Source organism: Trachypithecus francoisi, unplaced genomic scaffold (assembly GCF_009764315.1).
Source record: "Trachypithecus francoisi isolate TF-2019V2 unplaced genomic scaffold, Tfra_2.0 Lachesis_group21, whole genome shotgun sequence".
Taxonomy (NCBI): domain Eukaryota; kingdom Metazoa; phylum Chordata; class Mammalia; order Primates; family Cercopithecidae; genus Trachypithecus; species Trachypithecus francoisi.
In genome coordinates, this window is record NW_022681467.1 from 39961959 (window position 1) to 40091701 (window position 129743).

A 129743-nucleotide genomic window follows, 5' to 3' on the forward strand; every position below is an offset into this window, starting at 1 on the left:
TCTAGTACACACATAAAAATTTATATAGTGTATGAGCAAATATATATGCTAATAGGAATATAGAAATAATTTTATGGCTGGGCGAGGTGGCTCACGCCTGTAATCCCAGCACTTTGAGAGGCGGAGGCAAGCAGATCACCCGAGGTCAGGAGTTTGAGAACAGCCTGGCCAACATGGTAAAACCCTAACTCTACTAAAAATACAAAAATGAGCTGGGTGTGGTGGCACACGCCTGTAGTCCCAGCTACTCAGGAGACTGAGGCAGGAGAATCGCTTGAACCCAGGAGGTGGAGGTTGCAGTGAGCTGAGATTGTGCCACTGCACTCCAGCCTGGGTGACAGGGTGAGATTCCGTCTCAAAAAGAAAAAAGAAAAGAAGAAATAGTTTTATGACAATTTATGGCAGAATTTGCCTCCACCATGTGTGAAGCACTCTGATGATTTCTACTCAGAAATTTAATTCAATTTTTTAAAATGCTGGTCATGACCCACTGAAATGATTTTATAACTCACTAATGGGTAAGAACCTGTAGTTTGGAAAACACTGCATTAGGAGATTTTGAGGCATTAGAGAACAATGCTGCTACACTTTCCACCAGAGGGTAATAGAAGACCACAAGTATCAGGGTTCTGCCCTGCCTGAGACTTCAGTGGGACCACCTAATTGTTGGTTTTCACCTTTCATTTGTCTATTCTACAAATACTTATTAGAAGTATATGGTATCTGCACAAATAAATGAAAAGATATCCATTGCTCATGGACTGGAAGATTTAATATTGTTAAAGTGCCCATACTGCCCAAAGCGAGCTATAGATTCAATGCAATTCCTACCAAAATTCCAATGTCCTTTTTCATAGAAATAGAAAAATACCTTCCTAAAATTCATATGGAACCACAAAAAACCCAAATAGCCAAGGCAATCATGAGTGAAAAAACAAAGCTGGAGACATCTTACTACTTGATTTAAAACTATACCACAAAGCAACAGTAATTAAAACAGCATAGTAATGTCATAAAAATAGACATATCAACCAATGGAACAGAGCAGACAGCCCAGAAATGAACCCATGCATATATGGTCAATTGACTTTTGACAAAGATGCCACAGATATACAACAGGAAAAGGACAGTCTCTTCAATAAATGATGTTGGGGAAAACTGGATATCCACATGCAGAAGAATGAAACTAGACCCTTATCTCACACTATGGACAAACATCAACTGAAAATGGAATAGAGACTTAATATAATACAAGAAGTTATAAAACTACTAGAAGAAAACATACGGGAAAAGCTACACAACATTGGTTTAGGCAAAGATAATTTGACCCTGAAAGTACAGGCAAGAGAAGCAAAAACAGACAAAGGGGATTGCATAAAAATAAAAAGCAGGTCGGGTGCGGTGGCTCACGCCTGTAATCTCAGCACTTTGGGAGGCCGAGGAAGGTGGATCACCTGCGGTCAGGAGTTTGAGATCAGCCAGGCCAACATGGTGAAACTCTGTATCTACTAAAAATACAAAAATTAGCTAGGCATGGTGGCGGGCACCTGTAATCCCAGTTACTCAGAAGGCCTAGGCAGGAAAACCACTTGAACCTGGGAGGTAGAGATTGCAGTGAGCTGAGATTGTGCCACTGCACTCCAGCCTGGGTGACAGAGTGAAACTCCGTATAAGTAAATAAATAAATAGCTTGTTCACAACAAAGGAAATAATTAACAGAGTAAACAGACAACATACATATTGGGAGAAAATATTTGCAAACCATACGTCTTATAAGGGATTAATGTCCAAACTATAGAAAGAACTTAAACACCTCTATAGAAAGAAAACAAATAATCTTATTCTAAAATGGGCAAATGACTGGGTGTGGGTAGCTTCCACTATAGTCTCAGCTACTTGGAAGGCTAAGGTGGGGCATGGCTTGAGCCAAGGAGTTCCAGGCTGCAGTGAGCTGTGATCACTCCACTGCACCCCAGCCTAGGCAATGGAGTGAGACACTGTCTCTAAAAAAAAAAGCAAAAAGAAAAGGCAAAGGATCTGAATAGCTATTGCTCAAAACAAGACAACATAGAAATGGCCAACAGATATATGAAAAAATGCTCATCAACATAACTAATCATTAGGAAAATGCAAATTAAAACCACAATGCAGTATCACCTTATACCTGCTTAGAATGGCAATTAGGCTATTATAAAAAAGACAAAAGATAAGTGTTGGTGAGGATGTGAAGAAAAGACAGCACTTGTACACTGTTGGTGGGAATATAAATTAGTACCTACATTATGAAAAACTGTATGGAGGTTACTCAAAAACTAAAAACAGGATTACCGTATGATCCAGCTATCCCACTCTGGGTATTTACCCACAAGAGCTGAAATCAGTATGTCAAAGAGATGTTTGCACTCTCAAGTACATTGTAGCACTGTTCACAACAGTTAAGTTACAGAATCAGCCTAAGTGTCCATCACTGAGTGGATGGATGGATAAAGAAAATGTGGTATATATACCCACCGAAATACTATTCAGCCTTTAAAAAAAGGAAAGAAATTCTGTCATTTGTGGCAATGTGGGTGGAATTGGAGAATGTTATACATATTGAAATAAGCTAGGCACCCAAAGACAAATACCATGTGGACAAAGACAATACTTATATGTGGAATCTAAAACAATCCAACATGGCCAGGCATGGTGGCTCACACCTGTAATCCCAGTACTTTGGGAGGCTGAGGCAGGTGGATCACTCGAGGTCAGGAGTTCGAGGCCAGCCTGACCAACATGGCAAAACCCTGTCTCTACTAAAAATACAAAAATGAGCTGGGTGTGGTGGCAGGTGCCGGTAATCCCAGCTACTCAGGAGGCTGAGGCAGGAGAATCACTTAAACCTGGGAGGTGGAGGTTGCAGGGAGCTGAGACTGCGCCACTGCACTCCAGCCTGTGGGATTGAGCAAGACTCTGCCTCCAAAAAAAAAAAAAAAGGTAAAACAATCGAACACATAGAAGCAAAGAACAGAATGATGGTTACCAAAGGCTAGGGGGTGAAGCGGGAATGGGGAGATGATGGTAAAAGGGTACAAAGCCTTAGATAGAAGGAATACGTTGGTTTTTTTTTTTGAGGGCTATTGCATGGCATGGTGAATATAGTGCATAATAGTGTACTGTACATTTTGAAATCATTAAAAGTAAATTTCAAATGTTCTTGCCATGAAAGATAAGTATTTGAGATAATGAATATGTAAATTAGCTTGATTTAATTATTCTACATCGTATTCATAAATCATAACACCACTTTGTATCCCATAAATATATACAACTATAATTTGTCAATTTATAATAAACTTTTTTTTTAAAAAAGAAGTATATGGTCTCTGACCTCAAGGAACTTAGAATCTAGTGAAAGTGATAATCATTAAATTATTCAGTCAACTACCATTTATTAGCTACTTACTCTGCACCAAGCATTGGGCTAGACATTGGTACTTCTAATATCTTAGATAGGTGAGTTTCTTTAATAACCACAGATTTATCACCCTTTAAGAACACAGTTTCCCAGGTTTGAGGCAGAATATTCAAGATGAGGCTGGATCAGCTTGTCAACCAAAAGCAAGGAAATGTTAAAGCAAATAAGGAGATCATTAGGCTGAGGTTGTCTCCTGTGTCTAGAGCTCTTATGTAAACAAACCAAAACTTAACTAGGAGGTATTTCTTGTAAATGACAAAACCAAAATAAAACAAAACAGGCTCAGTCAATCACAGCCAACCAGCCAACTGGTTGTGTAACTAGGGTCTTCCCATTACACCATACCCACATAAGACAAAGCCTAGTTGTAGCCAATTAGGCGATTTCTGTTCTTTGCTTCTGTGGTCAGCCTATAAAAGCTTGCTGCTCACACAGCTAGTAGAGTGAAGCTCTCTGAACCTCTTGCAGTTTTGAGTGCTGCCCGTTTCATGAAGCGTTCTTTGTTCAGAGAAACTCTGTTAAATTTATTCTGTCTGAAGTTTTTCTTTTAACAGTTGCCATAAGCTCTCTAAGACTGCTAAGGTCAGGAGAACACAGGAATCAATAGAAAACCCTCCCACAGGCCAAAGATGGGCAACTTGAGCATAAATAATAACCGCAACAAATGGAAACATACAAATATGTTTAAATCCAACGGTTCGTAATGGTACTTGAAAAACTAATACCAACTTTCAGAGGAACCAACTCATTATTTTGAAAACTAGTAAACAAAAGTAAAGAATCAAGCAATTTTTTTCTGTCTTTCCTATGTGAACTGAACCACTGAGCAGCCAAATAGTAGGTGAGTTTCTTTTTACAGAAATATCTCAATAAATGGCTGAGTGCGGTGGCTCACTCCTGTAATCCCAGCACTTTGGGAGGCCGAGGTGGGCAGATCACAAGGTCAAGAGTTCAAGATCAGCCTGGCTAACATGGTGAAACCCCTGGCCAACATGGTGAAACCCCATCTCTACTAAGAAAACAAAAATTAACTGGGCATGGTGGTGCATGCCTGTAATCCCTGCTACTCGGGAGGCTGAGGCAGGAGAATTGCTTGAACCTAGGAGGTGGAGGTTGCAGTAAGCCAAGATAGCGCCACTCCACTCCAGCCCGGGTGACACAGCAAATATCCATCGGAAAAAAAGAAAAGAAAAGAAATATTCCAATAAATGAAGAAGGAATGATAGAATTAGAATATTACCATATGCAACACGCAAGTAAAAATTTAAGTTTGCGATAGTGGTGAGTCACATTCATTAAAGAAGAGTGAGTTGCAGATATTCATAAACAGAAAAGTCTTTGTTTATTTGTTTTTGATTTTTTGTTTTTGTTTCGAGACAGGGTCTTGCTCTGTCACCCAGGCTGGAGTGCAGTGGTGAGATCTTGGCTTACTGAAACCCTCACCTCCTGGGCTCAAATGATCCTCCCACCACCGTGTGCCACCATGCTTGGCTAATTTTTAAAACTTTTTTTTTTTTTGGTAGAGTCTCACTATGTTGTCCAGGCTGGTCTGGAACTCCTAGGCTCAAGCAATCCTCTTGCCCAGCGTCCCAAAATATTGGGATTACAGGCACAAGCTACTGCAACTGACCGAGAAAAATTTAATAAAATAAATATCAGCAGCACTTTAAATCTCTAAAAATTCACCTTATACATTTTAAATTTTAAAAATCAGATCATCAGAATTTTGACCTTTGCTCAGAATTTTATATTTTAGGCTTCTTAGAGTTGGATTTTGCAGAAGCTCACGGCTTCACGTTTACTGTGGAAATGAACTATAACCAAAAATACGTCTGCCTCAAAAAAGTAACATTTTCTTATTGCCAACTGTAATTTCAAACTCCATATATATGTCACTATTTTGGCAAGAGTAGACTGAGTCTCTCTTAGGCAAATAAATTCTTTTTGAGTTTTTAAAAAATCATCTTTACTTGTCTTTTTATTTTGATGGCAGTTTGAGTTTTTGAAAAACATAAAATCACTAAATTTGTGGAACTGTTACATGAAAATCATCTGAGGTTATCACTGGTTGGACATTTATATATATAATATTATGTATTATTAATATATTTATATATTATATATTAATTAGTATGTGTGTGTATATATATATAAAGATTAAAGTAAAAGGAAAAGTAAAGTAAAAACTACTTGGGAGGTTGAGGCATGAGAATCGCTTGAACCTGGGAGGCAGAGTTTGCAGTGAGCTGAGATTGCACCACTGTACTCCAGTCTGGGTGACAGAGTGAGACTCTTGTCTCAAAAATAAAAAATCAAGTAAATTGGTTACAGGGAGCTATGGTTTCACCACTGCACTCCTGCCTGGGCAATAGGGCAAGACCCTGTCTCTAAAATACATAAATAAACACATAAATAAATAGGCTTGCGTCACTTGGTTAACCGGCAAAATGTAGGAGGTCTTTATGGGTTAGGAGTATCCATCAAAGATTCCATTTAAAATATACTTTATAATTTACTTATTTGTGTGTTTCTGTTCTGTCTCCCCTGGAATGTCAGCTCCAGAGGGTAGGGCACTTTATCTGGCTTGTTCATTGATGCATCCCAAGTGTCTAGAACTGTGTCTGGCAACCACTAAGCACTCAAAACAATGCTATTTTGCAGTTGAATAAATTAAGCAATCATTATTAACACAGTGATCTAAAGGAAATCATTTTTAAATTTAAATTGCTTCTTTACAACCAGAAGAGAAACAATGGAAAATAATAAAAATTATGAAATTATTATTTTAGAGTGACGCAAAAAAAAAAAAGACATTATCATTGTTTTAATCTTTTTTTTTTTTTTGAGACAGAGTCTCGCTCAGCTCACTGCAAGCTCTGCCTCCCGGGTTTATGCCATTCTCTTGCCTCAGCCTCCCGAGTAGCTGGGACTACAGGCGCCCGCCACCTCGCCCGGCTAGTTTTTTGTATTTTTTAGTAGAGACGGGGTTTCACCGGGTTAGCCAGGATGGTCTCGATCTCCTGACCTCGTGATTCGCCCGTCTCAGCCTCCCAAAGTGCTGGGATTACAGGCTTGAGCCATTGTGCCTGGCCCATTGTTTTAATCTTAAGGAGTTCCCAAGATTATACATCTCTGTGAAAGGGGTTTTCTGGTCTATCAAGTCTGAAAGATGCTGTGATAAAATGACAATAGTTTAAGTAGAGGGTGCTTAGAGTCAGGGAAGAGTTCTTGAAAGGGATGATTTCTGTCTAAGTTGAGATCTGAAGGATTGGCCAGAGGAACAGTGGGAAGCAGTCATTCCAGGAAAAGCAACCAGCAGGTGCCCTTTTGTTGGCTGGTGTGCATGAAATAATTCACTCTGGGTTGGAAGCCAGGGGCAGCAGCCCAGTAATTCTCCCAGTGGGAGGCCCTCTTTGTCCACAGCTACTGGCCAGTGAGCAGGAGGATTCATCTCCAGCACTAGCTCCTTCCTTCTGAGCTCTCCTCTGCAATGCCTCCCCTCTTACTAACCTCGAGCCACCTCTCCTTCTGCCAGGAAGGGAAGATTAGCCACTCCCTGGGGTGAGGCAGCTGAGCAAAGCTGGTGTCGGCCAGAGGCCAGGCTGCCTGACTGCCCAACTGGGAAGGGCTTGTCTCCACTGGCTGTTCCCTGAAACACACACAAGTCCAGGCCTACCAATCACCTGGCCCCATCTAGGGCACAGGGTCAGCAGGGCTGGCGGCTTTACTCAGCTGCAGGCTGAGTGGCAGGGGGATTCCTGGGACCCTACACATCCCTGGCAGCCTTGAAGACCCTCCAGCTTCCTCCTCTGGTCACTGTCTCCTGCAGACTCCAGGAGTTCATATGGAACCAAAAACGTTCAAAGTTCATGTGGAACCAAGAAAGAGCCTGCATTGCCAAGACAATCCTAAGCCAAAAGAACAAAGCTGGAGGCATCACACTACCTGACTTCAAACTATACTATAAGGCTACAGTAATCAAAACAGCATGGTACTGGTACCAAACAGCATGGTACTAGTACCAAAACAGAGACTTATAGACAAATGGAACAGAACAGAGCCCTCAGAAATAATACCACACATCTACAATCATCTGATCTTTGACAAACCTGACAAAAGCAAGAAATAGGGAAAGGACTCCCTATTTAATGAATGGTGCTGGGAAAACTGGCTAGCCATATGTAGAAAGATGAAACTGGATCCCTTCCTTACACCTTATACAAAAAATTAATTCAAAGTGGATTAAAGACTTAAATGTTAGACCTAAAACCATAAAAACCCTAGAAGAAAACCTAGGCAATACCATTCAGTACCTCCTGTCTTAGGCAGGTCATGGCCTGGGAGGAGAGGGAAGTTTTTGTTGCCTGAAAGATCAATGGTAGGTCAGGCAAGGTGACTTATGCTTATAACCCAGCACTTGGGGAGGCTGAGGTGGGAGGATCACTTGAGCCCAGGAGTTCCAGACCAGCCTGGGCAACAGAGAGACCCTATCTCTACAAAAACATTTTTTTTAATTAGCTGGGCTCAGCCGGGTGCAGTGGTTCATGCCTGTAATCCCAGCGCTTTGGGAAGCTGAGGCATGTGGATGTCTTGAAGTCAGGAGTCTGAGACCAGCCTGGCCAACTTGGCAAAACCCAGTCTCTACTAAAAATACAAAAATTAGCCAGCTGTAGTGGTGTGTGCCTGTAATCCCAGCTACTTGGGAGGCTGAGGCATGAGAATCACTTGAACCTGGGAGGTTGCAGTGAGCCAAGATCATGCCACTGCACTCCAGCCTGGGCAACAGAGTGAGACTCTGTCTCAAAAATAAAAAAAATTAAAAAAAATAAGCTGGGCATGGTGGTGCATTCCTGTAATCCCAGCTACTTGGGAAGCTGAGGCAGGAGGATCTCTTGAGCCCCAGAGCTTGAGGCTGCAGTGAGCTGTTATCATGCCATTGCACTCTAGCCTGGGCAACAGAGTGAGGTGGCTCAGGCCTGTAATTCAGCACTTTGGGAGGCCGAGACTGGCGGATTGCTTGAGTCAAGGAGTTGAGACCAGCCTGGGCAACATGCAAAACCTCGTCTCTACCAAAAAATGCAAAAATTAGCCAGGCATGGTGGCATGCGCTTGTAGTCCCAGCTACTCAGAAGACTGAGGTGGGAGGATGGCTTGAGGCCAGGGGTTCCAGGCTGCAGTGAGCCGTGATGGAACCACTGCACTCCTGCCTGGGTGACAGAGTAAGACTCTGTCTCAAAAATAAATACATTTTTGCCTGGGCTTCACATCTATAATCTCAGCACTTTGGGAAGCCAAGGCGGGTGAATCACTTGAGGCCAGGAGTTTGAGACCAGCCTGGCCAACATGGTGAAACTCTGTCTCTACTAAAAATACAAAAATTAGCCGAGGGTGGTGGCAGGTGCCTGTAATCCCAGCTACTTGGGAGGCTGAGGCAAGAGAATCACTTGAACCTGGGGGTGGCAGAGGCTGAAGTCAGTGGAGATTGCACCTCTGCAATCCAGCCTGTGCAACAGAGCAAGACTCTGTCGCAAAAAATAACAAAAAATAAAATAAAATTACAAAAAATAAAAATTTTTTTAATAAAATGAAATAGGCTGGGCATGGTGGCTCACACCTGTAATCCCAACACTTTGAGAGGCTGAGGCAGGATGACTTGAGGTCAGGAGTTCATACCAGCCTGGGCAACAAAGTGAGACCCCTGTCTCAAGGAAAAGTAAATTTTTAAAAATTAGCCCAAAGTGGTGGTGTGGTTGTAGTCCCAGATATTGAGGAGGCTGAGTCAGGAGGATCGCTTGAGCCCAGGAGTTCCAGGCTGCAGTGAGCAGGGTTGCGCCACTGCACTCCAGCCTGGGTGACGAGTTGAGAGAGACTCTGACTCAAAACAAATAAAACAAAATAAAATAAAAAAAGATATCTTTAGCTGCTCCTAGTAGCTTGAGAGATAGGTCAGGCAGTGTCACCATCCCCATTTAACAAATGGGAAGGCTGACTCAGTTTTGAGGCCACAGAAGAGCAAGGAGGCCCTGAGGCTCTCACAAGTCCCTTCCCGCCCTCGCCCTGTTGAACTCTTATGGTCTGGCGTGTTGAATTCTTAGGGTCTGGCGCCAGGACATGGCCGCGGGGTCCTAACTCCCGGCCCGCTCAGGAATGTGGGGTGCCCGCCGGCCCGATGGCAAGGCGGGCAGGCGGGGGGCGCTGACGCCGAAGCTATTCTGCTCCAGCTGCGCGGGCTGGCGACACAGCAAATTCCGAGGGTACACTTGGCTGTGCAACTGTCCCGGAACGACGATTTCCCAGGGCACGGCCTTGATCCCGGGACTGCGGGCCCCTCGCGGCACAGGAGCTGGAGGCGCTCCCTGGGGTTAAGCGCATTAGGCCAGCCCTCGCCCTCCCCGCTGCCAACCCCAACCCCCTGGCACCTGGTGTGGAGGCATCTCTGCCTCTGAAGATGGCCCCGGCCCGTGTGGCCTCGCCAGCTCCACCTTCCAGGAACCCCTTCCCCACCTTTTCAAAGGGCGCTAGTCCTTTCCAGCACCCAGGAGGGTGAGGGGCTTCCTGACTCAGCCCTTGATAACCCCTTACTTAATGGGAGGGGAAGGATGAAGAGGGGTGGCTCAGGGGACCCTCCTGTGTTCTGCGTTCTGGGGGTCCGTGCGAAATCAGTCCTACGAGGATGGACTGGGATGAGGGCCCCCTCTTCCCGGAAGGGCTAAGCTATCGCTACCTCCTTCCCACCCCCATCCCCCATGCCCCACAGGGCGCCAGGATCCTGCACAGGGCAAGGCCTCCAGCCCTGCAAAAACTGGCCTCTGTTTACCTCTGAGCCCATCTCTTCGTCCACCTCTTACACTCTTGACCCTCTAGGTCCTCCCTAATCTGACCTTCTTCAGTTCCTTTTTGTTTTAGGGGTTTTCTTTGTTTTTGTTTTCGTTTTGAGACAGGGTCTCGCCCTATCGCCCAGACTGGAGTGCAGTGGGGCGATCTCAGCTCACTGCAACCTCTGCCTCCCAGGTTCAAGCCATACTCGTGCCTCAGACTCCTGAGTAGATGGGATCACAGGTGTGCACCACCACTCCTGGCTAATATTTTTGTATTTTTAGTAGAGACAGGGTTTCCCCATGTTGGCCAGGCTGGTCTCAAACTCCTGAGCTCAGGCAGTCCGCACACCTTGACCTCCCAAAGTGCTGACCTTCTTCAGTTTTTTTTTTTTTTTTTTTTCTGGACACAGAGTCTCACTCTATCACCCAGGCTGGAATGCAGTGGTGCCATCTCAGCTCACTGCAACCTCTGCCTCCTGGATTCAAGCGATTCTCCTGCCTCAGCCTCCCAGGTAGCTGGGATTACAGGTGCAGGCACCACCACGCCTGGCTAATTTTCGTATTTTCAGTAGAGACGGGGTTTCACCATGTTGCCCAGGCTGGCTGGTTGCCAGGCGATCCAGGTGCCTCGGCCTCTTAAAAGTGCTGGGATTACAGGCATGAGCCACTGCACCGGGCCCTTCTTCAGTTTTTAAAATAAACCCGATTCCTTCTAGCCTCAGAGTGTGGGCCCAAGCGGTTCCCTCTCCTTGCTCTGCCATCTTCCCCCCTCCTCCACATTCCAGCTTCTGGTTTTCCTCATCTCACCTCCACTTATTTTTCTGTTTTCTGCTTAGTTGTCACCTGTTGCTAACACTGTGATGAATGAAGTGTTTTGAAAATCCTTGAACCATAGCTCTTCTACAGGAAGGTTAGAATCAACCCTCCAGCTTCCTCTAGAAACCTTGTTGGAATTTTGATTGGGATTATATTGAATCCGTAATCTGGAGTGAACTGACAACACAGCTTTACCAATAATGCTGACATGAGTCAGTGACGATACAAATTAGACACAGCTCCTTCCTTCAGAAAGCTTATTTATGCTCTTCCTATTTTATTTTACTTTATTTTATTTTGTGAGAGAAGATCTTATTGGGTCCGTTTTACAGATGAAGAAACTGAGGCTCGTGAGTTGATGTGACTGGCTCTGGGCCCTATGGTGAGGAAGAGGTGGGGCCAAGACCCCACCTTTGTCTGTTTGGCTCAAGAATGTGCCCATTCAGTCAATTCTGTCCTTGGGTTTGGTAGATGGGGTTGAGAGGGAGTGTAGGCGTGTCTGCTTTATTGGAAGGTAACTTCTATTTGGGTTGGCGTCAGGGTCATTTGCAATGTGTGTAGTGTTGGGGGGCTAGTGGTTATATTGGGAAAGGTATTTATGTGTATTGGGTAGGAAGTATGTGTTGGAGGGACAATAGCAGGATATTTCTGTTGGTGTGTGTGTTTTTTCTTATACAAGATTTTACTTTTATACCTGTTCAAAGTGCTCTTTTTTTTTTTTTTTGAGACGGAGTCTCGCTCTGTCGCCCGGGCTGGAGTGCAGTGGCCGGTTCTCAGCTCACTGCAAGCTCCGCCTCCCGGGTTTACGCCATTCTCCTACCTCAGCCTCCCGAGTAGCTGGGACTACAGGCGCCTGCCACCTCGCCCAGCTAGTTTTTTGTATTTTTTAGTAGAGACAGGGTTTCACAGTGTTAGCCAGGATGGTCTCGATCTCCTGACCTCGTGATCCGCCCGTCTCAGCCTCCCAAAGTGCTGGGATTACAGGCTTGAGCCACCGCGCCCAGCCTCAAAGTGCTCTTTTAAATTGAACAAATGGCTAAGAGCAGGGGCTCATGCTTGTAATCCCAGCACTTTGGGAGGCTAAGGTAGGAGGATTGCTTGAGTCTGGGAGTTAGATACCAGCCTGGGCAATGTGGCAAAATCCTGTCTTTACAAAAAATAAAAATAAATAAATAAACAGATATAAAACCTGTGCAACACCCCTGTAGGAACTCCCTCATGCCTCCTCGGAGCCAGTACACCCCAACCCCTTGCAAAAGCAGCCACTGTTCTGACTTCCATTACCCTAAGTTAGGTTTGTCTGTTCTTGTCAGTGGAATCACACAGCGTTTCTCTTTGGGGAGGTTAATAGCTGATATTGAACTAACTTTACTTCGTGTGCTAAAAACTTTCCATATCTCACTGAATTTCTCATAATAGCCAAATCAGCTAGCACCTGTTTATTTATTTATTTATTTATTAGAGACAGGCTGTCTCTCTGTCGCCCAGGCTGGAGTGCAGTGGCATGATCACAGCTCACTGTACCCTCAACCTCCTGGGCTCAAGTAATCCTCCCACTTCAGTCTCCTGAGTAGCTAGAAGTACAGGCGCACACCACGAGGCCTGGATAATTTTTGTACTTTTTTTTTTTTTTTTAAGATGGAGTCTCGCAATGTTGCCCAGGCTGCTCTCAATCCCTTAGACTCAAGTGATCCTCTCACCTCAGCCTCCCGAAGTGCTGGGATTACAGGTATAAGCCACCATGCCTGGCCAGCACCTATTAATTGTTCCCATTTTACAGATTAGCGAATGCTTAAAGAAGGCCCATGACTTGTTCCAGGTCACTCAGAGTTATCAGAATCCACAGCTCTGGTCCATGCTCATTAGATGGTCCTGCCTCCCTTGGGGTGATCTGCAGAAGAGGGCCACTGCTATCTGAGTGCAGAGAGCAGAAGATAGAGCCTGGAGCTCAGAGATGCTTCTGTGTATGATTTATTTCCCGAGTCTCTTTCTCGGAATCTGTTGTGAGACCTCTCCAACCCCGCCTTGCTGGGTCAGGGATCAGCAGCTCAACCACCGCTGTGCTGTGGAGACTCATCAAGCTATGGGGGTTAAGTCCTGGCTCCCAGGCTTACTTGTTGTTTAACTTTGGGCGAGTTGCTTCTGTCTTTGAACCTCAATGTCCTCAACTGTTAAAAGGAGGTTAAATTTCTCCTACTTGGTTAAGAGGTAACAGATGGAAGGTGTCACTGTGTAAATTGCTACTGTTGTTATTTTCTTTAAAAAAAAAAAACACACGCATAAAACCCTTTTTATTTTTAAATAAAACACAAATGTTGAAAGTCACATAAAACAAACATGGAACCTACTAGGCTATTATGAGGTTAAACAGCTTGCAACCACAGGCCAGATCAAGAAACAGAGGCCCCTCTGGGCGCGGTGGCTCACGCCTGTAATCCCAGCACTTTGGGAGGATGGGTGCTGGGATGGAGGCCGAGGCAGGTGGATCACATGAGGTCAGGAGTTTGAGACCAGCCTGGCCGACATGGTGAAACCCTGTCTTTACTAAAAATACAAAAGAATTAGCTGAGCATGGTGGCGGGCACCTGTAATCCCAGCTACTCGGGAGGCTGAGGCAGGAGAATCACTTGAAACTGGAAAGAGGAGGTTGCAGTGAGCCGAGATAGTGCCATTGCACTCCAGCCTGGGCATAAAGAGCAAAACTGTGTCTCAAAAAATATATATATATATGTATATATATAGTTATAAAAGCCTCTCAAATTCCCCACCCTAGCCTGCCTTTATAGTATTTCTTTGTTTCTTTACAGTTTTACACCCAAATGTATAGCCTTTAAGTCTATAGTAATTCACCTCCCATACCCTTTGTTTCCTTACAGTTTGTCTTTTGAATAACCTGGGGCATTGGATTTTAAGAGTTTCTGCATGGCCGGTCGCGGTGGCTCATGCCTGTAATCCCAGCACTTTGGGAGCCCGAGGCAGGTAGATCTCCTGAGGTCGGGAGTTGGAGACCAAGCTGACCAACATGGAGAAACCCCGTCTCTACTAAAAAATACAAAAAATTAGCCGGGTGTGGTGGCATATGCCTGTAATCTCAGTACTCGGGAGACTGAGGCAGGAGAATCGCTTGAACCCAGGAGGCAGAGGTTGTTGTGAGCCGAGATTGCACCATTGCACTCCAGCCTGGGCAGCAAGAGCGAAACTCCGTCTTAAAAAAAAAAAAAAAAAAAAAAGAGTTTCCTCAGAGCCTGGATCCTCGCTGCTCTTTTCACTCACACACCCTTCTCTCCGGCTTCCTCCCTCCTCCTGTTTGGATTTGGAGTAACATAGATCTGGGTTGCAGTCCTGAGTCTACTCATTCCTGTGTGACTTTGGACAAATCACTTAACCTCTCTGAACCTCTTTCCTCAACTGACAAATGGGGAGATGACCTAGGTCATCTTTAAAGGCCTTTCCGCTTTCTCAGTCTCCTCTCTCAAGCACCAGGATCTTGCCCCACAGTCTTTTCTCAAAAACAATTTTTTGTTTTGTTTTGTGATAGCGTCTTGCTCTGTCACCCAGGCTGGTGTTCAGTGGCACAATCTCGGCTCACTGCAATCTCCACCTCCTGGGTTCAAGCAATTCTAATGCCTCAGTCTCCCAAGTAGCTGGGACTACAGACGTGCGCCACCATGCCCAGCAAATTTCTTGTATTTTTTGGTAGAGATGGAGTTTCGCCATGTTGGTCAGGCTGGTCTCGAACTCCTGGCCTCAAGTGATCCACCCGGCTCAGCCTCCCAATATGCTGGGATTATAGGCGTGAGCTACCACACCCGGCCAAAAACAACTTTACTGGTTGAAAAGAACACTGGGTAAGAGTCAGAGAGATCTGGCCTTGGAATCTAGTTTCTACTGGAACTAGCTGTGTGAACTTGAGCAAGTTACTTAACCTCTCTGAGTTTCCACTTCCTCGTCTATAGAATGGGGATCCTGACACCCAACCCATGAAACTGGAATGAGGCTTACCTGAAGTCGTGTCCCTAAGACATTTAGTGTCAGGCATCTGGTGTGTGCTACAGAATTGTTGACTGTTATTGATATTAGCTATTATTATTTATTTATTTATTTATTATTTTTTTTTGAGGCGGAGTCTCGCTCTGTCGCCCGGACTGGAGTGCAGTGGCCAGATCTCAGCTCACTGCAAGCTCCGCCTCCCGGGTTTACGCCATTCTCCTGCCTCAGCCTCCCAAGTAGCTGGGACTACAGGCGCCCGCCACCTCGCCTGGCTAGTTTTTGTATTTTTAGTAGAGACGGGGTTTCACCGTGTTAGCCAGGATGGTCTCAATCTCCTGACCTCGTGATCCACCCGTCTCGGCCTCCCAAAGTGCTGGGATTACAGGCTTGAGCCACCGCGCCCAGCCTGTGTCACGTGTTTTAAGATGTACTAACTCATTTAATCCTCACAGCCATGCTATGAGATAGCCCCATCTTATAGATGAGGAAACTGAGGCACAGAAGGGTTAAGTAAATTGCTGATGGTCACACAGCTAAAAAGCCATGGAATTGATCCATAAACCCAGGCTGTCTGGATGCAAAGCCCGCCCTATTATCCACCAAACTGCACTGTCTCAAATACTACTACTTTCTGGAAGAATGTTCTCTTTGCTTGTCCAAGCCCAGAGAGAATTCCAGTAGAGGTGAGGATGGAGCAGTAGCTGAATCCAGTTGCTCAAATCCAGGGGTGAGAAAGATGTTCTTACCCTAATGCGAGATGAATGTCTGGGGCATTAACTTGGGCTGGCCCAAGTGCAGTGGCCCACACAGGTAATCGCAGCACTTTGGGAGGCCAAGGTGAGAGGATTGCTTGAGCTTAGGAGTTCCAGACCAGCCTAGTCAACATCGCGAGACCTTGTCTCCACTAAACATTTTATAAATCACCCACGTGGTAGCATGTGCCTATAGTCCCAGCTGCTCGGGGAAGCTGAGATGAAAGGATCATTTGAACCCGGGAGATCGAGACTGCGTTCAGTCATAATTGCGCCACTGCACCCCAGCCTGGCCAACAGAGCAAGACCCTGTCTCAAAACTAAAATAAAAATAAAAATAGGCCAGGCGCAGTGGCTCACACCTGTAATCCCAACACTTTGGGAGGGAGTTTGAAATCGGCCTGGCCAACAAGGTGAAACCCCATCTCTACTAAAACTACAAAAATTAGCCAGCAGTGGTGGTGGGCGCCTGTAATCCCAGCTACTTGGGAAGCTGAAGCAGGAGAATTGCTTGAACCTGGGAGGCAGAGGTTTCAGTGAGCCGAGATTGTGCCACTGCACTCCAGCCTAGGCAACAAGAGTGAAACTCTATCTCAAAATAAAATAAATAAAAATAAATTGGGCCACCCTGATTATTTCCTGGCCCCACACCTAATATTTTATCCATTGAAAACCTGCCAAAGTGCAACTGGGACCAGCTTTCTTCAATGGGGGCAGCAGAGAGGGTCTGACTGGAATGTTGCTGTGTGTTTGCTACCAGTGTAAGTTTCTGGGTTTCTGTGGATGCATGAATGTGTGGAGTAGGAGATGGTGGTCTTGTCTGCATGGCTGGACTGCGAGGTCTTCCTCGATGTCTGTTGCTCAACACTGTAGACAGGCAATGTGGGGGTGCCTGTCCCACCTCTCCCACCCACAGGATGTGTGACCTGGGGCAAATGACTCACCTCTTTGTGCGTTAGTTTCTTCATGTATATAAAAATTGGATGATGATAATAATAGGGTTATTCTGAAGATTAAATGAGATTGCCCATGTAATGTGCTTAAAACACTGCTGGCCACTTATGAGAAAGTAGCTAACACCATCAGCTTATATGTAGTAGACATGCTTAAGTGTGTAACCTGTGGGTTTCTGTATATTTACACAGGACACCTCTGGTGTACAATGGAGAGGATATGAGGGCCTGGCGGGGACGAGCTCTCTGTGATTTGTGGAGGAGATGCACTTATATGAGTATGTGCACAAACGTGTGTGTGCTTGTGTACACATACATGTGTGTTGTGTGTACAGCAGATGCATGCGCCTTCTGCACATATGTGAGGACGTTCACTGCCAGGACCCAGGTTACCACACAAACAGTCTCCATCCCTAGGACAAGTCACTGAGGCTCATGTGTGCCTCAGTATCTTCATCTGTACAATGGGTGGAGTCACTACCCCAAAGGGAGCTGTGAGGCCCAAGTGAATTGAGGACGTGAAGTTCTGAGCCATTGCAAAGTGCCAGTTATATAGTAGTGGCCTGTGCTATGTGTTCTGAGAGAGCCGGGCTTGCTTGTTGACACTCCTGGGTCCCTAAGTGCCAAGGCTGTTTGTGTGGGCTGCAGAGTTTGCCCTGGTGTCCCGAAGATCCCAGCCTGTTGTAGTCAGAAGAGCCAGAATTGGAAACCTACCAAAGCGAAACTGGGAACAGCCTTCTTCACTGGGGGCAGCAGTTTCAGTTCAATTTCTTCAGTGGGGCATCCAAGGCCCAAAGAAGGATAAGAACTTGCCTCAAGACACCCAGCACACTGGAGGCAGAGATGGGGTTACATTGAACCAGTCCCTCTTGTCCTTCTGGCATAGTGGGAGAACCCCCATAGGGGTCAGGGGTTGCAGCCCTCACCCCTCACTGCTCTGCCCTCCCCGCCTTACCCAGCATCCAGCCGTCACTGCTCCAGCAGGAAGGTGTGTGCTTTGGCAGCCGCACTGTCTGGGCTGCCTGTGGTGGGAATTCCACATGTCTGGAGAGGACCCGTCTGCAGTACACCAGTCCCGGCCCCCAGCCCTGCTTCGCCGACTGGTCCAGGGTTTGGCCTGCTTCCCCGAGACTAGGTTCAGCCTGGGAATCCTCACAGGTTGCTAAAAGAGTAGTCTGAGGATAGCAAATTCTTCTTCTGTGTTTTTTATATAACACCTTTCTGTTGTAAGTCTATCCCCTTCTATTACAAAAGTAATGCTTGTTATTTTTGGGGAATACAAGTAATGGAAGAGGAGAAAATTGAACTGTTTCTTAACCTAGGACTTCAGCAACTCAGAGACCAATGAAACTTTAAACACACACACACACACACACACACGTCCATTATCTACATACTCATACATTCACTGGGGACACGTGATCCAAGAACACTCAAACACACACGCATGTAAGTATGCTTGCACACTCATACACAAGTGCATACTCTCACAAGTACACACATGTTCACACAAACACATTCACACACACATTCCTAGACTGCATACTGTGTGCCAGCCACTGTACTAAGGCTCCACAAATGTTCACTCATTTCATCCTCGCAGCAATGCTACAATGTAGGCACCATTATTTCTCCCATTTTACAGATGAGGCACACAAAGGTTGAGTAACTTTCCCAACACCTAGTTAGTGAGGGGGTGGGATAATGGAGATTTGAACCCAGATTTGTGGGCTTAATTCATTTGCTAATGAATAGGCAGTGTTTGAGTGGCATCATGACGAACATTCCCCTAGGCTTTTTTCCTTATGCATCTATATTTGGTTTGGTTAGAAAATCGCATCTTTGGCTAATACAAAAAAATTAGCCAAGTGTGGTGGTGCATGCCCGTGGTCCCAGCTATTCCGGAGGCTGAGGTGGAAGGATCACCTGAGCCTGCGAGGTGGAGGTTGCAGTGAGCTGAGATTGTGCCACTGTACTCCAGCCTGGACAACAGAGCGAGACTCTGTCTCAAAATAAAAAAAAAGAAAGACAGCCTGTCCAATATGGTAAAACCCCATCCCTACTAAAAATACAAAAATTAGCCAGGTTTGTCAGTGTGCACCTGTAGTCCCAGCTACTTGGGAGGCTGAGGTAGGAGAATCGAGGTTGCAGTGAGCCAAGATTGCGTCACTGTGATCCAGCCTGGGTGACAAAGTAGACAAAAAACAAAGGAAGGGGAGGGGAGGGGAGGGGAGGAGAGGGGAGGGGAGGGGAGGGGAGGGGAGGGGAGGGGAGGGAGAAGGGAGGGAAGGCATCCTTTTTAGATACTAACCGGGCCTGGGGTCAGATCTGGATTTAAATCCTGGCGTGATTGCAGACTGGCTGGCTTGACTTTGGGCTTGTTCTTTCTCCTCTCTGGGGCTCAGTTTCCTCATCTGTGAAATGAGGAACTATAGTGCCTGCTTCTGAGGGTTGGCTGAGCTTGTGTGTAAAGCACTCAACCCTGGGCCTGGCACATAGCAGGGGCTCACTAGATGGGCCATACTAACTGCCTACTCCAAGGCTGGAGGGTGTTGTAGGGAAAATAGTCAGAAAATACTCTCCAGATGCAAGGTGGCTTTGGTATGTCAGGATGTGGAAGGCAGAGAGAAGCCTCGGGGTCTGGGATCTTCCGTAGGGGATGAGTATTTTTTCCTGGAATCGCTGCCCTGTTGCCACATCACTACCCTGACCATTTGCCCAGCCTAGCCCTACACGCTTCAGGTGAAAGCAGAGAGAGAGGGGGTGGGAGAGAAAAGCCCATCAAGCAGCAGGCGGAGCCTCCCTGCAGGAGTCTGGCCTGGCTGGAAGGGGAGGGGGCTGTGGGGCCAGGAACGTCAGATGCCAACAGCGCCCAGGGGACCCTTAAAGTCGCTGCACTGCCAGGTGGGCGAGGCTGTCTGCAGAGGTCCCCTGCCTCCTCGGCTGCCTCCTGAAGCCGCCCGGGCTGCCCGTCCTGGGTACGCACTGGTGGAGCCTCCTGCCTGGTTTCTCATGCTTCTTAGTCTCTTCTCTAAGTTGATTTCTCGATCCTTCTTCTGTTTGTGCCTCTCTCTATCTATTTCTGTCCTCCCCCGGCCACATCATTCCCTCTCTCTCATTCTGTCTTATCTCTTTACCTTTCTATTTCTCATTCTTTTTTCTCTGTAACTTTTTTTCTGTCCCCTTTTTGGTCTCTCTTTTTTCTCTGTCTCTTTCATTCCCTGCCATTGGGTTTTCTCTGTGTCTCATTCTCAATTCCTAAATTGCAGCAAACAAGGTACAAAACGACCCTGCAATACGCCTTGGGGTAAGGTGGGCCCTGCCCTCTGAGGGCATTGACTGAGCCCACTCAAGCAGGATTGGTGAAGACGATGTCTAGGCTGGAGAGGGCTGCTGTCTGTCTCCTCGGCTGGAGGGACAGAGCCCTGGCTTTGAAGTGGTGGCACCATCTCACTCCAGGGCCATGTCTGGATTAGCCACTGTCTGGGCATTTTTTCCCCTTGCTCAACCCACTCAGTCCCCTGGGGTGGAAAGGAAGGGGTGCTGGGCATCTGGACAAGAGCTGCATCCAGAGGTCTTTGCCAGGTTCCCAGGAGGCAGCATCCTCTGGGTTAGCACTGCTGGAGAACGCTCAGGGTCTGGTGCTCCCTTATCTCTTTACCTTTCTATTTCTCATTCTTTTTTCTCTGTAACTCTTTTTTTCTGTCCCCTTTTTGGTCTTTTTTCTCCGCCTCTTTCATTCTCTGCCATTGGGTTTTCTCTGTGTCTCATTCTCAATTCCTAAATTGCAGCAAAGCGGGGACAAATCTACTCTGCTTCGTGCCTACCCCTTCCAGGCAGCCGGCTCTGATTGCACGAGGTAGACCTGTGACCCCTCCATCCAGCTATGCCCCTGCTGCCTAGCACTGTGGGCCTGGCAGGCCTGCTCTTCTGGGCTGGCCAGGCAGTGAACGCCTTGATGATACCTAATGCTACCCCGGCCCCAGCCCAGCCGGAGAGCACGGCTGTGTGGCTCCCGAGTGGCCTGGGGGTGCCCAGGTACCGCCGGAGGCGCCACATCTCTGTGAGAGACATGAATGCCTTAGTGGATTATCACAACCACATCCGGGCCAGCGTGGACCCGCCTGCTGCCAACATGGAATACATGGTGAGTCCCCGTGCCCGCCCCCCCACCCCCTGCAGTGCCCCTTCTGGCGAATGTAGCCAACTCATCTTGGCCTAGAATGACTGGCTTTTAAGAGCTGGACCACTTGCCTGCCTGGCCCCACTAGCCAGTATCTGGGTGTCGACCTGTGGAAAGGGCAGGAGTTAATCTGCCCATTTTACAGATGAGGAAACTAAGGAAGTTACACAGCTCTTCCAGTGAGTCAGGGGCGTGGGACTACTATGTAAGGAACGCCTTTGTGCGCCAGGCACTGTATGTGAGTATCATCTCCATTTTCCAGAGGAAGAAACTGAGACTCAGAGAATTAATTTGCCCAAGGTCACCCAGCCAGGATTTCAATCCAGGCCTGCCTGCTGCCACCTGGCATCACCACAACTGTTAACCATCGCAATCCCCTACCCAAGAATTTTGGCTCCTCACACTGGGGACCCGCAGGGGGTGTGTGGCTGGTGCTTTCCATGCTCTTGTCTCTTTGCCCTAAGGGTTTGACTGACACACCCACACCATCCTCCACAAGCCCCTGGAGGCAGGCTTGGAGCAGTGGGGACAGGTACTGGGGAATCTTAGGCTGAAGAAAACCAGCAGCTGACCAGCAGAGGAAGCGGGGATGTCTCCCCTCAAAGAGGCAGGGCTGGTGGCTCTCACTCCAGCCCCCAAGAAGTCAGAGGAGGGCACCAACCTCTTTCTTACAGCTCCTCCCCCAGGGCCATTGTCCAAAACCAGCCTAGATGGGTTTCCAGCCCACCCAGAGATGTCTTTAGGGAGTTTGCCAGGCTGCCCCTGAAAGACCGACACGTGCCACTCGATAGCTTGAAAACGTTTTCATCGTATCCATTGACTTATACTTGGAGTACACTTGGAACCAGGCACGTGCTAAGCCTTATGGACACTGCTGGGAACAGAATGGGCAAGGCTCCTTCCTTCGTGGAGCTGACATTTTAGTGGAAATAAGAAAACAAGCATCAACAACAAGACATTAATATATATAAGATAACGTGAGGCGGCAATACGGTGTTGGGAGGGGTGGGAATAGGAGCTGGGACGGCAGGCAGCTAGAGCACAGGGGAGTCATTGACTTGTTCATTCGTTAGCACCTAGAACGCCCTCCATTTTTCAAACAAATGGCACATTTATTGAGCACCTGTTGTGCGTGTGTGGCACCTGCCCCAACAGCTGTTTAATGACTGCAGGCGTCATGGAGCAGAAAGGGTTAGATGTTTCACCAGGGACCCCAGGGAGGGCATGAACATGTAGGTTTCATGTTTAGTCTGCTCTTCCCCTCAGTTTACCCCATTGCAGCATGAGGGAAGCATTCCTCTGCTCTTCCTAAAACACTAGGCCAGACGGCTCGGTGCGGTGGCTCACGCCAGTAATCCCAGCACTTTGGGAGGCCGAGGCGGGTGGATCACCTGAGGTCACGAGTTCCAGACCAGCCTGGCCAACATAGTGAAACCCAGTCTCTACTAAAAATACAAAAATTAGCTGGGTGTGGTGATGGGCGCCTGTAATCCCAAGCTACTTGAGAGGTGGAGGCAGGAGAATCGCTTGAACCTGGGAGGCGGAGGTTGCAGTGAGCCTAGATCCTGCCAGCCTGGGTGAAACTCTATCTAAAAAAAAAAAAAAAAGATTGGGCCAGACAACCCTGGGAAGGTACCTGGACCCCTCTTTGGATGCCCCATTTCTCCCTCCCTCGCTGACTTCTACTCACAGAACAGGCTGTCCAACTCAACAGCCTTTGTCCCAGCAGCCCTTCTCTCACTGCCCCAAGAAAGTTTGGCTCCCATTTCTCATTCTCACACCGACCAGGACTATAATGATCAGCGACTCGTTGAAGGCCTTGTTGCCTTGCTACCCTGAGTCCTCAGTGCCTAGAGATGTTGTTTGATATTTGATGAATGAACAAATCCTATCTCAGAGAATCCCAGGAAGTCAGAGCTGGAAGGGAACTTGTATTTTATTGACATATTTTCCGGTTATAAAACTTGGGGAATTCATACATTGGAAGGTTATAAAACTGTTAAGGAGGATGAGGAGGGCATTCGCCATGGGGAATAATCCCTAATGACAAAATAATCCCTAAGACAAAAGAGCAAGGTGCAGAATAGAATGCTGCCATTTGCATATGTGTGTGTGTGTGTGTGTGTGTGTGTGTGTGTCTCTATATATAGAGAGCTGCTTGTACAGGTATAGAATAATATATACCTGTACACAGAGGACACAAGAAGCAGTGGTGACTGCCTCTTGGGATGGCATGCAGGGTGGTGGGGTTGGGGGACAAGTATAGGAGAGAGATGAGACTTTCTACTGTTACTCCTTGGATATCTATTTTTGTTGTTGTTGTTGACACAGAATCTCGCTGTTGCCCAAGCTGGAGTGTAGTGGCACGATCTCAGCTGGCTGCAACCTCTGCCTCCTGGGTTCCAGCAATTCTTGTGCCTCAGCCTCCCAACTAGCTGGGACCATTGGCACACGCCACCACGCCTGACTAATTTTTTTTTTTTTTTTTAAGACAAAGTTTCACTCTTGTTGCCCAGGCTGCAGTACAATGGTATGGTCTCGGCTCACTGCAACCTCCGTCTCCCAGGTTCAAGCGATTCTCCTGCCTCAGCTTTCCAAGTAGCTGGGATTATAGGTGCCCACCACCACACCCGGCTAATTTTTATATTTTTAGTAGAGACAGGGTTTCACTATGTTGGCCAGGCTGGTCTCGAACACCTGACCTCAGGTGATCCGCCCACCTCGGCCTCCCAAAGAGCTGGGATTACAGGTGTGAGCCACCATGCCTGGCCTAATTTTTGTATTTTTAGTAGAGAGGGGGTTTCTCCATGTTGGCCAGGATGGTCTCGAACTCCTGACCTCAAGTGATCTGCCTGCCTCAGCCTCCCAAAAGTGCTGAGATTACAGGCGTGAGCCATCATGCCCAGATGGATATCTTACATATTAAAATTATGCATATTTTCACAATTTAAAAAAGCCTTTGAATTAAGCATTTTTAATGTTAAAGTAAACACATTTAGAAGATACTGCAAGGCTGGGTGCGATCCACCTGCTTCAGCCTCCTGAAGTGCCCTGTAATCCCAGTACTTTGGGAGGCTGAGGCAGGTGAATTGTTTGAGGCCAGGAGTTGGAGACCAGCCTGGGCAACATGGCAAAACCCTGTGTCTACAAAAATTAGCCAGGTGTGGTGGCATGCGCCTGCAGTCCCAGCTACTCAGGAGGCTGAGGAGGGAGGATGGCTTGAACCAGAAGGCAGAGGTTGCAGTGAGCTGAGATGCTGCCACTGCACTCCAGCTTGGGTGACAGAGTGAGATCCTGTCTCAAAAAAGAGAAGAAAAGAAAAAAGAAAGAAAAAGAAAATACTATAAATACGATTTAAGAATTAGTTATTTTCTCATCCTTCTGGGTTCAGTCACTTCCAGGGACTGCTGAGAACTCCTGTATGAACACCCTCGACCCTGCTCAGAGCAGAGCCCAAGCTCAGAGTCGAGAGATCTGGGTGTGGACCCCAGCTCTGGTATAGACTCATGGTTGCCCTTCAAGTCATCAGCGAGCTGAGCCTCAGTCTTCTACTTTGTCACGTGGGTTTGTTGTAGGGTTCCAGGGAGATGGGGGAGAACCGGCACCAGGTAAATGTGCATCTCTGGACATGGTTGTGATGATGGTGGTTATTCCCCTGGGGAATTTCATTGCCTTTCTTTCCCCAGGTCTGGGACAAGCGGCTGGCCAGGGCTGCCGAGGCCTGGGCCACCCAGTGCATCTGGGCACATGGGCCTTCACAGCTGATGAGATACGTGGGCCAGAACCTCTCCATCCATTCTGGCCAGTGAGTGACCCTCTGCCCTTCCTTCACTCAGTCATTCAACAAGCACTCATTGAACACTTACTCTGTACCAGGTGCTGCACTTGACACTGGGATACAGTGGCGAGCAAGGCAGACAAGCTCTCCACCTGCAGGGAGCCTGCATTCTAGTTAGGAGGGGCAGGCAAAACCCTAACAAAATTGTGTATACATTGAATTGAGGAAAGTCTTGTTTTGAGAACAAACAAGTGCACAGATCGTCATGGAAAGTGAGGAGGGATTGGAAGACTCAGAAAATAGGATAAGGGGGCCGGGCACAGTGGCTTACACCTCTAATCCCAGCACTTTGGGAGACTGAGGTGGGCAGATCACTTCAGGTCAGTAGTTCAAGACCAGTCTGGCCAGCATGGTGAAACCCCGCCTCTACTAAAAATGCAAAAATTAGCCCAGCATGGTGGCGCATGCCTGTAATCCCAGCTACTCGGGAGGCTGAGGCAGGAGAATCACTTGAACCCAGGAGGTAGAGGTTGCAGTGAGCTGAGATTGCGCCACTGCACTCTAGCCTGAGTGACAGAGTGAGACTGTGTCTCAAAAATAATAATAAATCAATAAAGTAAAATAAAAATAAGAGGATAAAATAAAATAAAGATAAGTCTGAGAATGGCAAACCCACCCTTCTGGCCTGACTTTCTCACTGCCATTCTGACTCCCGAGTCGGAATCTGGGGATCTTCTGACCTGGGTGGCCTTGGGAAGTTATTTCCACTTTCTAAACTTCTAAACCTTGGTGTCCCTGTTTCTAAAACAAAGGTTTAGCCTAGCTCAGTTCTTTCCAGACTTGCGGATTTCACAGGCCTATAAAATTGCAAAAAGACATCTGTGAAACTGCTACAAGATTGTCAGATTTTTATTTTGCCAAATAAGGATGTTAGAAAAACAACTACCTTCCCATCTTCGCCATTCTGCCATCACCCCGGGAGAGTGGGAAAGAATTAAGACCAATCTTTTCAAGTGAGCTCAGTGGAAATTCAAGGCCCTGTCTGCGTTTTTTCATGTCCTTGACTGGTCACGACCAGCACCAGCCTCTGAGAGCTGTGAATGGTCACTCAGAGCCCTACAGAGCAGACGTTGGGTGATGCCTCCATTTCACTTCCCCTCTCCCCTGCCAGTGAACTCTTCCTGCCAGACTCCACCCCTACCCATGGCCATCATTTGAGAGGCTCACAGAGAGAAAGAAAGCGGTGTTAGAGACGAAGCTGTGCTGTTGTAAATTATGGATGTGCATTCTTCCAGGTTTTCTCCCTCACTAGTCATTTATGTATATTTTTATGTATTTGTGCCTCTGTCAAATATGTGTGATAGAAAAAGCCCTCAAAGGCCAGGGGCGGTGGCTCATGCCTGTAACCCCAGCACTTTGGGAGGCCGAGGCGAGCAGATCACCTGCGGTCAGGAGTTCGAGACCAGCCTGGCCAACATGGTGAAACCCCGTCTGTACTAAAAATACAAGAATTAGCCAGGCGTGGTGGTGCACACCTGCAGTCCCAGCTACTTGGGAGGCTGAGGCACAAGAATTGCTTGAACCCAGAAAGCAGAGGTTGTAGTGAGCTGAGATCACACCACTGCACTCCAGCCTGGGCAACAGAGCGAGACTCCGTCTCAAAAAAAAGAGAAAAAGCCCTCAGGTCTCCCCAGATGGCTTTTCAGACTGCAGAGGGTATCTCAGGGTGTCATACCAGTATCTGCCTTCTCCTCATATCTCGGTGGCCTAGGAGATAGTCTAAGGAGCCCTTCCTTCCCTAAAATGCAAGCTCCCCCATCTGAGATGCACCTCCTGCCTGGCCCTCTGTATGACAGTAACACGCATGCTTTGTTGAGGACTTACCATGTGCTAGGTACAGGGAGGCACTTCACAAGGGTTCAGAACATGCCTGTGAGGCAGGGGCCACTGCCCTCCTGCTCCCAGATAGGAAACTGAGATGAAGGAAAGGAAGCAAAGTGACTCACCCAAGGTCACCAGCAAGTTGGCGGCTGAGCCACTTTTCCATCCTCTCACCTCGCTTCTTCCGTGTCCCCCGCCTCCCCAGGTACCGGTCCGTGGTGGATCTCATGAAGTCCTGGTCTGCGGAGAAGCGGCATTACTTGTTTCCCGCCCCGAGGGACTGTAACCCACACTGCCCCTGGCACTGCGATGGCCCCACCTGCTCCCACTATACCCAGGTACTCCTCCGTCAGGGCTGGGGACCCTGGGATAACACATCCTGCTGCCTTAGAAGAAAAGGAATGTGTGGAGCAGATATGAGAATGCAAACAAAGACCTTTATGAGCTTCTTTTCACCAAAGAAGCATATTCCTGGAAGGTTGTGTGCACACTGAACTGAGGCGAATCGTTTTTGTTTTTGTTTTTTGTTTGTTTGTTTGTTTGTTTTTTGAGACAGTCTCACTCTGTTGCTGAGGCTGGAGTGTAGTGGTGAGATCTCGGCTCACTGCAACCTCCACCTCTTAGGTTCAAGCGAAACTCCATCCCCACCCCCAAAAATCAAAATAGTTATATATATATAAAGAAAGAAAACGACTGGGTGCAGTGGCTCACGCTTGTAATCCCAGTAACTTGAGAGGCTGAGATGGCAGGATTTCCTGAATGCAGGAGTTTGAGACCAGCCTAGGCAACATAGCAAGACCTCATTTCTAAAAACGTTTTTAAAAATAGTGAGTCTTGGCCAGACGACGTGGCTCATGCCTGTAATCCCAGCACTTTGGGAGGCCAAGGGGGTGGATTGCGAGGTCAGGAGATCGAGACCATCCTGGCTAACACGGTGAAACTCCATCTCTACTGAAAATACAAACAAATAGCCAGGCATGGTGGCATGTGCCTGTAATCTCAGCTACTTGGGAGGCTGAGGCAGGAGAATCACTTGAACCCAGGAGGCAGAGGTTGCAGTGAGCCAAGATCGCACTACTGCACTCCAGCCTGGCCAATAGAGCAAGACTCTGTCTCAAAAAAAAAAAAAATAAATAATGAGGCTTGATGGTGCACACCTTTAGTCCAAACTACTTGGGAGGCTGAGACAGGAGGATCGCTTGAACCCAGGAGGTTGAGATTGCGGTGAGCTATGATCCTACCACTGCAATCCAGCCTGGGTGACAGTGAGACCCACCTCTCTAAAAATAATAATTTAAAAAGGAAATGAATAGAAAAGTATAGAAAATATATTGGCTGGCAGGGTGTGGTGCCTGACACCTGTAATCGTAGCACTTTGGGAGGACGAGGTGGGCAGATCACCTGAGGTCAGGAGTTCAAGACCAGTCTGGCTAACATGATGAAACCCCATCTCTACTAAAAATCCAAAAAATTAGCTAGGTGTGGTGGTGGATGCCTGTAATCCCAGCTACTCGGGAGGCTGAGGCAGGAGGATCACTTGAACCCAGGAGGCAGAGTTTGCAGTGAGCCACTGCACTTCAGCCTGGGCAACAGAGCAAGATTCTTTCTCAAAAAAAAAAAAAAAAGAAAAGAAAAGAAAAAGAAAGAAAGAAAATATGTTGGCTAATAAAAAAAGAACAAAATCATGTATTTTTGCAGGAACATGGATGGAGCTGGAGGCCATTATCCTTAGCAAACTAATGCAGGAACAGAAAACCGAATACCACATGTTCTCATTTATAAGTGGGAGCTAAATGATGAGAACACATGGACACGGGAGGGGGGAACAACACACAGTGGGGCCTGTCAGAGGGTGGAGGGCAGGAGGAGAGAAAGCATCAGAAAAAATAACTAACAAGTACCAGGCCTAATTCTTGGGTGATGAAACAATATTTACAAACCCCCGTGACAAGAGTTTGCCTATGTAACAAACTGAACATGTCCCCCTGAACTTAAAACAAAAGGTAAACAATCCAAAAAAGAAAAGAAAAAGAAAGAAAGAAAATATGTTGGCTAATAAAAAAAGAACAAAATCATGTATTTTTGCAGGAACATGGATGGAGCTGGAGGCCATTATCCTTAGCAAACTAATGCAGGAACAGAAAACCGAATACCACATGTTCTCATTTATAAGTGGGAGCTAAATGATGAGAACACATGGACACGGGAGGGGGGAACAACACACAGTGGGGCCTGTCAGAGGGTGGAGGGCAGGAGGAGAGAAAGCATCAGAAAAAATAACTAACAAGTACCAGGCCTAATTCTTGGGTGATGAAACAATATTTACAAACCCCCGTGACAAGAGTTTGCCTATGTAACAAACTGAACATGTCCCCCTGAACTTAAAACAAAAGGTAAACAATCCAAAAAAGAAAAGAAAAAGAAGAAACCCAGATACTTTATTTCAAATTATTAAAAACATTAGATGGCTGGGCACAGTGGCTCGCACCTGTAATCCCAGCACTTTGGGAGGCTGAGGCGAGTGGATCTCCTGAGGTCAGGAGTTCAAGACCAGCCTGGACAACATGGCAAAACCCCATCTCTACTAAAAATACAAACAATTAGCTGGGCATGGTGGTGCATGCCTGTAGCCCCAGCTACTCGGGAGGCTGAGGCAGGAGAATCACTTGAACCTGGGAGGCAGAGGTTGCAGTGAGCCAAGATATCACCACTGCACTCCAGCCTGGGTGACTGCGAGACTGTCTCCAAATGAATAAATAAATAAAAGCATTAGTGACTGTCAGAAAAAAGAAAATATATTGGCTAGTCTGAAGGTAGTGCGTTCTCTCAATTGATTGTTTACAGTCAGTTACAGATCCAACTCCCTTCTCACAGCTGCACTTGACTGAGTGCAGTATGAAATGAAAGAAAACATGTCACACATGATAACATGATAAGGCTAGTGATTCATAAAATTCTTGTTCAAATTGTGTGTATATGTGTGCCTATTTGTACACCTGTAACAATATAAAAATTATTCCCTACTGTTGCAGTAAAAAGAAAAAAAAAAAGATTGAGAAACATTATGTTACAATATAAATGCCTCCGTTTCCTCCCCCAACACCTTGGAACAGGCAGACTGTCTCTCCCAGGAAGACCTCACCTAATGCAACTGCACAACCCCAGGGAGCCTGGGTCCCACTGAGCCCTTCTCACAGCCTCCACTGTCTCTGTCCTTCATCAGATGGTGTGGGCATCCTCCAATCGGCTGGGCTGCGCCATCCACACCTGTGGCAGCATCAGCGTCTGGGGCAACACCTGGCATCGGGCGACATACTTGGTCTGCAACTACGCCATTAAGTAAGTGCCCGCATCTAAGGCAAAGGGGGCCCTGGGGCAGGAGGGTGGGTCCTGAGAAGTCAAAGAAAGATACAGTCCCTATCCCTTCTTCATTCTAAGTGTCCTCAATACCATATAATTTGGGTAGTAGTAAGAGTTTATTAAGGCTGAGGATGGTGGTTCATGCCTGAAATCCCAGCACTTTGGGAAGCCAAGGTGGGCAGATCCCTTGAGCCCAGGAGTTCAAGATCAGCCTGGGGAACACGGCAAGACCCTGTCTCTTAAAAAAAGAAAAAAAATTAGCTGAGTGTTGTGGTGCTCATCTGTAGTCCTAGCTACTGGGGGAGGAGTGAGACAGGAGGGTCACATGAGCCCGGGGGTAGAGGCTGCAGTGAGCCATCATCATGCTACTGCACTCCAGCCTATGCAAGAGTTAGAAACTGTAAGAGTGAGAAACTGTCTCCAAAAAAAAAAGTCAATTAATAGTCCTTCCTTCTTTCCTTCATTCCTTCCTTCCTTTCTCTTTCTTTCTTTAGAGGCCTTGCTCTGTTGGCCAGGCTGGAGTGCAGTGGCATGATCTCAGCTTGCTGCAGCCTCCACTTCCCAGGTTCAAGCAATTCTCCTGCCTCAGCCTCCTGAGTAGCTGGGATTACAGGCGTCTGCCACCATGCCCAGCTAATTGTTTTATTTTTACTACAGACAGGGTTTCACCATGTTGGCCAGATTGGTCTCAAACTCCTAACCTCAGGTGATCTGCCTGCATTCACCTCCCAAAGTGCTGGGATTACAGGAGTGAGCCACTGTGCCCAGCCTATTTTCTCTTCTTTTTTTGAGACAAGGTCTCACTCTGTCACCCAGGCTGGAGGACAGTGGCACAGTCACAGCTCACTACAGCCTCGACTGGCTGGACTCAAGTAACCCTCCCTCACTTCAGCCTCTCAAGTAGCTGGGACTATAGGTGCAGGCCACCATGCCTGGCCAATTTTTTTGTTTTTTGTAGAGACGGGGTCTCACTATGTTGCCCAGGCTGATCTTGAACTCCTAGGCTCAAGCAGTCCTCCTGTCAAGGTCTCCCAAAGTGCTGGGATTACAGGCATAAGCCACCCTGCCCAGCCCAATAATCCTTTTCCTTTACCCAAGTTTGAGAATCACTGGGAGATAGACAGGACTGACACAAGTGGAAAGACGGTGTTGCTAAAGTCAGTAGTGGAGAATGTGGTTTAGATCTGCCCAGCCAAGTAGGCTTACAAATATCTCACTACTGAATTAGACCTACACATCCAGTGGCAAGTAACACTGGACAGCCAAAGGCCCCTTCTTACAAGTACAGGGCCAGCTCTCTAAGCTTACGACAAGAAAAATACAGCCAAGAACACATGCTCCCTGCAGGGAGGCAGATCCCAAAGAAAAGGAAGGAGGAACGAGTGTGCTTAGCTCCTCCAGTTTGCTGGGTGGGAGAGAGTTTAGGAGATGCCTTCATACAAGCCTCTTGGAAACAGGGAGCAAGCGTAATGAAACTTGCAGACATTACAGATTCTCATAGAAAAACAAGAACAGGCTGGGTGCGGTGTCTTACACCTGCAATCCCAGCACTTTGGGAGGCTGAGGTGCGTGAGTCACCTGAAGTTAGGAATTTGAGACCAGCCTGGCCAACATAGTGAAACCTCACGTCTACCAAAAATACCAAAATGAGCCGAGCGTGGTGGCGTGTGCCTGTAATCCCAGCTACTTGAGAGGCTGAGGCAGGAGAATTGCTTGAGCCTCAGAAGTGGAGATTGCAGTGAGCCAAGATGGCACCACTGCACTCCAGCCTGGGCAACAGAGAAAGACTCTGTGTGTCAAACAACAATAACAACAAAAACAAGAACAAGAACAAATTATTTATTTATTTTTTTTTTTTTGAGACGGAGTCTCGCTCTGTCACCCAGGCTGGAGTGCTGTGGCCGTCTCTCAGCTCACTGCAAGCTCCGCCTCCCGGGTTCAGGCCATTCTCCTGCCTCAGCCTCCCAGGTAGCTGGGACTACAGGCGCCGCCACCTCGCCCGGCTAGTTTTTTGTATTTTTAGTAGAGACGGGGTTTCACCGTGTTACCCAGGATGGTCTCGATCTCCTGACCTCGCGATCCGCCCATCTCGGCCTCCCAAAGTGCTGGGATTACAGGCTTGAGCCACCGCGCCCGGCCCCTATTTATTTATTTTGAGACGGAGTCTTGCTCAGTCGCCCAGGTTGGAGTGCAGTGTTGTGATCTTGGCTCACTGCAAGCTTCACCTCCCGAGTTCACGCCATTCTCTTGCCTCAGCCTCCCAAGTAGCTGGGACTACAGGTGCCCACCACCACACCTGGCTAATTTTTTTGTATTTTTGGTAGAGATGGGTTTTACAGTGTTAGCCAGGATGGTCTCGATCTCCTGACCTCGTGATCCGCCCACCTCGGCCTCCCAAAGTGCTGCATGAGCCACCGCACCCGGCTGACCGTTTTCATTTCTATATCCTTCTACTACAGCGATTGCAACCCTTTGTTTTTTTAAGCAGAACTTTTTTCTAAGTGGTTAAATTAAACAAAAAAAGAACTCCATGTCATCCCAGGTATCACTACCATCCACTCTCCCTGCCCCCAAACTTCTGAGAGCACCTTTTGAAAACTGAACTGACAGCAGCTGGCACAAATCCTGATGTTCAATAGGTGCTCCGGAAGTGTTTGTTGAATGACTAAATGACCGAATGAGTCCTGTTAGGAAACCAGAAGTGAGTGTTTTTCTGAGCACTGCAGCTGATTTCACTCACGGTCACTCGACAATCACGTTTGGAGAAAAAAGATTCTATTTCTGCTCAAAGCTGTGTTCATTTAAGATGTGAGAAAATAAAGCATTGGGGCTTGAAAAAGATAATGAATGTCTCAGGCCAGTGGTGAGATTATCAGGCAGCCACGAGCAAGGGCCAGAGGAACAACTTTAGGCTTTGAAAGGAGAAAGCGGGAGAAAAAGACTGGGCCCGGTGGCTCATGCCCGTAATCCTAACACTTTGGGAGACCAAGGCGGGCAGATCACTTGAGGTCAGGAGTTCGAGACCAGCCTGGCCATATGGTGAAACCCCGTCTCTACTAAAAATACGAAAATTAGCCAGGTGTGGTAGCACACGCCTATAATCCCAGCTACTCAGGAGGCTGAGGCATGAGAATCACTTGAACCCAGGAAGTGGAGGCTGCAGTGAGCTGAGATTGCGCCACTGCATTCCAGACTGGGTGTCAGAGTGGGACTCCCTCTCAAAAGAAAACAAACAAAAAGAAAAGAAAATCAGCCCTTACAGGGGAGGCACTAATTGCTGAGGCACTCATTGGCCAGGCACCGTGCTAGGTGCATACATACATGTGATCTTTGCTGAATCCCTTAGAGAGAAAGAGGAGGTCGTCTCTTGGTTTTACAAGAGAAACCAAGGTTTACAGGTTCGGCACAGTGGCTCATGCCTGTAATCTCAGCACTTTGGGAGGCTGAGGCAGGAGGACTGCTTGAGTCCAGAAGTTCCAGACCAGCCTGAGCAGTATAGTGAGACCCCCCATCTCTGCAAATAATTTAAAAATTAGCTGGGCATGGTGGCATGTGCCTGTAGTAGTCTTAGCTACTCAGAAGGCTGAGTTGAGAGGATTGCTTGAGCCCAGGACGTCAAGGCTGCAGTGAGCTATGGGTGACAGCAACACCCTGTTTCAAAAACAAAAACCAAAAAACAAAACAAAAATTAAAAAAAAAAGAAAAAAGAGGCCAGGCGCGGTGGCTCAAGCCTGTAATCCCAGCACTTTGGGAGGCCGAGACGGGCGGATCACGAGGTCAGGAGATCGAGACCATGCTGACTAACACGGTGAAACCCCGTCTCTACTAAAAAAAAAATACAAAAATTAGCCGGGCGCGGTGGCCGGCGCCTGTAGTCCCAGCTACACGGGAGGCTGAGGCAGGAGAATGGCGTGAACCCGGGAGGCGGAGCTTGCAGTGAGTGGAGATCGCGCCACTGCACTCCAGCCTGGGCGACAGAGCGAGACTCCGTCTCAAAAAAAAAAAAAAAAAAAAAAGAAAAAAGAAAAGAAAAAAGAAACCAAGGCTTGCAGATGTGACTTGCCCCAGGTCCCAGGTCTGGTCAGTGGCAGCGCTGAGATCTGGACATCTGTGTGAAGGTGGCTCACCTAATGCTCCTCTGTCTCCCTGGGACCTTTACTCTTCCAGGGGCAATTGGATTGGCGAGGCCCCGTACAAGACGGGAAGGCCGTGCTCCGCCTGTCCCCCCAGTTACCAAGGTAGCTGCAATAGCAACCTGTGCTTCAATGGGCTGAAATCCAACAAGCTCCCGTGATTCTGAATTTTCTCTGGGCTTTGGTGTGCTGCCAGCTGGGCCTGACCCTCCATGTCCTGCCCTCAAAAAACTGGGTGGAGAAATAATTTCTTCTTTAAAGGAGATGAGTTAGAATTACCCCCTATTTAATTTTCCCTCCTAGATTCCCTTTCTTAAATGTCCAACATGGGTCAAAAGAAAATGACCTCCTCACCTTCCTTCTTTCCTAGTTGCATCTTTCTTTTCTTGGGCCTCCGGGAAAGAGTCCTGCATCTTTCATTAATTCAGTTCTCAGAGAACCAAGGCTGGAAGGCATAGAACTGGCACCTTAGGACCAGGCATAATGGCTCACACCTATAATCCCAGCATTTTGGGAGGCTGAGGTGGGAGTATCACTTGAGTCCTGGAGTTGGAGAACAGCCTGGAAAGCATGGCAATACCCCATCTCTATTTAAAAACAAACAATCAAAAAACCTGGCACCTCAGTTTTGTAACTCTCAGGCTTTGCCAAACCCAAATGACTTTGATCATCCAATGAAAAGAATTCCACCAGGTGTGGCGGTTCACACCTGTAATCCCAGCATTTTGGGAGGCTGAGGCGAGTGGATCACCTGAGGTCAACAGTTTGAGACCAGCCTGGCCAACACAGTGAAACGCCATCTCTACTAAAAATACAACAATTAGCCAGGAGTGGTGGCTCTCGCCTATAATCCCAGCTACTCGGGAGGCTGAGGCAGGAGAATTGCTTGAACCTGGGAGGCGGAGGTTGCAGTGAGCAGAGACCAAGCCACTACACTGCAGCCTGGGGACAGAGCGAGACTCTGTCTAAAAAAGAAAGGAAGAAAGGAAGGAAGGAAGGAAGGGAGGGAGGGAGGGAGGGAGGAAACCCACTTTCATTCATTCCATAACAGTCAACCAGTTTCTGGGCAGCCTTTGAGGACTTGTGATTCCCTCCCTGAGTTGGGTGCATTTCAGGTCCATGATTTCAAAAAACATTGAAATTGGCTTGTGGACATCCCCCACCCCACCCCCACTGCATGGTATTGGAGCCACCACAGAGTCCAGGCCCCCCTTTTTACAGATGGGTACACTGAGGCTCAGAGCAGGGTGTAACTTACCCAGAGCTGCACAGCTCGTCTTTGATGGCCAAGGTTGGAGCTCAGTCTCTGACGGCCCTTTCCCACTTCCTCGGCTCTCAGAACTGAGAAGTGAAAACCAAAGTTGGCCTGAGGGGACTCTCTCTGGGCCTTTTTTTCTCTTTCTGTCTCTGCCTCGGTCTCTCTCTTTTGTCTACTGTCCGTTCTGTCTCTGCCTGTTTTTGTTTCTGTCTGCGTCTCTGATTCTTTTCTTCCATATCATCTTACTCTCATTCCAATAAACCATTTCTCTTCTCCCCGCCATCCCACCACACAAAAGTCCTTTTGTCTCCAGAGATAGTAAAATCTCCTCCCTCAGACCTTGCCCTGCAGCTGGGGCCCACTCCCTGCCTGTCTGGAGAGTTCCTCCTTTGAAGACCTGGGATGGAAAACAGGCCCTTTTCCATGGAGTCCCTATATTGTCCTGGATGGAATGAGTTTTCTCATCCGTGCATGTCACCCCCTCCCATCCCACCCCCCAATAAAATCTTTTGAGATCCCGTGTAGTGGCTCTTTCTGGTCCCTCCTTCTCTCAGCTCCTGAGAGGGTCAAAAGACAAGGAACGGGAACTTGGTGGGGGAAGATGGGTGACAGGAAAACCAGCTCAACTGGAAGACCAGGGGAAGGAACTAACAGCGCTTTGGGCCCTGCTCTGTAGAAGGCTAGATCAATGCACAAGTGCATGCACATATACTATTGCTCCATTTTACAGATGAGATAAATGAGGTGTGGAGTGAGTACTAATTTCTAAATGCTGGAAATGAGTGAAATAAGAGAATTAAGAGGTCAGGCGTTGTGGCTCATGCCTGTAATCCCAGCATTTTGGGAGGCCAAGGCGGTCAGATAGTTGAGGCCAGGAGTTCGAGACCAGTCTGGGCAACACCGTGAAACCCTGTCTCTACTAAAATTACAAAAATTAGCCAAGCATGGTGGGGCATGCCTGTAATCCCAGCTACTCAGGAGGCTGAGACACCAGAATTGCTTGAACCCAGGAAGTGGAGGTTGCAGCGAGCCAAGACTGCACCACTGCACCCCAGCCTGGGTGACACAGCAAGTCTGTGTCTCAAAAAAAAAAAAAAAAAAAAGAGAGAGAGAGAATTAAGGACACTGTTGTGAGTTCATTATTCTTAGATTATATCTTTCCTACTTTATTTTTTGGACTGGGCTCTTGAAGGCAGTATCAGAAATGGAAAACCCAAGAGATCACGTGGAATTCCCACCTTACAGTGGCACTTTTTGCTTGTCTCTTCCCTGGCACAGTGGCTCACGCCTGTAATCCCAGCACTTTGGGAGGCTGAGGAAGGTGGATCACCTGAAGTCAGGAGTTCCAGACCAGCCTGACCAACATGGTGAAACCCTGTCTCTACTAAAAATACAAAATTAGCTGGGCGTGGTGGTGCACACCTGTAATCTCAGCTTGGGAGGCTGAGGCAGGAGAATCGCTTGAACCCAGGAGGCAGAGGTTAAAGTGAGCTGAGATTGTGCCATTGCACTCCAACAAGAGAACAAAACTCTGTCTCAAAAAAAAAAAAAAAAGAACAGATCAATTAAGCTTCTTGAGCCTGTTTTTATATCTGTAAAATGGGAATATTGACTGGGACAATTCAATGACATTAAGAACATACAATGCTGACAAAACTAACCAGTTCATAAATGCCAGTGGTTGTCATTCTCATTATCCTGGTGCTCAAGAAGGCAATGTGAGACCTGTTGAAACAGCACGGACTTTGGGGTCAGATGATGCTGAATTCCAGTTCTGTGTCGGCCCCTTCCTAGTTATGTGACCCCATGATGCCACTTCATGCAACGGGTCACATATACTGAAATCTCTAGAACATTTTGGGAAATTGACATAGGGTTAGCAAACTTCCCCCACCCCCATATAAAAATATTAGTACTTTTTTTTTTTTTTGAGATGGAGTCTGGCTCTGTCACCCAGGCTGGAGTGCAGTAGCACAATTTCGGCTCACTGCAACATTTGCCTCCTGGGTTCAAGCGATTCTCTTGCTTCAGCCTCCCAAGTAGCTGGGATTACAGGGGCTCACCACCATGCCCAGCTAATTTTTGTATTTTTAGTAGAGATGGGGTTATAGGGTTACACCATGTTGGCAGGCTGGTCTCGAACTCCTGACTTCAAGTGATCCACCCGCCTCGGCCTCCCAAAGCGCTGGGATTACAGGCATGAGCCACTGCGCCCGACCAAGAATATTAATACTTTTTTTAAAAAAAAAATCGAACATTTATTTATTTATTTATTTATTTAGAGATGGAGTCTCACTCTGTCGCCCAGGCTGGAGTGCAGTGGCGCGATCTTGTCTAACTGCGACCTCTGTCTCCCAGGTTCAAGCGATTCTCCTGCCTCAGCCTTCCGTGTGCCACTATGCCCGGCTAATTTTTTTATTTTTAGTAGAGACGGAGTTTCACCGTGTTGGTCAGGCTGGCCTCAAACTCCTGACCTCGTGATCTGTCCGCCTCGGCCTCCCAAAATGCTGGGATTACAGGCTTGAGCCACCACGCCCGGCCCCAAAATCTAACGTTTGTTATCACTGTTGTTTTACACAAGAAAGGGCATTTTAATGCCACCCATGTCCATTCACAGGGGCTGAAGGTCCCTCTCAGGTGCTTGATAAAGCTGAACAAAGAGACTATGAGGAGAAAACAGGAATGTATCAATTAGCTATTTTAGAGGCAGGGCAAACTATGAGCTAGGTGTTTCTATAAGGAAATGAAATAATTTACCAAAAAACATACAGCAAGGAAACGGTAGAGCTGGAGTTTCCTGATTTTTCTGAGTCCAGAATTGGTTTCACTGTTCTCATTTCAGTTCTCTCTAACAGGATGAATGACCTTGATTTCAGAATCCCCAAGCAGGTGGTGAGATCCAAAATTGAGACAAAAGAAATGAGGCTGTTCCAAAAAAAAAAGCTAGGTGGCAGGTGTCGAACATGTCAGGGAGCTAAAACAGGGCGTGCAGGTTTCAGCAGCAGGCTGAATTTAGAATGGGGAAGGAGACCAGAGGAGGCGCCAGACAGGATGACTTTGTTCCATTGGCCTGGAGGCAGACCCGTGTTTCTCCACCCCTCATATCACCCTCCAGTTTGTAACAGTATCTTTGAATGACGATCTGATTAAGGTCGGTCTCCTCCATTAGTCCACAAGTTTTGGGGGTACATCTACTTTGCTCATTTCCATATCACCGGAATCTAGCACAAGGCCTGGCACATAGTAGGTGCTCAATAAATATGTTAGCTGAAAGCAAGATAATACCTCTATGTAGTAGCGGTGACACTCCAGGCATGCAATTTCTGTCCTTCAGTCTCTTCATCTCAAGGTTTGATTTAAATGTGATAACGCCTGTATGCAGCTCCCAGCATCCAGTAGGCACTCACTAAACACAGTTCTCCACCCTTCTTTTCTCCTCTGCCCCTCCCTCGGTTTTCCCACTACTTCCTGCATGGTGACACACCCATAGTTTGGAGCCATAAAACCCAACCCAGGTTGGACTCTCACCTCTCCAGCCCCTCTGCTCGGGCCCTGTCCTCAAATTGGGGGGCTGATGCCCCCATACACCTGGCTCTGGGTTCCCCTAACCCCAGAGTGCAGGACTGGGACCCAAGTGGACCTCAGGTCTGGCCAGGTCGCCATTACCATGGAAACAGCAACAGTCCTCAGCCGCAGGTTCCCTAAGTGACTGGTTACTCTTTAACGTATCCACCCACCTTGGGTGATTAGAAGAATCAATAAGATAACCGGGTGGTGGCAGCTGGCCGCACTCACCGCCTTCCTGGTGGACTGGCTCCTGGTGGCTCTGCTGCTGCTGTGAGCGGGCCCCTGCTCCTCCATGCCCCCGGGTCTCCGGCTGGGTGGGCTTGGCCATGGTCAGTGTGAACGCGCCCCTCGGGGCTCCAGTGGAGAGTTCTTATGGTAAGTGGGGCTGGGGGGAGACTGGACAGGGCGGGGCTGCGGTCAGCTTTCGGAGGCCGTGGGACACCTCCCCGTGTGTTTCTTATGGGCCCAAAGCCCCTCCTAGAACTCCTCTGGAAGGGCAGGAAGCCCCACGGAGGCAACGTGACTGCTTCCCTAAGCTCTCAAGCCGGGGCAAGGCCTGTTTGGTGCGAGAAGTGCTGGGAGGGGCCCAGAAGCCCTGAGGCAGGAGCTTGGCTCATTTTGTCTGTCCGAGGCCTTCCTGGGAATGCATCTCGGTGGTCTTTCCAAAACCCCACAGAGGGTGGGGCTTGGAAGAACCTCCTGCTTCGCTGCGGGGCAAATTGAGGTCCACCGAGAGAGCCTTGCTGGGCCTAGGTCACGTTGTTGGTGCATTGTCAAGCTGGGCGTGGGACCTGGGCGCCTGGGTCCCTCCGCACCTCCCTTGGCTCTGGATAATGGGGAGGAGGTAGAAAGCGCCGCGCAGCGTGGAGCGCTGGAAAATGGGAATATCTTGTGCGGACGCGTGAAACTCAGATGCAGGGCAAGAAAGCGTGTGTTACTGGGAGTGAAAGGCTCAGGCTCACTCCTTAGGGTGACCCCCACATTGGAAGTAACCCAGTGTCCCTCAGCAGAGGGAAGACGGGTAAATAAAGCTTGAGGCGTCTTTACAATGGAATGCTATCCCATTGTTCAAGGAAAAAACGCATATCTGTGTGTAACAAGGAAGAACCTCTCAGTTACATTCAGTGAAAACGGTACACTGAAGAACTGTAGAGTTGCTGATAGTGAAACGGATATAGATGTATACATGTACACACACGTCATAGATGTATATATGTACACACGCGTATACATGTACATTCCACGCATATAAAATTCGTGGAATGACACGATGACATTGTTGACAGGTTTGTTTCTGAGGAAGGAAATTCAAGAGAATGTTTTATCTTTGGGGGACACATTTTGGATTTTTAAAAGTTGGGTGCATTTTATAAACCTGTTCAAATCACACACCCGCACAGAACTTGGCTTGTGGAATCCAGTAGACTTCGGGTCTAGTTGTGACTCTGTCGCACGACTCAACATTCATGTGCCTCTTGCTTTCTTTCTGAAGTGGAGACAGGACTAGGATGTGTCTTAAGATCACGGTGGATGCCGTGGGGAGCAAGGGTGATACCACGCGCATTGCAAAGATGTAATCAACATGTATGTCTTCATTTGCTGAAGACAGAGGGCCATTGAAGGACAGAATCAGGGCCTGATCTCCTGACTCTAGTCAGGCAGGATCTGCTTTGACCCCCATCAAACAGGAATATGTGATGCACTGGAAATGGCAGAGGCTGAAGAAACCAGCAGCCTGGGAACCCATCCCACACACCAGCTGTGTGACCTTGGGCAAGACACTTCCCCTCTCTGAACCTATTTCCTCATCTGTAAAATGAAGATAGCAACAGGACCTGTCTCCCAGAGGGTGGGGAGATTAGAGGAGATAGCATAACTAAAGGGTGAGGCCACCCTTAATCCACAGTTTTAAGGCCTGGAGTAAAGATGCCAGTGGATGACTTGGTTGAACCTGTGGCCAGAGGAAGACATTGTCTCTCAAAAGGGCCAGACAGCTTCTGGGGAAGGACAGCCCAGGTCATAAGGCTAAGCTAGGGGTGAACAGAAGGCCCCACAGTGTCTCTTTTTTTTTTTTTTTTTTTTTTGAGGCGGAGTCTCGCTCTGTCGCCCGGACTGGAGTGCAGTGGCGCGATCTCGGCTCACTGCAAGCTCCGCCTCCCAGATTCACGCTATTCTCCTGCCTCAGCCTCCGGAGTAGCTGGGACTACAGGCGCCCGCCACCTCGCCCGGCTAGTTTTTTTGTATTTTTAGTAGAGACGGGGTTTCACCGTGTTCGCCAGGATGGTCTCGATCTCCTGACCTCGTGATCCGCCCGTCTCGGCCTCCCAAAGTGCTGGGATTACAGGCTTGAGCCACCGCGCCCGGCCAACACAGCGTCTCTTAAAGGATGATACAATACTATAACCTGACAGCCTTTCGCTGTCTCCCAAGTTTCCGCACCTTGTAGGGTGTCCTCATATCTCCTCATCTCTGCTCCTGTGTCGTACTCATTATATAGCAAGCATTCAGCAATTGTTAGAATGGTTGCATGTATCGATGGGTAGGTGGGTGAATGGATGGATGAATGGGTTAGTGGATGTTCTACTATTATCTCTCAGACAGCTGTTTCATTTTCCAAACAGCTGTCTGAGATAAATAATATTGTAATCTCCAAGGACAGAAGAGAATACTAAGGTTCAAGATTAAAAACACACACACACACACACACAAAAAATATCATCTGACTCGAGACCTGACACAATCCAACTGTTGCTGGCCCTCTGCTCTAGGCCACAGATATAGCTGGATAGAGAAAGGAGAACTCCGATGACCTTGCAGCACATCCATAAAAAATGAGCACTTTTGTCCTGGGGCAGTGGAACATTCGCTGCAGTGTATATGTAACTGTGTGTATGTGTGTGAGAGTGGCTGAAAGACCCTGATTTGATATTTTTGATAAAATTCATCTGGGTTAGCATCCTAGCATCCTAGATCCACCTTTCTTAAAAAAAAAGAAACAAAAAAGCTGTGTGGTCTTATGAGTCAAATCATTACCCCTCTCTGAGCCTCACATGCTTTATCTGTAAAATGAGCTAGTGAAGTCTGCTGGGAGGCTCCAGAAAAAAAAAAAAAAAGAAAGAAAGAAAGAAAAAAGAAAAATTCACTTTCTGAGTAAAGAAACAAGTGCTCCGGCCGGGCGCGGTGGCTCAAGCCTGTAATCCCAGCACTTTGGGAGGCCGAGACGGGCGGATCACGAGGTCAGGAGATCGAGACCATCCTGGCTAACACGGTGAAACCCCGTCTCTACTAAAAATACAAAAAACTAGCTGGGCGAGGTGGCGGGCGCCTGTAGTCCCAGCTGCTCGGGAGGCTGAGGCAGGAGAATGGCGTGAACCCGGGAGGCGGAGCTTGCAGTGAGCTGAGATCCGGCCACTGCACTCCAGTCCGGGCGACAGAGCGAGACACCGCCTCAAAAAAAAAAAAAAAAAAGAAACAAGTGCTCCGAGGAAACAAATCCCCTCTCCCAGGCTGGGCGCAGTGGCTCACACCTGTAATCCCAGCACTTTGGGAGGCTGAGGTGGGCAGATAACTCGAGGTTAGAAGTTTGAGACCAGCCTGGCCAACATGGCAAAACCCTGTCTCTACTAAAAATACAAAAATAAGCCAGGCATGATGGCACGCGCCTGTAATTCGAGCTACTCGGGAGACTGAGGCATGAGACTCACTTGAACCTGGGAGGTGGAGTTTGCATTAAGCCAAAATCATGCCACTGCCACTGCCACTCCAGCTTGGGCAAGAGAGCAAAACTCTGTCTCAAAAAAACAAAACAACAAAACAAAAAACAAACAAAAAAACAAAAACAAAAAAATAAAAAAACTTCTTCTGGGGTTCCCTAATGGGGATAACATTAATCATCTTCTAAGACGACTATAGTAGAGGTGCATTGGTGAGTCAGGGACATGGCACATAGCAGAGCCTCAGTTAGAGACAGAGGGAGACATGGCTGTTGTGAGGATCAAATGGAAGAACCCATGAGTGCTTAGAACAGTGCTGGGTCCAGAGAAAGCACGCAAGACATCCTCATTGTGGTTTCATGTTTTTGAGCTTTAGCAGGATGCTAAAGAGCTGCTCTTTGGTGTGGTGATGCTGGGCGGACTTGGCCCTCCCTGGACTTCCAGTGCTTCCACGGCACGCTGGATTTGGCTTTGCAGTTCTCGTCATGGCTCTGATCAGATAGTTGCTGGTGTGAACTGTGGACTTCCAGTGCTTCCACGGCACACTGGATTTGGCCTTGCGGTTCTCGTCATCACTCTGATCAGACAGTTGCTGGTGTGAATTGTGGGCTTCCAGTGCTTCTACGGCACACTGGATTTGGCCTTGCGGTTGTCATCATCACTCTGATCAGATAGTTGCTGGTGTGAATTGTGGACTTCCGGTGCTTCCACAGCACACTGGATTTGGCTTTGCAGTTCTCATCATTGCTCTGATCAGATAGTTGCTGGTGTGAATTGTGGACTGGTGCTTCCACGGCACACTGGATTTGGCTTTGTGGTTCTCGTCATCGCTCTGATCAGATAGTTGCTGGTGTGAATTGTGGTGTCTGGCTCTCCCACCAGACTATAAACTCTGTGAGCTCTGGGACTTGAGTAGTTTATTCAGCCTTGTTTGTCTCACAATGTCTCACATGGTGACTGGCACAGAAGAAATGCTCAATAAGCATTTGTTGGATGAGTGAAATGATGGGCTTAAAACAGCGCTACAGCGATGATCATCAATGTCAGCCAGATCCCACTCTCTTCCCTTCCTTCCTCTCTGCCCTCCTCACTGCGTTGGCTTTGGCCCTTGTATTTGCCCCATTATAACCCAAGCTGGCTCTCCCAGCATCAGTTGTTATGTCTGCACTTACGTGTCTGAAGCTGGAGGCAGGAGGAGAAGAGGTTTTCCTCAGTGCCCTTGTTTCTTTTATCCAAAAGCAAAACTTCCCCAGAAACCTCCTGGCAGACTCTCCTAGTTCAAGGATAACTGGGAAGATAAGTATGTAGTGGGAAGAGATGGGAAAGCCAAGACGGGCCTAGACCAGTGATTTTTCTCTTGGGGTGTGGCACACTCCTGCTTCAAACAGAACTGAGGCTCTGGTATAAGTGAGTTTCTCAGCCTTAGCACTGTTGAAATTTTGGCCTGGTAGATTCTCTGTGGTGGGGGGCTGTCCTGTGCATTATAGGATGGTAAGCAGCATCCCTGGCCTCTACTCTACTCCCTAGATGCCAGTAACATCTCTCCCCATCAGCTTTGCCAATGAAAAATGTCTCCAGAAAGCCAAATGTACCCTGGAGCACATATAACCCCAGGGTGTTATAGGAGAACAAGGTAGTTCTAGGGAGTGTCTACCACAGTGGAGTAGAGTAGACTGTGACTCTTGTGGTGCTCTGCTTTGAGTGCCAGGACCTTGCTCAGTGCCAATCCGGGACTACCCTGAGTAACTGTGAGGATGAGATGCTAAGCATACATATCTGTGTGCTAACCTGACTCCTGGCCTTATTACTTTTCTATCCTTATTTTCCTTTCAACAAGTTTCCCTTGGTTGTTTGTTTATTTTGCTTCTTTGGTAGTTGCTCATTTCTGTAAGTACCTCGAATCTCCTTGTAGGAAGGGTAGGTGGTTAGGGGAAGGATGGATGGACAAATGATGTGATGAGTGGGGAGATGAAAAGGTGGTGGATGGATGGATGGATGGCTGGATAAGAAGGGGTGGGCTGAGGTGGCCTGGAATAGCAGCACCTTCAAGTGCTCTAGACAGGACAAGTGAAGAGATAGGGGATGTCAACAATCTTCCATCAGGGCAATACTGCATATCTGTTTTTCAGTGCCAGGTGAGCCTAATTTTTCCAGCTATGTAGGCCTAGTCCCTTTGACCAATAGCATCAGCTTGAGGACCAATCAGAGGCCATTGTCGGAGACAGTTTGGTGATGTGGCTCCGCCCCTTGGAGCTCTGTGACGATGGTGCTTTGCTTCATTTCTCTGTTCCTCGATTTCTTCACCCATCAAATGAACCTTGGTTGTTGTGAAGATCCCATGAGCTAATGAAAGAGAAAAGGTAATAGAAGCTATAACAAATATGCTGTGTCCTCGTGAAGGCTGGATAGGCCCACAGTCGAGTAGGACCCCAGAAGCTGGCTGGCTATGGGACTGTGTCCAATATCAGGCTATGGCAGTTCCCACCCTTCATTCTCAAAATATGGCCCCTCTCCAGCCCTTCCCCAATCTTCCCTCCCACATCACCTTCCCATCCTACCTCAATTCAGTCTTCAGCTCCTATGATTCACAAACCTGGTTGCACATAGGAAACTTTTTAAAACAAATTGTGGGGCTCCACTCCAGACCCAGTGAATCAGAGTCTCCTGGGGTGAGTTCCAAGAATCTGTCATTTTTTGAGCTCCTTATGTGATTTAGGGTATGCAGTTCAGTTGAGGTATGGAAACCATTGCCTCATTTTGTCCCATTTAGTAAACAGAGGAACTAGATACCCAGAGTGCATTTTGCCTCCACCCAGAAGCCTCCCGTATTCATTAATTCATTGTTCATTTGTTCATTTCTTCAACAAACTTCCACTGGAGGCTTATGGTATTTAAGGCATTTTGTAAGGCACTGGGGGAACACAGGAGGATAAAACTCTGTTTCATGTGGTGGCTCACGCCTGTAATCCCAGCACTTTGGGAGGCTGAGGTGGGTGGATCACCTGAGGTCAAAGACCAGCCTGGTCAACCTGGTGAAACCCTGGCTCTATTAAAAATACAAAAATTAGCCAGACATGTTGTTGGGCCTCTGTAATCCCAGCTACTTGGGAGGCTGAGGCAAGAGAATCACTTGAACCCAGGAGGCTGAGGTTGCAGCGAGCCAAGATCACGGCACTGCACTCTAGCCTGGGCGACAAGAGTCAGACTCTGTCTCAAAAAAATCAAAACAAAACAAAACAAGCAAACAAACAAATGAAAACAAAAAAACAACTTTGCTTCAGATCTTAAACGGTACCCAATTTGGCGGGTAGACAGACAAGCCAGCAGCAACCAAAGACAGAGTGCCATGATAGGGACAGAGAAGGCACCATGGGATACAGAGGGACTTAGGAGAAGGGGAAGGGGTCGCAGACTCCTTGACCTTGGAGGAGTAGACTGATATCTAAGCTGGAACCTAGGTTTCTCAGGAGTTAGCTGGGAGAAGAGATGGTGGAGAAGAGTGTTCCCAGCTGAGGGAACAGCATACGAAAAGGCCCGGAGCCTGGCCACACACCGCTCTGATTTTACTTGTATTTGACTGCAATTAATTCCGTCCTTTACTGAAAGTATCTTGAGACTTGTCTGGTTGTTTCATGATTGATCATTCTTGCTCCTAAAAGCATGCTGAGGCTGGGCACAGTGGCTCATGGTGGATTACACGCCTGTAATCCCAGCACTTTGGGAGGCTGAGGCGAGTGGATCACTTGAGGTCAGGAGTTCGAGACCAGCCTGGCCAACATGGTGAAACCGAAAAATTAGCCGGACGTGGTGCCAGGTGCCTGTAATCCCAGCTACTCAGGAGGCTGAGGCAAGAGAATCACTTGAACCCAGTTGGTGGAGGTTGCAGTGAGCCGAGATTGCACCACTGCACTCCAACCTGGGCAACAGAGGGAAACTTGTCTTTAAAAAAAAAAAAAAAAAAAAGCCTGCTGAGATGCTTAAGTGAGGGAATTGCACCTTCCGTTTTTCCTAACTCATATGCCATGTAGCATAAGGATGGGTCGATGATAAGGAAGGAAATTTGTTTTCATTTAAGCTCCTTTTATGTAATGGGCACGATGTTTTCTTTGATGTTTTCTCACTTTTAAGCCTTTTTCGATGTTTCTTTGATGTTTTCTCACTTTTAAGCCTTTTTCGCAATAACCCATCCAAGTAGGAAGTATTACCTCCATTTTGTAAACAAGGAAATTGAGATTCAGAGTTGTTAAGTTGTGTTTCCCTGCATCACCCAGCAAATAGGTGATTAAACTCTACTCCGACACCAAATCTTCATTCTTTCAGTTATCACGTCATAATAACATCCAAGGGGGCTGGGTACCGTAGTGGTTAGCAGCTCAAGTCAGGCTGCCTGGGTTCAACTACCACCTACTAGCTGTGTGACCTCAAGTAAATGACTCAATCTTTTTTTTTTTTTTTTTTTTTGAGACGGACTCTTGCTCTGTTGCCCAGGCTGGAGTGCAATGGTACGATCCTGGCTCACTGCAACCTCTGCCTCCTGGGTTCAAACCATTCTCCTGCCTCAGCCTCCTGAGTAGCTGAGATTACAGGTGCCTGCCACCATGCCTGGCTGATTTTTTGTATTTTTAGAAGAGATGGGGTTTCACTGTGTTCACCAGGCTAGTTTTGAGCTCCTGACTTCAAGTGATCTACCCACCTGATGATTCAAGTGATTACAGGCCTGAGCCACTGTGCCCGACCGATTCCATCTTTTTTGCCTCAGTTTCTTCATCTGTCAAATGGGGCTGATGATAATACCATTTACTTCATAGGGTTGTGGTGAGAAATAAACAAAATCAATATTTGTAAAGCGCTGAATGTCTAACACATAGAAAGTGCTATGTGAATTTGAACTATTATTATTATTACACCTATAGAGTGTGCACCTACTATATGCAAAGGATTGGATGCTTACTAGGTGCTAGCGTTGTTGTAGAAACAGCATCTCTGTGGTACAAACCGCAGAGGTGAATAAGGAATAGATAACTGGCCCCAGGATGCACCTGTCTCTGGCTGGAGAGTTAGGACAAGGCTTTGTTAAGAGCCTTCTGGGGCCCTGGGATTCCCAGGGTCTCCTTTTGGGGGTGCTGGTTCATAGATGTTACAAGAGGACCGTGTGGCTCCTTCACAGATGAGGAGGCAGATGAGAGGCATAGAAAGGGAGGGGACAGACCTACCCTCATCAGAGACCTGGGAGATGGCTCTGGCCCTGACCCTAGGTGGCTGTTTGTGACCTCACTCAAGTCCTCCTGCTGTTTCTCCATCTTCTTTTTTTTTTTTTTTTGAGACAGAGTCTCAATGTCACCCAGTGGCTCTATCTCTGCTCACTGCAACCTCCACCTCCCGGGTTTAAGCAATTCTACTGCCTCACCCTCCAAAGTAGATGGGATTACATGTGCGCACCACCACACCTGACAAATTTTTGTAGTTTTGGTAGAGATGGGGTTTCACCATGTTGGCCAGGCTGGACTCCTGGCCTCTTGTGATCCTCCCACCTCGGCCTCCTAAAGTGCTGGGATTACAGGTGTGAGCCACAGCACCCAGCCTCCATTTCCTCTTCTGAGAAAAGGAGGTATGACAACCACCTGGCTCAGCGGTCGTCACACAGTATTCCCTGGGTCCTAAGAGTCAGGAAAGATGCTGCAGGGTTCACTTTGAGGGTAATGTGGGTAGCGACGTGTTCAAATGGACTAGGGCTTAGCCTCCCCCCACCCTTTACCTCTGGCTCCATCAGAGACACTTCTTTTTGACTTTTGTATATTTCTCTTTATTTTATTTTAGAGACAGGGGTCTCACTATGTTGCCCAGGCTAGCCTCAAATTCCTGGGCTCAAGCAATCCTCCCACCTCAGCCTCCCAGCCCCTGGGATTATGTGCTCATGCCACTGCACCCAGCACTCTGTTTTGACTTTTAAATGAAATATTTATTTGGGGGGTCTCCACAGTTCAAAACTACTTGGAAAATCAGAAGACCACACCAGTGTGTTTCAAACTGCAATCTTAACCCAGGAATTGGTCATGTAATTTTTTTTCTTTTTTTTTTTTTCTAGATGGAGTCTCGCTCTGTCACCCAGGCTGGAGTGCAGTGGCACGATCTTGGCTCACTGCAACCTCCACCTCCTGGGTTCAAGCAATTCTCTGCCTCAGCTTGCTGAGTAGCTGGGATTACAGGTGCCCGCCACCACGCCCAGCTACTTGGTGTATTTTTACTAGAGACGGGCTTTCACCATCTTGGCCAGGCTGGTCTTGAACACCTGACCTCGTGATCCACCTGCCTCGACCTCCCAAAGTGCTGGGATTACAGGCGTGAGCCACCATGCCCGGCTGGTCATTCAATTTGTTGGGGTTGTATTAGTTCAGGCAATCTAGTTTATGTAACAAGCAAACGCAAACTTTAGGTTAGAAGTTTTTTGACCTCTGTGGCATAGTCATCCAGGGACCCCTAAAGTCACCCTAGCCCACTTTCACTTCTACTCACATTCCATTGGTGAGAACTAGTCACATGGCCCTTGCCAAATGCAAAGGGGTCTGGAAGATGTGGTTGTAGCTGGGCGGGCCTAGCTCTAAAGTTCAGAAAGGGGAGCATGAATTCGTTGGTACACAGTTGATTGTCTCTGCCATAGGGTCATGCTCACACATCCCTCCACACACACACATGTAAAATATGTATAACAAGTGTAAATATACTATTTTAAAAATTATCTTTTTTTTTTCGGTTTGTTTTTGTTTTGTTGTTTTGAAACAGGGTCTTGCTCTGTCACGTGGGCTAGAGTGAGCCACAACCATGGTTCACTGCAGCCTCGACCTCCCAAGCTCAAGCAATCCTTCCACCTAAGCCTCCCAAGTAGCTGGGACCACAGGTGCATGCCACCATGCCCAGCTAATTTTTTTATTTTTATTTTTTTGTAGTGACAGGTGTTGCTGTGTTGCACAGGCTGGTCTCCTACTCTTGTCCTCAAGCGATCTTCCTGCAGCAGCCTCCCAAAATGCCAGGATTACAGGTGTGAGCCACCACACCTGGCCTTTACATTTTTTTTTAGATAAAATGTTTCCATAAAAAAGCGCATAGATAGACACAGAGATAGCAATAAAGCAACTGTGACAGAATGCAACCAGTTGGTGAATTTAGGTGAAAGGATACATCAGTGCTCACTATACTAGTCTTTCAAACTTTAGTTAAAGTTTGAAATTTTTCAAAGTAAAATATTGGAGAAAATGAAATTTTCAAAATTTGCTAGACCTATAAATAGAATAAAACAGTAAGATATAACTGAAGTAAGATTTGGCCGGACACAGTGGCTCATGCCTGTAATCCCAGCACTTTGGGAGGCTGAGGTGGGTGAATCACTTGACCCCAGGAGTTCAAGACCAGCCTGGGCAATATGGCAAAAACCCACCTCTACAAAAGACACAAAAATTAGCTGGGCATGGTGGTACACACCTGTAGTCCTACCTACTCGGGAGGCTGAGACAAGAGGATGCTTGAGCCCGAGAGGTGAAGGTTGCAGTGAGCTGAGATTACACCACCACACTCCAGCCTGAGTGACAGAGCATAATCCTAATGCTTTGGGAGGCCAAGGCAGAAAAATCGCCACCACACCTGGCCTTAAAAAATATTTTTACTGAAGTATAACATTCAACACAGAAAAAGGTACAAATCATCAATGTATCACTTTATGAAATTTTACATTTTAACAAAAGAAAATATCATAGAGCATTCCATATAGTAAGAGTAAGATACATATATTTTGGAAATTTTTGTTTTATTTACATATATTTATGGATTTGTGCTTGTGGTTGTGATAATAACAAAAATTTATGGAGTACTAACTAGGGTTTTATATATATTAACTCCTAATTCTCAAAATGTCTCTATGGGTCGGGCGCAGTGGTACACGCCTATAATCCCAGCACTTTGGGAGCCTGAGGTGGGTGGATCACTTGAGGTCAGGAGTTCAAGATCAGCCTGGCCAACATGGTGAAATCCCATCTCTACTAAAAATTCAAAAATTAGCTGGGCATGGTGTGCACCTGTGATCCCAGCTACTCCAGAGGCTGAGGCAGGAGAATCTCTTAAACCCAGGAGGTGGAGATTGCAGTGAGCCAAGATCATGCCACTGTACTCCAGCCTGGGCAACAGAGTGAGACCCTGTCTCAAAAAGAGAAAAAAAAAACAAACAGCATACTTTGTATAAGGTGAACCCACAAAGTTCAGGGGCCGATTTTAGGTAGTCCACAGACAAACAGTTTTAAATCTTTGTGCATTTATTGTATGTTAGAAAAATTTATACATAGCATATTAAAGCATTAATATAAAATATATTTTAAAAATTAATCTATGTCTCAGGCCGGGAGCGGTGGCTCAAGCCTGTAATCCCAGCACTTTGGGAGGCCGAGACAGGCGGATCACAAGGTCAGGAGATCGAGACCATCCTGGCTAATACGGTGAAACCCCATCTCTACTAAAGAATACAAAAAACTAGCCGGGCAACGAGGCGGGAGCCTGTAGTCCCAGCTATTTGGGAGGCTGAGGCAGGAGAATGGCGTGAACCCAGGAGGCGGAGCTTGCAGTGAGCTGAGATCCGGCCACCGCACTCCAGCCTGGGCGACAGAGCCAGACTCCGTTTCAAAAAAAAAAAATTAATCTATGTCTTCAAAAGACAGGAAAATATCAAGTAAACAATTATAGATAAATAAAGTACAGGTAATAGGCAGAAGTGGTAACAATTGTATGAAGAGGAATACAAGTGTCTAGGGCTTGGGGGTCACACACTAAACTTGGCATCAGAAGGCCCAGATCTGGGACCCGGCTCATTTGTTTTCTAGCGCTAGGCTGTTAAATCCTTGTATAATACCATGGCCCAGGCACTATTCTAAGCACTTTATAAAAATCAACTCCTGGCCGGGCATGGTGGCTCACACCTGTAATCCCAGCACTTTGGGAGGCCAATGTGGGCGGATCACCTGAGGTCAGGCGTTCAAGACCAGCCTGACCAATATGGAGAAACCCCATCTCTACCAAAAATACAAAATTAGCCAGGCATGGTGGCACATACTTGTAATCCCAGCTACTCGGGAGACTGAGGCAGGAGAATTGCTTGAACCCGGGAGGCAGAGGTTGCGGTGAGCCACAATCGTGCCATTGCACTCCAGCCTGGGCAACAAGAGTGAAACTCCATCTCAAAAAAAAAAAAAAAATTAACTCCTTGGCTGGGCACAGTGGCTAACACCTGTAATCCCAGCACTTTGAGAGGATGAGACGGGCGGATGACGAGGTCAAGAGATCGAGACCATCCTGGCCAACATGGTGAAATCCCATCTCTACTAAAATTACAAAAATTAGCTGGGCATGAAACATGCCTGTAGTCCCAGCTACTTGGGAGGCTGAGACAGGAGAATCGCTGGAACCCAGGAGGTGGAGGTTGCAGTGAGCCAAGATCACACTACTGCACTCCAGCCTGGCGACAGAGCGACACTCCATCTCAAAAAAAAAAAAAAAAAAATTAACTCCTTGGTCAGACATGGTGGCGCACACTTAAATCCCAGCACTTTGGGAGGCTGAGGCAAGAGACTCACTTAAGGTTAGGAGTTCAAGACCAGCCTGAGCAACAAACTGAGACCCTGTCTCTCCAATAAATAAATAAATAAATAACTCCTTTAATCCTCACAACCATCTACTGAGGTAGGTACTGTCATCATCCCCATTTCTCAGGAGAGAAACAAAGTCTCAGAGAGATTAAATAGCTTACTCAGAACCAAGCAGGGCATGAGAGGCAGAGCTAGAATTCAACACCAAGGCTTGTATCAGAAAAGGCAACACTAACTGATCAACCCAAAACATGAGAGGAGAGTTTATCTCTCCTTCACGCAGTTGTCCAGCATCCCCCAATTCTTCCTCCCTAGGTGGAAAACGGGCTTTTTTTTTTTTTTTTGAGACATAGATAGAGAGATAGGTAGAGAGATAGATAGACAGACAGATATGTGTGTGTGTGTGTGTGCGCGCGTGTGTGTATATATATATATATATATTTTTTTTTTTTTTTTTGAGACAGGGTCTCACTCTGTGGCCCAGGTTGGAGTGCAGTGGTGTGATCTTGGCACACTGCAACCTCCGCCTCCTGGTTTCAAACAATTCTCGTGCCTCAGCTTCTTGAGTAGTTGGGATTACAGGTTTACATCCTCACCACGCCCAGCTAATTTTTGTATTTTTAGTAGAGATGGGGTTTCGCCATGTTGGCCAGGCTGGTCTTGAACTCCTGACCTCAAGTGATCCGCCTACCTCGGCCTCCCGAAGTGCTGGGGTTACAAGTGGGAGCCCCAGGCCCGGTCAGGAAGATGGGTTTTATCTGAACCACTGGGCACTCCTGGGATCAGTAGAATTTTCTGTATCATTCTGGGATCCATATCCTCCTCTGAAAATGGACTTAATAATGCTAGTTCTATTTACCCCTCACAGTAGCTCTGCTGCTCAAGGGGATAGAGGCAAGAGTGTCCTGCAAACTGCAAAGAGTTCCTTGAATGTAAAATGTGAGCCACCGCGCCCGACCCTGAGCTCTTTTCTTTGACCAAAAGGCCGCCACAGGCTCTGGCTTTTGTCTGATAGTCTCTCATCTTTCTCCCTTTGCTCACTGCAGTCAGCCACACTGGCCTTTTAACAATCTTTCAGTCACACCAAGCACATTCCTGCCATTGGGCCTTTGTTCTTGCTGTTCCCTCTATGAGCAGCCCCCCTTGAACGCCCAGATCTAAGCCTGCCCCACCTCCATCCCTCGCTAGCAATTCCATTATCTTCTACAGCACTGAAATTAAGCATTCCTTGATCTGTTTATCATCTGTCTCCTTCACAGAAGTTCCATGACAGCAGGGAGTTAGGCTGTCTTGTCTCCTGCTGTATCCCCAGCACGTAGAACAGTGCTTGGCACACAGTAGGCACTCCATAAATATTTGCAGAATGAGCAAATACAGATGGGGACAGCTGAGTCAGTAGGTGAGCAGCTGGACGGACCAGTGGTGGAGGGAGAAAACGGCAGCCTCTGCCTGGGCCTTGCCCTCGGTAAACAGGTCTCCCTCTCCCCAGGCAGCCACTGTTTGATGACTGTCTGCCATGGGCCTGGCTGAACCCGGGCCGCCAAGCTGCCAACGCCTCTGTATTCTCTGGGACAAGCAGTGGAGGCAGCCATACCTCCAGGAGAGTTTGTGAAGGAGCAGGTCAGAAAGTTGTTCAAACAGGCATGAGGAAGGGCGGAGGAGGCGGGAGAGAGGGAGAGAGCAGGCAGCCCTGCCCTGGGCAGAGCCAGAGAAGCTGGAGGGAGCTCTGGGCGCTCCCTGGGCAGCTTCCCAGGCAAACCAAGCTGTCTGCAGGATTCAGCTGCCTGCAGGGCTCAGTGCTGGGAGCAAGGAGACCCAGGCTGTGGTCCCAGCTCTAGTCTTGACACACACAGGATCTCAGGTACTTGCCATTTGTAGGCCTTAGCTTTCTCACTTGTAAATTAAGAGGCCATGGGCAGATTAGTAGCTTTCAAACAGTTTTTGTTGTTGTTGTTGTTGTTTTGTTGTTTTGTTTTTGAGACATAGTCTCAATCTTGTTGCCCAGGCTGGAGTGAAATGTTTCGATCTCGGCTCACTGCAACCTCCGCCTCCCGGGTTCAAGTAATTCCTCCTGCCTCAGTCTCCCGAGTAGCTGGGATTACAGGCATATGCCACTACTGCCCAACTAATTTTTGTATTTTTAGTAGAGATGGGGTTTCACCATGTTGGCCAGGCTGGTCTCGAACACAACAAGATTCTATCTCTGCAAAAAATACAAAAATTAGAGGCTGGGCCCGGTGGCTCACACCTGTAATCCCAGCACTTTGGGAGGCTGAGGGGCAGATCACTTGAGGTCAGGAATTCTAGATCAGCTTGGCCAACAATGGGAAATCCCATCTCTACTAAAAATGCAGATATTAGCTAGGTATGCTGGAGTGCGCCTGTAATCCCAGCTACTCAGGAGGCTGGGGCAGGAGAATCTCTTGAACCCGGGAGGTGGAGATTGCCATGAGCCAAGATCGCCACTGCACTCCAGCCTGGGCGACAGAGCCAAGACCCTGTCAAAAAAATAAATTAAAAAAAAATCCCAACTTTCACGTCCTTTAAAAAAAGTGAAGGTCTGGCAACCCTGATGCCTATGAAACCACAGTCTCCCGGGGCTCCTTTAGATTCGCGTGCCATAGTCCCCACTATTCCTTGGTGTCCCCACATGGAAACTTATTAATAAACAGAAATCACCATGTTTGCAGTATTGTTTTTCTTAGAGGAACGTGTGAACTTTGCTCACACCCTGTGTGTTCCTTTTATTTCAGTTACTTCTCTGGGTATTGAGAGCACTTGAGGGTGGGACCCCTGATCCCTGAGACCAAAGCGAAGTTCACTTATTTGCACGCGCAATCTTCTGTTTCATAGATTTACCATGTTTTTAAGCGACTACAAGAAAAGTTTAAATCATGTCTATGGCTTACATTCTATTTCTATTGGCCAGCACTGGCCGGGTCCCTCAGATTCTATAGCAGTGTACAAGCTTGCTGCTAACTCATCCTGCCTCCATTTTCCATTCTTGCATAGACCAACCCCAGTCAAATCTCTTGGGCTGGGGTCTTCTCCCCACCCCACAGTTATCTTTGGTGTCTCCACCCTGGTTGCCTGGCCACCTGTCTGTCCAGAGGATCCAGGCTCCAGAACTCCAGGCATGTCTTCTAGAATTCTGCACATGGGAAATCTCACTCCCAGCCCCCATCTGGCAGCCATTGTGTTTTTTTTTAATCAGACATTCACATAAAACAATAGTCAATTTGAAAGCTAAATACACATCCATTCTTCTGTCTCCAGCCTGTAAATTTACCCCAAATCCAGTAATTTGGGGGGTGGAGTTGGTGGGGAGAGGCTTTTCCGCTGTCCCCTTCTCCAGGGCGAGTCATAGAGTTTTTCTGGAGACAAGGTGGACTGAGTTTGGGGAAGAACACAGGTCCGTCTACAGTGAAGGCTCTGACTTTGTTTTTGGAGGAGATAGTGTCGTGGCTTCTCTGGGGAGATGAGATGAGAGAATCCTGAAGACTTAGGGGGCCAGGAGGAAAAGGAATCTTGGCAATTGACAAAGACACCTTCAAATGAAGGGGCTAATATGGTAGTGGCTGAGAATTTGTGCTGCAGTCAGGAGGGTTTGGGTTAGACCTACATCCACAGTATGACCTTGAACAGGTGACTTTACCTCTCTGATCCTCAGTCTCCTCATCTGTAAAATAAGGATAAGAATAGACTTGATTTCTACCTCAACAAGAAGTTAAACGTGATATCCTAGCACTGTGCTTTGCACGTAAAGGCTCTATAAATGTCAGCTACCATCATGAAGAGCCCAAAGTGGCATTTGGAGTAAATGTGATTTGTTTTTAAGATATAGGGTTTGCTGTGTCACCCAGGCGGGAGTGCAGTGGCATAGTCAAAACCCACTACAGCCTCAAATTCCTGGGCTCAAGCCATCCTCTCACGTAAGCTTCACAAGTAGCTGGGACTACAGGTGTGTACCACCATGCCTGGCTGATTTTTGTATTTTTAGTAGAGGTGGGGTTTCACCATGTTGGCCAGGCTGGTCTCAAACTCCTGACCTCTGGTGATCCACCCACCTCAGCCTCCCAAAGTGCTGGAATTACAGGTGTGAGCCACTGCGCCAGGCCTTAACTAAACTTTGAATTTAGATTCAGGGGGTACATGTACAGGTTTGTTACGTGGCTATACTGTGTGACACTGAAGTTTAGGCTATGATTGAGCGCATCACCCAAGTAGTGAGCATAGTACCCAACAGGCAGTTTTTTAGCTCTTGCCCTTCCTCTAGAAGTCTACAGTGTCTGTTGTTCCGCTCTTGATGTCCAGGTGTACCCAGTGATTAGCTTCCTCTTACAAGTGAGAACATGCAATATTTGTTTTTTTGTTTCTGTGTTAATTCACCTAGGATGATGTCCTCCAGCTCCATTCACGGTGTGGCAAAGGACACGATTTTGTTCGCTTTTTTCGTTTTTATTTTTTTGACACTATCCTTGAACTTGGTTATGGCTGCATAGTATTCCATAGTGTATATGTACCACATTTTCTTTATCCATTCCGCTGTCGATGGGCACTCAGGTTGATTCCCTGTCTTTCTACTGTTTTGTTTTGTTTGAGCTGGAGTCTCACTCTGTCGCCCAGGCTGGAGAGCAGTGGCGTGATCTCAGCTCACTGCAACCTCTGCCTCCTGGGTTCCAGAGACTCTCCTCTCTCGGCCTCCCAAGTAGCTGGGATTACAGGCATGTGCCACCATGCCTGGCTAATTTTTGTATTTTTAGTAGAGACACAGTTTTACCATGTTGGCCAGGTTGGTCTCGAACTCCTGACCTCAGGTGATCTGCCCACCTTGGCCTCCCAAAGGGCTGGGATTACAGGCGTGAGCCACTATGCCTGGCTGATGTCTTTCTATTGTGAATAGTGCTGTGTAGAACATATGAGTGCATGTGTCTTTTTGGTAGAACAATTCATTTTCCTTTGGTTATATACCAAATAACGAAATTGCTAAATTGAATGGTGGTTCTGTTTTAAGTTCTTTGAGAAATCTCCAAACAGCTTTCCACAGTGGCTGAACTAATTTACATTCCCACCAACAGTGTGTAAGTGTTCCCTTTTTTCCACAGCCGTGCCAACATCTGTTTTTTTTGTTTTTTTGTTTTTTGACTTTTTAATGATAGCCATTCTTCAGATATCAAGGGCGGGGACAAAAAAAGAAACTTAATAGTCATTTTGACTAGTGTGAGATGGTATCTCATGATTTCATTTGCATTTTTCTGATGATTAGTGATGTTGAACATTTTTTCATCTTTGTTGGCCACTTGTACATCTTCTTTTGAAAAGTATCTGTTCATGTACTCTACCCACTTTTTGTTGGGGTTCTTTGTTTTTTGCTTGTTGAATTGTTTAAGTTCCTTATAGAATTAAGTTCCTTGTAGACCTTTGTTGGATGCATAGTTTGCAAATATTTTCTCCCATTCTGTAGGTTGCGTGTTTACTCTGTTGATAGTTTCTTTTGCTGTGTAGAGGCTCTTTAGGTTAATTAGGTGTCACTTGTCAATTTTTTGTTTTGTTGCGATTGATTTGGAGGATTTAGTCATAAATTTTTTGCCAGGGAGTTTTTTTTTTTTTTTTAGACAGGGTCTTGCTCTGTCACACAAGCTGTTAATAACTTAACAAACTGAGTCCCCAAGAGGACAGGTGATTCGGCCAAAGTCATACAGGAAGTTAGTGGCAGAGCCAAGACTAGAATGGTGGACCGTGGGAGTTGGAAGGGAACTTTGAGGTTGTTAGGGTAGCCTTTCCTAAGGCAAGGCCCCTCAGACAAGAAGGATTCTATTGTTAGATGTTTGGAAAGTGCTGAATTAAAGAAAGCTGCACAAATTTCATTGTCAGAGAACTTCTCGGAGTTCTTAACACATGACAATGCCTTGGCCACTCCAAGAAACGCCTTCAGTGTGTATACCCTGAATTAGTTTCAAGAGCCCCTCGAAGGACATTACCATCTATGCAGGCTCTCCCTGCTCTCAGACAGAGAAATGCTATATCTTAGATATACTCCTAGTTGCTTTTAAAAAACAGGTTTCTAGGGCCTGGTGTGGTGGCTCATGCCTGTAATCCCAGCACTTTGGGAGGTTGAGGCAGGCGGATCACGAGGTCAGGAGTTTGAGACCAGCCTGATCAACATGGGGAAACCCCGTCTCTACTAAAAATACAAAAAAAAAATTTGCTGGGCGTGGTGGTGTGCACCTGTAATCCTAGCTACTCAGGAGGCTGAGGCAGGGGAATTGCTTCAACCCAGGAGGTGGAGGTTGCAGTGAGCCGCGATCATGCCAGTGCACTCCAGCATGGGCAACAGAGTGAGACTCTGTCTCAAAGAAAAAAAAAAAAAAAAAAATATATATATATATATATGTTTCTAGATTTTTTCCCACAGTTGCTTGTCATTGTGCAAATTGTTATCATTGTGCAAATTGTATGATTTTTAAAATTATACTACCAAATTGTCTGTAGCTGGTATGTAGGAAGACGGTTGACTTTTTTTAATAATCTCATTTCTCCTTTTTTTTTAAAGTAAGAAATATTACAAATGTACAGAAAAGTATAGAGAATAATATTATGAACATTGATGTATCCGCCACTCAGTTTTATCAAATCTTACTAAATGACCATGCCTTCTTTGGCTGTTGTTTGTTTGTTTGTTTGTTTGTTTGTTTTTGAGGCGGAGTCTCGCTCTGTCGCCCGGCTGGAGTGCAGTGGCCGGATCTCAGCTCACTGCAAGCTCCGCCTCCCGGGTTTACGCCATTCTCCTGCCTCAGCCTCCCGAGTAGCTGGGACTACAGGCGCCCGCCACCTCGCCCGGCTAGTTTTTGTATTTTTTAGTAGAGACGGGGTTTCACAGTGTTCGCCAGGATGGTCTCGATCTCCTGACCTCGTGATCCGCCCGTCTTGGCCTCCCAAAGTGCTGGGATTACAGGCTTGAGCCACCGCGCCCGGCCGTTTGTTTGTTTTAATGACAAGTTAAACATTGCACTTAGAGTTGAAGCCCCTTGTCTTCCCGACCCATCACCCTGCCACCCTTTTCAGTGGTGATCATGGTCACCATTTGGTATTTATCATGCGTATTTGGTATTTATCTGGTAATGTGTCATTACCAGACACATTTTCACAGTTCTACCATACCTGGCTATATAAGCAAAGTAAAATATTTTGCTTATCTGGAAAATTTATTTAAATGATATACTGTACATATCCCACCACAACTTCCTTTTATTACTCCTCATAATAGCTTTCTGGATCTTTTCATGATAATACAAGTTGCACCAGATCACTCATTTAAAATGCTGTGTAGGCCGAGTGCAGTGGCTCACAACTATAATTCCAGCACTTTGGGAGGCTGAAGCGAGTGGATCACTTGAATCTAGGAGTTCAAGACCAGCTTGGGCAACATGGTGAAACTCTGTCTCTATCAAACAGTAAAATAAAAAATAAATAAAATAAATAAAATGCTGTGTATCCATAAAGTACTATGCAGTCATAAAAAAGAATGAAATCATGTCCTCTGCAGCAACATGGATACAGCTGGAAACCGTTATCCTAAGCAAACTAATGCAGAAACAGAAAACCAAATAACGTATGTTCTTCCCTATACATGGATGCTAAACAGTGGGTACACATGGACACAGAGATGGGAACGATGGGCACTGGCGAATCCAAAGGGGTTAGGGATGGAGGAGGAAAACATTGAAAAACTACCTATTGGGTACGGTGCTCATTACCTGGGTGTTTAATTAATTCATACTGGAAACCCCAGCATCATGCAATATACCTTTGTAACAAACCTATACATGTACCTCCTGATTCGAAAATAAAAGTTGAAATAACGGGCCGGGCAATGTTTAAAAACACAGGCAGCCGGACGCGGTGGCTCATGCCTATAATCCAAGCACTTTGGGAGGCCGAGGTGGGTGGATCACTTGAGATCAGGAGTTCGAGACCAGCCTGGCCAACAGAGTGAAACCCTATCTCTACTGAAAATAAAAAAATTAGCCAGGTGTGGTGGCAGGCACCTGTAATCCCAGCTACTTGGGAGGCTGAGGCATGAGAATCGCTTAAACCTGGGAGGCAGGTAAAAAACAAAGTTGAAATAACAAAAAATAAAATAAAAGTATCTATAAATTATCCCGAGTATATTTATTCTGTTTTGTTTGTTCGTTTGTTTTGAGTCTCACTCTGTTACTCAGGCTGGAGTGCAGTTGCACGATCTTGGCTCACTATCTCAAACGATGCTCCAAAGAACATTCTTATACCTGTGGATGAGAGTTTCTCTAGGTAACATGTAAAGATAGAATTTCTGTATCTTAGATAGTGGGTATCGACACTTTTAGGAGATGTTGCTAAATTGCTCATTCTTGACTACCAACTTCCACTCCAAACAATAGTTACAGAGTTCTGGTTGCTCTATCGCCTCATCAGCACTTGATTTTGTAAGATACTGAATGTAAAGTTATAATTCACTTTCAAATTTGCATTTCCTCTGTTACTAGAGAGGGAGGGGCTCTTTTTGTCATTTGGGTTTCCTCTTTTATGAGTGTGCTTGTTCATATCCTTTGATCATTTATCTATTGTGTTATTTACCTTTCCTTATCAATTTGTAGGCGTTTTTTTAGCACTCTTAGAAACATCTTTTATGCATGTATTTTTTTTTTTTTTTTTTGACACCGAGTCTCACTCTGTCACCCAGGCTGGAGTGCAATGGCGCGATCTCGGCTCACTACAACCTCCGCCTCCTGGGTTCAAGTGATTCTTCTGCCTCAACCTCCCAAGTAGCTGGGATTACAGGCATGCACCGCCGCACCCAGCTGATTTCTATATTTTTAGTAGAGACAGGGTTTCACCATGTTGCCCAGGCTGGTCTTGAACACCTGACCTCCAGTGATCCACCTACCTCAGCCTCCCAAAGTGCTGGGATTACAGGCATGAGCCACTGCGCCCGGCCACATGTGTTTTTAAACATTGCACTACATGCACTACAGTGTGGTCAACACATCCATTCCCTGAAATAATCCATTCTCGATGCAGTGCTGGAATTATTTATTCTTGATACTAATCCTTTCTTGGTTATATTAGCGGAAAATACCTTTGTCAGTCTGTAACTTGTATTTTCAGTCTCTTTTTAAATATCTTCTTTTAGATTTTAATGAAGCTTGATGATTTTTTTTTTCTTTCTTTTTTTTTTTTTTTTTTTTTTTGCTCTGTCACCCAGGCTGGAGTGCAGCAGCGCGATCTCGGCTCACTACAACCTCCACCTCCCAGGTTCAAGCAATCCTCCTGCCTCAGCCTCCTGAGTAGCTGGTATTACAGGCACCTGCTACCATGCCCAGCTAATTTTTGTATTTTTAGTAAAGATGGGGCTTCACCATGTTGGCCAGGCTGGTCTTGAACTCCTGACCTTAGGTGACCCACCCACCTCAGCCTCACAAAGTGCTGGGATTACAAGCGTGAACTACCATCCCTAGCCCTTAACCATTTTTCTTCCTTTTTATTTATTTATTTATTTTTGAGACAAAGTTTCACTCTTGTCACCCAGACTGGAGTGCAATGGCGCCATCTTGGCTCATTGCAACCTCTGCCTCCAGGGTTCAAGTGATTTTCCTGCCTCAGCCTCCTGAGTAGCTAGGATTACAGGCACAAGCCACCACATCCAGCTAATTTTTGTATTTTTAGTAGAGACAGGTTTCACCATGTTGGCCAGGCTGGTCTTGAACCCCAGACCTCAGGTGACCCACAGACTGCGGCCTCCCAAATTGCTGGGATTACAGGTGTGAGCCACCATACCCAGCCAACTATTTTTAAATGTACAGTTTGGAGACATTAAATATATTCACTTTGTAATACAACCATCACTACTGTTCATCACCTGAACTTTTTTCATCTTCCCACACTGAAACTGTACTCATTAGAAAATAGCTCCCCTTGGGAGGCCAACATGGAGAAATCTCGTCTCTACTAGAATAAAAAAATTAATGGGGCGTGGTGGTGTGTGCCTGTAATTCCAGCTACTCAGGAGGCTGAGGCAGGAGACTTGCTTGAACCCGGGAGGCAGAGGTCGCAGTGAGCTGAGATAGCACTACTGCACTCCAGCCTGGGCGATAGAGAGGGACTCCGTCTCAAAAAAAAAAAAAAAAAAAGAAAAGAAAAGAAAGGAAAGAAGAGGAAATAGCTCCCCTTTCCTCCCAGTTCCTGGCAAACCCCTTCTACTTTCTGTCTCTATGAATTTGACTACTTTCCTGCAGGCTAGCGGAATCACACAGTATTTGTTCTTTGTGACTAGCTTTTCCCCTAGCGTAATGCCCTCAAGATCCATCCATGTTGTACCATGTGTCAGAATTTCCATCCTTTTTAAGGTTGAATAATATTCCATTGTATGCCGCATTTTATTGATCCATTCGTCCATTGATTGATACTAGGGTTGCTTCTACCTTTTGGCTATTGTGAATAATGCTGCTATGAGTTTGAGTATACAAATCTCTCTTCCAGATGCTACTTTTGGTTCTTTTGGGTATATACTTGGAAGTACAATTGCTGGATCATATGGTAGCTCTATTTTTAATTTTTTTTTAATTTTTATTTTTAGATGGTGTCTTGCTCTGTCGCCCAGGCTGGAGTGCAGTGGCTCGATCTCCACTCACCACAAGCTTTGCCACCCAGGTTCACGCCATTCTCCCACCTCAGCCTCCCGAGTAGCTGGGACTACAGGCACCCGCCACCACACCTGGCTAATTTTTTTATTTTTATTTTTAGTAGAGACGGGGTTTCACAGTGTTCGCCAGGATGGTTTCGATCTCCTGAACTCATGATCCGCCCACCTCGGCCTCCCGAAGTGCTGGGATTACAGGCGGAGCCACCGCGCCCGATCCTATTTTTCATTTTTTAAGAAACTGCCATATTGCTTCCCATAGAAGCTGCACTATTTTACATTCCCACCAGCAGTGGTAGGAATGTCAAAGGGTTACAATTTCTCCACATCCTCACCATCACTTGCTATTGTCCTTTTTGTTGTTGTTTTATCATATCCATCCTAATGGGTGTGAGGTGGTCTCTTATTGTGTGTTTTTGTTTGTTTGTTTGTTTTGGTTTGTTTTGTTTTGGAGGCATAGTCTTGCTCTGTCACCCAGGCTGGAGTGCATTAGTGCAGTCTCGGTTCACTGCAACCTTTGCCTCCAGGGTTCAAGTGATTCTCCTGCTTCAGCCTCCCAAGTAGCTGAGGTTACAGGCGTGTGCCATCACACCCGGATAATTTTTTTTTTTTTTTGAGACGGAGCCTCGCTCTGTTGCCCAGGCTGGAGTGCAGTGGCGAGATTTCAGCTCACTGCAACCTCCACCTCCCAGGTTCAGGCGATTCTCCTGCCTCAGCCTCCCAAGTAGCTGGGATTACAGGTGCGTGCCGCCACACCAGGCTAATTTTTGTATTTTTAGTAGAGACAGAGTTTCACCATGTTGACCAGCATGATCTCGATCTCTTGACCTCATGATCCGCCTGCCTCAGCCTCCCAAAATGCTGGGATTACAGGCATGAGTCATGCCACTGCACCCGGCCTAAGGGGCGTAGCTTTCTCATCCTCTGCCATACTAGGAAAATTTTAAGTATTCATATTAAAATGAAAACTAAACACAATTGTCCATATGTGTTCTTTAGGAATAGAATGCCAAGGACCTCTTAGCTTCTCTGACCTGGGAACTACATTCTCTCTAATGACATCTACGACTGCGTTAGAGGTTTGGGCAGCTGCCGCCAAGTAAAACCTCTAGAACTTTGCTATTGTCACTTTCTGCTAAGGTACATTTTCCCATCTACACTGTCCGGGTGATTTATTTTTAACCAAAGCAGAGGATTTTTCATTTCTCTCCATGGAGTTCAAACATTTATCCAGGCTGGGTGGGGTGTAATCCCAGCACTTTGAAGAACGGGGAGGTGGGCAGATTGCTTGAGCCCAGAGTTCCAGACCAGCCTGGGCAACATGGTGAAAACCCATATCTATAAAATATAGAAAAATTAGCCAGGGCTGGTGGTCCACACATGTAGTCCCAGCTACTCTGAAGGCTGAGATAGGAGGATCATCTGAGCCTGGAGACTTGGAGGTTGCAGTGAACTGTGATGACGCCACTGCGCTCCAGCCTGAGTGACAGAGACCCTGTCTCAAACAAACAAACAATAATTCTCTAAATCTATTTGGATCTGGGTCCTGCCATCATTTTATAGGTAATACCTCCATAGCACTCACTAAGTGCCAGGCACACTTCTAAGCCCTTTTTATACATTAACACAAATAATCCCCACCACGACCCAATGCCATATACATCATTATGGTCACTATTTTGCAAATAAGAAAACAGTCACAGAGCAGTTCAGTAACTTGTCCAAGGTCACACAGCTAGTCCATGACTGAACCAGAATTCAAGCCCAGGATGTCAGGTTCCAGAACTGGTGCACTCAGCCTCAATACTGTGCTGCCTTCAAATATTCTGATAATCTTAGACAGCTTTGACGATCCAAAAGATTGAGAAGTACTTGGGGACCTCTTTTTTTTTTTTTTTTTTGAGATGGAGTCTCACTCTGTCGCCCAGGCTGGAATGCAGTGGTGCAATCTTGGCTCACTGCAACCTCCGCCTCCCGGGTTCAAGGGCTTCTCCTGCCTCAGCCTCCCAAGTAACTGGGATATTACAGGCACGTGCTGCTACGCCCAGCTAATGTTTGTATTTTAAGTAGAGACGGGATATCACCATGTTGGCTAGGGTGGTCTTGACCTCCTGACCTCAAGTGATCTGCCCACCTCGGCCTCCCAAAGTGCTGGGATTATAGGCATGAGCCACTGCACCTGGCTCCCTTTTTTTTTGAGATGGAGTTTCACTCTTGTTGCCCAGGCTGGAGTGCAATGGCGTGATCTCAGCTCACTGCAACCTCCGCCTCCCAGGTTCAAGCCTCCTGAGTAACTGGGATTACAGGCGTGTGCCACCACACTCGGCTAATTTTTGTATTTTTACTAGAGACGGGGTTTCCTCATATTGGTTAGGCTGGCCTCAAACTCCTGACCTCAGGTGATCCGCCCACCTTGGCCTCCCAAATTGCTGGAATTACAGGCATGAGCCACCTCACCTGGCCCCGGCTCCTTTTTTTTTTTTTTAAATAAAGAAAGACCAAAGGTCCAGAGGCTTTGAAAGGCAAATAGTATTAAGTCAGGATTTGATATAAGGATTTCTTTCATTCTGTTAATTTTCTCATTGCTTTCTACTTATGATACTATTTCATTTGGTAGTAATAATATTTCTTTCTAAAATAAATTGAAGTAAAAAGAAGTGAGTTGATGTAAGAAAAATGTTACAGATATGAAAAAATCATGATGGTCATTAAAAAATTAGTGAAACTTTGGAAAGACTGTGTTCAGTCAAGTGAAGCAAAGTTAGGTTGCAACCACAAAAAAAACCCCCAAGTCTCAGTGGTTTGAACAGCGGAGTTAATTGCTCACCTGCAGTACAGGCCCAGCATGGGTCGGCAGGGGGTGCTCCGCGTCGTGGAACGATTCACATCTACACTTGCTTTCCCAACAAGGGCAGCACTGGCCTCCTTTAAAGCTTCTGCCCAGGTGTGACACAGGCTGTTTCTGCTCACATCTCATTACCCGAAACAAGTCACGTGGTCACATGTAATTTCAAAGGAAGCAAGAAAATGTAATCCCATCATGTGCCCAAAAGGAGAGCGATAGAATAGTTGAGAACAGCCCTCAGAGAGACTATAAGTAAGAGAGTGTAAAAGGTGGGTCTAGAGAGAGAGGCTGAGTCATGACTCATTGAATTTGTCTGACTTAGGGCATGATGGTCCACCCCACCAAGTGGCCAACACTTGTTCCCAGAAAAGGGAGTGTGATGATCACCCAGAAAGAACAGTCTGACAACGTTATTCTGATGAGCAGACACTTCTCTCAGGCTGCAAGTCAGGAGTCCTTTTGGGTGGGGAGGTGGGGATGCTGGTATTTCCTAAGTGGTTTCAGCTGAACTCTGTGATCTGTTTTTGTTTGTTTGTTTGTGTGTTTTGTTTTGTTTTTACTATTCCCTGGAGGGAGATGAGGCAATTTGGGCTTTGGTTGAGTTAGGGTTTGCTTCTGTCACTACTTTGAAAAGATATCTAGGGAAGGGTAATTGGAAAGGAGAGGAATTCCAGGAGACAGTCCAGGCGGGTAGGGAACCTCAAACAGGGCTTGGTGATCCAGTGATTGGGAGGCCTCCTTGAGGAGTTTTCAAAGTGTTGTCTGAGGGCACCTGGTATCAGAAGTACCCAGAAGCTCATTAAACACTTGGGCCAGGTGCCCCGTGGCTCATGCCTTTAATCCCAGCACTTTGGGAGGGTGAAGTGGGAGGATTTGTTTGAGGCTGGGGTTCAAGACCAGCCTGGATAATATAGCAAGACCCCCGTCTCTATTTTTTTATTTATTTATTTATTATTTATTTATTTATTTATTTATTTATTTATGGATTCTCACTCTGTTGCCCAGGCTGGAGTGCAGTCGCCTGATCTCTTCTCACTGCAACCTCCGCCTCCTGGGTTCAAGCAATTCTCCTGCCCTGGCCTCCCAAGTAGCTGAAAGTACAGGCATGCACCACCACACCCAGCTAGTTTTTGTATTTTTAGTAGAGACGAGGTTTCACCGTGTTGGCCAGGCTGGTCTTGAACTCCTGGTCTCCAGTGATCAGCCTGCCTTGGCTTCCCAAAGTGCTGGGATTACAGGCATGAGCCACCATACTCCACCTCTATTTATTAAAAAAAAAAATTTTTTTTTTTTTTAAATCTGATGATTAGGCCCACTGTTGATCCTGGCACCTGCAGGTAGGACCCGAGGCATCTGATTTTTGTTGTTGTTGTTGTTGTTGTTTTGAGACAGGGGCTTGCTCTGGCACCCAGGCTGGAGTGCAGTGGCATGATCTTTTCTCACTGCAACCTCCACCTCCCAGGTTCAAGCGATTCTCTTGCCTTAGCTTCCCAAGTAGCTGGGATTATAGGCACGCACCATCATGCCTGGCTAATTTTTTTTTTTTTTTTTAAAGTAGAGACAGGGTTTCACCATGTTGGCCAGGCTGGTCTTGAACTCCTGAACTCAGGTGATCCACCCGCCTCTCAAAGCGCTGGGATTACAGGTGTGAGCCACCGTGCCCAGCCGCCATCTGATTTTTTTCTTTTCTTTTTTTTTTTGAGATGGAGGTTTGCTCTTGTTAACCAGACTGGAGTGCAATGACATGATCCCGGCTCACCTTAACCTCTGCCTCATGGGTTTAAGTGATTCTCTTGTCTCAGCCTCCTAAGTAGCTGGGATTACAGGCATGTGCCACCGTGCTCAGCTAATTTTGTATTTTTAGTAGAGACGAGGTTTCACCATGTTGGTCAGGCTGGTCTCGAACTCCTGACCTCAAGTGGTCCGCCTACCTCGGACCCCCAAAGTGCTGGGATCACAGGTGTGAGCCACCTTGCCCAGCTGGCATCTAAATTTTTAATCATGGCCCCAGATGATTTTGATGGACACCAAGATTTGAGAAGCGTTGAATGACTGAGAGAAAATTTCTTGTAAGGGTAGAAGCCCAGCACAGTGGTTCTCAGTGGAGAGAATTTCAACCCCCAAGGGACAGTTATAACCATCTGGAGATCGTTTTGGTTATCACACCTTGAGGGTAGGGGAAAGTGCTGCTGACATCTAGTGGCCAGAGGCCAGACCTGCTGCCAGGGACAATGTAAGGGACAGTCCCCATGACAAAGAATTCTCTAGCCCAAATATCATTAGTGCCAAAGTCAAGAAACCCTGGTTAGCAATTAAGAGTTTGAACCTTTCTAAATGTTGGAGCACATATGATTTTTAAATCTTCAATTTTTATTTTACTTTCCAAAATTTCTACTATATGCATAGAATCCTTTTCATTGAATACCTGCTATGCAGCTAGCACTTGAAGTTTACATTATTATCAGTTCCTCTTGAAAGACCTTTTCAGTCATTCATCCAACAAATAACCATTAAACACTTATTACAATGTATTCCAGGCCAGGCATGGTGGCGCACGCCTGTAATCCCAGCACTTTGGGAGGCCGAGGAGGGTGGATCGCCTGAGGTCAGGAGTTTGAGACCAGCCTGGCCAACACGGCGAAACCCCATCTCTACTAAAAATAAAAAAATTAGCTGGGCATGGTGGCAGGCAACTGTAATCCCAGCTACTCAGGAGGCTGAGGCAGGAGAATTGCTTGAACCCAGGAGGCAGAGGTTGCAGCAAGCCGAGATAGTGCCATTGCACTCCAGCATGAGTGACAAGAGCGAAACTTCATCTTAAAAAAAAAAAAAAAAGTATTCCAGGCAGAGGGGAAAGTATGTGCAAAGGCCCCCAAGACAGGAAAGAAAAACTTTGAAAATGGCTGGTACGCCTGCTGCTGATAGGGGTAGGGGCAAGTGGAATGAAATGAGGTTGGAGATGGAGGGATATAAAAACAAGGGCGTGCATGGCCTCACAGTGTAAAGCGGGAGTTGTATGAGTTTTGTTATAAATGCATAGGAAGTCATAAAAATTTAAGTAGAAGAGGATCTGAGCCAATGTACATTTGTACAAGATCATCCTTGGCCCTTGAGTGAAGCGTAGGGGGTAGGGAAGCCACCGTAGAAAAATAAGTGAAGGGGTGGGGCAGAGGCAGGCGGGGGGAGGCCAGGGGTGGGGGAGGGGGAGATCCCCTCCCCAACCCTGGCAGGTTTGAAAAAAAAAACAGGAAGAAGTGAAAAGACTTTTGCAGACCTCCAGAGATGCTGGGATGGAGATGGAAAGATGAAAAATCTAGATTCTGTTTGGAGGGTGGCAAGAACTGGATTTTCTGATGAACTGGAAGGGATGAGAAACACAACACAAAGATTGTGACTTGCAAGATGTTGGCTTGAATAACTGAGAGAAGGTGGGTGATGACATATGACATGTAGATATGACTATTACTCTCTTTGGAAGACTGAGGAAGGGGAGGTGAGTCGTCCTACTTCACAAAAATAGTATATGGGCTCCAGGTATGTCTAACCCAAAGATTATAATGTTTTCACACTCCTACATCCACATATTAATTTTTTTAAAAATTGAGACAGAGTCTCACTCTATCACCCCGGCTGGAGTGCAGTGGCGCGATCATGGCTCACTGCAGCCTCCAACTCCTGGGCTCCAGTGATCCTCCCACCTTGGCCTCCCAAAGTGCTGGAATTATAGGCATGCACCATTCCACCCTGCCTATCTTAATTTTTATAATGGGGATGACATTTAATGATAGTCATATCATTATAAATTCCCCATACATGCTAACATCTGCTTCCACATGGAAGCAGCACAAAGACTGGAACCTTCCTCAAAGACCTCTGTATGTTGGAGCAGGGTGCTGGGAACAGAAGTTTAGTAGGCGGTGGAAAGGCAGCAGCTGCCACCCTGGGAAGTGGTTTTAAAATCTTACGTTCTGATTGCTGCAGTGGCCATGTGCTGGTGTGTGATGGGAAGATTCTCGTCTAGGTAGCTAAACCCAATGAGCTATGATTGGTGATCAAACCGAGCAGGCCCCCCTGTGAATTTGGAGAGACACAGTGCGTCTGGGCCTGTGATTGGCGGGATTGCTGTGATTGGCGGGATTGCTGTGACTGGTGAAGTCCCTAAGGCTGTTTAAGTTTCTGAACACCAGTTCCTGCATTGGCCACAAGGAGGAGCCCGGGAAGCGCAAAGCGCAGCACCGAGGAGCGTCTTGGCCGCCTCCTCCGGGACGCCCTCCGGCCCAGCGCGGTGCCTGCCCTGCCCTGCGCCCTGGGGCAACCGCGGGACGAGGTGGGGCGGGAAAAGGTGTCAGGGCTCCCAACTGTGGCCACGCTTCTCTGCACAGTTCCTTTGGCCTCTTCCCCTGGCTCCCAGCCCCACGGAAGACATTGGCCGACCCGAGGGGTGGGGCTGCGGGTTCGCGAAGGTTTGTGAAGGCCCAGATCCAAGTTGCAAAACTGTGGAGTCTATCAAGTGAGACTTAGCAGCCCCCCTCCCTCAGGCGCGCCCCTTGCCCTCCTCAGAGTCCTTCTCTCAAGCTTAGCAGCCTCCACCGTGCCCTTTAAGATCCTCAAAGAACTTTTGCAAAGTGGCATCTCATTGGAGCTAAAATGACCTGTGTAGGCAAAGGCCACTAGCTCAGGGGATCGCCCCCTGCCCATTCCCAGGTGCTATCGCATCGTACTGTGCGTCTTCACTGCACTTAACCACTGTTTGTAATTGATTTCGTTTTTCATTTATTTACCTGCTTATGTCTGCAACCCGCCTCTCCACCAAAATACAAACTCTGTGAGGGAGGGCGTAGGGTTGCCTGACACAACACAGAACACCCAGTTTCATCTGAGTGTGAGGTGAACAGCACATTTTAAGAGTATAAGTAGGTCCCATGCATTATTTGGGACACGCTCATACTAACAAAGTATTCCTTGTGTATCTTAAATTCACATTTGACTGGGCATCCTGTGTTTTTATTTGCTCATCTGCAACCCTCTGAGGGGGATATTTTGCGTGGTCTTCACTGCTGCATCTCCACCACCCACAACGATGCACGCAGAAGGTGCTGAATAAATGTTGAATGTTTCGATGGACGATTTCCTTCCTTCATTCGCTCAGTTATCCATCCAGCCTATTTATATCAAGTGGGTCCTGGGAATACAACAGTAGGTGGGACACAGTCCAATGGAGGAGACAGACAACCAGTCTAACTACCATCTGACTAAACTATGAAGATGTAAAGCTTTGGGGGCTGTGGGGGGACAGAGGAGGACCCTGGCATTCTGTTTCCCGGAGGAAGATGACTAAGATGGGACTTGGAGGATGAGAAGGCAAAGAAAGAAGTGTGATGGCTCTCTGCTTGAGGCCACGGGGTTCTGGAAGCTACAGGTGGCTGGGGAGGGCAAATGTGCAGTGTGGGCAGGGTAGTCAGAGGTGAGGAGGAGACTCACATTCACTGGGTGTTACCACCCCTCAGCCAGCACAAAAGGGATGCCATATTGCTATTATTGTGCCCATCAGACAGATGAGGAAGCTGAGGCTCAGAGAAGTGAAATGCCTTGGCTAAGTTTACAGTCTTACAGGGAAAAGCTGAGCTTCAAGCTTAGGTCTGGCAGACTCTGAAGCCTGCACTCTTCTAGAAGAGCCACTGGGTTGATTACAGTGCCAATAGGGGGATGGAGAAACAGGCTCAGAAAGGTGATAGGGCTCTCCCTGTAAATATGGCTCTGTCCAGTTGAGCAGAATACTGAAGCAATGCAAGATTTACAGTTTTTTCCAAGCCCTCCAGAGAGACGACAGGAGGCCAGAGCAGGACCCAGGAGTCCAGACCACTGCGTCTCCCATTCCTATTGGGGTTGGCTCTCTAGGAGCCCCTTGCAGAGCCCTGGGGCTAATTCCTTGCGTGGGTCCTGAACAGGTCTGCAGTTTCCATGGAGACCGCCTCCCACCATCCCTGAAATCTCATTGTGACCAGTATTAAGGGATTAACTCTGCCCAGCGGCCCTCACAGGGTCTGGGGTGCCGAGGGGGGCCAGCAGGAGCTCCATCAAGGATGAAGAGGTTGTGCACTGTGCGGGACCCCATAGCAGCAGGAGGAGGATGTCGGACTGGGGCCAGGGCTTCCCCCGGGACCCACCAGGTATGGTCCTGACTCCACATCTGCCTGGAATGAAGGATGGGATAGTAGGAGAGAGACACAGGACCAAGGGGGAGGATGCCAGACTGGGAGCAGTGTGGAGGATTTGTACCCTCATCCCCTAACCCAGGAACGTCCAGGGCCCTGATGGGTGAATGACGTTCTGATCAGAGAAGGAGGATCCAGATGACCTCAACAAGGTGAGAGGAGCCCCATGGAGTCTTAGGGGTACTCCAAGGCTGCCTAAAGACCAGATCTCTAATCTCTCCCATTTTGCAGTTGGGGAAACAGAGGCACGGAGAGGGAAAATGACTTGCCCAAAGTCAGTGAGTCAGCAAACTGAAGTAGGTCAAGAATCCAGAGGGAACCCTGAAGTTCCCTAAGCAGACAACAATTGGTTAAAATCTCATTGCCACTTCCACCTTGGACTCCAAATCCTCCTCCCTGAGCTCCAGGCATGGGGTCCCCTCTGTCCCCTCACCCAGAGCCTATCTCATCGGCATGCTTCCCTCCCTGCCTCTCATCCTCCTCCTGACTTCCCCTGCCACCCGCACTACCTGAGGCTGGCAGAGAGTTTCTGGCAGATTCTCCAGTGCTGGCGGGCACAGCCACCAGGCCCCCACTGTTCCCTCCAGGGAACACCTTCCCACTGGGTCCCTATCTGGATGACTTGGGACATTCTTTGTTCCACACTTCATCCTCTCTTTGGGATTTCTGGGTCCAGACACAGTGAGGACCCTGACAGCCCCCCTCCCCATCTCTTGTCCTGAGAAGGCCAGGCCTGCTTGGGAGAGATTTAACCAGACTCTGAAGCTCTCTGGGCCGGGCTTCATGGAAGGCCATGTCAGTGCAGGGGCATAAACACCAGCTCTGGAGCCAGGTGGAGATGGTTCTAACACCACTGCCTTGGCTCACTGGGAAAATGATGTTCCTTCTCTGAGCCTCCGTTTCCTCACCTGTGATGGGAGACAATAACCCTTCCTTCCTCAAAGCTTACTCTCAGCTGCCGTGGAAAGATCTCCAGGTTGTGATGTTAAATGAACCAAACAAGATACAGAAGAGTGTAAGAGCAGAAACTACTCATGTATGATCTTACGTGCTGTCTGGTCTGTATAAAGAAACCTTGGTAGATGCATCTGTAGGGGATGTGGTCTCCCATAGTGAGGAAGTCAGGAGAACAGGTGAACAGGAGACAGGTGGAAGCCAGACTTCTCAATATACATCTTTTATGTTTTCATTCCGAATGGTGTGAATGTAGCACCAATTCAAAACTAAATGTAAAGATGTTCACAAATTAAGTAAAATATTCAATAATAATAATAACACATACCTCAATAATATGACAGGTGTGCAGCCAAGATTTAGACCCAGGTACTAGAAACTGACTCAAAGGAACAGAGGAGGCCTGTCTTCAAGTCACTGAATACTTGACCTAGAAAGGCCCTTTGTTTTTTCAACATCAAATTGCCAATAACAACAATAATAGCCTTGGTAGCAAGAATCAGGAGCTCCCTACCTGGGGAACACAGTGCCAACCACTGTCTGAACATTATCTCATTTCATTGGCATTTTGATTTTGTGAGGAAACGATCATCATTCTCACTTTACAGATGGGCAAACTGAGCCTCGCTGAAGTTTTGACTAGTAAGTTGTAGTAAGTGATAGAACTTGGATGCCATCAAAGGCTTTCCAGCTTCAGATTTCAAGCCCCCCTATAGTAGATGGCTGGTACCTCCCCACCCCTACCCCAAGATTCGATCATTGGTCTGTGATGGAGACTGGGCATCTGTCTTAAATTTTAAAAAATCTTTTTAAAAAATAGACACAGAGTCTCTCTATGTTGCCCAGGCTGGTCTCCTGGGCTCAAGTAATCCTCTCATCCCAGCCTCCCAAAGTGCTAGGATTACAGGTGTGAGCCACCGGATTCGGCCAACATCTGTATATTTTAAAGATTTCAGATGATTCTATTTCATCTTCAGGGTTGAGTCTCTGCTTTGTTAGACAAAACTTCTCCAATGGGAAACCAAGGCCAGGGAGGGAAATGATCTTGCCCAAGGACACACAGTGGCTGGAACCAGAGGTGGGGCAGGGTACCCAGCAGCTCACATGAAGCCTTTGGGCAAATAAGAAAAAGTCACCCCATTCTGGGCAGGCAGAGTTTCATGGGCACTTCGCTCGGCAAGTGGAACAGGGGCTAGATTTCCATCCTTACTCGCCTTCTTGGATGGAGAACCTTTGTGCAATGAGCAACCTGCACAACGGTACAGGGCAGTAACTCTGGCCTGAGCCACAGGACTTCCAAACACTTCACCTTAGTGATCTGACAAATCCCTGGGGCCTCTCAGAACAAGAGTATGGGGAGACCAAGGGTGGCTTCTGGGATGTGGGCTCAGCCCTCACTCCCCAAACCAGAGTCTGCGTCAGGCAGGGGCTCCGATCAGCCTTCAGGCCCCACAAGGGCCAGGAAGGCCGCATTTAATTCCCAAGGTCACCCCTGCAGATAAATTCAGCAACGTAAACAGGAGGGATGAACATAAACAGGAGGACAGCAACACCCTCGACCCAGATGTCATAAGCCACCTGGCAGGAGGCAGCCTGCAGAGAGGCCCCACCCACACAGATCCAAGTCCTCCTGGCTTCCTTCCTGATCATTCTCTAGACCATACTCTCTGCCCTACCTCCACAGCCTTGCAGTCAGCATCTCCCACAGTGCCCTGCTCTCTGCCCTTCTCCTGGCCATTTCTCACTGGCATCCCTGGAAGGGAAAGGTAGCCCTGGAGTTAAAGACACGGACTCTAGAGACAGACTGCCCAGGTTCCAATTCTACTTCTTGTTTCTCATCAGCTATGTGAGCATGGGTATATGACTCAACCTCTCTGTGCCTCTGCTGTGTAAAATGATAGTGAAAACATTGCCTGCCTCCCAGAGTGGCTGGGAGGTTCCAGGAAGGAACACGTGCAAAGCCCCTAAAACAGCTGCATATCCGTTGGCCATGATGTTCAATGTGTATATTTCGCTTCATTTCATTTTCATGACAATCCTAGAAGTTATTATAATTCCCAATTTACAGGTGAAGAAACTGAGGCTCAGAGAGGTTGAGAGAGTCAGGGCAGGGCTCTGCATCTTTCTTCAGGGCCTGATTCCTCCAGAGATAGGACGTGGCTGAGATAGATTATAATGTAGCCTCTGGTTTGCAGTGCATGGCTGCTGGTCACATCCTCACAGGGCCCATGGGACACAGAGCCAGGTGGATTCCAGGGATTTGGATCTTCCAATGGCTCTCAGGCACCTCTCTGCTTCCAGCTAGCCCTGGGAGGAGGGGGAGTACGGCATGGCAAGGCATTTGCAGAGCCTTCTTGTTCACCAGTGTCCTTCAAGACATTGCTCAGGTCCATAGAGAGCCCACCATTCATTCCCATGCTGGCTGGAGCCCCTGAATACCCGAGGTGACCTTCTGTCCTTGAACAAGTCACTTCCCCCTCTGATCTCTGTCTCCCCATCTGTGCAATGGGTGGGGATGAGGGTGGATCAGTGGTTTTCCAACCTTCAAATAAAATATTAAGATTGCACATAAAACGGAGTCGCCGGTTGAAGCTGGGCCTGTGGATGCATACTCTCGGCTCCTGGGAGCCTTGGAACCCAACTTGAAAAGCCCCAGCCCACATCCTCCTAAAGATTCTCCTGGCTCATGACACTGCAGAGGTCTAGAACCCCAAGCTCAAAGCTGCCGCTTCTCATCCCTGTTTGGAAAGCTCTCCCCCAGCTGCCTTTATCTCTCTTTGGTAACAGAGCAAATTTGCTCAGGACCCAGCACAGGGGGAACAAGCAGACTGTTGACTCTTGAGCAAAGCCTCCTCTTTGGAGAGCAGCCGAGGCGGCCGTGGGATATATGTTGGGAGGCCAGCGGCCTCTTGCATAACCTTGAAGGCCTCCTGCCCACCCAGGCCTTTTCAGGGTTAGGGGTGAGGAAAACCGCAAACTCATGCCCAGTTAATTTTTTAAGGCAAAATCAACAGGCTCAGCAATGATTAGCAGCTGGGTAAGTTGGTCTTAATCAGGCTGAGGACAGGGAGGGAGGAAGGAGGCCCAGGGATGGGGCCCAGTTATCAGTTAACCACATGAATGTTGCTTCCTTCCAAACCCGCTGGCCTTCAGCCCCAAGCTCCCTCATCTTCCTCTAGGAAATACTCCTGTGACAAGCCAGTGGCCACCCATCATTGGGTGAACAAACACAATGCCACTCATGGTCTGTGATGAAGCAGAAAGTGCTTGTTGTTAAGACAAAGCTCACCCACCACCGCTGCGTGGCTTTGAGCAAGTCCCTTTCACCCTCTGAGGCTCTGTGAGGGGCCCCAGGTCTGGGCCCTGAGTCTGTGGTTCAGTTGACCAGCTGCCACTCCCCTGACGGCCTCAGTGTTTCTGTCCACCAAATGGGTGGGTTAGCCAAGGCATCTTTTCCAGTCTTGAAGCTTTGTGGGTGCCTGATTTGATTAAGCCACAGTGGCCTGCACCCAGAGTGCAGAGGGTGGTATGAGTAGCATTTTAGGAGCTCAAGGAAGAGAAAGGGAGAGGACCTACCTGGTATCTGCCATTGATATCAGCAAGCGTCAGATCCCAGCTCCAGGAAGAGGGCTGTCCTCTCCGATGGGAGGCAGGGGTCCGGTGCGGTGGCTGTGGCTGCAGGGACGACCTGGCAGAGTCTCTTGATGGCCCAGACCCCCTGTCCCAGGACCTTGGAAGCCGCTAAAGGAAGCAGCAAGACCAGGCCAGCTGGTGGCTGCCTGGACTGGAGTTTGGTCAGTGGTTGGGGACCTATATTGTGAGATAGTTAGGACTTTGTCCACAAACTGGAATTTGAAATTTCAAAGGGGCAAAACTGAAGGGCCCTACCCCAGAGTGGAGATGGCTCTTGGCTTCTTTCCTCCACGACTTTTGTTCTTTGTCTTGATAAGTCCCAGTTTTTCCTGCACCGTTCCCGGAGTGGTGGGTGGGGAAGAAAAGATAGGAGATAGTGGTGTGGTGAGCACCAAGGGGAAGAGAAGATGCCAGGCAGCCCTGGGGTGGCCAGGCATGTGTAGGATGCCCCTGAACCTGCCTATGCCCAGGGATAAGGTGCTTTACCTTTCAGGTCCTTGAGTTCCCATGCAAGACTGAGGCAGTGAAACCACCAGCTCCAGTGCCTTAGAATTCTGAAGTCCTTTCTGGGATTCCAGGAGTCATGATCCAGGCAGTGCATAGAGGGGTGAAGCCCTCAAGCTCTGGAGGTAGACTTGGGTTCAAACGACAGCCCCTCCCTTACGAGGTGTGTGGCTTTGGGCAAGTCACTTCACCTCTCTGAGCCTCAATTTTGTCATCTTTAAAATGGGGATGACAATAGCCCATATCTCAATGGGCAGATAGTGTGAGAAGAGTAGAAGGTTTTTAGCACCAGGGCTAGCACAGAATTTCTCTGTAAACGTTAGATCTTATTATAATGTAAAAGAAAAACAACGTGGTTCACAGTGGCAGCTCCCTTACCACCTTCCACAGCAGAGGCACGAGCTCTCTATACATGCCTCCCCGACTGCAGGCTGACCAGGCAATCCCTCCTTCCCATTTCAATTGGGTCTCTCGGTGGGTTCCAAGGTCCTCTGCTATCCCCTGGAATCTGCTGCCTCTTGAGTTGGGGCCTGACAACCGGTGAGCCGAGGTAAAGAATGGCTGCTAAATTGATGGCACTGAGGCCAGACCTTGTTCATGGCTGGGCATGCAGTACCTGGAGCTGTCCTGAGCAGGGGTCCTGATTCCGACTGATTATGTGGCCAGTGTTCATGGAGTCAATGACCAACGACAGTAATTGCTACTGTTGTACTGTGTGTGTACACCTGGTCATTTAATGCTTGAATCATCCCTACAAAGAAGGTATCAGCCCAATTTTTCTGATGCTGAAACTAAGGCTGAGAAAGGTAGAAGTTGAGGTCACAGAGTTTGGTACATTGGCACTGCCTGGATTGTAACCCAGATCTCTCTGACTACAAGGTCTGTGGTTTATTCCCCTAAAGAGAAATCAGGGGGAAGGAGGGGCTAAGAATCTTATCTACTCTCTCATTTAATCTTCACCACAAACTACAAGTTAGACCCATTTTACAGAAGGAGTAACCAAGGTTCTAAATAAAAACTTGCCTTGTACAGACAGCTGGTCCTGGGCTTGGAATATAGTCACTGGTATACAGGCACCAGAGACCAACACCCACAGGCTAACACCCACTCAGTCCACAGAAAGAAGCTGAATTTTTTTTATAAGCAGAGAAAAAAAAAACAAACCAATACTGTGACATTTGCTCTGTGACTTCCTGTATTTATTATGTGCTCATACCTAAGCATTGGCAGGGTAATGTTCTTCCTCATTGGAGGGCGTTATGAAGTTGCTTTCTTTTTTTCCATTAGTTAAAAAAAAATTCCCTTGGAGGAAGGGAATGACTCTTTTTATAATTCATACATAATAATTGTACATATGTATGGAGCACATGTTTTTTGTTTGTTTGTTTGTTTATTTGTTTGTTTTTGAGACGGTGTCTCGCTCTGTTGCCCAGGCTGGAGTACAGTGGCATCATCTCGGCTCACTTGCAAGCTCCGCCTCCCGGGTTCACACCATTCTACTGCCGCAGCCTCCCGAGTAACTGGGACTACAGGCGCCCGCCACCATACCCAGCTAATTTTTTGTATTTTTAGTAGAGACAGGGATTCACCGTGTTAGGCAGGATGGTCTCGATCTCCTGACCTCGTGATTCACCCGCCTTGGCCTCCCAAAGTGCTGGGATTACAGGCATGAGCCACCGCACCTGGCCTGAGCACATGTATTTTGATACATGCATACAATGTGTCATGATCAATCAAAGAATTTAGGGTATCCATCACTTCAAACATTTATCATTTCTTTGTGTTGGGTACATTTCAGATCTTCTAGCTATTTTGAAACATACAATAAATGATTGTTAACTATAATCGCCCTACTGTGCTATAAGAACTAGATCTTATTCCTTCTATCTCACTGTATTTTTGTACCCATGAACCAACGTCTCTTCAGCCCTTGAATGAAACATTCTTTTTTTTTTTTTTAAGACAGAGTCTTGCTCTATCACCTAGGCAGCAGTGCAGTGGCACAATCTCAGCTCGCTGCAGCTTCCACCTCACGGGTTCAAGCGATTCTCCTGCCTCAACCTCCCAAGTAGCCTGGACTACAGGGGCTTGCCACCATGCCTGGCTAATTTTTGATTTTTGTATTTTTAGTAGAGACAGGGTTTCTCCATGTTGGATAGGCTAGTCTTGAACTCCTGACTTCAGACGATCCACCTGCCTCGGACTCCCAAGGTGCTAGGATGACAGGTGTGAACCACCGCGCCCGGCCTGAAACTTTCAAGATCTCAAGATACTGTACATTTAAAGCACCCCAATGTCCTCTCTTTCCACTTCCCATTCTGTCTGCTTATCTAACATGAAGAACATTGTATTAATCTTATTTTTAAGGATTTCTTGTCTATTATGTGTTAAGTGTTTGTTTGCTACCCCAGTGAAAACATTCTGCATTGCAGACTAATGTGTGCTTATTTCAGGGGCCTGGGATCATAGCATTCTTAGCCATTGTCACAAAATACGTGGAGTCATATTTAAAACGTAAAGTTGTAACATACATATGTTTAAAATGGAAATGCAAAGCAAAAAGATGGATGTGCAATGTCATATGTATTCAGTTCTCTGTACTTAGTAAATGTAACTGACTTGTCTGTCTGTTAGTGAACTATGGGTGCAAGGGCACATCTCTGGCTACTTTGCATCTGTAATCCACAAAGATTCTGGGCAGCTGTATTATCACAGCTTGTTGTTTGTTTGTTTGTTTTTGCTGGCTGAAGGAAAATTTGTATTTTAATTATTTTCGTGTACAGAAAACTCAACAGTGCACATTTAACCCAGGTTAGTGGCAAGTTCTTTAGCCTTTGCCTTTTTGAGCTTGGTGATATGAGCCACAGACTTGGGACCCAGGACATTGCCGCCCCAGTGACGGTGGATCTCATCGTATCTGTCGTCATTGGTCCTGATAGCTTCCACCAGCTTAGCCAAAGTGACTTTGGCTTCCAAGTTCACTTGTGTGATGGCGACAGTGCTCCAGGTCTTCCTGTGGACTAGACATCCCAGTCTTGCCTTCCCCTTGATAATGCAGTAAGGGACTCCCATTTTACGACACAGGGCAGACAAGAAGACAACCAGCTTGATGGGATCTGTGTTGTGTGCGATCACCACCAGCTGAGCTTTCTTGTTCTCCACCAAGGTGGTGACGGTGTTAACTCCTGCTGGAAGGACAGGTGGTCTCTTAGGGGAGACATCCCCTTTGCCAGCAGCTTTCTCCTCGGCCTGGGCCGAGAGCCTCTGCTTCTTCTCTTGCTTTGTCTCTGGTCTGTACTTGTGGGCCAGCTTAAGCAGCTGAGTAGCTGTCTGGCGGTCCAGGGCCTGGGTGAGCTGGTTAATTGCAGGAGGCGCTTTCAGCGACTTATAGGGGATGGCTCTCTGCTGATAGAGCGGGGCCATTTCACAAAGCAGGTGAGGTCTCTTTTGGGCTGGATGTCCTGTCCAGTGCCAAAATTCTTAGGCCTTTTCTGAAACAGGGGATTCACCACTTTCTTGGCCTCCTGTTTTTTCACGACAGCAGGGGCCAGAGCCACCTTCTTTCCCTTGGCCTTCTTTCGTTTCGGCATCTTGGGCGGTGGGAGGAGAGCCATAGCTTAGTTTAAATAAACTATGTGGTAACAATGAACAACAAGAATAGAAGAAATAATAGCTTGCCTGAGGTCACAGAGCCAGCAGATCTTATAGGTGGTGCATCATTTATATGATGAATGTGTATCTAGAAGATATTGTTTGGCGTTGGCTAAGGGTGGAATGAATCACGTATGTAATAGATTATGCAATTTACAGTAATGAGTGGACAGATTGACTTATGGGGCAGGTTATAATGTGGTGGGATGAGAATCTAGAACATGCCTCCTAGACAGTCATATAGACTGTGCATTTGGTAAGTCAGGTATGTCATGGTTTGCGTATCTAATAGCTCTTCATTTGCAGGCTGTCCACCTAGTAGCTCTTGGATATAACGGGTCATGGCTGTGGCATGGTGTGGTTGATCCTGGTTGATCGTAGACCTTATTTAATTGAATCTAAGATGTCACCTATAGAAAAACGCAGTGTTATTTTTGTTACCAATGAAATTCTGACATGCCATTGATCACATTTCCCTTTAAGCAATGTGGAAGTGTGCCTCAGAGTGGATGAGGCCATGTATTGCTGGGTTGTGTGGGGAGTAGCTGTGCCTGCGGCCTGCCATAGGTGGCAGGCAGGTGGCAGAGGCCTGGGCTCGGCTCCTGGAGGCTCCCCGCCGGAGCTGCCCTCCACGTCTCTTCTGTGTTTACCCCTTAGTCAGATCTTCCGTTTCTGCCCACCTCTGCACTGCCCCCAAGGCCGGTGGAGCCAGATCAGATATTCCTAGGGTAGGCATGGGAGAAACCCACCGGTATATGGTCTCTTTCAGCCCCTTATCAAATCTCAAAGTGTGGGTTGTGGGGGGCTGCCTCTTGCTCCCTCCCTCAGAGTCTTGTCCTGGCCAACAGAAAACTGAGCCAGGATCATCTTTCCATTTGACAGAGGGAGAAATTGAAGCCCTGAGAAGAGACGATGTAAATAAAGTTATCGGAATAGTGACTAAGCCAGTTCCTAAAGCCAGGTCTCCTGACACCAAATCTAGCCTCTCTTTTCCTCCACAATAGTTGCTCCTTCTCCCCTTTCCCTGCAGGATATAGCACTCTCCAGTCATCTCAGCTTCAGAAGTCAGATCAAGTGGGGAGAATAAAGCTAAGCAGGGCAGAGAAAGGGCTTCTAGCAGTGGGAAGAACATGGAGATGCCTCCTCAAAGCACTCAAACACATGCCCTGACTCCCGATTTGCTCACTCATTAATTCACCCACACATTCACTCATTCTCTCACTCGTTAATTCACCCACTCATTAATTCTCTCACCCATTTGCTCATTCACTCACTCATTAATTCACCCACCCATTCACTCATTAATTCACCCACCCATTTGCTCACTTACTCAGTAATTTACCCTCTCATTCGTTCATTCACTCACTCAGTTCGTGCATTCAGCCAATCCACTCATTAATTCACCCTGTCTCTAATTCAATCACTCCTAATTCACCCACTCATTAATTCCCCCACACACTCACTCATTAATTGGTGCTCCCACTAATTCACCCACTCTTGCTCACAGGTGTCACCAAGTCCCTCCAACCTGCCCTTCCAGTCAGCAGCAGAGGACAGGCTCTCAGGCCTCCCAAGTCTCAGGCTTTCCTTCCTCTGCCCTCACTCTCTGCCTTCTACATCAAGACTTTACTTCCCCAGATTGATTGGCAGCCCTTGAAAATGTCTGCACAGAAGGCAATGAGGGCTGGAGGGAGTGAGAAGAACAGAGCGCACCATGAACTTAAGACAGCCAGGACCAGCTGTGTAATTTTCAGGGCCCCGTCCAAAACAAAAATGCACAACCCCTTGTTCAAAAGTCATGATGGATTTTAAGTCATGATGAACCAGGCACCAGGACTTTCTAAGGGTTGGGCTGCCTGTGACTGCACTGGCGATACCCACACAAAGCCCACTCTGAAGGTAGGAGATAGGTGGAGAGAAACGGGGATGGAAAGGGGGATACGAAACAGGGAGAGGGAGGAGGAAGAGGATGGAGGTCTGTGAGGCCCCATTTGTTGTGTGATTTATGCCATCTCATTTCCTTCTCAGACCACCCTTTGAGGTTGATTGTACATTTTACAGAGAAGGAAACTGAGGCTCAGAGAGAATCATTTACCCAAGGTCCCAGTTAGTAGATGGTAGGCGCCAGAATGTAAATCCAAGTATCTGCCTGCTCTGGGAGGGGGTGGGGGTGAGGGAAACAGGAGAATGTGACGGGAAAATCCGAGATGGAGTCGGCCTGGGCAGAAACACTGGGAGCTGTGGGAGATGGTGAGGGGCAGGGTGGGATCATAGGGAGCAGGAGCAGGGAATTGGAGGTGATCTGGCCCTCCCAAACTTCTAGTACCTTCTGCTCCCAGGGGAACTGGGAAACTGCAGGGGAACTGGAAGGGAGCTCCCAGAACAAGGATCCAGAAGATTGGCATGTGGGGCCTGGGATTTAGGTTTCCAAATCATGGGCCATGGGGCAGCCCTATCTCTGCAAGAGCATTGAGGGTAGAAGTCAATGATTTGGGAAGTTATTGAATTAGGGGATCTTGGAGGTAGGCTGTCAGTGCCCGATAGTATCAGTTAGAATGCCTGACTTGGGGTGACAATGGCTTGGAGGGATGGGTGAGTCAAGGGTCAAATGAGTGCCCGTGAGTCATGATGCCTGGCTTGTACAATTGATAACTGAACATCGGTGAGTTAGGGCCTCAACAGTTGTAATTAGCACCCCGGGTGTCAGCCAGAAACCAACAAACAGCCAAATCCCTGCAGCCCCGCCCTGCCTATCCACTGGCGGGGGACCGATTAACCATTAACCCCCACCCCTCCCCGGCAGAGCCTCCACCCCTTCACAGAGGCTAGGCCAAGACTCCCAGCAGATCTTCCCAGAGGACGGTTTGAAAGGAAGGCAGAGAGGGCACTGGGAGGAGGCAGTGGGAGGGCGGAGGGCGGGGGCCTTCCGGGTGGGCGTCCAGGGCAGGGCAGGTGGCCGCAGAGTGGAGGCAGGGAGAATGCGACTCTCCAAAACCCTCGTCGACATGGACATGGCCGACTACAGTGCTGCACTGGACCCAGCCTACACCACCCTGGAATTTGAGAATGTGCAGGTGTTGACGATGGGCAACGGTAGGTGGGGGCAGGTGTGTCAGTGGGGGCAGGTGTGCCTGGGTCCAGGAACAGATCTTTGGCACTCAACTCTGGGGTGGGAGGAGAATGATAGAAAATGGTAGGTTGGTCCTACAGGCCAGCACAGGTGTTGCCAGGTGAAGCCCATGTGCCCAGGTGCAGTGATCACAGGCATTCCGGGGGAAGGGAGGCCTGCAAGGGCCAATTTCCAGCAAAAGTCGGTCCCAGCTATTCCTCCCAGGCCCTTCCATTCCTCACTGCCTCACAGCGGCTCTGCTTGGCACTTGGCGCAGTGACGTGATGGTGAGCTCCTCCTTGGTGCCCAGCTCCAGCAATTCAGCCCAGCACGGCCCCTTGGTGAACCCCTTGGGCCTAGGTTCAGAGAGACAGCAAGGGACATTGTATCCCTGGAGATGGTGGTTGGAGACATAACTGCATTTCTTGGTGTCTTTGGGACTTTCCTAGGGAAAACGGAGTTCTCAGGGAAGTCTTGCTAACTGAGAAGCCAACTCAGCACTGTGTGTGTGGTGTGTGCGTTCGTGTGTGATGGTGAGTTTCCATGTAGGTTGTATGGGTGGGGTGATGCTTTCAGGAACATATTTGCATATGTGTGTTCATTTGTCTCTCTGTGTGAGTTCTGGGTCTATTTTCTTTGTATTCATTGAGTGGGTCTGTGTTTGTGTCTCTAGGAGGTGCCTGTGTTGATCTTGCTTGTGTATGTAAGTGACTATGTGTGTGTGTGTCTGTGGATGTTGGTACATGTGTGCTGTGTGTGCGGGTCATAGAGCACATGTGTTTGTGCATGTAGACCTGTTGGAGTGCCCTGTTCTTCCTGCATCTTTATCCTGTGTGGGCGTTTTGTCGTGTGCCCATATTTGTACCTGCTGTGTATATATGCAGTCCCCTGTAGTGCCGGCGGGGGTTAGCGGTCTCTGGTGTGCCCACATTTATACCTGCTGTGTACACACGCAGTCCCCCGTACTGCGGGCGGGGGTCAGCGGTCTCTGGTGTGCCCATATGTGTGCCTGTGTACATATGCAGTCCCCCGTACTGCGGGCGGGGGTCAGCGGTCTCTGGTGTGCCCGATTGCACAGACCCAAGTGCAGGACTCTGTTGTTGCCATTCACCAAGTGAGATTCACATCAGCAACATGTCCGTTTGTCTCTGAGCAGATTTTGTTGCCGGCGTGTCTCCAGATTTAGGCATCCCCTCCGACATCACCGGAGCGTATCTGGAGGGGCGGGCAGTTCTCCTCCCCAGGGATGTAGGGGAAAAGAGGAGACCTGGAAACCCCTCCTGGAGGGAAGGGCCCCATCGGTCCCAGGCCAGCCTCAGAGGAGAGGGGGCAGGCAGCTGGCTGAGGTCAGCCTGCCACCCCACTTCTGTGTCTTGGAGCCACACAGCCAGTATCAGGCTGCAGCTCCAGCTGAGGCCTGGAAGCTTGTGGTCAGCTCAGCTAGAGTGAGGAGGCAGTCGCTGGGCACTGCCTGTTGTCAGCTCAGCAGGTGCTCACCTGCCCCTGCTATCCAATCTGTGTGACCTTGGGCATGTCACCTCCCCTCTCCTGGCTTCTGTATCTTCTACAAAACAGGCTTCACTCCCCCAGGCCTGCTGGCTGGCGGGCTTTTAGGCCTGAGGGCCATGTGAGGAGCGCAAGGCGAAAACACACCAGAGAGAGCAAACAAGTTGAAGCCGTACTAGGTGGAGTGTCGCGTGGCCCCACGAGGACCGCTGCCCTGCCCCGGGCTGCTCCCCGACCTCATCACTTTTTCAAAGCCCAGGAACTGTGTGCTCCTGAGGCAGAGGCCAAGCCCCTGAACTGGATGTCCCAAAGACAAGACCACCTCCAGCTCTGGAACCAGAAAGATCTGGGCGCAAATCCGGCATAGATCCTTCCAACCTGTGTGAACGTGGCAAGGCAGTTTCCTCTCTGAGCCTCAGTTTCCTCATCTATAAAATGGGAATAAATAATAGTGTCTGCCTCCCAGCACTGGCCAGAGGATAAATAAAACAAGGTGCCTGGGTGTTTAGCCCTGGTAAAGGGCCTGGCCTCAACATGGGTCATGTCAAGGGCTCTGAGCATCTGTAAGCAGGGTTCCCACGTTCCTCACTGGAGTTTGAAGTGGTCTGAATTGGGGTTATGTGAAGTTGTCCTCTGAAGTGTTTTGAGTACATCCTGGGCTGGTGGCTCAAAGGCTCCAAGGATATTTCTTCCCCGTCCACTCCCCACCTCAATGCAGCGGCAGCCCCAGGGGGCTCCTTGTTCATTAGAGGCCCCAGCAGACACCTCAATACGTGCGGCACTGGCGGGAGTAGCCCAGCAAGCCTGGACCATAAACCTGTGGCTCTGCTTCACAGCAAGCAGTGCGATGACATCAGGAAGCCACTTGTCCTCTCTAAGCCTCAGCGTCCTCACCTGCAGAATGGAGGTGCTCGGCTGACCTCAGAGGGGAGATGATAGAGCTGACAGCCCCAGCCCATCCTGCCCCAGAGCTGGGAGCTACTTCCCCAGCCTCCTACTGAATGACCAGGAGCTGTAGGGTCAGTCTCCCTGGGGGTCGAGGGAGGAGAGGCCGAGGGAGAAAGGGCACCCATGTGGCTTAACAATTATCCCCATCTCCAGGAATAATTCACCAAGTCCTGGGGACACCTGGGAGTCTGTGATGGCAGAAATGAGATGCGGCAGTGTCTGCTTGTGACAGAGGCTGAAAGTCCTCTGCTCCGAGAGTTTTCCTATGCAGAAAAGTTTTTATTTCACGAACACTGATATAGTGCTTACTATGTGCCAAGCACTTCACATACACAAATGAGTATTCACCGGGTCCCCATAACAAACCTAGGGGAATATCACATTCCCCATTTTACAAATGAGGAAACAAAAGCATACAGAAGTATATGAACACAGCCAACGTCACATGGCTAAAAAGTGGGCAAGCTGGGACTGAACCCTGGGCAGAAGGACTTCAGAGGCTGTGCTGTTACCTACAGCACATGGCCCTCTCTGGGCCTAACTGGATGCCTCTGAGGAATCCAAGGTCGAATTCAGGATTTCTATGAATACACGTGTGTGTGTGTGTGCATGTTTGTATGTGTGTCTGTGTAAGTGCATGTGTGTATGTGTGTGTGAACTGTGTGTATGTGTATGTATATGTGTGGACTGTGTGTGTGCACACGTTTGTGTATGTGTGTGATGTGTGTATGTGTCCGTGTGTGTGCATGTGTATGGACTGTGTATGTGTGTGCATGCATGTGTTATATATGTGGACTGTGTGTGCATATGTGTGTGCACATCTGTGCATGTGTGGACTGTGTGTATGTGTGTGTGCACGTGTGTGTGGACTGTGTGTGCATATGTGTGAATTGTGTGTGCATGTTCATGTGTGTGGAGTGTACGTGTGCACACGAGTGTATATATGTGTGTGATATGTGTGTATGTGTGTGTGAATTGTGTGTGTGCATATGTGTAGACTGTGTGTGTTCGTGTGTGTATGTTCATGTGTGGACTGTATGTATGTGCGTGTGTGTGCGTGCGTGTGTGTGTGGCTGTGGTGTGTGTGTGTGCCTGTGTGGACTGTTGTGCATGTCTGTGTGTGTGGGGACTGTGTGGTGTGTGCGTGTGTGTGTGGACTGTGTGGTGCATGTGTATGTGTTTGTGTGTGGACTGTGTGGTGTATGTCAATTGTTTGGTGTGTGTGTGCATGTGTGTGTGACTGTGTGGTGTGTGTCTGTGTGAATGTGTGTGGGCTGTGTGGTGCGTGTGTGTGCTTATGTTTGGTGTGTGTGGACTGTGTGGTCTGTGTGTGTGTGCATGTGTGTGTGGACTATGTGATGTGTGTGGACTGTGGTGTGTGTGTGCGCATGTATGTGCATGTCTGTGTGGTGTGTGTGCGTGTGTGGACCGTGTATGTGCTTGTGCATGGCATGTATGTGTGTGTGTGTGGACTGTGTGATGCATGTGTGTGTGGACTGTGTAGTGCGTGTGTGTATGCTCGTGTGTGGTGTGTGTGCGTGTGTGTGGACTGTGTAGTGCGTATGTGTGCTTATGTGTGGTGTGTGTACGTGTGGACTGTGTGGTGCATGTGTGTGTTCGTGTGTGGACTGTGTGGTGTGGGTGGACTGTGGTGTGTGTGCGTGCGTGTCTGGTGCCTGTGTGTGTGCTTATGTGTGGCGTGTGTGCGTTTGTGTGGACTATGTGGTGTGTGTCTGCTTGTGTGTAGCGTGTGTGTGTGTGGACTGTGTGGTGCATGTGTGGGTGTGTATGTGGACTGTGTAGTGCATGTGTGTGTGCTTGTGTGTGACGTGTGTGCTTTTTTGTGTGTGGACTGTGTGGTGCGTGTGTGTGTGAACTGTGTAGTGCATGTGTGTGTGCTTGTGTGTGGCATGTGGTGTGTGCATGTGTGGACTGTGTAGTGCGTGTGTGTGTGCTTGTGTGTGGCATGTGTGCGTGTGTGTGGACTGTGTGGTGCGTGTGTGCGTGCTTGTGTGTGGCATGTGTGCATGTGTGTGGACTGTGTGGTGCGTGTGTGCGTGCTTGTGTGTGGCATGTGTGGACTGTGTGGTGTGTATGTGTGTGCTTGTGTGTGGTGTGTGTGCATGTGTGTGGACTGTGTGGTGCTTGTGTGTGGCGTGTGTGGACTGTGTGGTGCGTGTATGTGCTTGCGTGTGGTGTGTGTGTGTGGACTGTGTGGTGCACGTGTGTGTGCTTGTGTGTGGCATGCGTGTGTGGACTGTGGTGCGTGTGTGTGCTTGTGTGTGGCGTGTATGGACTGTGTGGTGCATGTGTGTGCTTGTGTGTGGCGTGTGTGCGTGTGAGGACTGTGTGGTGCGTGTGTTGTGCTTGTGTGTGGTGTGTGCACGTGTGTGGACTGTGTGGTGCGTGTGTGTGCTTGTGTGTGGCGTGTGTGCATGTGTGTGGACTGTGTGGCACACACGCTTGCATTTTCCCGCGGGCTGATCCATTGCATTTGTCATCTTCTCCAAAGGGGTCTATCTTTGCTGAAATATTTGCTGACAAAAAAAAAAAAAAGGCGGGGGAAGTTCAGCAGCTGATATTTTTTTAAATTTGGAAACAGACCAGTCAAACTGCTCCCTTTTATGGTTAGAGAAACTGAGGCCCAGAAGAAATTGAAGCAAGGAAAAGGAAGTTGCCCAAGTTTACAGGCGAGTTAGTGGCAGCATCAGCACTAATGCCCAGGACTCCTGGCACCCAGCCCGAGATCCTCTTTCCACCTGCCTCTATGGCCCTCCTCACATTTGTGGAGATGCATAGCTTTTGCCTGTGGGACAGGAGGGATGGGAGACGTGTCCAGACCCTCCTAGGAGGCCACATGAGTGGGACTGTTCTCGGCCCAAGTCTTTCCCGTTCTTCAGAGAATTTGCGGCGTCCCTGGGCACGCAAGCTGAGATCCACCCAGCCCTGGTCCCTTGGTGAGAACTGAGGGACAGGACCTGGTTCTCAGGAGATATTGCAGGGGAATGTTTCTCCCTTCTGCAGCCCCCTTCCCAGTTAGGAGACAGGCTCCCACCCCAGAAGGTGGCCAGGTTTTCATGCCTTCCTAGAGAAAGCTGGGGCTCATGGCCTCCACCACAGGGAGATGCAGACCCTCAGACACAACTCTGTGAAGTCACAACCAGCCCTAATTTACAGATGTGAAACTGAAGCTCCAAAAAGTCGGGAGGTCACTGAGCGGGGAAGTGATGGAGTGGGAACAGCCCCCAGATCTGGCTGCGGCCGAAGCCCTAGAGAGATCCCCGCAAGGCTCCCTTAGATGTCTGACTTTCTGTTCTTCCTGAAGCCTCACTCCCTTCTCTCCTGGTGCAGACACATCCCCATCAGAAGGCACCAATCTCAACGTGCCCAACAGCCTGGGTGTCAGCGCCCTGTGTGCCATCTGCGGGGACCGGGCCACGGGCAAACACTACGGTGCCTCGAGCTGTGACGGCTGCAAGGGCTTCTTCCGGAGGAGTGTGCGGAAGAACCACATGTACTCCTGCAGGTGAGGAGCCTCAATTTCTCCAGCTGGGAAATGGGCACACTTGGGCTCATGGCCCCAAGGTCTGTCTTCTCCCTGAGTGGGTGGGTCCCAGAGACAGCTGCCCTTCAGGGCCTTCACGGCTCTTCTGGTTTTGTAGGCTTTGTGAATCCAAGAAGAGCATCTATTCTAGGAACCACATTTACTGCTCATCAAGCTACTGGCTGCCGTTTATTGAGCTCTTATCATATGCCAGGCACCATACTAAGTCTTTGTGTGTATTAAATCATCCCCTTGAGCCCATTGTTCTTTTTCCCATTCCATGAGGCCTCTTCTGAAGTCTCAGTAGATGAGCCCGTCTTCCACTCTGGTGTTTTTTCGGGGACAAATAAGAGATTGACCCCAGGCCACTCCACCGACCCCAGGCCATTCCACCTACCCCAAGGGCTTCCACCAAACCCAAAGTCTTCTCAAGGCCTTGGAGAGCCCTCTTTCGAAATCATCTCCTGTTCTGGGTAACGACAATAATAAAATCATAGCAGCTGTCAATCGTGAGCACTTGTCATTTACAGAGACTGTGCCCATCAGTGCATGACTTCATTTCACCTGTCAACACCCTGTGAGAGGGTTACTGTTGCTATTCCCGTTTTATAGAGGAGGAAGCTGTGACGTGGAGCGCTAGGCATTTGCCCAAGGTCAACCAGCTTGACTCAATGGCAGAGCCAGGGTTAATATTCAGGACCCCACCCGTCACCACTGTGTGGCACTGCCTCTACTTCCTATCCCCCTCCAGAGAGAGGCTTATATGAACCAAGTATTAACTCTGAGCCATAACCAGGAGCCTGCTCTGGGTTCTGGGCTTTTATAGGATGTGGTGGAAATAGCAGGGCTCTGGTACTCAAGAGGTCGAGGTTCCCAACTCAGCTCTAACACCAACCAGCAGAGCGACCCAAGACCACACGTTGCTTCTCTGAGCCTCAGTTTCCCCATGTTTAGCAGGACAGGACTGGGCTCTTAGAGAGTTCATAGCACCTCTCCAGCTCCTGGTGGGCTCAAGAGAGAACTCCTGGGATGAAGAGATGAGAGCACTGAGGCTGGGGGTCAACTGGGTAGCCAGGGCCCTAGTTCTGTCCTTAGAGGAGGAAGTTGTGTCTTCTCCATCCAACCATCCAAAGCCCTCCCCAGATTTAGCCGGCAGTGCGTGGTGGACAAAGACAAGAGGAACCAGTGCCGCTACTGCAGGCTCAAGAAATGCTTCCGGGCTGGCATGAAGAAGGAAGGTGAGCCTCGGCCCTCCCCGCCCCCCGCCACCACTGCCCCACCTGCACCCACATCTCCCCGACAGTCATTTACAACTGTAGCCACACTTTATGACTCAGTGGCAGGCCCCAGGGTGACTGGCTAATGGCTGAGAAGAGGAAGGGCCGGGAAATCTGACCATAGGGAGCGGCTGGGCTTGGTCTTGAGAAAGATTCAGAGAGATAAGCTCCTACTCTTGGCTCCTCAGGCTCCCAGCAACCACCACCCCTGCCTGCCTGTCTGTGCCACCACAAAGCAGCCACATTGTGTGTGTGTGTGTGTGTTTTAATATAATATTTTGAACATTAGGACAAGCATAGAGAATGACATTGCACACATCTGAGTACTCACTACCCCAACTTGACAAAGGGGACAGCCGGGGTGCCCGATGCCTGAGCTTCCTGTCCCAGGGACAAATGCCCCAATTCCCTTAGTATTCATTCGTGGGTGTCAGGTGATCTCCAAAGTCTTCACATTCTAGAAAATGGGAACAAGACTCCAGTCCCATCCTGGACGAAGGAGGAGGAGAAGACCAGAGCACAATATTTATTAAGGTCTTGCCAGGCCTCCTGCTACCAGCAGGTATCAGTCACTGGGCTGGGCTTTTTCCACATTTCAATGAGCTGGGTTCATTTCATTTTCATGACAACCCTGTGTGGGAAAATGTCATGAAAAGGAAAGGAGACCAGCCCATTGAACCTATTACAATTCCCCGCTTTTTGTGGATGCAGGAACTGAGGCCCACAATGGTTAAGCAACTTGCCTAGGGCCTCACAACTGCTGCTTGGAAGACCTGAGGTCCCAGAGCTTCTGTTATTTGGACCACACTTCAGCACTGTCTATTATTTTATGCCCTCCAGATCCCAGGGAGATTTAAAATTGTTTTCAGCCCAAGCAAGGGAAGAAAAATCTTTTAACTGCTTTAAAGTAACTTGAGGCCAGGCGCAGTGGCTCATGCCTGTAATCCCAGCACTTTGGGAGGCCAAGGCAGGCAAATCATTTGAGGTCAGGAGTTTGAGACCACCATGGTAAAACCCCGTCTCTACTAAAAATACAAAAAAATTAGCTGGGTGTGGTGGCGCATGCCTGTGGTCCCAGCTATTCGGGAGTCTGAGGCGGGAGAATCACTTGAACCCAGGAGGCGGCGGTTGCAGTGAGCCGAGATCATGCCACTGCACTCCAGACTGGGCAAGACAGCGAGACTCTCTCTCAAAAAATAAAAAAGTAACTTGAGTTCATTTTCGAATCTCTTCATTCCCTGCTCCTCTAAAGTCAACCTTTCCCAGCTCTGCAACTAGTCCCAGACCTTCCCTTCTAGTCCACAGTTGGGCCACACCAGCCAAACCTTGGTCTAGTCCTGCTAGTTCTGTAGAAACACCATCACCCCCACCACCTGAGCACACCCCAGAAGCAGGAATGTAGGACCCAGCTTGCTCCCGGGCCCACTGAGAAGGAGGGGAGGGGGGGCTTTGGTAGACGCTGTTTCCCCTGTATCTGCTCCTGGCCCCCTGTTTTCTCTGCCCCTCCCTTGGAAATATCTTCTATGTCTCATCCTTATGGGGCCTTAGTTTGAACTCACGAGCTGTCTTGGAAAATCTGGGCTTGCTGACCCCGATGCAGGAGTGGGTGGTCCCCAAGGCCTGCTGTAAACACTGCAATTGTAACATCTAGACCTCAGTCATTCTCTAAGGGCAAGAGGGGCTTTTTCAAGCTGCAGACACTCCCTCATCTCCCAAACCCAGTTTTCAATGGGGTTGAGCCTGTCTCATCCACTTCAGCTTCCATTCTGTGGACCGAGAAAGGTTGTGAATGGGAACCTGATGCGCGTGTGAACAGCTGGAGGCAAGAAAAAGATTGAGGAGCACAGACTGAGGTTCCAACATTTCCGTGGTTGTATTAGTCAGTGATTCCATTATCCCAAAAGCCTAAGATTTTAGGCACTACAATTGTTCCTAGGTGTCATCCAGAGGGCACTGCGTTTGAGAGAACGTCTCTGTCACAGTGAAAGCTCAGGTCTGTGACAGGCAGAAGGGAGAGGGGTTGGCAGCCCTCCTGAGTGGATGGCTACCCACCTCCACTGCGTGTGGCCTGGTCCTGCGTGTGGTCAGTTGTTATAAATGTCTCTTATTAGACATCCAGAGTCATTTTCACTTGTGTAATTTAGGGACGTTTCTGTCCCTTCTGGCCTCTAGTTTTCCCATCTATAAAATGAGGACATTGGATAATGAACGCTTCGGCCCTATGAGTCTCGCTCCGCACTCCCTGACCTACCTGCACAAGTCACACTGCCCACTAGGATGGGTGTGTTTGTTCCCTGGTCCCCTCTTTTTTTTTTTTTTTTGAGATGGAATTTTGCTCTTGTTGCCCAGGTTGTAGTACAATGGCACGATCTCGGCTCACGGCAACCTCCACCTCCTAGGTTCAAGTGATTCTGCTGCCTCAGCCTCCCGAGTAGCTGGGATTACAGGCGTGCGCCACCACACCTGGCTAATTTTGTATTTTGAGTAGAGATGGGGTTTCACCATATTGGCCAGGCTGCTCTCGAACCCCTGACCTCAGGTGATGTGCCTCGGCCTCCCAAAGTGCTGGGATTACAGCCATGAGCCACCGCGCCCGACCCCTGGCCCTCTCTTGAGCTGCTGCAAAGCCAGCAAACCCCTTACTAGGCTCTTGGAAGGGGGATGAGAGCCCCAGACCATTCAGCCTTAGCTCAGCCTTGAAAATAGCTGCTTGCTTCCTGGCCCAGGGAAACGGACATGCTGCCCGGAGGATAGGAGAGTTGGCTGATGGCAAGTGAGCATGGGTTAGTTGATGCTGGTGCTTGTTTACATGCCTGGGTTACCTGGAAGTTCATGACACATGCAGTCACTTGGTTGTTTTGAGAACGGGCCAGAGTGACAAAGTGTTCAGTTGTCACCGTGGTCAAGCTGTAGGAAATGAGGGTATTCCTAGCTGTGCCTAAGTCTTCCAAGCCCCACCAACCCTCCTCAGCCTGCCGGGAAGCTCCCAAAGCCCAAAGAAAGTCTCAGTGGAAGTCTCACTGGGCCGGAGAGTTGGGGCAAGTTTTCATTCTTTTTCTTGATGACTTTAGGAGAATTTGAGGACTGAAATCCAAAATAGTTTCTGAGAACCAGAAAGTGTGAACTGGGAAGGTAGGATTTCGAGACCAGCTGAGTCTGTAAGAGGTCATCAAACCTACCCACTCCCCACTTTACAGAAGAGGACACTGAGGCTAGAGAGGTGATGTGATGGGTCAGGGCTGGAGTCAGGTCTAGAACTCAGGCTCCCCAGAGCTGAGCAGACGCCAAGCTCCCTGGAGTGAAACTTGCAGTGATCAGTTTGGGAGACACATTTCTTGATCTAGACGGCTGAAACTTTTTCTCCACCACAGAGAGGGGCTTCAGGTCTCATGGGCCTGTAAGTCTCTGCCAGAGGATAGTCCACCGTGGCCGGAACGGGCTCCCTGGAGGGACAAAGAATCCAGGGAGAACCCTGAGGGTCAATGGGCCAACAGCGGGCCAAGAATTCTTTGCTGTAACCCAAAGCCAGGGAGACAGATACCTGCCTGGGCCTCTGCTGTCAGGCCCAGGACAGATATCCGGCTCCTGACATCAAAAACCCAGCCCAGAAAGTGGACCCAGGGTTGCAGGAGGTGAGCGTTGGTGATGGCCCGGGGGCCATCTGATGGGACCTTCCTCGGAAGCCACGGCCCTGCTCCCCTCAGCCCCCTACCCAGGAGTTCTCTGGGAAGACAGGCTCATCACCTCTCCGCCTCTGCCCAGGTCGGTTAATATTCAATAGAAGTTACATTAGGTCCCCGACCCTGCTAATACTGAGCAAACATTTGGAAAACATCATTCCGTGACTGAGCTCGCGCCGGGCACTGATAACGCCCGCCTAACCTTGAGGAGCCCTAGCCGCAGCTGCTGACTGCAGCCCTTTCATTCGGCCCGCCGGCCACTTGGCGCCCTGGTGGGTGGGTGCGGGCGCTGGCAGGAGGCTGCCGTGGGAGGGGTGTGGGCAGGTGGGGCGGACCGCCCAGGCAGGGAAACCGTGCTCTGAGCTGGCCCTGTCCACGTGGTGGGTCTGAGAGGAGGTTGCTTGCTTCTGGACTTCTGTTCCATCCACTGACTCCCGGGCTCAATGCAGAGGATTTGACTTTTATTCTCTGATTTTAACAATGTGTCAACATCAAGAGAAAGTCGAACAGCTAGGGTGTCAGTGTTCCCTGGAGAAATAGGGTTCTTACAAGAATTAGAGTTTATGACCAGGCGTGGTGCCTCACACCTGTAATCCCAGCATTTTGTGAGGTTGAGTGGATCATTTAAAACCAGGAGTTTGAGACCAGCCTAGGCAACATAATGAGACCCCATCTCTCAAAAAAAAAAAAAAAAAAAAAGGCCAGGCATGGTGACACATGCCTGTAGTCCCAGCTATTCGGGAGGCTGAGGCAGGAGGATCACTTGAGCCCAGCAGGTTGAGGCTGCTGTGAGCTATAATTGCGCCACTGCACTCCAGCCTGAGCAACAGAATTAGACTCCATCTCAAAAACAAAAAGAGAAAAAGAAAAAGAATTAGAGCTTGCCTCCTCCAGCACCTTCTTTCTCTCACTACACAAATATCTATTGAGCACTTACTGTGTACCAGGCTCTGTTCTGGTGGCTGGGACGACAGCAGCGACAGCAGGGTTGGAGTTTTGGCCTTCTGAAGCTTTCCTTCTCAGAGAGAGATAGATAGTAAAGGAAGTAACAAATAATTCTACAATAAGTGCCCTGAAGAAAAATAAAGCGGGGTAGGGCAGGGCCAGGGTCGGGGACATGCTGTGTTAGACAGGGTGGCTGGAGAGGGTGTCTGAAAGGTGACATTTGTGCAGAGGCAGGAGTGAAATGAAGATGCTGCTGTGCTGTGCGGGAAAGGGAACCCCAGGTAGTGACCACAGCAGCCCTCAAGTGTGCAGATGCATCCAGGCGGGGAGGTGGGTTTTCAGGGACAGAGTGAGTAGTGGGAAGCTGCTAAAAGGTGCGATCAGAGAGGAGAGGAAGGGCCTTAGGGACTTGTGAGGTTGGAAGGCACTGGTTTTGAGCAGTAGGGGACACAACTTGAACGGATCCCTCTGTGAGAGGACTATGGACTGCAGGCACAAGGAAGAAGCAGAGCCCAGGAGGAGGCTGATCTAATCCAGGAGAGACAGCAGGCCCAGGAGCAGGGAGGGAGCAGCGCGTCTGTTTGTCAGGATCATTACAGCACTGGGGTGTGAGGGGAAGCCAAGGAAGGCGCCCCGGCTTGATGGACTGGAAGAACCAACCTGCCAGTCCCTGAGACGAGAAAGTGCAGGGAGCTGGCTGGCAGGGAGATGCCCACAGGTAGGGAAACTGAGCCCCAGAGAGAGGCTGCGATTGCCACCAGCACACAGAGTGGCAGGTTCCAGACAGGAAGCCAGGTCTTGTGGAGCTTCATCATCTCTCCTTTCCGAATCAGCCAAGCCTCATTCCACAGTGAGGCCTCTTGGACTCTAAGGGCTATCCCATTCACTGTCAGGACAGTGGAAGGATCATCTTCTATCTCAGGCCAGGACTGACCCAGATGGGGGCGGGCAGTGGAGCCTGGGGCCCCGGTGGGCTGAGGCTCCAGATCCCTCAGTGCCTGGAACAGAACAGCAGTGGGAGGGAGGGAGACAGCGCCTGGCCTTGCTGATGCTGAGGTTAGTCGGGAGTACATGCAGCTCCTGATGATGCAAAAAACCATCAAGGCAGTTGGAGCCCCCAGATCCCCTTGTTCTGGAATCCCCAGGCCATCTCCGTGTCACCCAGAGTAATTTGTTTTGCTTGCTTTACTCACTTTGATTTGGAAAGAAAGGGACCCTTTTGTAGACCAGAGCCTGAACATGTTGAATCTAGTCAAATCCCCTCCTCAATGCTCAAGACCCATTTTAAGCCCCTAGCTGAGTCATCACTGTCTTGCTCGTCCCTAATGATGGATGGATCACTCCTATAGCCTCTCCATTATGTGGGGGGCAGTTCTGATATGTAGAAAGTTCTTCCACCAGCTGAGTTAGAGGCCATCTCCCCTCAATCCACATGCTGATGTGGGCCTGTTCTCTGGATGCCCCCCACCTCCTGCTCCCACTCCTCATCAGTCACAGACACTCCCACCCCCTCACTCCATCCCTGCTCTGCCTCCTCACCTCTCTCTGCCTTCTCACAGCCGTCCAAAATGAGCGGGACCGGATCAGCACTCGAAGGTCAAGCTATGAGGACAGCAGCCTGCCCTCCATCAATGCGCTCCTGCAGGCAGAGGTCCTGTCCCGACAGGTACCGGGGTGACCCTGCCACTCCCCCAGGGGTCCCCCACACTACAGAGGAGCTCACCTCCTCCACCTCCATTCTCCCCAGCCAGGCCCTGGAGCAGCTGATGGGAGGGGCCTCAGATATTACAGAGGGATACTGAGTCTGGTGTCACATGGCCCAGTTAGCAGCAAGGGCAGAACTCGAACCTGGTGCCCTGGGACATGTTCTAATTCATCCTACTGCCTACATCCCACAGGCCAAGCAGAGTCTTCGCCTTCACTGAGGGCCTGCCATCAGCTCAGCCCCGAGAGAACAGAGCAGTGGCTCAGTGGACAGAGGTGGCAACGTGGGGCCCAGCCCATCCCTTGCTGAGTGTCCTTGGGCAAGTCACAGCACCTCTATGAGCCATGGTTGCCTCACTGTCACATAAGGATGATGATTTTTTTCCCTGCTTCTCCTCTAAGGCTGAGAGACTCCTTGGCACTCTAAAGCTGATAGAGGAGGAGGCAGGGGGCAGGTAACAGGTGAAGGCCGAGAGGGAGCCCTTCTCCCTCATCCCTGCTTCCTCCCTCCCTCCGTTTTTACCCTGAGCTTCCTTTAGAGCTGGAAGGCACCCATTATGCAGCCCCTCATCACATCTGATTCCAGGGAGGGGGCCCTGTGCAGGGGACAGAGAGTGCAGGAGGGCCCGGACATCTCCAGCATTTTCTTCCCTGTGTCTCTTGAAGATCACCTCCCCCGTCTCCGGGATCAATGGCGACATTCGGGCGAAGAAGATCGCCAGCATCGCAGACGTATGTGAGTCCATGAAGGAGCAGCTGCTGGTTCTCGTCGAGTGGGCCAAGTACATCCCGGCTTTCTGCGAGCTCCCCCTGGACGACCAGGTGAGGATGGGCGTGGATAGTGGGCAGTAGTGGGCACCAGGCAGGGCAGCCAGGGGGCTGCTGGCCCACCTGGGATATAGCTGCAGACTGGCTTGATTTCATTTTATTTAACAAAATGTATAGTGCACACATGTGTCTGAAACTTTAAATCACCTTACAAATATTAACTCAGCTCCTCCAACAACTCTATGAGGTAGGTACTAAGGTTCTATTATCACTGCCATCTCATAGGTGAGGAAATTGGGGCACAGAGAGGTTAAGTAACCTGCTCAAGGTCACACAGCTACTATCCAGCACAGCTGGGATTAGAACCTAGCAGGGAAGCTCCAAAGTCCAAGCTCCTAACCATCGTACCTGTGGCTCTCCCAGGGGGATGTTGACAGGGACCCTGGGGCAGGGATCAGGAGATTTTGGCTTAAGCTCTGGCTCTAATACTGGTTGTCTGCCTAATCCTGGGCAAATGACTTCCTCTCTCTGAGCCTCAGTGTTCTCTTATCTGTAAAGTGGAACTGAGGACATTACTATCTGAAAAGTGCGAAACTCAGGTGATGGAGCAAGCTGCGCAGTGCCCGGACCAGAGCTCGTCTCCCTAAATGTTAGTTTCTTCCTTCTTTCCCACCAAAACCGTTGAACTCAGCACCGTATTTCCCACCGTACATTTTGTTTTTGGAATACTAAAATGTCCCTGGGGGAAGAAAGGGTTGAAGGAAGGCGGCGTGTGTCTGAGAACAGATGAATTTCGGAGATGCCACCTGTGAAGGTCCTGCCCAGAGCACCCCTGGGCCTCCAAAGAGATGTTCCCCCCTAGGGAAGAGGAGCTGGGCTGGGCCACTTCCCCAGCTTTGGAGACAGCCTCTGGTGCATTCACTTACCTGTTTCATACCTTCGCATAAGACACTGACAATGCATGTGAGTCTGTGAAAACTTCTCAGAGGCCAAGGCTTCCCAAACTCCTGCGGCCCCAAGATTCTCCTGGAACACCTGTTAATACTGCATCTAGGGACACTGTGAAAATGCTGGTTTGGCTGCTCCCCAGCCTCATACAGGGGCTGGACCCAGGGTCCTCTTCCATGGTTCCTCCCTCCGTTAGCAGAGTCAACAGGGCAAGGATCTTGGACAATCTGCCCCTACCCTCTCCCCTGCTCCTTGTGCTCTGGCCCCAATCCCCTCTGCTGGAGTCTCTACATTAATGTTTAATCCCTCCTGTTCCTTCCCAGGGGCTTAGCAGGGCAACAAGATACCCCCAACCTGAGCAATTGTTAACCTCGATTTCCCACCCAAACCTCCCTGGCTGGGGCTCAGAGCATTCTCAGAGAGCAATGATGGGTGGCCAATAACAGAGGACAATCATTAACACACCACCCCGACCTCCCGGCCCACCCCCCAGAACAGCTGCCATATCAGGGGGTTGAACCTGGGATCAGAAGGGTTCCCAGCTCCCCATTCCTGGTGTATGAGGAGCCCAGCTTGCCCAATGCAGGTGGGGCATCCCTGGGAAAATCGGGGGCATTGTCCTCCAAAGGGCATTCCAATTCTGTTGACATTGCCCCAGAAACTAGATTCCCAGTTGGTGTGCTTCTTGGGCCGGGATACAACTGGAGAAAGAGACTGGGGCTTACAGAGAGACCACAACTTGCCCGAAGTCACAGAGCAAGTTAGCCACAGAACTGGGATTCAGATGTAGGTCTTGTGCTTCGCGGTGTGAAGGCCGCTGGGGTGACTGATGAAAGGCTTGCACAGTGCCTGGCGCGCAGGAGGCCCTCAGCAGTCAGCATCCTCGGCCTCCCTCCATACTGGTCATGGAAAGTGAATTTCCCCTCCCAGGCAGTTTCCTCTTTTTCTGTTTTTGTCACAAGATTCTATCCATGGGGAATAGAAGGGGCAAGGACAAGTGGCTGCCTAGGAGCAGCTAGAGCTAGAGAAGAAGTCAAGATGTTTGCTCATTCATTCATTCATTCATTTCCCCTTTCCTTCCTTCCTTCATTCAAATATTTATTGAAGGCTTATTTTGTGCCAAATACCTTCAGGCAAATCTCTTTTTTCCTCTAACAATTTCATCTCCTTAGAGGCCTCCTCTGACCTCCCCATCTAATGTAGCCATTCTTGCCCCATTGCTCTCACCATCCTTTCCACTCCCCTCCCTCCCTTCTTCCCTTCCTCCCATCTTTTCTCCTTCCTCTTTCTTTTATGTTGTGATCACCCACTGTGCTTTGTATTTATTTGTTCTCTACTATCTGTTCCATACTTTCTCCTACAAAATGTTAGTTCGATGAGATTAGACACCTTGTCTCTCATTTTTAAACATTGTGCCTCCATTGTCTTAAAAAGTGTCTGGCATATAGTAGGCATTTAGGATTTGATAACTGAAAGAATGAACAATCAAATGAATGAACAAACAAAGACATTTTAACCTTCTAGTTTGGCTTGCTATAGAACCTCCAAACTCCCTAACTCAGTCTTGAAGATAAGATACTTAAGGCTACCAGCCTGGTGCTGTTTTATTTCAGGCCATCCTTTGGTCCTCAGGCAAGCACTAAAGCAGATGGCCCTCAGTGGGCTGGCTATGTCCTTCTGTGAGCTTGCTGGGCACCTACCTACGATTCTAGTCTTCGAAGTCTTGCCTTGTACGCCCTGCAGAGAAGGGTTTCATCAAGGTGATTCTCTGCCAGAGGCCAGTGCTCATACCTTTGCTCTGAGAAGGACCAGCCCTGAGACCCAACATCCACCTCCAAGTTCTTGTAATGCCCTCTCAGAATCCTGGAGTCCTGCAATGTCAGTCCCTGGAGGGATCTGCCACAGCAATGATTTCCCAAACAGAATTGCACTTCAGAGTCAACTGTGGAGCTTATTAAACACAGATCCCTGGGCCCACCCTAAACATACAGAATCAGGATCAGAATCTCAGGGCCTAAGAATCTTTATTTTCAGGCTGGGCACAGTGGTTCACGCCTGTAATCCCAGCACTTTGGGAGGCCGAGTTGGGCTGATCACCTGAGGTCAGGAGTTCGAGATCAGCCTGGCCAATATGGTGAAACTTCGTCTCTCCTAAGCATAAAATTAGCCAGGCATGGTGGTGCATGCCTGTAGTCTCAGCTACTCTGGAGGCTGAGGCACGAGAATCACTTGAACCTGGGAGGCAGAAGCTGCAGTGAGCCGAGATCATGCCACTGCACTCCATCTTGGGTGACAGAGTGAGACTCTGTCTCAAAAAAAAAAAAAAAAAAAGTAGAATCTGTATTTTTACAAAGCACCCTTCATAATTCTCCATAGCTGGTCCATGGGTGGGAATTTGGGATCCACGGTTTTGGAACTTTTTGGGATCATAGACATTTTTGAGAATCTCAAAAAAAAAAAAAAAAGCACACAGAATGTTTCTTACAGTTTCCTCAGGCACACAGAAGAGGCCCAGCGCGAAGCAGCTTCTCGCCCAAGAACACAACAGTTCAAGGGCAGAGTTGGCACGAGGTCTCTCAGCTCTGAGCGCATGTTCTTTCCCCTTCCGATTTTCTGCAGAATCCCTTCCAGGTTTCTAGTTTTATAGGCAGTAGTTTTATGATGCCCATTTCACGGTTCAGGCAGGTAGAGGCACAGGGGAGCATTAAGCTGACTTGCCCAGTGTCACTGAGTTGGCTACAGGCAGCCTTCCCAAGGGTACAGATGGCAAACACTGTTCCTTCTCTCTTTCAGGTGGCCCTGCTCAGAGCCCATGCTGGCGAGCACCTGCTGCTCGGAGCCACCAAGCGATCCATGGTGTTCAAGGACGTGCTGCTCCTAGGTGAGGAGGCTGCCTGCCCTGGCCTGGGCTCCAGGGAGGGCGTAGCTAGCATGGCACTCACCCAGGCAAGGAGATTCACATGGTGGCATGCAAGGGCGAGGGAGACTAGTCAGGAGTGGCCCTGTCCTCAGGCTTGCATTGGAGGGCTCCGGGACTCAGTTCTGAACTGGGTACCCCACTCAGATGCAAAGAAATGTGGATGTAAGGCATCAAATTCCCAGCAGTAAAGTCAGAGCACAATCAGGATTATCCCTGGAATTACCTGTACATCTTTTTTTGGTTTGTTTTTTAGAGTCTTGCTCTGTCACTCAGGCTGGAGTGCAATGGTGCAATCTTGGCTTACTTCAGCCTCCGCCTGCCAGGTTCAAGCAATTCTCCTGCGTCACCCTCCAGAGTAGCTGGGACCACAGGCGTGCACCACCATACCCAGCTAATTTTTGTATTTTTAGTAGATACAGGGTTTCACCATGTTGACCAGGCTGATCTCAAACTTCTGGCCTCAAATGGTCCACCTGCCTCAGTCTCCCAAAGTGCCGGGGTTACAGGTGTGAGTCACTGTGCCCAGCCTACCTGTGCATTCTGATGTTCTTTCTGGAGTAGGAGCAAGAGGTGGTTGGGAATGGCACAAAGCCCAGGCCGTGTCACCTGTGCCTTCATGGCATATTTATTATTATTATTATTTTTTTTTTCTGAGACGGAGTTGTGCTCAGTCACCCATCTGGAGTGCAGTGGCGCGATCTCGGCTCACTGCAAGCTCCGCCTCCTGGGTTCACATCATTCTCCTGCCTCAGCCTTCCGAGTCGCTGGGACTATAGGCGCCTGCCACCACGCCTGGCTAATTTTTTTTTTTTTTTTGTATTTTTAGTAGAGATGGGGTTTCACCATGTTAGCCAGGATAGTCTCAATCTCCTGACCTCGTGATCCACCCGCCTCGGCCTCCCAAAGTGCTGGGATTACAGGCATGAGCCACCGCGCCCAGCCAGCATATTTATTATTTTAAACGCTTGTACAGCACACACTATGCGCCAGGGACTGTGCTCACTGCTTTGCAAACACTACCTATTTTAATACAACAATGCTATGAGGGAAGCTCGATTATTTATCCTCATCTTATAGATGAGAAAACTGAGGCACAGAGAGGTTAAGTAACTTATCCAACTCTAACTGGCTATCAGGAGCAGAGCCATTTAAGCAGGGCAGTGCAGTTCCAGAATCTGGTCCTTTAACTTTGATGCTTTGGTGCCTACCAGGTGGCCTTTGAATGGCATCGATCTTGTGAGTCACGTTGGTAAATGGAGCTTGGGTCATGTGAAAGGGGTCCTAGAAAGTCAAGTTCCAAGCTCAGCCGGATTACTCGAGGGAGCTCATCTTCTGAATCTGGGCCTCAGCTTCCTTACCTGTGAAATAGGAGTCATCATCCCTGCAGGTCCTCCTCCCACAGGCACCAACTATCTTGCCAACTTAAAAGCCAAAACTAGAGGAGAGGGGTCAACCCAAGGTGACTTCCCATCCTCCCTCTCTCCCAACCCTTCCAGGCAATGACTATATTGTCCCTCGGCACTGCCCGGAGCTGGCGGAGATGAGCCGGGTGTCCATGCGCATCCTTGACGAGCTGGTGCTGCCCTTCCAGGAGCTGCAGATCGATGACAATGAGTATGCCTACCTCAAAGCCATCATCTTCTTTGACCCAGGTACAGTGCGCACCTCCTAAGCCATCCCTAACTCTCTCTCCAGAACACTCTGCCAGACTTCTCCTATTGGGTTATGTACAGAGTTCACAACCTCATCTCATGTTAACGACAGCTAGGAGAGGCCGTTTTCATTTAACAGATGAGGCAAGTCAAGATTTGAAGGGAGGATATGGCCAGGTGTGGTGGCTCACACCTGTAATCCCAGGACTTTGGGAGGCCAAGGCAGGTGGATCACATGAGGTCAGGGGTTCAAGACGAGCCTAGCTAACATGGCAAAACCCCATCTCTACTAAAAATACAAAAATTAGCCAGGCATGGTGGTGCATGCCTGTAATCCCAGCTACTTGGGAGACTGAGGCAGAAGAATCACTTGAACTTGGGAGGCGGAGGTTGCAGTGAGCCAATATCGCGCTGCTGCATTCCAGCCTGGGCAACAGAGTGAGACACCATCTCAAAGAAACACAAAGGGAGGATATGACTCGACAGGGCACCCTGACTCCAAAGGCCTGGGCTTTCCCTTCTTTTACTTCTTCCCTCCATCCTTCTTTCTCCTTACTTCCCATCTTCCTCTTTTCTTTCATATTTGCTTCTTTTCCTTAAAAAATTTTTATCAAAATAATATCTAGAACCTGATGTGGTGGCTCACACTTGTAATCCCAGCACTTTGGGAGGCAGAGGCAGGAGGATCACTTCAGGCCAGGAGTTCGAGACCAACCTGGCCAATGTAACAAGACCTTGTCTCTATAGAAACTAAAAAAAAATTAGCCAGGGATGGTAGTGAGCACCTGCAGTCCCAGCTACTCAGGAGGCCAAGGTGGGTGGATCTCTTGAGCCCAGGAGGTCGAGGCTGCTGTGAGCTATGATTGCACCACTGCACTCCAGTCTGGGTGACAAAGCAAGACCTCATCTAAAAAAAAAAAAAAATAAGTAAATAAATAAATCTACACATACTTAAAATGCAAATACTTCTCCCCATCCTACTTTTCCAGCTCTAAGTCTACTCCCCAAGAGAAACATGTCTGATTCTTTTAATTGTTTCTTCTGGCAGTTTCCTCAACAATTCTAAATGAAAGACTAAGCCTTATATTTGTTGATGTATTCATTTTGGATCATAACGTTCCTCCTAGGATAGCAGAGGATTTTGCTTTTCTCCATTACCATTCCCATCTTTTCTTCCTCATTTTTCCCAATATATTTTTATTGCTATTTTTGTGTCGCTGTTGCATGTTATGTGCTTTTATCTTTCTTTTCTTGTTCTATCAACTGTAGATAGTATCTCCCAACCCTTTACATTGCAGGATGAAGATAAAGCATTACTACCCTCTCCTGTGGCTCTTGGCTCTCCTCTCCCCATTCTGTCCACTGACTTTCGCATCTGCGTTTATACAGAATGCCTTTGTAGTCAGTCTTTGTACAAAACCTGCTTTTGTTTCCCATTGTCAAAGATGCCTGAACCCCGGAGGCTTGCTTGCCTTCCCTGCTTACATGTTAGAGAGGACCTACTGTGTGCCCGGCACTGTCCTTCACACTGCAGATAGATTACCTCTAGTAATAATAGTAATGAAAAGGCCGTGTGCGGTGGCTCATGCCTGTAATCCCAGCACTTTGGGAGACTGAGGCAGGCAGATTACTCAAGGTCAGGAGTTCAAGACCAGCCTGGCCAACATGGTGAAACCCCGTCTCTACTAAAAATACAAAAATTAGCTGTGTGATTTCAAGGCAGGAGAATCGCTTGAACCCGGAAGGCGGAGGTTGCAGTGGGAGCCAAGATCATGCCATTGCAGTCCAGCCTGAGCAACAAGAGCAAAATTTCATCTCAAAAAACAAAACAAAACAAAACAAAAAAATATATAGTGATGAAGAGGAAGATGAGCCCCATATATTAAATGCTCACTAAAGAGCTGTTTTAAAACACTTTATGTGGATTATCTTACTTACCAACATGATACCTGTGAAGTAGGAATTATTATCTCCATTTTACAGATAAGGAAACTGAGGCATGATTAACTTGCCCAAGGTGACGCAACCAGAAAATGTCAGAGCTTGGATTTGAACTTCAGACCACCTGTCAATCCCGATTTCTCTCTCTCTCAAGCCCACATTCTTACCTACCACGTGCTATCCCACACTTCCCAGAGGGTGAGATTTCTAGTTCTAGTTCCCTCCACAGCCTGGCCCAGTCTGTATCCTCTGTAGTGCTCGGCATGAGGCTGGACTGGCAGAATTGTTCTGCAATATGAGCAAGATCACTGATGCTGAGTCAGAGGCAGCAGCCTCTAGCAATTTGAAGGGGTGGGGAACCTAGTTCCCCTGGCATGCAGGAGGGGCTCAGTAAACATTTGTGGACTGAATGAACAAATGAACAAACATGATTCAGTGGAGAGAGCTCACTAGAAATGTGGGTGAATGTTCTTTCTGCCACTTCCTTTCTCCATGAAAGAGGAAATAAATGCATTACCTCTATAAAGGTTGAGATTAAATATTGAATGACCGCTTAAGTCCCTTCTAGGCTAAGGATCTAGAATTTATTCACTGATTTTTTTTCTTTCATTCATCCAGCCATCTAACAAAATATTTATATATAGTTATAAATAAATATAACGCCCGGCCCTATTCAATAAATATTGACTATGCATGGTGCTAGGTGGTGGGTTTGACATGGCAAAGACCAGGTGCAGTGGCTCACACCTATAATCCCAACATTTTGGGAGGCTGAGGCAGGCAGATTACTTGAGGTCAAAAGTTTGAGACCAGCCTGGCCAGCATGGTGAAACCCCGTCTCCACTAAAATACAGAAATTAGCTGGGTGTGGTATGTGCCTGTAATCCCAGCTACTCGGGAGGCTGAGGCAGGAGAATCGCTTGAATCCGGGAGGCAGAGGTTGCAATGAGCCGAGATCACGCCACTGCACTCCAGCCTGGGAGTCAGAGGGAGACTCAGTCCCAAAAAATAAAATAAAATAAAATAAGATAAAATAAAAATGGCAAATAAGACATATGCCTGCCCCTGCAGAGCTCACATTTGGATGGCACAACAATTACATCCTGTGTGGTCAGCAGTGATGGAGGGGCCACAGAGATTTGGAAACAGGAAGGACACAGGATGCAGACATAGGAGGGTAGAAGGGAGACTTCCTGGAGGAGGTGAAACCTAACCTGAGTCCCTAAGGTGATAGGAAGCAGGAACCAGGGAAGGGGAGCCTATTCTAACACAGTAGAGGCAGCAAGTGCTGAGGTCTGGATGAGGGGACCTCAACTGTGGCCCAAAACCCCAAGTTCCCATCGTGGCTCTGCCAACAACTGGCTGTGCCACCTAGGACAAGCCCTATCCTTGCACTGTGTCTGGGTTTCCCCATGTGTAAGATGAGGCAGTTGCTAGGTGCTTATTGGACGCATTCCTCAAGTCCCGCCCTCCATCTCCTATTCCCTACCTACTCTTCTGGTTTAGTGCCTTAGGAAATGTGGCAGAAATCTTTTTCTGCCTGTGTCTAGGAAATTACAATTCATGCTGGCGCACCATGGTTGTTGAGGTCCCTGAATCCTTGTGCCCACACTGCTGAAGACTCCTTGTGTGCCACAAGTCAGGGAACATCTGGGTCTTGACTCCCCAGATGCTCCAGCTGGACCCTACTGCCCTCCCTTGCCCACCTTCTTCCACTGTAGATGCCAAAGGGCTGAGCGATCCAGGGAAGATAAAGCGGCTGCGTTCCCAGGTGCAAGTGAGCTTGGAGGACTACATCAACGACCGCCAGTATGACTCGCGCGGCCGCTTTGGAGAGCTGCTGCTGCTGCTGCCTACCCTGCAGAGCATCACCTGGCAGATGATTGAGCAGATCCAGTTCATCAAGCTCTTCGGCATGGCCAAGATCGACAACCTGCTGCAGGAGATGCTGCTGGGAGGTCTGTGCCAGGCCCAGGAGGGGCGGGGTTGGAGGGGGGACTCTCCAGGAGATGGCCTCACACAGACCTGAGCTCACCCCTCAGCTCCTTGGCTTCCCCACTGTGCAGCTTTGGGCAAGTTGCTTAACCCGTCTGTGCCTCAGTTTCCTCACCAGAAAAATGGAAACAAAGGCAATGGTCTATTTGTTTAGGCACCGAGAGTCTAGCACATGCCAGTCACTGTTCTAAGTGCTGGCAATTCAGTAAAGAACAAGATCTTTGCCCTCCGGGAGGCTGTGTGTGTGTGAGTGTGCATGGATGCGTGGATATCTGTGTATATGCCCGTATGTGCGTGCATGTGTGTATAAAGGCTCACATTTTATGATTTTGAAATAAACAGGTAATATGATAGAGTTTAACTGAAAAGGAATCCTCTTTAGATAGGGAAGGCCAAAGGAGACCTCTCTGAAATGGTGACTCTTGTGCTAAGACCCTAATGGCTGAAAGGAAATGCAGGCTTAAAAGACAAGAGAGCAGTGGCTCACGCCTGTAATCCCAGCACTTTGGGAGGCCAAGGAGAGCAGATTATGAGGTCAGGAGATCGAGACCATCCTGGCTAACACGGTGAAACCCTGTCTCTACTAAAAATACAAAAAATCAGCTGAGCGTGGTGGCGGACGCCTGTGGTCCCAGCTACTTGGGAGGCTGGGGCAGGAGAATGGCGTGAACCTGGGAGGTGGAGTTTGCAGTGAGCTGAGATCGCGCCACTGCACTCCAGGCTGGGCGACAGAGCGAGACTCCATCAAAAAAAAAAAAAAAAAAAAAACAAGAGAGGAATATTCCAAGAAGAAGGAACTATTTCAAGGGTCCTGGAAAGGAGAGAGTTGTGTGTTTGAGAAAGAAGGGCAAGGCTGTGAGATGGAGGAGATGTAGGAGGTGAAGATGGAGATTGGGCAGAAACCAAATCATAAACATATGGCTTTATAAACCTTGTCAAAAATTTGGATTTTATTCTCATTGCAACTATTGTAAGGAGAGTGAAAACCAGACTAATTATTTTTATTCTTTGAGACAAAATTTCCCTCTATCATCCAGGCTGGAGTGCAGTGGCAGGATCTCGGCTCACTGCAACCTCCACCTCCCAAGTTCAAGCAATTCTCCTGCACAGCCTCCCAAGTAGCTAGGATTACAGGCACCCGCCACCACGCCCGGCTTGTTTTTTTATATTTTTAGCAGAGATGGGGTTTCACCCTATCGGCCAAGATGGTCTCAAACTCCTGACCTCAAGTGATTGCCCACCTCGGTCTCCCAAAGTGCTAGAATGACAGGTGTGAGCCACCATGCTCAGCCCAGACTAATGCTTTAAACAAACCACTCTGACTGTTGGGTACAAAGTAAATTACAGAGATTCCTGAGAATGTCACTGTCTCCAATCATGTGACAGATGGTGAAGGCTTGGACCATGGAAATGGAGCAGTGAAGATAAACCTGATCATCTATTTGGAGGAAGAGCCCACATCCACAGGATTTGCTGACTGATCAGATGTAGGGAGTGACAGGAAGAGGAAGAGTCAAGGACAGAGTCTAAATTTTTGCTTTGAATAGCAGAAATGATGATGGAGTAGTTTACTGAGATGAGGAGGACAGAATAAACAACTTGATGCTGGAGTCTGGGGGTGGTCATGAGGGGTGACCTCAGAGATCCATTGTGGACTCTCTTTTTTTCCTTTTTCCTTTTTTTTTTTTTTTTTTTTGAGACGAGATCTCTCTCTGTCACCCAGGCTGGAGTGCTGGAGTGCAGTGGCGCAGTCATAGCTCACTGCAGCCTCAACCTTCCAGGCTCAAAAGGTCCTCCAGCCTTTCGAGTAGCTGGGACTACAGGTGTGTGCCACCATACCCAGCTAATTTTTCATTTTTATTTTTTATAGAGACAGTGTCTCACTATGTTGCTCAGGCTGGTCTTGAACTCCTGGTCTTAAGCAATCCTTCCGACTTGGCCTCTCAAAGTGCTGGAATTACAGGTGTGAGCCACCATGCCCAGCCTCACTGTGGACTCTCATTAAGCATGAGATGACTATTACAAATCCAAGTTACCAAGGAGGCAGTTGAATGTATGAGTCTGCTGCTCAAGCACAAGATTAAAGGCAGCTCTGTGGAATCAGGGGAAGATGGAGCCATGGAGGGAAGGGAAGAAGACTGGCCGGAGGGGTAGGAGAAAACCAGGGCAATTCCAGAATCCAAGAGAAGAACGTGTTTGAAGGACAGAGTGTTTAATGGTGTTACACTCTGCAGAGAGACAGAAAGAAAGAGGGAGAAATGGAGAGGTGAAGGGAGGAGGGGAAGAGAGAGGAAAGAGTCCATTGGATTGGCAGCTGGAGGCTCTTGAAAATTGTGTTGAAAGCAGTTCCAGAGAGCTGGGAGAGTGGAAACCAGATTGGAGAGTGCTCGAAAGAGAGCAAGTGGGAAGGTGGAGATAGAGTAGATAACCCTTTGGTTTGACTGTGAAGGGGAGTATGAAGGAGTTAGGATGACTGCAAGGGAGTGATTAGAATGATAGGTCATGGAGTCTGGGCTGCACTCAAAGAGAAATAAAGATGGAGGCTGGGTACAGTGGCTCACACCTGTAATCCTAGCACTTTGGGAGGCCGAGGCGGGTGGATCACTTGAGGCTAGGAGCTCAAGACCAACCTGGCCAACACAGCAAAACACCATCTCTACTAAAAATACAAAAAAACATTAGCCAGATGTGGTGGCATGCACCTGTAATCCCAGCTACTCAGGAGGCTGAGGCAGGACAATTGCTTGAACCCGGGAAATGGAGGTTGCAATGAGCCGAGATTGCGACATTGCACTCCAGCGTGTGTGACAGAGCAAGACTCTGTCTCAACAACAACAACAAAAGGATGGGGTGATAGTGAAAAGAGAGTGTCAGTGAATTGACAGCCTCAGTAGGGTGGAAGAAGTTTTGCAGTGATGGTACTAGATTAAGGGAGCTGGAAGGACACGAGGTGAAGTCAAAGTAGGGATGTTGAATTCGAGATTTTGGAGGTGCTTCAGTGAGGGCGAGGTTTCTCAACACTGGTACTATTGATACTTGGAACTGGACGATTCTTTGTTGTGCGGGGCTGTCCTGTGCGTTGTTTGGCTGCATCTCTGTCCTGTCCCCATAAGGTGCCAGTTGCACTTCTCCAGTGGTGACAACCAAAATGTCTTCGGATATAGTCAAATGTCTCCTGATGGGCCAAAATCATCCCCACTTGGGAACCACTGTTGTGTGATAGCTCATTTCATTCTCACTTTGACCCTGTGAACAAGGGGTTATTATGAATCAGGTGTCACTGAGACCAGGATCAGGAGCCTGTGGTCTGTTGCCAAATAGTTAAGAGCTCTGGGCTTAGTTGTCTCATCTGTAGAATGGGCTAATAATAGTATCCGTTCTATAGGATTGTTGTAAGGATTAAATTATGTACAACATGAAAAGTGCTATACAACAGTACCTGGCACATGATAATTGTTAATTATCAACAGTCGTTATTTATCACTGAGATCAATGTACTGTAGAGATCTCTTGCAAGCATTGAAATTCCATCATTGTCATATTACTCACCATAGGCCATTATTAAACCATACCCCAGGTGGTATTTTTACTCCCTGACACATGTTTGAAGCGGTTACTGTGTTCCAGACAATCTGCTAGGCTCTCAAAGAAGAAAAATACATCTGAAATTGTAATGCTCATAGACAGAAGAAGTGGTTGTTCCTAAAAGTTGTGTTACAGATAAATTACTATGAGAAATCCAAGGAAGGAGAATGAGGAGAATCAGGAGAGGCTTCTAAAGAGACGAAATATATGAGCTGGGATTTGGGCTTATGGACGTGGAGTGGGTTTGGGGTGGAAAAAACATCTCTGACGGAAGCAACAATGTGAGCAGAAGCATAGAGATAGGAAAACACAGAGGACACATAGATGCTATAAGTAGGTCAGTTGGCTGCAGCAGAGATGTGGGGGATGAGGCTGGAAGGTGAGGCAGGACCAAATGGTTGAAGGACTTGCACGCCAAGGAGCTTTGAAAGCCATTGATTACATCCAATACACTACTCATTAGAACATTTACTTGATCTCAGAGCTTCCTTATAGGCACCTTGTTTCTTTCAACTCACTTTTGTTCTCTTGGTCTTTTGGGGTCTTCTTAACACCCTCATGAAGCCTACGGATGGGAATGGTACACCCTAGTTTACTAACCCAGGAATAGGTACCCAACAGGCACTGCCAATATTGGATGGGCAGGTTGATTGATCACACCTGAGGAAGATGGCGTCCCAAGGCCTGAGGTCTGCCCCAGACTCTTCATCCTGATCGATCTTCTCTTCCTGCAGGGTCCTCCAGTGATGCACCCCATGCCCACCACCCCCTGCACCCTCACCTGATGCAGGAACACATGGGAACCAATGTCATCGTTGCCAACACAATGCCCACTCACCTCAGCAATGGACAGATGTGTGAGTGGCCCCGACCCAGGGGGCAGGCAGGTGGGCAACCTCTGGGACTCTACCTTGCAAAGGGTGAGGATGGGGCTTAAGAGAGGAAGCAGGAGAAGGTGGAGTCTAGAAGGTAGAACCAGGATGCAACAGTTTTCTGGGTTCCAGGGTAGGGAATAAAGGGCAAGGTTGTCCATTTGTTGAGGCTGTTTATTCAGTAAGGTGACTGACAGCGTTTACTGAATGAAGCCATTGTTGGGATGAGGCAGTCCACTGGACGAGGTAATCTATTGGGTGAAGATGTTCTTGGATGAGAATCCCATTAGTTGACATTGTCCATGAGGTAAAAGTGGTCATTGATGTAAGGCTGCTCAATTGGGTAAGGCTATCCATTGGACAATTAGATGAGACTATCCATTGGGTCAGGATATCTGCTGGGCTAGACCATCCTCTGAAAACCTCCAAAGTGTAAACTTGTCATTGGGCAAGGCTCTTCAAAGAATAAGATTATCAATGGGATGAAGTGATCCACTGAGATGAGATGATATTTTACTGACATTGTTCTTGGAGAAAGTTGTCCATTGAACAAAGTTTGCCAATTGGGTCAAATTTGCTCTCCAAACCTGCCATGAGAGTGCGGCCAGTTTCTATTACTCATCTCCTAAATATCCAAGAAATGGTATTTTTTGAGCCAGTTGGCCCTGAGTCTCATCAACTGCTGGCTCCTTCTCCCAGGAAAGAATATCCCTGTCACCCATCCCATTGCCGTTGGTGACAGCCAAGCCTGGGCCTTGGTTTCGGAGAAGCAGTTCAGTCTGCATATCAAATAAATGATGGAGGAGATGGGTGGTGAGACCTTCCAGACCTCATACAACTTAGGCTTTATGATCTGGGACTCACAGAAGGTTGAGTCATAAAAGACCTTAGGGATTATCTGGTTTAATTAATTCTCTCACTTTATAGAGGAAGAAATTAAGTCAAGGCGGGGTGGGCCGGGGGTCAGGGGGAGAACTTTCCTAGGGCTCTTCATTTACTCCCACAAAGGCTGGAATTTTGAGCAGCCCCTATCCGTCTGTTTGTCCTTCCAGCCACCCCTGAGACCCCACAGCCCTCACCGCCAGGTGGCTCAGGGTCTGAGCCCTACAAGCTCCTGCCGGGAGCCGTCGCCACAATCGTCAAGCCCCTCTCTGCCATCCCCCAGCCGACCATCACCAAGCAGGAAGTTATCTAGCAAGCCGCTGGGGCTTGGGGGCTCCGCTGGCTCCCCCCAGCCCCCTCAGAGAACGCCTGGTGATCACGTGGTCACGGCAAAGGAAGACGTGACGCCAGGACCAGTCCCAGAGCAGGGATGGGAAGGATAAAGGGCCTGAGAACATGGCCTAAGGGCCACATCCCACTGCCACCCTTGACGCCCTGCTCTGGATAACGAGACTTTGACTCGGGAAGACCCCACTGGAAAGTCCTCTACTGCCTTGGGCAACTTTTCTCATGTTGAAGCCACTGCCTTCACCTTCACCTTCATCCATTCGCTCCTCCTTCTGCTGCTGCCCCCACCTCAAACGCCCGTTTCCCTCTGCTGTCGCCTTGCTCAGCCATCCCATCTTCTCCAACACCACCTCTCCAGAGGCCAAGGAGGCCTTGGAAATGATTCCCCCAGTCATCCTGGGAACATGTTGTAAGCACTGACTGGGGCCAGGCAGGGTCTAGAAGGCTGTGGTGAGGGAAGACGCCTTTCTCCTCCAGCCCCCCTGCACCCTCCTTCTTCAGGGACTTGGGTGGGTATTTGGGGTGAGGATCTCTGCAGACCTTCAACCCAAGAAAACAAGCCCAGGTTGGCAACTGCAACAGGAACTTGGAGTGAAGAGGAAAAGCATCAGAAGGAGGCAGACCATCCACTAGGCCTCTGAGAAGGGGTAGAAGTCTGGCTGGTACAATGGGTGAGACGGGACATTCCAAAGAACAGCCTGAGTCAAGGCCTCATGGTAGGAAGCATCTAGCAAGAACTGATGAAGAATGGTTTGGGAGAGGGATGATGAAGAGAGAGAAGGCCTGCTGGAGAGCATAAGGTCTGGAATACCAGGCTGAGGCCCTGATCAGTGGCAAGGGGTATGCAGGGAGCTGGGCTTCCAGAAAATGAACACAGCAGTTCTGTAGAGGACAGGAGGCTGGGAGCTGGGAGGTCAGGTGGGGTGGATGATGTAATGTGGGTGAGAGTAATGAGGCTTGGGGCTGGAGAGGACAAGATGGGTAAACTCTCACATCAGAGTGACATCCAGGAGGAATGATCTCCCAGGGCCTGTCTCAAGCTCTTCGTTACTCCCAGGCACTGTCTTAAGGCATCTGACATGCATCATCTCATTTAATCCTCCCTTCCTCCCTATTAACCTAGAGATTGTTTTTGTTTTTTTATTTTCCTCCTCCCTCCCCACACTCACCCGCCCCTCCTAACCTAGAGATTGTTACAGAAGATGAAATTGCGTTCTAAGAGGTGAAGTGATTTTTTTTTCTGAAACTCACACAACTAGGAAGTGGCTGAGTCAGGACTTGAACCCAGGTCTCCCTGGATCAGAACAGGAGCTCTTAACGAGAGTGGCTGAATAACTTCTCCAAAGGCTCCCTTTGTTCTCATTGTGATCAAGTTGAGGGGCTTCTGGCTCCCTTCTCCAGCCTCAGAAACCGGACTCGTTCCTCTGGGAACTCTGCCCACTCCCAGGACCAAGATTGGCCTGAGCCTGCACTAAAATTCACTTACGGTCGAGTATCCTGTTTGCTGATAAATATTTAGGAGAATTCATAACTCTTGAGAGCTTTTCTCTCTTCACTCCCCAAGTCTAGGGGAGGGGTGGCAGGGGTCTGTTTCCTGGGAGTCGGGCTCATCTGGCCTGTTGGCACGGGGGTGGGACAGTGTGCGCAGTGTGGGGGCACGGGAGGGCTAAGCAGGCCCGGGTTTGAGGCTTATTCTGGAGATTGTCGCTCCAGGTGTATTCTGGAAACATTGGACCCTAGGATGGAGCGTCCAGCACGTCATCCATGTGGAATCTTGGTGGCTTTGGGGACATTCTGGAAAATGCCACTGACCAGTGTGAACAAAAGGGATGTGTCCTGGGGCTAGAGGTGTGATTAGGTAGGAGGGAAACTGTTGGACCGACTCTTGCTCCCCACTCAACACTGACCCCTCTGAGTGAATGGAGGCAGTGCCCCAGTGCCCAGAAATCCCACCATTAATGATTGTTTTTTATGAGAAAGAGGCATGGAGAAGTATTGGGGTGATGTGTCAGAGAGGAATCACCACATCCCTATGGCAGTCCCAGCCAAACCCCCAGTCCCAGGAGAGACTGCACCCTGCTCAGAGCTCCCAAGCCTTCCTCCACCACCTCATTCAAGTGCCCCTGAAATCCCCTCCAGACAGCTGAGCCTGGTCTGCGGTAAGTCAGGGAGGCTGGAACCATTTCCGGGCATTGTGGTCATTCCCACTCTGTTCCTCCACCTCCTCCCTCCAGCGTTCCTCAGGCCTCTGTCATGGGAGCAAGGTTGAGATAAGAATGTCCCATGGCATGCAGAGGGCAACAGTGGCCCTTCATGGGAACAATCTTTTGGAGCAGGGGGTCAGTTCTCTGCTGGGAATCTACCCCTTTCTGGAGAAGAAACCCATTCCACTTTAATAACTTTATTGTAATGTGAGAAACACAAAACAAAGTTTACTTTTTTGACTCTAAGCTGACATATTAGAAAATCTCTCTCTCTCTTTTTGTTTTTTTTTTTTTGGCCACTTGAGTTGTGGTCCTAAAACATAAAATCTGATGGACTAACAGAGGGTTGCTGGGGGGACAAGCGTGGGCACAACCGTTCCCCCACCAAGACACCCCGATCTTCAGGCAGCTCTCAGCAGCTTCTGAAATCCGCATGGCTCTCCTGAGAGCGGACAGAGGAGAGGAGAGGGTCGGAAATGAACGCTCTTCTATTGTTTGTCATCACCGAGCCAATTACATTTGCCAAATTTTTCTGTGATCTGCCCTGATTAAGATGAATTGTGAAATTTACATCAAGCAATTACCAAAGTGGGTTGGGTCCCATCAGAACGCCCACATCTTTCTGTGGGTGTGAATGTCATTAGGTCCTGCACTGCCCCCTGAGCCCCCATCACTGCCACCTGATGGGGCAAAGAAACAAAAAACATTTCGTACTCTTGTGTGTTTTAACAAAAGTTTATAAAACAAAATAAATGGCGCATATGTTTTCTAAGTCCTCGGATGAGTATATTTTCTTTCAGGTGTCAGAAATAAGACTGAATCTTCTGGTTCTGCTTGGGGGCTAAAAAAAATTTTTTTAAGGAAGAATGAGAATAGTTTTATAGTTCTTTGTGATGTGCAGAATGTTTTTGTATCCATTATAATTTCTGAGTCTTCACATCACGAGGTAAGCAGTTAGACATGATTACTCCCACTTTCCAGATGAGGAGACTGAGACTTGGGGAAGTGATTTCTCTTGGGAGGCAGAGGTGGACATCTAACCCTGGTCTCTTGATTCCAAGTACTTAGTATATGGAGAGAGTGAAAGTTGATCCCCCCTCTTGAAGAGGGGAGTGATGAGGGAGAGTGTAATGGAAAGATCTGGAAGAATGGCAAGAGGGTCCAAGGGTCTGTCATCCCCCACCAAGGTCCAAGACAGAGCCCTTTTCTGGGTCACCTCAACCTGCCAGCAATGGGAGATGAGTAGCTGTGGGGACATTCCATAAAAGCAAGTGGTTTTTTTGTTTTGTTTTGTTTTTTGCTTTTTTCTAGAACAAGGCTGTGCACAGTGGCTCATATCTGTAGTCCCAGCACTTTGGGAGGCTGAGGCAGGAGGATCACTTGAGCCTCAGGAGTTCGAGCCCAGCCAGAGCAATATAAGGAGACCCCATCTCTACAAAAAAATTTAAAAATTGGCCAGGTGTGGTGGTGTGTGCCTATAGTACCAGCTACTCTGAAGGCTGAGGAGGGAGGACTGCTTCAGCCCAGGAGTTCGAGGATGCAGTGAGCTATGAATACAACACTGCATTACGGTCTGGGTGAAAGAGCAAGACCCTGTTTCAAAACATAAATAATAAGTAGAAAGAATAAAAGCAAGGGATGTGCTTAAGAATCTCCAGCCAGATCTGTAGGCACTGGGGTTCTCTCCACGGCTAAACTATTATAGGAAGGCGGCCTTGTGTCTCGGCCACCACAGACCACAGCGTTTCATTCACTCGGGGTTGTGCTGGAGCTGGCTTGTGAGAACTGACTAGTAGCTTCTCTTCCCAATTCCATGTTTGCCAGTGCCACACTGATAGCTTGAAATTGGTTATTGCTGGAGTGTTTACACCACAAAGACTAGCAAACTTTACAAATCAGGGCTTCTGTTCCTGGAGAGCCCGTTGTTAACATTCACCAGCACACCACAGCATTCGGTGATGGCTGGACCGTGGGATGCCAACATATGGGGACATCCTCATTGGGGATGAGGGTAGAGCAGCGTGATCCTTTCAGCTCTTCCTTAAGGGAGGGGACAAAAGTTCTGGTCTGGGAAGCACACGTCTTGCTGATCAGTGTAACCTTGGGCAGGTCACTCCACCACTCCGAGCCTCATCTGTAAAGTGGGAATGATATCTTCCTCCAGGGAAGATGTCAGGATTCAATGGAATGAGATCACAGTAACTGTGAGAGCTCCTGTTACATGAGGAGTACAAGTGAACTCTTCATGCGCCCCTTTTAGCGGGAGGTTAACCATTAAACTCTCCAGCCTTCAGAGCACCCATTCGCTGTCTACCTGATCCCTAGGGCCGCTCCCTGTGCCTTCCCTCCACTAGTCAGCACCAGGAAATGTTTTCGACAACGTTGCAACGGAGGCCTTGTTCATGCTGCCGCCATCGGGGACACGAGGGGGTAGGGACCAGCGGAGACTATTTCAGTCCTAAATTGTGCTTAATAAACCCATATCAAAACCATAAACCCTGGGCTGCCATAAATTCCTCTACCCTTGGTTCCTCCACCTCATCAGCCCTTTGCCCTGGTTAATCTCAAATCTCAGCACAGGCAGCCAGAGCTTCAGGTTTGGTTTCTATTTCAATTGCTAAACAGCATCAGTTCAGGTAGCAGACAGTCAAATTCCCATTTTATAGATGATGAAACTGAGGTTCAGAAAGGTGAAGAAACTTGTCCAAGGTCACACAGCTAGAGACCCCAGCCAAGACCTGAGCCCATGCTTCCACCATCCAGGTAGCCTGATTAAGAAATGGGAATTATTGGCTGAGCCTGGTGGTTCACACCTGTAATCCCACCACTTTGGGAGGCCGAGGTGGGCAGATCACCTGAGATTAGGAGTTCAAGACTAGCCTGGCCAACATGGTGAAACCCCATCTCTACTAAAAATACAAAAATTAGCCGGGCATGGTGGTGCACACCTGTAATCCCAGCTACTCGGGAGGCTGAGCCAGGAGAGTTGCTTGAACCCAAGAGACAGAGGTTGCAGTGAGCTGAGATCATGCCACTGCACTCCAGCCTGGGTGACAGAGCAAGACTCCATCTCAAAAAAAAAAAAAAAAAAAAAAAAAGGAATAATCAATTCTCAAGCTTCTCAAGCTTCTCAGGGAGACAGATTTGAGGTTTCCTCTCATGTCCTTGTTTGGCGGCCCTACAATTAAACCTCTTTCTCTGCTATAAAACAATGGAAAAAAGAACTGGGATTTCTAAGGCTCCTCTTTTTTTTTTTTCTTTTTTGAGTCACGGTCTCTCTCTGTCACCTAGGCAGGAATGTAGTGGCGCCATCATAGCGCTCTGCAACCTCTGCCTCCAGAGCTCAAGCAATCCTCCCGCCCCAGCCTTCTGAGTAGCTGGGGTACAGTGTGCCAGCACACCTGGCTAATTTTTTCTTTTATTTTTAGTAAAGATGAGGTCTTGCTATGTTACCTAGGCTGACCCCTTTTTAGTTCCTCTGAAAAGTTGTTTCCCTAAGCCATGCTACTAGAAGCTTCTTATTCCATCATTCCATCATTGCTCAGCGTGGGGACCATAACTAGAAGGGCCCCTGGGTGACAGGCTGCTTGAAGATCCAAAGAAAGTTTCATGAGGTGTGAATGGCCTGTCATCCCAAATTGGTGAGATCGTCCTACTTCCTCATTTGTGGAACCCAGATAACCTTTGATCTACACTTCTCAGATCCACGTATCATACATAAATTCCAGGATGTGATCTCAGAGGCCTGAATCACAGGATCCCAGGCAGCTGTTTGACGATGGTGGAGTTAGACACCAAATCATGACGCCAAGGACATTTACTGGGCTCTTCCTCTTTGCCAAACATGACTGGACACAATTTAATTCCCACAACCACCTCTGAGGCTGTCATTCTTGTGGTTCTGTTTCACAAATGAGGAAACAAGGCCGGGCATGGTGGCTTACACCTGTAATCCCAGCACTTTGGGAGGCTGAGGCAGGTGGATCACCTGCGGGCAAACGTTTGAGACCAGCCTGGCCAACATGGTGAAACCTCATCTCCATTAAAAATACGAAAAAAAAAAAAAAAAATGGGCGGGCGTGGTGGCATGTGCCTGTAGTCCTGGCTACTGGGGAGGCTGAGGCAGGAGAATCGCTTGAACCAGGGAGAGAGAGGTTCCAGTGAGCCGAGATCATGCCACTGCACTCCAGTGTGGGCAAAAGCATGAGACCCCTGCAACAACAACAACAGCAACAACAACAACGAAGAGGAAACAGGCTCAGGAGGAGAGAGGAAGGGACCAGCCCAAGGTCCACACACAGCTGGTAACACTCCATAGTTGGTGTGGCCACTGATCTGATGTTCACTGTCTGGCTCCAGGGGCCAACATGAGGCCTTGAGGAAGACACTGGTGACTCCACCACTGCGTGGTGGGCACAGAAGTAGTGTGAATGGTGGAAAGTTCATCTCATGCCAAATGCCGATGGGCAGAGCCCTGCGCCAGACATGCTGGGATTATGGAGAAGCAATGGCACGAGGCGCCTCCCTCCTAGAGCTTTCAGTTTTCACAAGGACGGGAAAATTAGAAGCAGTTGATGACAAGAGCCAAAGGGGTGAACGTGACAGCTGGTGAGGTGGCAGGGAGGGCGAGGTGACTGCACTCTGGGAAAGGGAGAGGTGTGTGCTTTGAAGGAGGATTCAGAGGCAATAATGAGGCAAGACAGAAGTGCACTTGAGGCTGAGGAGTGAGTGGCAAGTGGGAGGAGGCAGCGGGACCTCTGTGCATGGGGGCAGGACGGAGCTGGCATTTTCCAACCTTCGTGCACAAGCCACCTTGCCCTCTCTATGCCCAAGGACCGCCGTAACTTCCATTACTTATTTTTCGTTAAATCAGTTCATCATGATTCCCTTTAAACTTCAGGTCACTGACATAAATAGGAAACCAGCATCATTTGCCATAAATAAGAGGTGACTGCAAAATTAGTGAAAAGAAAACAGTGTTTTTCGGCTGCAGCCAGGTGGAATCACCTCAGGGAAAGCTCTGCTCTTGCTTTTGTATTAAAAAGGAAAACTGACAAATATTACAGAGATATTAAGGGCATACACGTACCCAATGGAGACTTTCTCCTTAAAGCTTTCAGAGAGAAGACCTGTAAAGAACAGACTTTGAGTACAGTATCTCTTAATACCTTTCCAGTATGTCTCTAAAACTTCCCTCAGATCCACTGGAAGCCTTCATCCCACTTCTGGAAGCTCGCTCACTAGGACAGCTGGTGTGCACACAAGTGGTGGGAACCTCAAATACTGGACAGAGGAGTCTGGAATTTCTTCCGGGGAAAAGGAAGCCACTAGAGGTTTCTGTTTGTTTGTTTGTTTGAGAGGGGATCTCGCTCTGTCACCCAGGCTGGAGTGCAATGGCCTGATCTCGGCTTTCTACAACCTCTGTCTCCCAGGTTCTAGCAATTTTCCTGCCTCAGCCTCCCAAGTAGCTGAGATTACAGGAGCCCGCAACCACACCGAGCTAATTTTTGTATTTTTAGTAGAGATGGGGTTTTGCCATGTTGCCCAGGCTGGTTTCCAACCCCTGACCTCAAGTGATCCGCCCGCCTTGGCCTCCCAATGTGCTAGGATTACAGGCATGAGCTGCCGCGCCCGGCCCACTGGAGGTTTGAGAGCAGTGCAGGTTATAGGCAGATCTGTATATATGTATATAAATATATGTGAGTGTGTGTATGTGTGTGTGTGTATATATATATATATATTTTTTTGAGACAAGGTCTCCCTCTGCCACCCAGGCTGGAGTGCAGTGGCGCAATCACAGCTCACTGTCGCAACCTCCGTCCCCTGGGCTCAAATGATCCTCCTACCTCAGCTTCCTGAATAGCTGGGACCATAGGCATCCACAACTTTTTTTTTTTTTTGAATTTTCAGTAGAGATGGGGTCTTGCCATGCTGCCCAGGCTTGTCTTGAACTCCTGAGCTCAGGCAATCCACCCGCCTCGGCCTCACAAAGTGTTGGGATTACAGGTATGAGCCACTGCACCCAGCCAGATCTGTATCTTTAAAACATCATCCTGGCTGCTTTGTGGCAGACAATGGAAGGGGTGCAACTGTAAGCCGGGAGACCAATGAAGATACAAGTGTACTGGATCAAGTGAGAGATAGTAATGTCCATACCAAGATGGTGGCAGTGGAGTACAGAAAAGAACCAATCCAATAGACTCTCATTCATTCATTCATTCGACAAATATTTAGTGAGTGTCTATGATGTGTTGAACATTTTTCCGAGTCTGAGAGGCAGGCAGGGGTGAGACCAGAGGTAGCCTTCTAGGCCATGAGAAAGATCCTGGATTTTATTGTGGGTATAGTGGGAAGCTCTTCATTTTTTGAATAGAGAAGTTATATGATCTGCTTGATGTTCTTAAAAGGCCACTCTCTGCTGTATAGAGAATGGACTATGTGGAAAAACAGTGGGAGCAGAGACGCCCACAGGTGGCCTGGGCAGTGGTCTAGGTGAAAGATAATGGCAGCATGGACTAGGGTTGTGGAGTGGGCAGAACTTTTAAAACGCCCCCCAAGACGCCTGCCTTTGGTGCATACACACCTTCTTTCAGTTATCCAATTAGACATGAATCTAGGTGCTCCTGTGAAGAGACTTTGCAGATCTAATTAAAGTCCCAAACCAGCTGACTTTTGGATAGGGAGATATTCTTTAGTGGGCCTGGCCTAATCAGGTGAGGCCATAAAGGGAACTGGGCTCTTTCTATGAAATTAGAAACGTGAGAAGGATTCCACATAAGGGATACTCTCTGTTGCCGGCTTTGAAGACAAAGGGGGCCACTTGGCAAGGGATGCAAGTGGCCTCTAGAAACTGAGAGACCCCTGGCTGACAACCAGCAAGAAAATGGTGACAGGGTGACAGTCCAACAACCGTGAGGAACTGAATGCAGTCAACAACATGAATGAGCTTGGATCCTTCCCTAGAGCCCTCAGGTAGGTACACAGTCCAGTCGTTTAAGAACCCGAGCCGGAAGGCCGGGCGCGGTGGCTCAAGCCTGTAATGCCAGCACTTTGGGAGGCTGAGACGGGCGGATCACGAGGTCAGGAGATCGAGACCATCCTGGCTAACACGGTGAAACCCCGTCTCTACTAAAAAACACAAAAAACTAGCCGGGCGAGGTGGCGGGCGCCTGTAGTCCCAGCTACTCGGGAGGCTGAGGCAGGAGAATGGCGTAAACCGGGGAGGCGGAGCTTGCCGTGAGCTGAGGTCCGGCCACTGCACTCCAGCCTGGGCGACAGAGAGAGACTCCGTCTCAAAAAAAAAAAAAAAAAAAGAACCCGAGCCGGGAACCCAATCTCGTCACATCTGGGCTGCTGAACTACAGACCTGTGAGACCACAAATGGGCTGTGTTTTCTTTTCCTTTCTTTTGAAACGGAGTTTCGCTCTTTTTGCCTAGGCTGGAGTGTAATGATGTGATCTCGGCTCACTGCAACCTCCGCCTCCCAGGTTCAAGTGATTCTCCTGCCTCAGTCTCCTGAGTAGCTGGGATTACAGGCATGCACCACCACACCCAGCTAATTTTGTATTTTTAGTAGAGATAGGGTTTCACCATGTTGGCCAGGTTGGTCTCGAACTCTTAACCTCAGGTAATCTGCCCGCCTCAGCCTCCCAAAGTGCTGGGATTACAGGCATGAGCCACTGTGCCCGGCTGACAAATGGGCAGTGTTTTAAGCATCTACATTTGTGGCAATTTGTTATGCAGCAATAGAAAATGAATACAGGTGGTGGTGGTGGTGAGAGGCGGTCAGAGTGGAGTGTTTTGGAAGTAGAACAGCCAAGCACTTGCTAAGGTGTGTGAAGAGAAGACGTTTGTGGCCAGGTGGTGCTGTCTGTTGATAGAGGAAGACGGCAGGAGCTGCAAATTTGGGTTAGAAAACAAAGAGCTTGGTTTTGGATGTGCTGTTTGAGAGCCCAATTAAACATCCAGGGACTCATTGGATATATGAGTCTAGAGCTTGGGGAAAAGTTGGGGCTGGAGATAAAACGTCTATGTCATAAGCATAGACGAGAAGTTTAATAGTCAATTGGGCTGAGCGCGGTGCTCACTCCTATAATCCCAGAGCTTTGGGAGGTGAAAAACGGAGAATCTCTTGAGGCCAGGAGTTCGAGACCAGCATGGGCAACACGGCAAGAACCCCTGTCTCTACATAAAATTCACATGTTGGCACATGCCTGTGGTCCCAGCTACTCAGGAGGCTGAGGCAGGAGAATTGTTTAAGTCCAAAAGTTTGAGGCTGCAGTGAGCCATGATTAAGCCACTACACTTCAGCCTAGATGACAGAGCAAGACCCTGTCTCTATTAAAGAACAAAAAAGTCAATAGGAAGATTGCTCAGCAAAAATAAGTAACTACTGATGCAAACAACATGGGGCCAGGCGCGGTGGCTCACACCTGTATTCCCAGCACTTTGGGAGGCTGTGGGGGCGGGGTGGATCATTTAAGGTCAGGAGTTCGAGACCAGCCTGGCCAACATGGTGAAACCCCCGTTTCTACTAAAAACGAAAAAATATGCTGGGTGTGGTGGCACACGCCTGTAATCCCAGCTACTCAGGAGGCTGAGGCAGGAGAATCGCATGAACCCTGGAGGCAGAGGTTGCAGTGAGCTGACATCGCACCACTGAACTCCAGCCTGGGCGACAGAGGGAGACTCCGTCTCAAAAAAGATAAAACAAGAAAATCATGGAACTCAAACTCCTAATACTGAGTGAAAGAAGCCAGGCTCAGAAGACTACATACTGTATGATTCCATCTCTGTGATGTTCTGGAGAAGGCAAAACTGTAGACACAGATCTGCGGCTGCCAGGGCCAAGGGCTAGGGTAGGGGTTTGAATACCAAGGGACACAGGGGAGGAGTTTGGAGTGATGGGAATGCTCTGAGAAAAATCTTGACTGTGATGGTGGTGACATGACTGCATACATGTGCCAAAACTTGCAAAAGCACACACTAAAAAGGGCAAATCTTAGTCTATGGAAGTTATACCTTAATTTGGCCAGGTGTGGTGGCTCACGCCTATAATCCCAGCACTTTGGGAGGCCAAGTCAGGCGGATCACCTGAGGTCAGGAGTTCAAGACCCGCCTAGCCAACATGGCAAAAGCCCGTCTCTACTAAAAATACAAAAATTAGCCATGCGTGGTGGCGCACGCCTGTAATCCCAGCTACTCAGGAAGCTGAGGAAGGAGAATCGCTTGAACCCGGGAGGTGGAGAGGTTGCAGTGAGCCGAGATCACGCCACTACACTTCAGCCTGTGCAACAGGTGTGAGACTCCATCTGAAAGAGAGAGAGAGAGAGAGAAATGAAAGAAATGAAAAGCCAGTAGTTGCTTGGGCTCATTGAAGAGTGAAGAGAAGAAACAGAAAATAGGTGAGGACTTCACTGTAGGTTACACCACCCTCGAGGTTGGAAAGAGGGAAAGGGAAGGCTGCAAAGAACAAGTGAGGTGAATGGGCAGGGTGGCTCACGCCCATAATCCCAGCACTTTGGGAGGCTGAGGTGGGAGGATTGCTTGGAGCAATCCTCGGGTCCCTAGGAGTTTAAGACCCACCAGGGCGACTTAGTGAGACCCCCATCTCTGCAAATATTTAAAAAATTAGCCAGGCATGGTGCTATGTGCCTATAGCCCCAGCTACTTGGGAGGCTGAGGCAGGAAGATTGCTTGAACCCAGGAGTTCAAGGCTGTAGTAACCATAATTGTGTCACTGCACTTCAGCCTGGGAAACACAGTAATACCCTGTTTCAAAAAATAAAAACAAAAAAGATGAATATAGTTGGTGAACGAAAGGAATTCAGGCAAATTTGTTGTAGACCTACTAGGTGCTAAGTGTGCTGACATACTGGTCTTACCCGCTCACCTTACTGAGATTGTGGGGGAGGTGAAATGGACTAGCCCTGCTCTACGGATGAGAGGAAAGTGGTTTGCCCTGGGTCCACACACAGCATAATAGTGGTGAAGTGAGAATATCCATGCTGGCGTGTCCTGCACACTATTCCCTTTGTATCAAATGAGTGGAAGAATGAATGAGTGAATATCACTGCAGGTGCTGAGGTTTCACTAGCAGATTCTAGCCAAGGATCTGAGAACGTGATATTTTTAGCGAAGTTGGGGCCATAAAACTTGTTCCATTTCCCAACTTGTGCAACACCCAACCCCTCCCCCTGTGGCTCTGAGATTGCTCCCCGGCCTTGGGAAGAGCTCCCCAGGCTTATCTAGCGGGGAGAGTGAAACTGTAAAAGCCTTTATGGCTTTAAGATCACGTCTGCAAGGGGCAGCGATTGTCGCTATAAACTTGAGCTGGCCTTACAAGGGAGGGCAATACCCTGGGCTCAGAGGAGTCAGGGGACAGTTGAGCAATGCCAAGGGAGTGGCCGTGCTGAGCTGAGCACTCTGGGGCCTGTGGTGAGGGACCATCATTCATTTACCTCATTTCATCCTCACATAAAATCCTGTGAGTTTTTTTTCTTTTTGAGACAGATCTTGCTTTGTCACCCAGGTTGGGGTGCAGTGGCTCGGTCATGGCAACCTCAATCCCCTGGGCTCAAGAGATCCTCCTGCCTCACCCTCCTAAGTAGCTGAGACTACAGACACATGCCACCATGCTTGGAAATTTTTAAATTTTTTGGAGACTTTGGGTCTCACTATGTTGCCCAGGCTGGTCTCAAACTCCAGGGTTTAACTGATCCCCCCACCTCAGCTTGCAAAGTGCTGGGATTGCAGGTGTGAGCCACTGTGTCTAGCCTTACTGTAATGTTTTTAAAAATTCTATGACACGCCCTTTTTCACATTATGGTATCTCTGAAATCACGGTATGTCTTTAAATCAATGGCATCCCAAAATTGCTAAGGGTTAGATCAAGTGGTAGCCCTGACCTAGTTGGTTCTGGTCATTATTTCCAGTGGCCTAACTGGACAACTGCACTCCCTTTGTATTTCATCAAAAATGATTTAAGGATCATTTGAGGAAGGGATAAGAGTCCTGCTTGTTTCCCAAAACCTTCCATTGACACCTTCTGATAAGATGAAGAAAGCACCCAGGGCAAAACCTGCAGAATAGGAGTAAGTGGGTTGGGAGGAAATCCAGGTTCTTCCAGGAAAGAACGCAGTGGAGCGTTCTTTCAAGAAATGCTGCATGGGCCAGGCGCGGTGGCTCACGCCTGTAATCCCAGCACTTTGGGAGGTCGAGGTGGGCGGATCACCAGGTCAGGAGATCGAGACCATCCTGGCTAACACGGTGATACCCCGTCTCTACTAAAAATACAAAAAAAAAAAAATTAGCTGGGCATGGGGGCGGGTGCAGTGGTGGGCACCTGTAGTCCTAGCTACTCAGGAAGCTGAGGCAGGAGAATGGCATGAACCCAGGAGGCAGAGCTTGCAGTGAGCCAAGATCACACCACTGTATTCCAGCCTGGGCGACAGAGTGAGACTCTGTCTCAGGAAAAAAAAAAGAAGAAGAAGTGCTTCATGAACAAAGCATTTAATGGAATGGAAGACAATATTGCATGGAAAAATATGGACAATGAAGATTCTGAGCAGAAAAGTAACCTCAATGGGCTGGATGCTGACTGTGAAATTTTTAAATTCCTTACCTAATCTATCTTACCCAGATTTTCCTTTTTATGTGTGCACAAGGGTGATATATGATTTTTTATTTTCTTGAGACAGAGATCTTGCCCAGTCACCCAGGCTGGAGTATAATAGCATGATCTTGGCTCACTACAACCTCCACCTTCCCGGTTCAAGCAATTCTCCTGCCTCAGCCTCCCGAGTAGCTGGAACTACAAGTGCATGCCACCACATCTGGCTAATTTTTGTATTTTTAATGAAGATGGGGTTTCACTATGTTAACCAGGCTGGTCTCGAACTCCTGACCTCAAGTGATCTGCCCACCTCAGCCTCCTAAAGTGCTGGAATTACAGGCATGAGCCACCACTCCCGGTGATTTATTTTTTATTTTTTGAGATGGAGTTCCACTCTGTCGCCCAGGCTGGAGTGCAGTGGCAAGATCTCTGCTCACTGCAGCCTCCACCTCCCAGGTTCCAGCGATTCTCCTGCCTCAGCCTCCCGAGCAGTTGGAATAAAAGGTGCCCGCCACCACACCCGGCTAATTTTTTGTATTTTCAGTAGAGACAAGGTTTCACTATATTGGCCAGGCTGGTCTCGAATTCCTGACCTCCTGCCGCCTCGGCCTCCCAAAGTGCTGGGATTACAGGTATAAGCTGCAGTGCCCTGCCAATATATAATTTTAAAAACTACGTCTAAGTCTCAAAGAGCCTTTTAATTACAGAAAATAAAAATTCTAAGTGATAAGGAGGCATTGTCATAATTAATTGGCAGTGTCTTTTTTAATTTTTTTATTTTTTTTATTATACTTTAAGTTCTAGGGTACATGTGCATAACGTGCAGGTTTGTTACATATGTATACTTCTGCCATGTTGGTGTGCTGCACCCATCAACTCGTCAGCACCCATCAATTCGTCATTTATATCAGGTATAACTCCCAATGCAATCCTTCCCCCCTCCCCCCGGCAGTGTCTTTTCTAAGTGGTACATAAAATGCTAGTGCTATGTACAGCAGAAGCATCTCCGGTCAGGTTACTCCATTTCACAGATGAGAAAACTGAGGACACAGAGGCCACAGGGCAAATCAGTGATGGTGCCAGGGCTCTCTCTGACAACAGATTCTGTGCTCTACCTAACACCTAAGGCTGACTTGGATGTGGATTAGCCCCCTGGCTCTTCCTCCCTCAAAGGTCTTGACCCCAGCCAGACAACTCCAACTCCGCCATCCCAAGGGCCTCTGGGAGGCAGTGAGCTCTCCTATTGTTCAAAACTCAGGCCAGCACGGTGGCTCACACCTGTAATCCCAACATTCTGGGAGACCGAGGCGGGCAGATCACCTGAGGTCAGGAGTTCAAGATCAGCCTAGCCAACATGATGAAACCCTGTCTCTACTAAAAATACAAAAATTAGCCGGGCATGAGGTGGCAGGCACCTATAATCCCAGCTACTTGAGAGGCTGAGGCAGGAGAATTACTTGAACCCAGTAGGCAGAGGTTGCAGTGAGCCAAGATCACGCCACTGCACTACACCCTGGGAGACAGAGTAAGACTCCATCTCGGAAAAAAAAAAAAAAAAAAAACTTCAAACTGAGGAGGGTTAGCAGGAAGCCTTCTTCCCAATGTACCAACCACCCCTACTTCCCACTGCTTACCTCAGCAACCCCAGTCTGGCCAAGTCCACCCCAACCTGTGCTGCCACACGCCCTTCATGCTCTGCTCTTCCTAGGACATTTAATCACCTGGTCTTGGGCCAGGCAGACTGGACTCTCCCCTCATTTTACAGACAAGGAAACTGAGACACAGAGAGGCTGTCGGACTGTTGCAGGCAAGTCAGGGAAGGGCACGGTCTGGAACCCAGGGCTCAAAATTCAGTGTTCTTTCCAACTTCACAGATTTATTAGATCCAGAAGAGGCAGGCTGGCAAGGGACTCAGAGTGAGTCAAAAGAAAGGACTTCCAGGTCAGAAGGACTGGTAAGACCTGAACATGTAATTGTGGGATGATGCCAAAGGTCTTTACCTGAGTCTTGTCAACACGAACAGGTTCCGGGACAGCTGCACTCAGGGGGCCAGTAGAGGCACCATCTAGCTCAAAGAATGGGGCCAAACTACACCAGGCATCTCTGCCATCCCCATCAGATCCTACCTCTCCCTGCTTAAAACCCTCCAGTGGCTTCCCATCGTTCCTGGAACAATTTTAAATTCTTCACCAGGGCCCGAAGGTCCTACAGAACCTGGTTCCTGATCATGCCTCTGAGATCATCTCCCCATGATCACTCTATTCCAGCCCCCTTGGGCTCCTCCCTGTTCCTCAACACACTAAAGCTGTTCTCATTTCACAGCCTTTACCCTAATGTTCCCTTTATCTGGAACATTCTGTCCTCAGCTCTTCCCATGGCCACTTCCTTCTAAATATTCAGGTCCCTACTCAAACATTGCCTCTTGGAGAGGCCTTCCCTGATCACTTAGCTAAATACATGAGGCTTTGCAGGATATACGGTCCCTGCTGTAAGTCTGCTCTTACAGCGTAAAATAGCCATAAGCAATATGTAAGTGAGT

At 48.3% G+C, this 129743-nt stretch overlaps 2 protein-coding genes and 1 long non-coding RNA gene across 9 annotated transcripts; 2 read left to right on the plus strand and 1 right to left on the minus strand.

Moving 5' to 3' along the window:
- The first annotated feature begins 20672 nt into the window (after window positions 1-20672).
- Window positions 20673-34591, plus strand: R3HDML (R3H domain containing like). Its single transcript, XM_033186478.1, has 5 exons — window positions 20673-20933; window positions 24656-24774; window positions 26834-26966; window positions 29852-29967; window positions 34156-34591. Exons 1-5 carry the CDS (start codon window positions 20673-20675, stop codon window positions 34280-34282), a joined length of 756 nt encoding a protein of 251 aa, XP_033042369.1. The 3' UTR covers window positions 34283-34591.
- A 4492-nt stretch (window positions 34592-39083) lies between these two features.
- Window positions 39084-116362, plus strand: HNF4A (hepatocyte nuclear factor 4 alpha). Of its 7 annotated transcripts, none has more exons than XM_033186482.1 (10): window positions 39084-39321; window positions 89677-89851; window positions 91013-91107; window positions 97331-97437; window positions 98142-98297; window positions 101985-102072; window positions 103608-103763; window positions 107426-107662; window positions 112019-112204; window positions 113209-116362. In XM_033186482.1, exons 1-10 carry the CDS (start codon window positions 39273-39275, stop codon window positions 113349-113351), a joined length of 1392 nt encoding a protein of 463 aa, XP_033042373.1. In that variant the 5' UTR covers window positions 39084-39272; the 3' UTR covers window positions 113352-116362. The 7 variants fall into 7 exon arrangements, with proteins under 7 accessions (XP_033042373.1, XP_033042376.1, XP_033042374.1 ...); XM_033186485.1 differs by having other exon boundaries at window positions 39088-39321; window positions 112019-112141; XM_033186483.1 differs by having other exon boundaries at window positions 39094-39321; window positions 112019-112171.
- LOC117068802 lies at window positions 44789-77003 on the minus strand. The gene is made up of 3 exons (XR_004431240.1): window positions 76863-77003; window positions 76551-76784; window positions 44789-45002 (listed from the first exon to the last, which is right to left on the minus strand). It is a non-coding gene; the product is annotated as an uncharacterized LOC117068802 (long non-coding RNA).
- Window positions 116363-129743: the final 13381 nt, after the last annotated feature.

What these genes read in the sequence shown, in the direction of transcription:
- R3HDML (XM_033186478.1), top strand. Translation starts at nt 20,673, where the DNA reads ATGCCCCTGCTGCCTAGCACTGTGGGCCTGGCAGGCCTGCTCTTCTGG. An exon ending in CCTGCTCCCACTATACCCAG is followed by an intron (nt 26,967 to 29,851) that starts GTACTCCTCCGT and finishes GTCCTTCATCAG; the next exon opens with ATGGTGTGGGCATCCTCCAA. An exon ending in GTCTGCAACTACGCCATTAA is followed by an intron (nt 29,968 to 34,155) that starts GTAAGTGCCCGC and finishes TTACTCTTCCAG; the next exon opens with GGGCAATTGGATTGGCGAGG.
- HNF4A (XM_033186479.1), top strand. Translation starts at nt 83,741, where the DNA reads ATGCGACTCTCCAAAACCCTCGTCGACATGGACATGGCCGACTACAGT. An exon ending in AACCACATGTACTCCTGCAG is followed by an intron (nt 89,852 to 91,012) that starts GTGAGGAGCCTC and finishes AGCCCTCCCCAG; the next exon opens with ATTTAGCCGGCAGTGCGTGG. An exon ending in CAGAGGTCCTGTCCCGACAG is followed by an intron (nt 97,438 to 98,141) that starts GTACCGGGGTGA and finishes TGTCTCTTGAAG; the next exon opens with ATCACCTCCCCCGTCTCCGG.